Raw genomic sequence first — 113,365 nt, 5'->3', positions numbered from 1 at the left:
ATATTTCTGAATTTTACAGCTTTTACCCTCTTACCAATCAGAGTCTTTGGATAGTATGATCACTGGTTTAGCAATATGAGAATTCATCCAAACTTGCGTTTGAACCATTACACTTGGGATGTGCTGTAAAAACGTGTTTTCACATGGTGGAATTTTCACAAGACTGGCATCCTTTGTGGAGGCAAACTCAACCCAAAGCTTGTTTAGATCATCATGCAGAACCCTAAACTTTCCCTTCGGATCATAAAATGAGGCGATAAATGTTAACGGCGATTCCTGATCTCCCGTTTGAAAACTTAACTAGCCCAGTATTCAGCACTTCGGTGTTGACATTAATATCAATTATATGGTAACTTGTATAATTTACCGTTTACAAAAGTATTAGTTATTCGAAATACTAAGGAATTTCTTATCCCAGGCATAGACTACTATAGCCGTATTTGGCACAACTTTTTTGAATTTTTGTCCTCAATGCTCTTCAACCTTATACTTGTGTGGCTTTCTACATATTTTAATCTGAGCGACACTGATGAGTCTAATGTAGACGAAACGCACGCCTGGCGTATTAGATTAAAAGGCTCAGGCTGGTACCTTTGATAAATATTGTCATAAATTGGAAGATACAAAGCATCATTTCAACATAATACCATTAGCAAGAACTATAAATCACGACGGACTAATTTTACAGGATTTGATATATGCCTTAACAAAGTCACCTGATTTGCACTTGAGTTTTGAGGTCTTAATCGTATCATCAAAAGTATTGAGAGGAGACCACGACATCGGACTTTAGAACACATGGGTTACATCCGCTCCATGTTTATGTCTGATTGAAAACTCACCTGACATAAAGACAGATTTTACCGTTTCAGACAGATTCAACATATCCAATATGTAGACCGGTGTCCACCTAGCATAGTTCGTCATGGTAATGAAAAAGTATCGCAACATTGCAGCAACCATTTGCAAATGTAAAAGCCACAATCCATTTTGTTCAACCCTAAGGTTCTGTAACAATATTTCAACTGCACGAAGAACTATATCCCAAAATGCGAAGGTTGGTGATAAATAGTTTACTATAGTTATCAAAGGTACCAGGATTATAATTTAGTACACCAGACGCGCGTTTCGTCTACATAAGACTCATCAGTGACGCTCATATCGAAATATTTATAAAGCCAAACAAGAACAAAGTTGAAGAGCATTTAAAATCCTAAATTCCAAAAAGTGATGCCAAATACGTCTAAGGTAATCTATGTCTGGGATAAGAAAATCCTTAGTTTTTCGAAAAATTCAAAGTTTTATCAACAGGAAATTTATAAAAATGACCATATTATTGATATACATGTCAACACCGAAGTGTTGACTACTGGGCTGGTGATACCATCGGGGACGAAACGTCCACCAGCAGTGGCATCGACCCAGTGGTGTAAATGGTTATCAAAGGTACCAGGATTATAATTTAGTACGCCAGACGCGCGTTTCGTTTACATAAGACTCACGCTCATATCGAAATATTTATAAAGCCAAACAAGAACAAAGTTGAAGAGCATTTAAAAAATAAATAAGGTAATCTATGCATGGGATAAGAAAATCCTTAGTTTTTCGAAAAAATTAAAGTTTTATCAACAGGAAATTTATAAAAATGACCACATTATTGATATTCATGTCAACACCGAAGTGTTGACTACTGGGCTGACCAGTGATACCCGCGGGGACGAAACGTCCACCAGCAGTGGCATCGACCCAGTGGTGTAAATAGTTAATAGAGTGTATTCTGAATTCTTCAAACAATAGCAGCATATGTTCTTTAAAATTCGAAAAAAAAAAACTGTTCAATACCTTCAGCCCTTTAGGTGTTTCAGCAAATGAACTGTGACAAATAAAGAACGCCTTTAATACATTAGGTTGATAATTACACGATTTTCGTCTTTGAATGCTTTTAAATTAAACAAAATAGCCACGAGAGTTTGCCTCATATACCAAAGTTAATCCTCGAACACGTCTGGAATAAACTATTTTACATTTGAGCAACAGCATACAATCAATTGTCAAATGTTTGCACAGCATATTGTTGACCAGCACGTTTTGACATATCTAAACATTGTTTCATAGTTGTAAATATCATTGCCATGTCGCTAGGCCTGGCATCTATAACCGGAGCATAGGATACAGACGAAATTTCAGATGAAGCCTTTTGTAAGAACCGGTCCAAAATGAAACAATTTGTTCAGTGCTTTCTGAAGAAAATGGAATCGAATCTAAGTTTTGTCTCGGAAACAATACCAAAGACAGGACAGATATCATATATTTCGGTTTTCCATGAAACAAGACGCAATCTTCCCATAAACATTAGAAAAAACAGAAGGTCCATACCGTTCTGTTGGCTTGTCGAAAGCTAAACATGCCATTGGTGTTCGAATCATTCAAGGTCAAAGATCTTTCCAGTCCCCGTTTGACCTTTATGGAACTCATGTGGGCGTTTAATGATTCGTTTTGATACTTACATACAACTGTAGCCATGAAGTGAAATGCATTTTTAACATCGATTGTTTCAGCATTTAAGTCAATATTTTCTGCTCCCTCCTGTATATTACGACCACCTTTTCTAAATGCTAGTAGATTAATACCATTAGGTACATAGAATATGTATTGGATTCTGTTTTTTAACAAATTTGCTAAACATGTCCGATATCTACGTACTTCACAATAGGATGCACAAAAACCATGAGAGTTTGGATTTTCAATAAAAAATTTAGAGCCAAACTCATGGTGTAATTGTAATGCCTAAGCAAGATGAAATGGGGTTAACAGGTTTATGTTTGAAGCGAGTCTGCATTCTGTAATTGCCAGGACTTTTCGCAGTTTGTCGACAGGAAGTTTAGAAACATTTCTACTATTTTTCAATGAACATCAAAATAACGAGAAGGTCCAGGTCATATTCATTGCTAAGCTAAAAATCCTCATTAAAGCTAATTTATAAGAAATACTGACTTGGAATGGCTTCGAAACTTTACAATTGGAAGCTGAAACATTTTAATTCGGAAGTTTGAAACATTTTAATTCGGAAAATTATGAAATTATCAATGTAATCTTTTACAAATCTTGTAACCACTTCGTAAAAATAATACAGAGTGTGTTTTCGCTAAACTGAGTGAAAATGGACAAAATTTAGAAAAAAAATTAAGAAATTCTAGTTTTACATTATGAATAAACAAATAATCTCTGTATAAAATGCAAAATCATATGTGAAAAGACAAAAAAAAAGTAATAAAATTCAATTTTTTTCCCATCTTGAAATATGAAAAAAAATCCAAATGTCTTTTTTCTCTCCATTTTATATAAAACTGCACCGCATGAAATGTCCACGACCCGGCAAAAAAGTTAGCTTAAGTTATTGGCTTTGCAAAAAAATCATGTTTAGCCTGCAGGTATGCCGGTCCATTAAAGTCGTAAAACAAGCACCTTTTTCTTGATCTGTCACTCCACTAATTTAATTGCTGACAAGGTCTGTTTGACTTTTTATTTTGTTTGAAAACAATTTTATTTTATAAATACTGTCTTTCATACGTATACGACTGTTCTTATGGAATTGTACAATTCAATAGATTCATAAATTATGTACACTGCATAATTTACAGTACTTATTCAATTTCTTTTTTTCATTCATTTAGTTGTGAATAGCTTCTAATATTTTGTAAATTGTATTTTGTAGATTTTGCAGGCTGTTGATCGTACTTTCAGTGAAGTGAATGTAACAAGGATTGCTATTTTTTGCGTAAAACCTCCAATTCTTAATTTTTGTTCATTTGTGGCTATTATTGCTCGATTGTATTATTAAATGTCTGGGTGTCGCAAATCTATACATCGCATAGAATATTTGTGTTTTGTGTCATTAAGCCTTTTATAAAAAAAACAAAAAAAAACCGCTTTGGTGAAAAAGAACATAAGTGAGAAGTTAATTTTTAGAAACTGTATAAAATTACTTTTCATGTCATTTGTAAGCGTCAATCTAGGAAGACATCCACGTATTGGTAAGACCTGCTTTACGTCAATGAAAAGGATATTAAAAATATTTAAGACTTAGATAGCAAAGTTATGCCCACACATAAAATGATAGAGATATGCACCACGATTCTGAAAAAATCAAAGGTTCTACTGCGTTATCTTAGATTACAATCTCTGCAATTTTGCAGAAACATTAAGACTTTTGAATTGTCTACGCTTTACAATACTATTCCACATGCTCAATTGAAAGATCGACTTCCCCATCAGAGCCTTTCCTATAAATATGGGAATCGTAGATAAAAATTTCTTGTTTTCGCTTATAATAATTCTTATTTTGTGAAGAACCACACTGAAAATACCAGAAAATATACTGAGGACGATATTATCAAAATGCTTGACATTTTGATCAACAATATATTTGTTGAGTTTGGAGGATTGCTATTTAACACAGTCAAAATTCCAATTGGTACTAATTGTGGACCCCTGCTAGCCGATTTGTTTTAGTATTCGTATGAAGCATAATTCATTCAGAACTTTCAAAAAGACAAAAAGAAAAAGGAACTTGCGAAATTCCTTAATTTTACTTATATTGATGATGTCCTATCACTGAATAACCCATATTTCAGCCAATACTTGCATCTCATGTATCCCAGTGAACTTGGAATTGAGGATACTACTGATACTAGAAGGACTGCTTAAACCTCGATGGTTTCCTTAATATTGACACAGATGGACGACTGCGCACTAAAATCTATGACACACGATACGATTTCAACTTCCCAATTATCTATTTCCCATTTCTCAGCAGTAGCATACCCTCTGTCCCCTCGTATGGCGTTTACATATCTCAGTTGATACGTAATGCTCGTGCATGTTCACACTATACGGGTTTCATATACAGGAGTGTACTCCTTACAAAGTTATGAGGAGGAAATATTAAAGATGACACTCAGTTTATTTTATGGACACCATCACGAATTGGTTGATCCATACGATGTGTCCTTGTCTAAACTACATAATGACATTTTTACCACTTCTTAGATTATGATTTATTATTAACGCCGTCTGGTTTTTTAAGTACCGAATATGACCTATTCCCGAATATGACTGTTTTATTGTGTGTGAATTCGCATTGTTATAAGCCGTGTCACAACGGTATTTGTTATCCAACATTCATGTATTTAAATACTAGTACTAAGGATTTTCTTATCCCAGGCATAGATAACCTTAGCCGTAATTGGCACAACTTTTTTGGAATTTTGGGTCATCAATGCTGTTTAACTTTATACTTGTTTGGCTTTCTTAATATTTTGATCTGAGTGTCATTGATGAGTCTTAAGTAGATGATTTTTGCGTCTGGAGTATCAAATTTTAAGCCAGGTATCTTTGATAACTATCAGCATGTCGAAATGTATTTTTGTATTGTTTATTTGTGTATTTCTCTGTCCTGAATGTTCTTGCATTTATTTGTACTGAAGTCCTGTCATGTAATATTGTCATTTTAGTGTTATATTTAACATTGCAATTAAAGCGCGAGGTTTGGATAGCCACAAAACCAGGTTCAACCCGCCATATTTTCTTAAAATGTCCTGTACCAAGTTAGGAAAACGGCAGTTGTTATCTAATCGTTAGTTTCTGTGTGTGTTGCATTGTCGTTTTGGATTTTTGTTCCACTTCAGTGTTTCTGTTGTTTCGTTGTTTTCCTCCCTCTTATAGTGGATGCGTTTCCCTCAGCTTTATTTTGTAACCCAGATTTGTTTTCTATCAATCGATTTATGACTTTCGAACATTGGTATACTACTGTTGCCTTTATCTAATGTAAAAAAAAACTCATCATAGATACAAGGATTAAATATTAATTGGTAAACATATAGCTTCATTCAAATCGTACACCTTCACATTCGGTAACTGCATTGACATGAATTAGATAGAATGTACCCCCAAAACGAAGTAATTCAAGAAAATGTGCCCACTGGAAAGACGTATCGTTATATTAATATTTCCTTATTAAGTTCTTATTATTATCTTGAAAATATCAAATGTGAAATTGCTACATTATATGCGATGCAATCCTTAATGTGAAGCTATTATTTTAATCTATAAAATAAAAAATTACATGATATAAAAAAAGAAGATGTGGTATGATTGGCAATGGGACAATTGTCCACAAGAGACCAAAAATGACACAGACTTTAACAACTATATGATGCACGTTTTACTACAAAGATGGTAGAATTTTAACTTTATTGAAACTATACAAATAAAAAGAAATGGTGCACTTTTCTTCGTTTGTCGTTATAATCTGGTAGTATATCATATACAGCAATCTGTACTTGATTTGACTTTTACAATCGTTTTTCTGGTAAATAAACCTTTTTCATAATACATTTCGCGTCTATATTTCCAACTTTGAATGTACATATAACCAAACTATAGCAGATATATGATTTCTGGTGTTCATTCATTTTTACCATTTGAAATTATCCTCCTCAGCATCGAAAGATACGGATAGATTTTTCTTTTGGTTGAGCGGGCGAGGTCTTGCATTACTGAGTGAAGAGTACTCTGGTGGAGGAGATTCCTTTTCTTGTGGTCTCCATTTTGGTTGAATTATTGGCAACATTGAAGACAGTTTACACCTTTTAAGAAATGACATATCATTTTCCTCTTGTGAATCTTCCTTTTCCACATCTCCAAAATTGTTTATTTTTTTAAGAGGATGAAAATTATCTTCACTGAGCAAATATGATTTAATTTGATACTCATGCAACTTCTTGTCCATGTAACTGTCATTTTTAGAACTGAACGTATCATGAACAGGGCGACTTAAGTCATACGGTGAAGATTTATATTCTTTATAATCATATTCATGAATAGAAGTCTCTGGTCCACCAATAGGAATTAGTTCTACATTTGTGTTTCTTCTGGGTTGTTTAAAGGATTTCATTTCTTCGTGTTGATCTCTAGTTATATAATTTGACTTATATTCTTTATACCCGTGTTCATGAAAATTGTCGTAAGAACGATGTTTTTCGTATAATTGATGCACTTTTTCGTATTCATGAACTCTATTATATTCCTGAATATTTTTATTTACACGCAAATGTCCGTTAAATGTAAAAATTTCATATTCAGGTAACCTCCTAGCAACATTTTCAAATATTGGTCGCTCCGGTCCAACCGGATACTGAGATATTCTAGGTCCTTTTCTCTCCATTTCCTGCAAATAACATTTTGAGATAAAGAAACAACTTCTTACAGTGAGTAACATACATTCTTTCTTTTAGGGTGTAAGTGATTGCGAAAACATGAAGAAGACTTATAGGGATTGGGACGACTGAGAAAACATGAATAAGAATGATAAACAACAACTGATAGTTCAACCTACTCTTTTGATGTTCTGTTATTACATACTCAGTCCAATCCCTCCACTTAATCGATTATTTATAAGCGATCATGACGATCTCGTCTGACGTTCCCTCATGTTACGAGTCAAACGGCAAATAGTTATCAAAGGTACCAGGATTAAAATCTAATACGCCAGACGCGCGTTTCATCTACATAAGACTCATCAGTGACGCTCGAATCAAAATAGTTATAAAGCCAAACAAGTAAAAGGTTGAAGAGCATTGAGGACCCAAAATTCCAAAATAAAAGTGTCATGTTTTATATTTACCGAATAGTACAAGCAAACAAAATGATATTTAGATTATTATATTTAATTTCTAAATGACTGATAAATGAAGAATGTAGTATTTATGTAAGGACACACACATACATAAGATCGCAACTGTATAAGCGTTATAGACTAACAACCATTAAATAAAGAAAGAGCTAAGAGTGTGAAGATATTTTTTATGTTAAAACTGAACACTTGTGTACGTATATATTTTCCTTACTAACAAAAACACAAATTTAAGAAATAATATCTCTATATGTAATACTTACAAAAAATACTTTAATTAATAATCCACATACTGAAGTGACACAAAACGAAACAGTAAATATTTCAATGAATTGATCAATGACTCAGTTGATTGAAACTCGTTTGTGATTTCCTTCAGCAATTTCCCAAATTACCAATTGATTTGCCTTGGTATTGGTTTCATTGTTTAACACATAATTTCTCAAATTACAAGCATACGTAAAGCATGATTGAATCAAGTTATACGACAATACATTACCAATATAAACAATGCAAATACTAATGTTTGTTTCGCTTTTAATAATTTAAATTACATTTAAAATATATATCAAATATAGAATTGACACTAGTTGAAAGTAAAACAAAACGGTCAACTAGCTCGAAATACATGCAATGTTCAAAGTGTAAAGTCTTATTTTGCAGATGAAATACTTGCTAGAAAAAGTTTTGATCTGTCTACTTAATGTTATTAATACATTTCTGTCTATCTAGTTTCCAAGACAAAACACAAAGACGTTAACATTAGTAAAAATTTGCATTTATGGCGATACCATATTTGAAAAGTTGTCTGATTTTTTTAAAGATATATTGGGACCCTCTACATCAACGAATTTGGCACCAAGATTAATTTTTCTGTAAAACGACTATAATTTTCTTGATAAAAACACTAACATGTCTTTTTTTCACCCTTTATACTATTATTTCTCTCTCACCAGTTATGTTTGCTTGATAGCAGCATCATCGAATTTGATTATTCTAATTTTGAACAATGGACTCCATGAACAAGTGTTGGTCTCAATGGACTGGTATTTTCGACATTTGTAAAGCTTTGAAAGGAATACAGACACTGGCACGGGTCCATTTAGTAATGTGATCTTAAAGCAAAAATAAAAAAGCAAGGTCTTATTTAGATAATTGAGAGAGCAAAAATTTTGAAGAGAAGAAAAATAAGAACCCTTTAAAATGTAAATAATTGGCAACATCGAAAATAACAACCTTTGGAACATTTTAAAATAGGAGTGCACATATGTTCAATTGTGAATTTCATGTTGTAAGTCTGCAATGATAAGGTATTACTACATGTGTAACATACACTTATGGTAAATGAAAATCAATGTCAGTACAACTAACAAATCATGCTATAAACCGAGCATAACTATTGATGTATATAGTTATAGTGTCTGAAGTAGGAAACTTATCATAAAAATGAGTCCAAGGTCAGATAAACATCTTGGAAACAGACCTTTTAGAAAAAACTTAGCGTTGACAAATGATAATGATAATAAGGTCAAGGTCAAATTATCCTTGTCAGATAGAAATCTCTATACAAAAATGGACGTTATCACTACCAGAACTCTACTTCCCTTCTAAAGTATATAACGTTATGCAAAATGTTTACAACGTCAGATTAGTAACATCAATACGGAGAAGAATATCAAACCATACATAAAGGAGGAACCGACAACAAAATTGCAGAAAAGAAAAGAAAAAAATACACAAGTCCACAAAACATAACGCATTAAAAGGTTGATCCACACAGAATTAAAACCTAGGATCATCGAACGCTGATGCTCTGACAAATGACGTGCGGACAATTAAAGTAATGACCATGCATATTACATGACGTCAAAATAGCTGCTACTTATAGCAGAGTTAGAAAAAAAGTTTACTTTATTTGATGGTTTTTTTTTTATTTTTGATTTGTATGAAATATTGAAATTAAAAAAAAATCAGGCGTAGAACTGCATCTGAATATCAAGTTAAAATCGAAAGAAACATCCATAATGACTGAAAAATAAATGACCTGGGCATCTTTCATTCAAAGTGCAGGTATATCAATTAACTATAAAAATCCAAATGTTTGTTATGTCGGTTTTTTTTTGTAAGGCCATCATTCAAAGTTCTTGGTGCATTTACCTTTCAGGTGAGGTTAAGGGAATTATTTCAAACTAAAAATTAAACTAATAATTGTTTTCCTCATCGATAACAAAAAAATATCTAAATAAAAAGTACCACAAATAATGACTAAATTGATAATATTTAAAGATTACTAGAAATCTATGTAAAAGCCAAAAACGTCAATTAATGCTATAGTGTTTAATTTTAAGGATTTAGTACAGTGTTAGCGAACCAAGATGTCATGAGTAAAATCCACTGCATATGTTTTCCTCTCAGGGTGAAAAGGACGAACGAAACCTATTGTTTTTCCATGAAGATTCTGATTGAGAATGTTCACATAGGAATTATATTTATTGAGATTCATCCTACCTCTGTCTTGCAAATATAAGAGTAGTCAAATATTATATTATTATGTTTATTCACAAAATCAAAATGTTGATCTTTTTAATGAATAAATATAGCTACTAATTAGAAGATCTATAGAATGAAAAGGGTCTTCCAAAACGTATGGCCTTTGTGGATTTGTCCCCATCATTCTGTGATTATATTCCTTAGACGGACGATTACGTGGTGAAAATGCTGAAGTCGTTGGTTTAAGATCAAATCTTGTCTGCTTTATAGCCGGTAAAATTAGCCGTGGCTTTGTTATTTTACTTATAAACACATCACTAGAATTCAAACTTGCTCGACGTTTCTGAGATCGCTTCGTAGGAGGTAGCGGGTCCTTGGATTTAGTATGCATAACAACTGGTAGAACCACGGGAAGCACTGGCTCTAGCACTGGCTTTGTTTTATCCGTCGTTCTAACTGAAACTTTATCATCTGTCTTTCTTACCGAAACTTTATCTTCTGTCTTTCTAACCGAAACTTTATCATCTTTTTCTTTTTGAGGGGATTTTGGTTTCTCCTGGCTTTTGAGGGCAGGCTTTTTAGTAAATGTTTTCTTAGTTTCACTGTCATTTTGTGTATTATAGCGGAATAAGTCATTGTTTCCCTCAAACAAATCGACCTTTTTGAATGGATCGTAATTTTGCTTGTTTAGTTTATAAGATTTCGGTCTTCCATATTCACGTGTCTTCTGTTGTATTGGATCTTCTATTTCAACGTCTAATGCATTGCGATAAGAACTTAAATTATAAGGTTTAGGTTTATATTCCATGACGAACCTGACATCTAGCTATCCACAATAAATAAAAACGAACTTATTGTTTAATCTTAAATTTTCTTGTTTAAAATAGCCATATAGTAAGTCTTGTTGAAACAAAAAGTATAAAATTTGCAGAATTATTTTCCAGAAAAATGTGATTCTTTTTTACGATTTGCTCCAAACTGTGTTAACTTGATGCTAGTTTCCAATATGAAATCACCTTTCATGAATGATATTAATGTTTGGATAAATATTTTCCCTCTCCAAAAAAAGCATACGTGCGTTTCACGTCTCGTAATCAGTTTAAAAATCGTAAACGCCCGCTAAATTTATGACTTTTTAAAGCATGTCATATCGATTAGGGAACTAATTATAGTTGTTTCTTCTCTTTCATTGTATTGTTAATGAGTTACTTGATTCGTCTTTTGAAAGGTGATCCCCACGATTTGAGTTTGTTTACGTTAGGTACGGTCAGGAACTGTAGGTGGCATGTTATTCCTGACCATACAAAACAAAATTAAAAAGTGATCGTCAAATTTGACTTTGTTTACGTTAGGTACGGTCAGGAACTGTGGTATGATCAGAAACTGCAGGTGGTATGTTATTCCTGACAAAACAAGTAAAAGAAAAACGCGATAAGTGCACATAGCATTACAATTCAGTTTCAATTTACGGTTCACATTAGGGATGTTGTATCCATTTTGGTTGAATAATTGGCAACATGGATGATAGTTTGTAGTTTTTCAGAAATTCCATGTCATCATCCTCATCATCTTCATCGTTTTCTATGTCATTTGGTTTTTCATATTGTTCTTGCATTTCTAGGGGTGTCTGTTGCTTCTCTGGCATCTTCGGAGGAGGTTTTGTTTCTTCTTGTTCTTGTATGGATGAGTTTGTTGATTTAGGTTCCCTTTGTTTCTGTATAGGCATGTTTGTTTTATTTTTACGTTCATTTTCTGAACTGCTATCATATTTTGGTTGCGTTTCCTCAAACAAATCTACCTTTTTAAAGGGATCAAAAGCGTGGCTGGTGCTTGCATAAGATTTCGGTCTTTTGTATTCCCGTGGTTTGTGTTCAAAAGGATCTTCTACTTTCCTATTAAATGTTTCTTCAACAGAACTCAGATTTAATTGAGTTTTATCCTCCATAATGTCTGTTGAGCCTCGGTTACAAAATATTTAGTGGTAGTTTCTTTTTACTTTAAACGGATTGTCAATATAATTGATATAATAGTAACTCCACGTGATAATCCTAATATCATTTCATTTCTCGAATAAAAACTCATGAATACGTTGCTTGAAATGTCAAACGTTATTTGGAATGGTCGCACAGTCTCTGTTCCTAATAGTTCGAATTATTTTTTTCCCTGATTTGAAATCCATAATTATGTTAGTTTGTTTTCATGTTGTTAGTAGACAATTAATGATTATTTTTATAAACTATCCTGCATTTTATTCGTACAATATTTATTTTCAGACGTCAACGGATTCACCTGATAAGTATCATATTTTCAAGTGCAAACTAAGCGATAATCTTTAAAATCTTCCTTTGTTTTATTGTGATATTAATAGTCTCTCTACAATATATGGATCATGTCACAGTATTTTCGACACAACTGCGGTATGGTAAATTTGAAATAATATTAATACAATAATTTTTATTATTTTCTAAAATATTATTGAATGCATTATTTTGAAATAGATAAATAAGTATATGAAACAATATTAAAAGACGGCTTCAAAAATATTTTTTTGTTTGAATTCATAATAATGCATATTGTAGATTTTAATGCTTTTTATATAGGTTGTGTTAAAAAAAATAGGGAAAAATGACACAGAATCACTGATATATGATGTAGATTAATATATCACTGACGTCTGTGGATAGTAAACTTTGAATTGACAGTAAATAGAAAATACAAGTTATTTGTAGTATACTTATGTTCTTATGATACAGAAAAACACGAAAATAATTGAAACTGAGAGAAAACGAAAAAATAAAGGATTTTTGAAAAAAGGACAAAGGCAATTAGAAATTATCCTCTCCCCAAGTACTTTTTTGTCATTATAATAAACATTATAAAAAGTAAGATCTCAAAAATACTGAACTCCGATGAAAATTCAAAACGGAAAATCCCTAATCAAATGGCAAAATCAAATGAAGGTCCAACATTCAGGTATAGCGTCCAGGGTTTAAGCCCAATTATAGCGTCAGCGTACGTGCCCAAATACGGCGTTCGTGTGAGTCATATTCTTAAGTATGCATCCCAATGTCCAACTTCGATGTCCGCGCTGAAGCCCAAATATAGCGTCAGAGTACGCGCGCAGGTCTAAATATAGCGCTCCTGTCCGACGTCCACCTCTATGGGGTCATACAACGCATATAACACTACTAACATGTGAAAAATTCAACCATCTGTAGGTTTATCTTTTATATCTGAAAAATAGTTCATATGCCAACATTTTTTTCCCAGTTTTAAAATCGTTTCTTCCTTCTTTTTAGAGGTTTGCGTGGGGGATTATGAGAAACAATTCTTATGTAGACAAACTTGTATTTCTGCCTATACAAACCTTCTTGCAAGCGATGATAATAGAATGTGTCTACGTAAAAATAAAAGAATTGGATTCTTCTTTGACAAAAATTCAATGAACGTAGCATATTTGATATGATGCGTTTCCATCACTTATAAAATACAAAACAACTCCTATATTTACATTTGTATGCTGCGGCCATGAGATTGAGAGTTATATATAGTTGGTTTGGTTTCTAATTAATCGTTGTGTTAACTTATAAAAGCTACCAGGCGTAAACACCAGACGCGCGTTTCGTCTACATAAACTAATCACTGACGCTCGTATCAAAATAGTTAGGAAGCCAAGTATATAGTTGAAGAGCATTGAGGACCAAACATTTCTAAAAGGTTGTGCCAAATACGACTACGCCTAGTATAAGGAAATCCTTAGTATTTCGAATAGTTCATTCTTTTTCAAACAATAAAATTATAAATATGATCATATACTTGATATTCATGTCAACACCGAAGTGCTGACTACTGGGCTTGGGATATAATCATTTTATTGGGAAATAAAATTTAATGTTGTATGTCTCGCGATTGTTAATTTTGATTTTGGTATATAGAGTGGAGCGTCCTGTTTTGTGAGGACGTTTGTGCAATCATCTTTGAAAATTATCCTATTCAGAGTGTATGTTGGAATGCTCGACAAAGTAGTGCATTGAGTTAATTATTAATGAACATCTTTTATGTTCCGAATTTTCATAAATATAACTAGCTTAAAGTAACTGGCCGATATAAACTATTTTAATTCTTTTTATTTTATGCAGTTCGTTGCTTAAAAGAGACTCTAAAAGTTGAAATTGTATGGCTAATTTTACTAACTGCTGTAACAAATTGCACAAAATTTATTCAAAATATATTTAGTTATTTTGTTTTCTATACATTGTTAAATCTAATATTCTTTATTTATCTTTTTGTTTTCCATAGAATATTTTTTTCTAAATGTTGATATTTTAAGGGGAGATAATAGAGTGTGTTTAAACAGCACTAAAGTAAAATAGTTCTTTAATAAATCAAATTAAACTAAAAGTTTCTCATCATAATAAAATAATTAAGGAACCCATTTGAATAGTAAATTCACAAAAATACTGAAGTCGGAGAAAAATCAAGTCGGAAAGTCCATAAATTAATCATGGCAAAATAAAATGACAAAACACACAAAAAAACACGAATGGACAACATTTAAGTGTATATATGTTGTGTACACGTTATCATTTTGTACAAAACATAATTTGTACAAAAAAAAATCGTACAAATTATATTTGGTTTTCTACAAATTGTAATACATACACAATTCACTTATAATTTGTAGTACAGAAATTTATAGTATGGATTTTATGATACAAAAAGCATTGCTACTATAGAATTTTTATTCAACATGTTCAATGAAAACATAATAAACATTATTTACAAAACACAAAAAATATATACATGATACATGCATGCATGCCAATTAATTCCGATAGTGATAGTACAACAGAAATTGGCCCCATGCAGTGATAATTCTGATGTAATAATGTAAAATGAATTGAATAACAATTCTGATAGTACAATATACTTTGGCCCCAGTAATTATTCTAATAGAAATTGTAATTGAAATAGAAATCGGCCCAAGTGACAATTTTAATTACACTGGCGTTGAAACGCCAATCATACATGCCAGGAACCGTGCGCTGTCTTGTTAACTGCTCCAACCCGAATATCTAACCATGAAAACGATAATGTCATTATACCAATTCCTAAGTATGATATTGCCCCAGCTGATCCACGAAATATTTTATGTGTAACTATTAGAATGTGGGTACCGCATTGGAATATAGCTGTAGGAATTGTTAACAGGATATTATATCAAGAAATTAGATTTATCTGTTAAAGACACATTTGTATTCGCAGCTTTGGTTTCTGGGGTTCAACTTTCTCTACGTGAAGCAGTTAAAAAGTTTTTAAACATTGGTGGTTAACAATGTTTTTTATGTAAATGCCAAGTGGGAGCATTTTGTACAATTCTCGATGCCATATGTAATTCAATAAGAGAACATACTTAAAAACCAGGTTTAAAACCAGGTTTAATGCACCATTTTTCTACATTTTAAATTATCTGTACCAAATAAAGGCAAAAGTAGTATACCGCTGTTCAAAACTCATAAATCTATGGACAAAAAACAAAATCGGGGTAATAAACTCAAACTGAGGGAAACGCATTAAATATCAGAGGAAAACAACGACACAACATTAAAATGTAACACACACAGCAACGGACTAAGCATTAGACAAAATCCGATGAGAATAACCAATATAACATCAAAACCAAATATATGAATTTGGGATAGAAAAGTACCGTGACACGTCTTATAGTAATGTAAATTCACACTCAAAAATAGGAGAAAACAAACGACACAACGGAAACACAACGTAAAAATGTTACACACACAGAAACAAACTATGATATAACAATGGCCATTTTCCTGACTTGGTACAGGACATTTTTAAAGAAAAAAATGGTGGGTTGAACCTGGTTGTATGGCATGCCAAACCTTGCACTTTGATGGCATTGTTAAATAAATTAAAATGACAACATAATAATACAGGACTACAATACAAATAAATAGCAAAACGTATTTGGCAAAGAAACACATGAATAATAGATAACAAAAGGCATTAGGTTTATATTCATTACGTCAAAAACGTGCCTCGTCCAAACAAGACTTACCAGGAATATGTCAGTTCTTGTCAATTCTTTTTTGATGTATTTTGTCATTTGATTTTGTCATGTGATTATGGAATTTCCGATTAGATTTTCCTCTGAGTTTAGTATTTTTGTGATTTTACTTTTTTCAAACAAATGATACAGAACTATTCTTGTATTTTGTAAATAATGGTTATTGTGTGATAATTGAATACAAATTATATAGTCTGTATAAATGTTGTTTTACAACAAAATCCATATTGTAAAGTTATAAGTGAATTTAAATCAAATTTTGTACTAATTGTAATTTTCTCACTAGGAAAAAATATAATGAAAAACATTTTAAAAGAAGTATGTTAGATTGTGTGCCCAATTAGTAAACTGACGAAAGTATGGATTGGAAGTGTTTCTCGTTCGCTGATTCTTTCGAGACTACTGAACTGAACTGAACACATATTAAATTGATCGTTCCAGCTCAGAAAATTGTGAATTACATTGATTTTTTTTTATATTAAACTACCGTTATTTGGACATCATGACGTTTAGAATGACAAGAATTCACTAAATATATTCCACAGTATTTGAGGAACATGTTCAAAAAAGTTCTTCCAAAGAATAAATGCACATTCCATAATCCGACAAGAGCGCCAGGAAAAGCAACAATAAGTAAACATAGTATCAAACAGAAAGACGATATTCCAGCAAAAGTATCTTCTTTATAAATGTCAAGAGATTGAGGATGAATTTAAGAAGTTGGGGGATGAGAAACTTATTGACAAGTGCAATATACCCTTAACGTCAGCCTTAGTTTTTGTGCCTGACGTAAAAAATAAAGATCATTCGTGGCGGCTATGTGTTGATTACAGGACATTTAACGATAAGACGATCAAAGAAGTGTATCCGATACCTAGAATAGATGACGCACTGAGTGGAGCTATTTTGATCCTGAGTATGGCTTATCATGATATGCCTAATGAATCTAGCAGCTACAGATAAGATTGCCTTTTCTGCAGCCAGATGTGGATTATGTAACAGAGGAGCTACGTTTCAAATAATAATTGAGACAGCAATTCGAGAATTGCAGTGGCATGTTCTAATTTTTTGTACTTAGATGATATATAGTGTTTAGTAAAACAGCGGTAAATATATGGTTAATTTGCAGAAAGTCTTTTTAATGAAGAATAATAAAGGATTTTTCATAGATTATCAAGTTCTTTATGACTTATTCCAGTTAAAACTCATGCAAATTGAAAAGTGTTTATATTAAAAACTTTCCGTTTACTAAAGAAATGCTTTTAACTTTTTCTGTACTTGCAGCACGTTTAAAAATATTTGGAAAAGAGTTTACATTGACTAAAGATGTCAGTCATTTGGGATCGGAGCAGTTTTGTCTCAAGTTCAAGAAAGACAAATAAGGTGATTGAATACGCATGCAGAACTTTAAGTAAAGTTCAACAGAATAGTGTGTAACACAAATAAAACTGTAATCTGTAGTTTACTTTATTACATATTTTAAAAATAAACTTAGTTGATCGTCGTTTCGAGAGTGGATTACAGTTCACCTAATTATCTTTACAAATTTAAAGACCCTAACGGCTGCAACAACTTTGCAGTATTGATTTTAAGATTGTGTACAGATCAGTCTCGAAGCATGGAAATGCAAATTCACTTTCTAGAAAAGTTTTCGATAATTAAGAATTCTGTATAAACAGTGCCATGATGCATCTACCATGGGATTATGTGTATAAAAATTCAAAAGATATAAGTGATTTGAATACAAACCGTTCTGACACAAGCAATCGCATCTATCTTATTGATCAACCGTGTAAATCTCGAAATTCACAAATTGATAGTGTTAATAACGAAAACGCAAACGTGTAATTGAATTCTGGCGATTTTTTTGGAAAAAAGAGCGAAACGTAATGGACTGAACAAGTAAAATTATGTGAGAAAGATATAATAGAAATTGTCTACATGTCTTTAAGTAATAGTGACTCAGATGGCACGTCTTTGTTTAAATTAACACATGAAAATTCTTTCCCCCCGTTTTTATTCAAATCATTAGATTGGAATATAACAGTTATTGTTTATTTGGCAGCCATGTATGTCGGTTATTTTGCTAATATTTGTTATGCATCACTTTCAATGCTGACGAACAACAGAAATGAAAACGACAAAAATAACCATTAAAGAAAAAATAAATTTTAAGTTTGGATGTAAATTAAATATATACCTAAATAAGGTATGGGTTACTGCACTTAGACACATGTCAACCTTTTACTAGAATTAGTTATCATTTTGAAAATCATATGAAATAAAAATATGAGATCCAATGATTTTATTATTTTGTTTAGTTAACGATTATCTTACTTCAACAAGAAATAGTAACAGTGTTTTAAAAAAATTTGGCGTGAACAAAAGTATAAAGTTAAAATTCCATATTTTTCAGTTCATGTCACCTGGCAGGACATAATGACAACAATACACAAAACATCGTCATTCATAACACATAAACATATAAATGAAGATAAAATTAAAATTCACCTAAGATTATATCACAGAATATATATAATCATATAAAATATCACAACATACAACAGTTATCAAAAGTACCAGGATTATAATTTAGTACGCCAGACGCACGTTTCGTCTACATAAGACTCATCAGTGACGCTCATATCAAAATAGATGTAAAGCCAAAGGAAATACAAGGTTGAAGAGCATTGAGGATCCAAAATTCCAAAAAAGTTGTGCCAAATACGGCTAAGGTTATCTATGCCTGGGATAAGAAAATCCTTAGTTTTTCGAAAAATTCTTTAATATAATTTGTTATAATAATATTTATTAGTTGGTTTAATTCTTTTAAAGTTTCATATTTTATAGAAGAAAATCAAGTAGAGGAATAGAGAAATAGAGAAATAGCTAAACTACACAGTCATTAAGTATATTATTGAGAGTAACGTTACACAACATAGGACTTATTAGCAGTAAGGAAGCATAGACGACAATTTGATTTTGCCTAGTAATAAGAAAAATAAAATCACAAAGATACTGAACTCCGGACAAAATTCAAAACGGAAAGTCCCTAATCCAATTGCAAAATAAATCAAAAGCCTAAACACATCAAACGAAATGATGACATTTGTGATATTTCTGACTTGGTGCACGCATTTTCTTAGGAAATAGAAGTAAATTTCAGAGTGTAAATTTTTAACACAGATCTGTCTGATTTGTGTAAGTGACAAAACATAATTTTACCTTCATCAGGTACGCTCGAGACCGCTGTTGTCTTAGAAAGAATGATTGATGAGACACATTTAATAAATTCATATTTAAGTATTATAGTTGTCAATAACCTTTAAATAATTCCTTTTCGAATAAAGATCTATAATTATCATTTAAAAGTTATATATGATATTGCATTCTAATTTGATTCATTGTTGGATTAGGAACAACCATTATCCTCTTACAGAAAAAAATCTTTTTTTCTTAATTGAGTCAATATTAGGGGAGAAAACTCTGTCGTATTATTTATTTCTATATATGACCAAACATATATATATATATATATATATATACATATTATCTGGCATTATTTGTCAATATATATTATTATGAATCAGATATTATATGCATAAAGTGTTACATTGAAGGGATGTATAATGTCTACAAGCACGCAATTCATAAATCCATAACGGCATTGCCCTCTATATATGTTACAGGCATTTTCTGAATTTAGCCATTTTGTAAAATGCGTGCAAGATTAATTCAGTCATTTTACATAATGACTAAATTTTCTAGGTATTTTACAAAATGCCTGGAAAAATTGAAAGGCATTTTACAAAGTGCCTGAAATTATTATATAGAATGAATTAAATGTACAAAATTGAAAGCTCTGAAAACCTGATCAAATTTTTTTTATGATAATTACTGAATTAAAAACTTTAACATTTTAAATAATCAAGAATAAATTTTATTGAATTATTCAAAACCCACACAAGAACAGAACTCGACAATTATTTACTATTTCACAAATTTTTTTTACGACAGAAGTGTTACACAATATTTGTCCGGATTTTTTGGCAAATACATTGTTTGGCTTAAAATCTGGAAACCAGGATCATGACACATTTAACTTTCATCACTTTCGTCACCTTTACTGATAAAATACTGAAGCAGATCTTCCCATGCCGGGTGGTTCATCTTTAGGAGGAGACGCTTATCCTGTTAAAGCACTGTTTGTCTTTTTTTGTCGATTTTTCAAAATTTTAACAACAGTCAACTGTACTGTCTCATTACTTCATCAGACTGCAAAGACTCAGGCATTTATTTTAAGCAGTGACGATTGTGATACTCATATCGTTGCATCACAACAAAAACGGCCTTATATGAGCTCTCTGTACTTTAAGAAATCTATGGCCATTCAGAATTTCTGCTTGTTGATAATTTTTGTCTATATCCAAAATACCTTCATTTCAATTACAAGCGGCCGTCAAAATTCCTGTATGTTAGCCAGGTCAATCCACTGCAGAACTAACCCATACGAATTATAACCAAATTGTTCACGTCTTAAAAATGCAGGACATATTTGTGACTGAAAGCAAACAAACAGCAATCAGTCAAATAAAACACTTCTTTTTCTCCAGATCTGCTTCATATGTTTCACTTTGCTGTTTGAATCTAGATTTTCTAAAAAAATGTTTGTAATTTTTGTTCTATTGACAGAACAATGTGTTCTTCTGACATTTTGACAAAATAATCAGAAATTTATTACTGTATCTGAAATACAGAGTGATTACAATGTACATACTTAATGTTGTTTCACTAAAAAGAATATATCATATGACATACAAATATTCCCAGATGGCTTTTGGAGAATAAATTAATTCTACAAAACTTTAACTTATTTTCTTTGCAAGATGTTGAGTTTTGTTTATTTTATATCATGTATCTCAATTATATCTTTCTTCTACAAATTGCCTGAAACTGAACAGGCAGTTTGTTGAATTTTGTTTATAAATTTTAGTCATTTTACAAAATGACTAGGTTTTTTTAGTCATTTTGTAAAATGTCTGTCAAGATTAGGCATTTTATAAATTGCCTGAAAATTAAGTCATTTTACAAATGCCTAAACTTAGAAAAATGCCTTTAACATATATATTATACAATTATAGCCTTTGTATGAGGTCGATACGAGGTTATATCGACCTAAGAGAAGCATATGGACTGAGGAAGAAGTCCGAGGTCGATATGCTTCTCTAGGTCGATATAACATCGTATTGACCTCAACCAAAGGCTACAATTGTTCTATCATTAATCAACAACTATTGCATGAACAATGTAAATATGGGGATTTCTAGAATGTATTTTTAGTAACATGCTGTATGCATGTGTGCCTGTGCAATATGCTGTTTTTGACCTACGAAAACTAAACACAACAGTATTGGCGTGCAAACTGAGTAAATACAAATGTTCATGTGATCAAGTTATAACGAATCACAAATCCTTAAAAATATTCGATTAATAATATATATATATATTTATTTATTCTGAATAACCTATGTGGTACACAGAAACACATTGACATACATAATAATATTATAAGACATATGGTGAGGTTACAGCAAATTGAGAAGAAAAGAATGCATAGGTTGGAAGGCTTACATTTTATCAAGTCTCATGCATTTTCATGATTGTTTGGTGATATTTTCCTTTGATCTATTGTTTTTGTTCAGGGTATACATCTGCGGTTGTATAAAGCTGTGCCCTGCGGAGCACCTGGTTTATTAGAAAGAACATATGTTTTATGTTATGGAAGAGTTCTAGTGTTTGTTGCTGTTGTAGATATGATTTAAAGACAATGTATGCTGCAGAGGCTTTGATGTGTTTGCAAAAGGATTTATGACATTTGTATTTTGTTAGACTAAATAAAACTTTGATAAACTCGTCTGGGCGAGCTGTTTCCAATCCTATGTGTTATAGTTTTTGTTCATACTTTATTAAGAAAAGGGTCAAAATTCATATATTTATTTTATTTTTATATCGTATGAGAAAGAGCAAGAACCCATTTGATAAGCGATATTACAGAATATTTACTAAAAATTAAATAAACACACGCATTTTTATCATTTTTATTATAGAAAAAAACAGGAATATTCTAAAAACACCTGTGGATCAATCGTGTTTAAAAATGATTGAAGACCGTTTCTTTACAAAAATAATCTAAGACTAAGATTACAAGGGTCTAACAAGATTATGATAACGTAATGGCAAATATGGCCGTGTACGACTTAATAAAAGTTATATGTATCAAATAGTTCGTTTCTATATTGTTTGCGTTTGTTTTTGTCGCACTACAGTGTTCTTCACCTGTTGTTCCTTTGTTTGCCTGTTATAGTTAATGTGTTCATGCGCGTAGCTACGTTTACGTCAAAACGCCCGGGCGTACACTTGAATTTTGAAAATAAAAAAAAAATAAATAGAATAAGAAAATCTGGTTAAAAGCACATCAGCCGTGTGATTCTTTCTGCAGTGGATTGTAATTGTGAATAAAAAGGGACTCAATTTACTTTAATCAACTAGATCCTATTATAGATTTCTTCCAATTTTCTGTAAAAGTCTGAATCTACTTTGAATTCTGCGTACTTTTCTTATATTTAATGCAATTCATTATCTGCTGAGATTCGATATGCAGTTTGCATTTTTTGTCGAGCCTGTGATTTATGTCTTAAAAGCGAGTCCAAGCGTCGTCGGCGGCATCAATATTAAGATTTCGAATGGATAAAGTGTTTTGAAAGGCTCTCCGTGAAATTTTACGACTTTCTTTACGCAATTAATTGGTTTTTTTTCACGATCAATTTATAAAACTTCAAGATTGTCATGAAATATTGGCACACTTTAATATTCTAGCTCAAAAAAAAAAAATATAAAAAGAGAATTTTATTATTTTTTTTTTAAACAATTTTAGGGACTGATAAATTGATTCACTTTTTGTGGGAAGAAATCATAGGTGTTCCAGGGAATTTTTATATTGCACCTGTTAGAAATAAATTTTCATGTCCATTAAAAGGTGCTTTTGTCGATTGTATGCTCACTCACGGCTCCCTTTAAACATACTTGAAAGTAATATTGGTTTGGACGCTTTCTCTAAAACCAATGAGTCGATCACTAGCTTCCAGTTTAACACGATGAATAAGTTAAACATATTTCAAAATTAAACATAAAAAATAAACCAATTAGATTCAAAAGTATGGTGCTCTTAATGATTTTTTACTGACAGGAATGGTAGATCTCATTCTCGATAACTCGATAGCTTTCGGGGACTTCGTCCCCTCGAAACCACTACCAGCAAGTGCTTTGACATTGAGCGGTTGGCACCCCCTCAGACCCCTCGCCAAGGCTCAGGCGTACACGTAAAAATGAGCCAGCTACGCCACTGGTGTTTCCCTCGATTTTATTTTGTTACCCGGATTTGTTTTCTCTCAATTGATTTATGACTTAAGAACACCGATATACTTATGTTGCCTTTATTTATATGCATAAAAACAATTACCTTAATAATAGTTATCAAAGGTACCAGGATTATAATTTAGTACGCCAGACGCGAGTTTCGTCTACATAAGACTCATCAGTGACGCTCATATCAATATGTTTAAATAAACTAGCTATCTAACTTAAATTCCAATGTATCTTACTTTGTATAGTGATTAAGCTGAAACATAACCAAGCTGCTGACTTTATATAGCCGACATTTACTGGGTTGAGATGTCTACAAACTTTTATGCTATGCTGAAGGTGGTGATGAAGTGTGGATAATAATTTGTTTTTGAACGATACAAATTGAAAATGCAACAATTTCCTTATTTGGCCATTAATGGCAGAATATAGATCCCTGACTTGTTGAATATATCTTAAACACATTCATGTAATGCTGACCTACCTGGACATTGTTTGCCTAGATAAAAGCTGTAATGAGCTTGCATGGAAGAAAACGTCTCACCCTGTCGACAAACAGTTAATTGGACAAGTGCATGACAAAAGCTTCTATATGAACACAATTGTATGCCGTAGTAAAAATGCTGGTTCAATGTATCCTGTTTAACTTTGAATATCTTCCCACAGTACCATAGAAAATTGTAAAAGAAAAATCTACCTAAATTGAATTGGGATAAATCACGGTATTTGCATTTAAAGGGGTCAAGAGATATCAGTATAGAAATTCCATTGTTAAAGTGCAGAAAATCCTTTAGAAGAAGATTCCAATGTAAAAACATCGTTCAAAGTAAAGGACATTTGGAAAAAGAAATACAAGTGTGTACTTTAATGACAATTACATAATGTTGTGTCTTCTGTACTATTGTTTGTCTGATTGTCTTTTTATTTTTAGCCATGGCGTTGTCACCTTATTTTCAATCTATGAGTTTGACTGTCCCTCTGGTATCTTTCGTCCCTCTTTTACACCAAAACCCCAAAATGACTTCTTCTGTGGGTAATTACTTAGCATTTTCACATTTTTCTTGTGAAATTAAATAGATATCCAGACCATGTAAACAAAAGAGAAATTACCTAATTTTATGTTATCATTTAAACCCTCACATGACACCTTGTAATTGTTATAGTTATATTTCCTATCTTGCAAATTGGAAATATCAAAATATATATCTAAAACATTATTACTGTTAATTGACGATTTTTAAACATTTCTATGTTCTTTCTAATAAACCAGGTGCTCCACAGGGGGCAGCTTTATACGACCGGATATGTTATACCCTGAACAATTGGGGCAAGTATGGAAACAACACTCAAGCTTGATACAGCTCTGAATTTGGATTGTGATCAAATTTTTTACATAATATGAGTTTCTGACACAAAAGAAATGTCAATTTCTTACAAATCTATTGCGTAATATTGTGCAATTAAAGATTTCTTCTTCAAACTTTCGGGGAAAAAATGAAACTACTACCACCCCCCCCCCTCCCAATCCCCAACCCCACCCTCTTTTTTAGCAATTAGTCCAAAACCTGAAATTCCTTTTTACATAATTTATAAGAAGTCTAAGGGAGGTATATCTGAACATACCCAACATTGTATGTTAAATGTTTTGGAATTACCTCCCTTGCACTGCTTTTAAATTGTCTTAATTGTCCATTGACCAAAAAAAATAGTTTTCCCCCTTTTTTGCCCCTAATTCCAAAAACATTTTGAGCCATAACCCCCCAAAGTCAATACTAACCATCCCTTCATGGTATGGAAACGTGTTGAATAATTTCAGAGATATTTATACACTTAAACACAAGTTATTGTTTAAAAACTGCAAAAATGCTAATTTGGGGCTCCCTTTTTGACCCCTAATTACTTAACCATTGGGATCATAACCCCCGAAAATCAATCCCAACCTTCCTTTAGTGGTATTGAACCTTCTGGTAAAAGTTTATAGAGATCCATTCACTAAAACTAAAGTTATTGTCCAGAGACTAAATGCGTCTTCGGACGACGACGACGATATGATAGCATTATACGACGCAAAAAAATTTTGCGGTCGTATAAAAATACCATAAATAAGTAAAAAGTGAAACTCATCCTCTTATAGTTGATGTGTTTCCCTCAGTTTTGGTTTGTGGCTAAGATTTGTTTTCTCTCAATTGGTTTATGACTTATGAACACCGATATACTTCTGTTGCCTTTATTTAACCCTGGCAAAACCGATAGTTACAGATATCAGCTATTGAGTTTGTGATAATTCCAATGTAAAAGTGCCTACGGTTTTGTCAAGATGATGCCAATGTACTTCTATTCAAATCATAGGACATGTGTATAAAGAAATACAAGTGTGTTACGTAGATCACGTAGACGCACTTATGTTGGTCGGTTATACGTAGCTCATACCAAAAGAGCTTCCACAAACTTGAACGGGAAACGTGGAAAAGAATATTTTTAAAGAATTTACAGATTGAATAAAACATAAATAAGGCAAAACAAATCAGAAAATTTTGAGCTACATGTTATTATAAATTCACTATAAATAGGAAAGGGGAGAAAATCAAGGGTTTTGATTAGTTTTAAACAAATGTCCCGTATCAACTTGTGACACGTGTTTAACACATTGTTATCATATGATAACTTATGCTATCACATGTTGTCGTATAAAGATATATAAATATTAAATATTAAATTGTCACATTTTTAAATAATTTGTTTATAATGAAATTGATTTTATTTTTCACGGCAACCTTTGTGTCGGCTTCTTTTGCTGTAGTTGATCTGAATGGTCAATGGAATCGGTGGAAAACTGACTTTGACAAATATTACAGTAATTCAGAAGATGAAGCTAACAAGCGTGCCGTGTGGGAGATGAACCTGGAATATGTTAATGCACACAACAATGATGTACAGTCAGAATTCAGATTGGCAATGAACGAATTTGCTGACCAGGTGGGTTTTTATGTTATTGTATTTAAAATGTGAACCGTACATAGAGGAAACAACAACCCCAAAACGACTTCCTCTGATAGTAATATTCATAAATTGTCTTTGTTGGGGGACAACATAGCATTTTTAATTTTCATCTTTAGAACTAAAGAACTAAAATCCGGACACTATTAACAAAAGAGTGTCAGCAAATTTTGTTCTTCAAAAGAAATTACTAGTATATATGATTAAAACGCATATTGGTATTGATATAGTGATGATTAACTTGTTGGTGACATTTGAATTAAGCTGTGTCGGGAGGGGGGCTTTGAAACTCCAAAAATTATACTGAATCTATTGGTAAGCTACATAAATTTAAAAATAAGTTTTTAAAAAAGGAAGTTTTAATTGAGAAAAAAAATCAAATTGCAAGTGAATGATCGAGTCTCTTTTTTTTTAACTCAAAGTCAAAAAGAAGATGTACTTAGTATTTCATATTCTTCGCTTATAAGTTCAATTTCTTCAAGATTGGTACCTGTTAATTTTCAGTGATGACGATTGCACATTATTGTGTATAAAAACGCGTTCCGGCGTTCTTTTGTTACTAGCTTGTGTCAGTTGTTGGCGGTGGTTGCTGTCTGTCATGATGTTCAAGTTTTCGTTTGTTATTTTGGCATAGGTCGCACTGTTGTTTTTTCTTCTTTTAATCTTTTCACATTGGTTTACTCGTATAAGGGTCCTTGATAGTTGACTATACGGTATGTGTTGTGTTGAATGTTGATTAGCATTTCCTGTAATGCATACATAGCAGGAGACGCTTATTCCGTACCCGGTCTTTTTCCATGTAGAGTTCATGTGATTCCTTTAGTTTTAGTTAGTGTTTTTTTACCTTATTTTTTTCTCTTCGACAGATTTCCGAAAACTTATCACTCATCGTGAGAAAAAAAAAAGGCTTTAATTTGATCACCATTAAACTACTGTCGACTAATTCTATATCCAAGCCAGTCGGATTATTTGGTGTCAGCATGATGAGTCTAATTATCTCATTGGAAATCACACCACATATTTTTTTTTATATGTCATAATTACTTGATTTATCATTATAGGAATCACCAAAACGTCCGCATATTAAAACTGATTCTGAAAGAGAGTATGAAGAGATTGAACACAATTGGACTTTTTTACCGTCTACTTTTGATTGGAGAACAAAAGGTGCAATAGGTCCTGTGCAAAATCAAGGCCAGCTGGGACAAGTACTTTCAATTGCAGCTATAGGTGATATTCTTGAAAATTTTACGCTACTATCTATATTCTATATCCATATCACTGTGTGCTATTTAAAATCTAGTGCATTTTCAATTAGATTTGATTTGATTTGATTTGACATTTTTATCAACAAGTGAAAAAGTGTTAAGTACAATTGAATAAGGGTAAATATAGATGGAATGCATCATTAAAACATTGTAAAATCTAAATCTTCAACTTGATTTGAAGAAAAATCCCAAAACAACTCTACACTTTCTTAACATGTTTATCCTATATCCATATCACTGTCATCTTCGCTAGCAATCCACTCCCGTTCTCTTCACCCTTGGCCGATTGAGATGAAATTTCGGAGACACAAGGTAAGGATTTTTATTGGTTGCAGTAGAAACTCGCTCCAATCAAAAAGCGTCTATAACATGATCACGTGTAGATGTAGAAAGTGTTTGTAAACAATTGCCACGTGTTTATTGTACAAGAAGTCTTTATATCACTAAACATACGACTATATTTAGTGACAACTTGAATGTTATTAATCAACTAATAGAAGTTCCTGTGTATGTTTCATGCACAAATACATGAATGTTGACGTATATTTTCGTTTCCGGCTTTACCAAGTGTGTAGAATCTAGACGCTACCGTGTTTTTACCTCCGAATTGAAGAGTTCAAGTGCTACCATTGGTCAAGAATAATGTATTCGGAATGGGCGTGACTTTAATCTTCCGATAGATGGCGCAACATTGATATCACAAATGTTAGCTCAATCTGCCAAGGGTGAAGAGAACGGGAGTGGATCGTAACTCTTGGCTAGCGAAGATGTATCACTGTGTGTTACTTAAAATCTAGTGCATTTAAAAAAAATGTTTTGGTTCTCTCTTAAGTGTAGAGTTGTTTTGGGGATTTTTCTTTAAATCAAGTTGTGTGATTTTGCGTTTATTAGATGTATTATGTAAGATGTCTTTAAACAAGGAGTATTTTTTTCTTATCCTACTTTTTTATTTATTTCGAAAAGCTCAGACAAAGTATTTATATTCAGGGGAGCTGGAGATTTAGATTTAAAATGTTTTAAAGATGCATTCCATCTATATTTACCCCTATTTAATTGTACTTGACACTTTTTCACTTGTTTTTAAAAATGTCAAATCAAATCAAATCAAATTTAAAATGCACTAGATTTTAAGTAGCACACAGTGATATGGATATAGAATAAAAATGTCATTATGAAACCTGAAAAAAATTATGCACTAATGTAACAATAGTCTGTGTGCAATTGATACGATATAATTCACCAATTGTACTAAACATGCCGAAGAATTGAACTGTTTTTCCTTTTTTAACACAGAAATTATGGAAAGCTATGAATTTATAAAAAATAGACGTTCGATTCCATTAAGCTTGCAAGAAGTAGTGGACTGCTGTATACATGGGTCTGAGTTGGTGACACCAGTGTTTAACTGTATACATAATATAGGTGGTCTGTGTTCAATGGCAGATTATCCAACGCATGGTTCAGCTGGACAGTGCAGAAACACAAGCTGTACGTCCGTTGTACGGGTATGTTAATCCCTATCATGTATACTAGTATTCAATAGTTCAAACAATTCATAAGTTTTGCATTTTTAAAAAATTAGTATAAATAAGAGACAAGAATTTCTTTCATTGCATGCCACGTTTTACTACAATGTTAAGACATCAATAAATATCATAGATGTTTGCTAATTCTAAAATAAAAACTTTATAAATTTACTTAGTTAAAAAATATAAAGTTTGTCTTGGAACTTCTTTACATAACTTTTCTATATTTTTTTCGATTTCAGAATATGGGCACAATGGCTGTTGCAGAAGGAAACGAAGACCAATTACAGATAGCCGTGTTACACTTTCCAGTAATGGCAGTTATTGATGCTAGTCATCAGTCATTTCAGTTGTATCGATCTGGGGTCTACGATGAACCAAAGTGCAGTTCAACAAAACTTGATCACGCGGTTCAGATCGTCGGATATGGTTCTGAAGGTGGAAAAGATTATTGGATCGTCAAAAATAGCTGGGGTATGTTTTTTGTAGGCCTGAATAAGGCTTACAGATTACAGAATGTTGGTCCATGAATACAAAATTAAATGGGATAAGAAACAAATAGAGAAAAGAAGGTCTGCAAATAGATAACAGAGAACTAAATAAATGTAGGTTCCCCTTTCCAGAGGCTCATATTTATAAGCAAGTGCATCAAACGGGTGTCGATATTTGTATATTCGTCATATTCTGACTATTTACAATAAAGAATCTTATCAAATTATTTCATGTAACTGGTGTCTCACGCTATTCCGGTAAAATTTACAATATCATCAAAAATATCATATCAACACTAATTTTTTTTAAGAAAAAGGCCCTGAATTTTATTTCAATTGTCATTCTCTTTTAAAAAATCAAAACACAGCAGTGATGTAAAGCAGCAAAATAGTGAAACTGAGTATAATCTTGTATGTTTTAGGTGTAAACTGGGGAATGCAAGGTTACATACTAATGAGAAGAAATAAGAATAACCAATGTGGTATTGCCTCTGACGCCACCTATCCTGTATAACCGATGTGGTATTGCTTCTGACGCCACCTATCCTGTATAAACGTTGAAGCATTACCTCTGACGCCACCTATTCTGTCTAACAAATACTATAATGTGGGAAAGCCTTTGGTTTCAGCTATCCTGGTTGTTTGTTAACACATACTGGTAGCTTTTTCTAATATGTTATCCTCATTCAAATAAAACTGATAGTAGCAATGTTTTTTTTTATTAATAAAAAAATGGGGAATGTGTCCATGGGACACAGATGGTACCTCCACTTGCATATCATATAAAGTTATAAAGGGGACAAAATTGTAAAAGGGCATAACTCTAGAACGGTTGAAGTGACACCACCAAAAATCACCCTTGATCTGTAGTTTGTGGCAATAAGCATTGTGTATAAGTTTTGATAAAATTTGGTTGAGACAAACCAAGAGTTATAGAAGGGAAACAAAAAAAAAATCAGCATTTTTTCATTTGTGAAGTGGCATAACTGTAGAACGTTAAAAGGGGCGCTACCACAATTCAAACATGATCTGTGTTTTGTGGTAATAAGCATTTTGTATGAGTTTCATAACATTTGGCTGAAGCAATTAAAGTTAGAGAACAGAACGGAAACCAACTTTGGGACGTACTTACATACAGACAAGGGTAAAACTTAATGCTCCTCCCGTACCGTGGGGCATAAAAATCAAAAAGTGCACAAGAGGCTAGCAAATAGCTTTACTTGCCTAAATATGTACCACCTACGACATTGCAAAGTTTAATAACATAATTAATGTTAATACCAACTTCAAGACTAATCTAGAAAGAGTTCCGGTGGTAAATACAATGGAACAGACACCAAGAACTACATAGAGGAGATCACATTAATAAGATGAAAGCAACTGTCAAGAATAGTTGGGTTCTGATCCTTAATCTAAGAAACAGTCAAAAGTAAATTAGTACAGCCAGTACCAGTATGGTTACTGTTCCAGTATCAAATAATTTTCTAGGCATGATACTACATGGTACCATTACTATCAAATTCTGCAATTGAAAAATACAGGATTCATTAGAGGGCTTTCAGAGACGCAACCTTTACTTGATTTTACAGTTGTAAATGCTGAATAACAAGAACTGTTGGGACTTTGTTCCTGATTTCATATGAAACTCAATGAGAAAGTTGATAGCACCTGGCACACATGATAAACAGTATTCCAGAATGCTCAGAAACCAGTTGGGAAGAAAATATATAAGTATACACATAAACGTACACCACCAAAATGAGGTTTAAAAGGAGTCAATTAGCATATTTAGAAAGTGTTGTTTTGGATGGATGACTTTTTAATTAGTAATTTTTGGCTTTGAACGAGCTTTCAGAAGCTGCGAGTCAACTCAGATCATTGTGTGTCTTTAGTCTTTTGAATGTTTTTATTTTTTTTTATTTAGCTTTGTGTCGATCTAATGAGTGTAGTCAATTTAAACTGATTTTTACAGTTTGATCTTATGTTGAGCTGTAACAACACTGTTCTATAATTGGGGTAAGAAAACATGTTGAACCCAGGAACATTTTGTATATGCCTGTTCCAAAACAGTAGCTCATATTTGTTTTTTTACATCAATCAGGCCATTGCTTTTCTAGGCCGGACTGTTTAAATTTGTCACTTTTGGCCTTTTGCATTACTATGCAGTGCAGGTTAAACCGTTTTCCTCATTGTTCAAGGCTACATAACAACCTATTGTTTCTATCATGGTCATGTGGTCCCTTGTGGATAGTTGCCTCAATAGGAATCAATTCATGGTTTTATTTGTATACACCTGGAAAAAAAGTATTGCAACACTTCTATTGAAAACAATGTGAAATGACATGATTGTAGAATGTGTATAATTTGTTTTTTACCAAATACTTTTGATCTGTTTATGGTTTAAAATTGAATTTGTGTTATTAATTGACATTCAAAAAGTTCTGAATGAGTTTAATGCATAAAAGTCTGTATTTATTGCAGACCCAATGTTTGGGAAAAAATTAGTCCTGCAAAATTTTTATTTTTTGTGAAAAGCGTGAAAAACTATTTCAGTGCAGCTGTTTTGTCATAACCATGAACATTAAACAGGGTGAAAAGTAAGTCTATACCATGAATTCAATTTTAAAACATAACCAGATCAAAAGTATTTGGTAGAACCCAAATCATACACATTCTACAATCATGTCATTTTACATTGTTTTCAATGGAAGTGTTGCAATATTTTTTCCAGGTGTATATATTGTATGATGAGAAATTCCCTCTTTTGAACTTTTCCAGACATAATTTACTTTGAGGGAAATTGAATTTCTTAATCCATTTTCAAATGTTCAACAGAACAATACCATCATGACAACTTTAAAACTTGCCTAAGCTCTGATGATGCAACTTTTGTATATATAAATAACATACGTACTGCATTTATGCATTGGTCTAAACTCTGATAAGAGAAAGAGATGCTTCTGCATATTTATCAATACTACAAACAAATCGAATACTACAAACAAATCGAAGACTTTTATTGAAAAATATATATAACAAAGCACTTTTTAAATGATAATAAGCACTTACATGATGTAACAATCTTTAACGCTCAAAAACTTCATAAAACACAGAGCAATAATTTTAACAGATCTTTCAAACATATCGTCTTTTTCCAATTCTTTTACCCTTCACTCATTTCAATTTTACAACATTCATTATCTACTAAATGATAAACATCTCACAAATCTTGACTCTGTGTAATAAATGTAGCTGGGATTCTATGTACCTGATGTATTGCATTATTCTGTTGGCTTTATTCATTGATATTACATACTTAATTAAAAAAAAAGTATGATTTTTAATCAAGAATATGTTATAACTTGGGATGTTAGGAAATTTGCAGAATGTCATTGAAAATACATTTTTGGTTCTAAAATAAATTTGATCAATAGGATGTTGTTTTCTAAATTATTGTATTCATTTCCAGTGAAAGACTTACAAATACTTCAGATTTATTGCTGCTGAAAGAAACAGCATTTTTCTTATATCTACATCTTTTTAGCATAGATCTGTGTACCTTGAAAAGAGTTTTAATTTAGAAAATTTTGAATAGCATCTTTCTTTACACATCTTTTTAAGCAGAAATCTGTACTGGTATATCTTGAAAATTTTCATTTAGATATTCTCAATGGGCTTGAATCAATTGTCACGAAATGTGTTGATAAGCCTTACAGGAATTATGATGCTATTGATGCATAACATTAAAATACTATTGAGGTCTGCTTTGTATGAAAAAGAAAAAATGCACATTTCATGTTTGGGTATCAATTAAAATTAGGAGTTTGTTATATAAAAATCATGCATGATGAATACACAAAGTAAATTACATCCTTCCTCATTGTTTTTAGAAAATTAAGTAAATGTTCACAATACGTTTTACATGGCCTACAAAGTTTAAGGATTTGACAGCATTGCTGTATGAATGATTTCAGCACTTTTACTACATCATGAAATATAAATGAAATAAAACTAACCATGCAGTTGTTATGTGATTTTGAAACAAGGCTAGAACAGCATTTGTCTCTAAATCAAAATTTGTTTATGTGCATTTTGTTTTTTTTTTTAGATTTAGTTATATTCAGTCAAACTTTCAAAGTAATGTAACAGATACTTTTCAATGGTTCCTAAAGTAAATTCATAGTTGTATGGAAAAAAATTAATAGAATAAGTTCATATAAAACACTGGATATCTTGGAATTCATAAATTGTATTATAAAATTCAGCCAATTTAGTCTTTGCCACTATAAAACATGTTTTTGATTACAAAAAAACAGATTTAAGTTTGTCCTTTAAGTATCATAGAAATAAGATGCTATATGGCTTGACTGTCAGATGCTGTCTGAAATGATTTGATATGGATGTCATGTTATAATTCAACAACAACAAAAAAATGCAATTCTAAAATAACCTGTGTACCAGCCTGTTATTTGCAATTTGAGGGGAAAATACTGGCCTTTCTATACAATATAAGTATTTTGTCCATTTTCATGTTTGACAAATATAAATCCAAATATAGCCAATTCATACACAAACTGATACTCAGTACTTATAACCAGAAAACATTTTAAAATTTCAAAATAAAGATGAGAGACACATATTTATACAACCTGAAAACACTTTCTTTCACATGCAGTGAAAATCTTGTTTACTGTCCTAGTTTATGAAATAAAAGATGAAAACAAACACCCTTGTTAATGACAATGAAATAATGTAATCATATTAAAAATTGCTACAACTGTACATTACACATTAACAGAAAAACTTGTTTATTGTCTTAGTTTATGAACTTTAGGATGAACACATATACCCTTATTGATGGCAATGAAATTACAAAATCATACGTAAAATTGCTACAATTGTACATTACATATTGGCAGAAAAATATCCAAAATAAACTAAGTACAATTTCTTCATCAATCTTTCTTTCTCAATTCTTCCATTTTTTCTAGTAGTTGATCTGCGTCCTCCAAAGTTTTTACTCGTATCATCATAGGAACAGGTTTGGAAGGATCAGCTTTTTTGTCCACAGGAGGATTGGGTACACATATCATGCTCACATTGTTTTTGCCTTGTCTTTTCAGTGGTATAGATGGAGACAGTATAATGTTCAAGATTATGTTGCCTGGAAAAATAAATGTGATAGCAATATGATTTTTTTAATATCCAATTAGCTTAGAAAATCTGACTTTTGGTTGTAATGAATGTGACACAATAAATGGCTTTTTTCAGAATCTGAGGAAGAAAAAAAATGAGACAAACAAAAAACTATAAATAACAATGATAAATAACTTTTGTTGGATTGGAAATGGTGACTGAAAAAAAGAGTTGCACAAGACTGTGACAAGTATTCAACCACTCATTATTAAACATGACCTAAAAAAAATAATCATCAAACAGACAATGATTGCTTGGCATATCTGAAAATTGCTTCCACAATACATCTCATCAACAATCAATGCTACAGAAGAATAAATGTCTTACCTAGGGTAGTATCAGCTCGAACTACAAGTTGTAACTTTTCATCAATTATCTTCAGATGTAAAAATCCTACACCTCTCTCTGTCCAAGCTCCATCTTTCTGATAAAACAGCTTACATCTATAAATAGATATTTTATTATGATAATACAATGAAATCAGTGAACAACATTTACCCTTCCTATAAGACGTGCAATAAATGTATATCGAAATTTTGTTAAATTGATGTCTTCAAATCTTCAAATATGTGACCAAATGAAAGAGAGACAATTAATTTTAAATAGTTTATTGTAGTTTTGATCCATGTTTTCCATGTTTTCCATTAAACTAGGTCAGGTATTAAGATACATACAAGACAGGTTGTACTTGAGTAAGCTATATATGAAAAATAAAATTTACAATACAAGATGATCAACCCTCTTTCACTTAAAATTGTGGTTTTAGGGAATGTGAGGAGCGAATATAAAGAATAGTACTTACTTGATGGAGTGTACTGATCCCTCCTCTGGAACCTCTTTAGATTCTGCTTGAGGGGGCACATACTACGTACCTAATGGAGTGTACTGATCCCTCCTTGGGAACCTCTTTAGATTCTGCTTGAGGGGTGTAAATAAACCTACTACTTACTTAATGGAGTGTACTGATCACTCCTCAGGAACCTCTAGATTCTGCTTGAGGGGGTGTTAATAAACCTACTACTTACTTGATGGAGTGTACTGATCCCTCCTCTGGTACCTCTTTAGATTCTGCTTGAGGGGTGAATATAAACCTACTACTTACTTGATGGAGTGTACTGATCCCTCCTCTGGAACCTCTTTAGATTCTGCTTGAGGAGGCACATATTCATCATCTTCTTCTACAAAGTACATAAAAAGAATAATAAACTTACTGCTTTATATGTACAGAGATACATTTTACAGTGTTGAAACCAACTTGGAACTGTTAAATCATAAAGAAAGAAATAAACAGCTGCGCCATGAGCGCATGATACACCCGACGTCTTGTGTGTGGAAGTTTTATGCAATAATCATAAATAGTTTCTGAGAAAGTTTTAAGCAATAACTTATATTGTTTTTGAGATACAGCTGGACATGTGAAACCCCCCCCCTGTTTTTAAATATCACTAAAATAAAATTTTGAATCAAAACCAAAAGGTATACAGATCTTGAGATTAATATAACAAAGCAGTGTGTCTGTTTTAGTTACAAAGTGCCGTTTTTATCTTATTTTCACCAAAAAGTATACAAATCATTTGACCATCATAAGAAACAACTATATAACATGTATAAAGTTTCATTAAATTTCGATGAGTTGTTCTCAAGTTACGATGCAACATGTTTACGCCGGACAGACAGACAGACGGACACCGGACATTTGCATACCATAATACGTTTCGTCGAAATTTTAAAAACATGTGTTGTTCAACCATTCCATTTTCAACATGAGGAAATGTGTTCACAAGTGAGGAATATGACAGTTGTTTCCCATTTGTTTGATGTGTTTGATATTTAGATTTTGCCATTTGATCAGGAATTTTCTTTTTGAATTTTCCTTGGAGTTCAGTATTTTGTTATTTCAAATTTTCCAGTGTACCTTGAGCGGCAACTCACCAACTGCTGGTGTCTACTTTACAGGAACAGAGTAATGACTTAAAAGTTTGGTTGTCTGTCCCTCTCATCTATTATAGTTTACGATATAATAGGCAAATAATTTGTAAAAAAAACATCATTTGAGGCCAATGCTCCTGACCTATAAGGAGTTGTCTGACAATTGTGTCTATGTTTACAAATTTGTAGATCTTGTCTTGCTGATCATTTCCTTTTATTTTTTCTTTCTATCAATTTGTGTGTGAACCAAAAATTTTGAGATCTCAACATCTGAACATTTCTGTTCATAGACAAAATTTGTTTTTCTCATGTGCTACAACTAGGAATTTAGGTCATGTGAGCTAAAAATAAGTTTCAATTATTTTAAACTTTGACTTAGTACATGTGCATCAAGTTTTGATTATCTAATTATTGAAAACATAATAAATTGTAACCATTGCATTTCAATCTGATTCTAATTAAAACGTTTCTGTTGTCTGTTGATGTTCAAAGTAATTTTAAAGCATGCATATGCACCAGGGCAAAGTAAATATCAAAATATACCTTGACTAGCACCACTCTCTCCAGCTGGCTTGTTTACAGCAAACGAGAAACCAGATGTAGGTTTACTCTCTGTGGAAGACTTGAAACCAAACCCTGAGAAACCAGAAGCTGTTGAGCTGGTACCAAAACCAGTTGTTGTAGTTGAGCTGGCACCAAAGGCTGCAGTTGTGGTAGGAATAGAACCAAACCCAGTTGGTTTAGTTAAACTGGATCCAAACTGGAAACCAGTTCCCAATGGTTTGGTCTCTGTAGTTGTTGCTGTTTTAGAATTTGGAGAATTACCAAATGCAAAACTTGCAACAGATGGCTTGTTTTCTGTTGTTAAAGATGTTGGTGACATAAGAGAATTTCCAAGGGGAAATGTTGGAGCTGTTTCTGTAAAAAAATAATAAATTACTATATTACTAAAAACTGGTCGGACATCAAACAAATAAATTTGGCATCTATTATGGGTTGAGAACTGTTAATTTCAAATAGAGGTGTGCCAATGTGTATACATCGCTAACTTTTCTTTCGATTTTGAAGACAAAATTTAAACTTGATGTTTTGCGCGAGTAATTAATTCTGGACTCATTTAGGGGATTAGTTTTGTTTATCAAATAGACAGGAAATCCTCAGCTTTTTAATTTTTTACCTTAGTGTTTGATTATGTTTGTAAGTTTGGTTCTTTTTTAGCATGAAATCATTTTGCATTTTACAATTAAGTGGTCTAATCTGCGGAAGAGTATTTCCGCCATATTACATAGTAAACAAAGTTTGTTTGTGTGTCAAGTAAAAATTACTTATTTCTACGTAAATTAGTTTTAATTTGATTTTAAATCAGAATTAACAATTGTATTAGCTGAAAAATAATTAAATAATGAAGACAGTTGTTATGGAATTTTTTAATTTCTTTATAATATTAGTTCTGAGCTTGTGATCATTTCTCAGGTGTAAATTAAAAACACAGGTAAAGAGATTAGCTATCATCATTAGCCAATATTTCCCTGAGGCATTAATACAGTTATAAGGTGGGCCCTCGGGATTATAACACTATACTGGAGTGGCAGTTTTATTACAGGAATGGGATAACAAGACAAAAACAAGTGCAAATTGTCGATGAAGAAACCTAGTTTCAACGAAATGACCAAATTATTTCTGTAAACAAATTAAATTTGTCCCATATCCCAATCTGTTGTTTAGCACAAATAGATTTCAGAATAGGTCAATCATGTTTGGCAAATTTAACCGTTTCTGGACCCTTGCTAAACTTCTGATTCAATTTTTACCCTCAAAATCCATGTCAGTTGATATCCCACAAATTATAAAAATTATACCAGATTTAAAGATTTGAATTTACAGTGGTTTTACATGACTTACTTGTGTCTGTTTCTCCTTTTGATTTGTCTCCAGTTTCTGTTTTCTCTCCATCTTTATTTTTCATTATTTCTTCTAAATGTTTCTCGTAGTCTTTAAATACAGGAGTCAATATACAAAATGGATTCTTATCAACATGACTTTTTATCCATGATAATACACTTTCATTCAAATTTTTCAAACTTGACAAATAAGATCCTTTCTTTTTCTCAGCACCATTTGATGCTGGAAGTGTCTTTGCTTGTCCATTTTCAGATTCTTTTGTTTTCTCCGTTTGTTTTTCATCTTTTTCCGACCCACCATTAGTTACCGATCTAACATTAAAAGAGAATGGTGTGCTAGCTGCTGTAGGTTTGAAACTAAAACCAGAAAACCCACTGAATTCTTTGTTCTAAAAAGAAAGAAGGTTTTTAATATCAAATCTATGACTGAAATTTATAAATATTAAGCGTACAAAATATAAAGAAATAAAAACTTAAGGATATACTCATATCAATCTATTTTATATCAATGTACAAATGTATATATTTCTTTTACAAAGTATTTAAAAGATTACTGGTAAGGTACATGTACAATTAACAAGAAGACTTGTCACCTTTCCATTACACATTATTCTGAGAAAAAGATAGTTATTCTCTTATTACAATATTCTACAATTGCAAGTAACTAGCACAATACCTGAACTGGAGCTGCACCTCTCCTTTTTCCTTTCAGAATTTGTCTTCCTTTTAATGATTCTTCAGTGGCAAGCTGGATTTCCCCTGCCTGAAATTCAACAATTTGTAAAGTTAAAAATACAGTGTTATAGACTATCTTAGTATCTAATTTATTATTACAAAATGTATGCACTTATCTACATGTTTTCAGGTATACATGTACACAACATGTTTAATAAATATGGTATGTGGATAAGAAACTCATTATTTGTAACAGGTCAACTATTTTATGTCAGATTGAACTAATTTTGCATACATGTTGTAAATGTCTATGGTGGTATTCATAATCTATAAATAGAATCAATTACGGTACTAAGTAATCAGTGTAGATCTTTATATGTATACATGCAAATTTTTAGACAGGAATAAAATTCATTTGTCGTGACTTTTCATTGAAATGAAGAAAATTCTTTTACCTTATTTTGCGAACCTGGCGCTTGAAAAATTCCATGACACAAATATCACCTACATATGAATTAGTAAGTAAAATCCCTAACTAACCTCTTCTGGTTCATCTTCATCGTCCCAATTTCTGTCAGTTAATTCTTTATCTGCTCGTCTCTTTGCCATATTTTAGTTAAAGATAATTATCTAAAAGAAAGATAAAATTGAAATCAGAGCTCCAGATAAGCTGCAAATTTGCGTGATCACGCAATAAAAATAATTGAAAAACTCAATGCAATTGCCCATTGCAGAGTTCTAAAACCCCATTCATGCAATTAAAAAACCCAATAATTTGTCAAAACCACGAGTTCGTTACGTTTTTAGTCGCTATCGTGTGGGTTATTTACCCTTATCTATTACAAAATCGTCGCGTAAATCTATTTTTGTAATATTAAAAACAGTCCTTTCGTTCTAAAAATAAAACGTTGAAAAGGTCCCTGTTAAAATGTTACGTTGCTTAAAAGTACACATGGTGAGGAAAACATTTTGATCACTTCTGTCTTTATCCAATTATCGTTAGCTATGTCGTAATTCTTTTCATACTTCTCAGGATTTAAAATGAACTTCTATTCCGTGACACACTTAGCAATTAAAACGAAAGTAAATTTCCTGTAAAAATATTGAGTAGAAGCATGTTTTAGTTTCATTTTGAGATGATTATGATGATAACAAGACTCAGCTAGTGTTGTCAGAAAGCGTCCCTTGAACGCACGGGGTCGTGCAATGGCGCGTCCAGGCGTGTTTAAGTGCCTTAACAATAACAGGGTTAGAACTCGTCAAAACTAAATCAGTTGGAACATGAAAGGCTAAATCACTTATATGAAGTCGTCATCGGAATCCAAAAGTTCTAATAAGGGACAAGTAAATCCAGATTTATGTAAATATATATATTTCATTTTAGTTGATGAATGATGAGTTAACACACACATTCAATATTGTGTTAATGAATAAAAAACAAAACATTAAGGAGTGAAGAGTAAATAAAATTGAGAATGGAAATGGGGAATGTGTCAAAGAGCCCTATTTAGTAGCTACATGTAAGCATTTGCAATACACCTTATCGTTATTTGTCTGCCATTGTATTGTCTTGTCTTGTATGAATATCCTGCCTTTGAAAGGCACACCTCTGGTTTCAGAGTAGGAAAAATGGTGTATATACATTGTAACACCCACAAATGTTCTCACACTTTTTAAAAAAAAAATCTAAAACAGAACAATTTAGATTTTAAATATTCACGCCTTTGACTGAGTGGTTGCAAGTAACCCTTTCTTTTTAATCGTCGGTAATGTTAATAATAGTGTATTACGTCTAATATGCAACGCAAAGCAAAGTTTTCTACTAATGTACTCTACAAGATGAAGAAAGTCAGTACATCCACATTTACATTGACAATTACCAATGATTACAGAGCAAGGCACTAGCATCCAATATTAGTTGTGTACTAATCTCTAGCTTTTCTAATGATCTACACTTGACGCAGAGCTCGCTATTATTGAGAATATGTGAAAGTTCAAGCATGTGATGATTTCTAGCAGAAGCTAAAGCAGGACATGAATGAATGAAATGATATAATGTTTCAGAGTCCTCCTCACACAAAAGACATGTTGGGTTAATGTCAATCTGGTTAAAAGCTGCCCTGTTGCATTGGAGAATATATGTACCAGTAAGGAGTCGTAGTTTGATGGGGAGACGTTGGATGTCTTTTGCAGAAGTCTGGATACTTGCCAGAGCATTGTGAAGATGACCAGTACTATAATTAGCTGTAGAGATATATGAAATACTCTTATAATAGACAGACATGGTCACCACATGATCAACCCAGTAAGTGTCAATTGCTTTCCTGATAAGGTTCTTCCATTTTAATTTCGAGGGTGGTTCATCTAAAATGTTAAAAATTGATGGTAGGCTGTATTTAATTAATAAGGATCTAATTTTTGTGAACCAACTGTCCTTAACAGCTGTTGAGATAAGAATTTGTCTTTCTGCAACTTGTCTTTCTATAGAGTTCTCCTGTCTTGAAATGTTTGCAAAGGTTCCTAAAGCTAGTTTATGCATTTTACTGATTACTGGAATGGTACCCGACAGTATATATACAGCCATGTCTGTTGTGTTATTGGGGATAGATAAAATTTGTTTGATACTTTTCCGATAGAAGACTTCAATTGGTTCCATTTGAGTAGAATTTGGTAATAGTATTTCTAGACCATAAATGAGTACTGGTAACACGTAAACTTGGAATAATTGCAGGCATGCTACAAACAGAACAGAACAGAACATATTTTATTTCCAATTAAGGGCCCACAAGGGGCATACAGAGCATACATGAATAAGGCAAAAGAATATTGATTTGCATAGATACATAGATACAAACAATTTTTTACATACAGTTACAATACAATTACTAACTCATATTCACTTTAATAAATTTACCAACAGCATTAAGAACCTGATTGTCTTCACAGTTTAATAAATAAATAAATTTATGCTGATTATCAAGTGTAGAAAAATTCGGAATTCTTTGGCAAACAAATCAAAGAGAGCATCTCTATCCGATTTAAAATTTTCACAGTTAGTTAAAAAATGGATTTCATCTTCAACACAGCCAGAGGAGCATTTTTTGCAAATTCTTTCATTTCGTGGAATATTTGAAAAACGACCAACTTTACTACGGGATTAAGACCATTCTTGCCATGCATGCCTGTTCCCATCAAGCTGTACATTGTTCTCCTTGCTTTGTTGATGTTTTCCTGGACATGGATTGGAATGGTTTGCCGCGGGTTACTACTATGGGTAATTCCTAAATGTACAGCTGTTTCAACATTTTGAATGGGTGTATCATTTAATATGAAATTAAAATTATCCTCTATTTTTGGTTTTCCAGTTTTAATAATTTTACATTTTGTAGGCTGTAATGAATACTTCTCCTGTTGACTGTAATTCTCCACAGTTGACAAAAGGGTTTGCATATTGGTAGGGTCATTCACTACCAGAGTGACATCGTCTGCACAGGTTGGTATAGGACAGTGGATATGACCAATATAGGATCCCAGTGCACTGTCCTCTACTTGGTTAAGAACATCATTTATATAAAGTTTATATAATTCTGTGCTTAATATTCCTCCCTGCCTAATATCAAAGGGTTCAGAGACCAGATTTTCCCATCGAACTGATGTCTGAGCACCAACACTTAGATCATGCAAAAGTAGCCATAATGAACCAGAAATCCCTGCTAGATATAATTTCCTATATAAACTACTATGGTTTACGACGTCAAAAGCAGATTTTGCATCGAGCAGTGCTACATGTAAAGGGGTTTTTCTGTAAACTGCATCGATAATCACTTCATTAAGTAGAAGAGCGCAAAATAATGGTGATATTTTAGACGTGAATCCTCTCTGAAATTGGTTTTGGATGGCAGCGATTATTTGCCACAGATGTTCTTAAGAAGTATCTCTAGAATTTTACCAATAACAGGAAGGACTGTAATTCCTCTGTAGTTTTTTGGATCAGTTGGATATCACACAGGTTCCCATAAAATTTTGACGTCATAAAACAAAATATCTGACGCCACAATGGAAAAGTGATTGTTGTATGACATCAAAAATTCAAGTGGCCGGGTCAGCAGTGATAAGCGATATCGTCTTGGTACCTGTTTTGACGCGGACCAGAAATGACGCACCAATTTAGTTTTGGGTTTTATATTTCTAAACAAAAGCTGTGACGTCATCGATAATTACTATTCATAACATGATGGTGAAGGTCATATGACTACAACATAGATGCCTCAAACTCTGTCCAGAAATGTTATTATTGCTTGAATTAGTAAAGATAATGCAATTTCTGCCATTTTATTGAGGTAAAAAACAGTCGACCCTTCCCAGAATGATTATCAGTCCTAAATCCACTTTGGCCGGCAAAAGTATGTAAGCACATGCTGCCCCAGTTTGTGTTTTTCAAATCATATGACTGTCATGTGACATAGTTTTACATTTAAGCGGGAATCACTGTAGAACAAATGATCGTCGCTTATATAATTTTCTATTGTTTATCGATTTTTTTCATTCATTGTACGAAGTATACATTGATAAATGTTTTAATGTCAATGTTGTTTTATGAATGCAATTACTTCTTATTTTCAAGTATATGGAATATATATGTCACTTTGATAAATTTTGAACAATTTTATATAAAATTTGAAATAAAATATAGGTTACAATTAAATTAATGAAAAAATTGTGTTGCTATCAACATGATCATAAAAGTGACTGTTAATGTCAACATTTGTTATCAAAATTAAATTTGTTGAATAGTGTTAACTTTAAATTATCCGGATTGAAGCAATTTTTCGAACACCAGGTACACTGCAAGTGGTTTTTACTGGTTTGTTTATAGTGCGTCATTACTGGTACCCATCATAAGTTGACAGTCCGTTTGTAATGTTAGCAAACATGATTTTTATTGCTTTTACTGTTTCAAAAATCAACTGTTTAATGATTGAAATACATTAACAAGTGATCAACCTTTCATTCTATTCCGTATTTCTTTTTCTTTTAAATGGTAGATTAAATGCAGAGACAAACACAACGTTAGGTGCGTCATTACTGGTTCCTCGGGGATATGAAGACCTGTGCTTTAATTCGTGCTAAGTTCAAAGGAAACAAAATACATGAAGAGAGGAAAACTTGTACCTTAATTTATCCAATCTTATTCTAATTATCAACAATGTTTCATGCTTTAAAACTATTCCAGTTGCACGTGGTTTATCTTACTCAAAAGAGGTTTTTTTTTTTTTTTTGTGTGTAAAAACGGCCATATTTGCCAGTCAATTATACCTCTTGTGGAAATTAGACTTCGAGAAAAGCAGTACACACCTCTTCGTACTTTCAAATGATTATCTATGATGTAATTGACTACTGCTATCCTTAAAATTAACAAAACTTGGTTTCTTCAAAGGTATATCGAGTCAAACTTCAATATTTCTACAGTTCATTTTTTTGCAGAATGATCCCCATGGAGGCTGACATGTTGGAAATCATTACGCCTAATAAGTAAAAGGGAAACTGTTAAGATTTTTTTAGGTTTGTGTCTTATGTTTATCAAACTGATAAACATATTTTTTCGTATTGTTGTCTTAATTGCATTTGGTTAAGTTTCGATCATTTTATGTTTGAATATATATGAAAATAAAATTTATTTAAAAAAATATTTTTAAAAAGTAGTCCAAGAAAAACGTTTCGGTCAACAAAAATTGAGGTGCTCCACAAAAGACAGGATGAATATAACAGAGAGTACGCATATAAAACCTTTAATTGCATTCGGCCTTTTTATATGCCGGCCTTTTTATATGCCAGAGAACCATATGTTGAATAAAGCCTTACAGACCTCTAAAGATTTAGATAATAAAAATCACAATAGTTGGTATAGCAGTGTCAGATAAAGGCAACAGTAGTATACCGCTGTTCAAAACTCATAAATCCATGGACAAAAAACAAAATCGGGGTAACAAACTAAAACTGAGAGAAACGCATCAAAAATATAAGAGGAGAACAACGATACAACACTAAAATATAACACACACAGAAACGGACTAATTGGATATAGGAAGATGAAGCATTAGACAAAATCCGATGAGAATAACAAATATAGAACATCAAAACCAAATACATGAATTTGGGATAGAAAAGTACCGTGACACCGGGCGTCTTATAGTAGTGTCAGACACCTATGTAAAATTATTGATCTGCCTTGTACTAGTCAAATTCAGAAAATGTTTACTTAGTTGTTTAACTTGAAGTATCCAGGAATATATACAATATATGAAGGATAGTAAAAAAATATGCTGATAAATACTTAAATACTAGACAAAAACATGCCATCAAAAATAGTCCAGTCCAACAGCTAACAGATTACCATGGACTACCCACAAAATCAAGAAAAAGCTAAAGAAAAACAAAACCTGTTTAACAAATCCAAAAGATCAAAATCATAGACAAACTACCGCCATTACCAAAAAAAAAAAAAAAAAAAAAGGTGTGCAAAAGAGAAATCAGGAAAGCATAACATAATTATATTAACAACGGCCCAGTGGCGGATCCAGAACTTTTTGTAAGGGGGACCGCTGACTGACTGACCTAAAAGGGGGGCGGTCCAGTCACGCTTCAGTTATTCCCTATATAAGCAACCAAATGTTTCCAATGAAAGGGGGGCGGGCCCCAGCCCCCTTCCCCTGGACCCGCCTATGAACAACGCCATCACTGAAGGAAGGAATAAAAACAACACAAAACTTTTTTTGTACATGCGTTAAATCAATAAAGCAGGATAACATTAAGGTTGTATCATTAAAGAAACAATGACAGCTCACAAACGAAAATAAGGAGAAGACCCAAATTCTTCTGAAGCAATTTGCATTTGTCTTCACAAAAGAAACAACACAAACATTACCCAAAACAAGCATCAGGGTAAAAGACTCCATATATCACCATTAGAACAGAAGGAGTGAAAAAATGCTGGAAACCATCAACCCATCCAAAGCTTCTGGCCCACACAATATACCAAATAGAGTACTGAAACAATGCACCGAACATCTGGTACACCGATACTAACATCAATATTCCAGCTATCCCTAGACAGTGGTACTCTACTAGAGGACTTGAGAAATGCCAACATCTCTAGGATCTTCAAGAAAGGAGGCAGACATGCGGCTGAAACTATAGGCCAGTCTCGCTAACATCAGCACCATGTAAGCTCCTTGAGCACATTACATGCGGACACATGCTAGCTTAAACACCTTGAAAAGTATAATGTATTGACTTTTTTAAACCATGGCTTTAGATCTGGATATTCCTAGGAGACCTAATTTCCATCCCAATCAACGACATGCTCCAGTCATACGACAAGGGAAACCAAGTAGACCGTCAATGCGATCCTGAATTTATCGAAGGTATTCGACACTGTACCTCATGATCGACTCCTGCACAAAATAAATCAATATGGAATTAGAAGAAATATCCACAAATGGTTAACTTAATTCCTAACTTAATTCCTAACTAGAACATGTAGAAGGAGAACACTCAACTAATGCCTCAGTTGAATCCGGAGTCCCCCACCATCCTCTTTTTTTGTCACATTAATGATCTTCCAGATGCAGTAAACTCGTCAGTCCGACTATTTGCAGACGACTGTTTGCTGATGTACAGGGACATCAAAAATCAAAAACAAAAATGAACATAACAAACTACAAGAAGATCTCAAAACACTAGAAAAATAGAACGACGACTGGGGTATGCGCTTCAACGCCCAAAAAATGCTTTATATATGCTAAGGGGGGTCTGCTAAGTCTAGAAGGTAAATTCAAGCAGCTATACAACCTTAATAACCAGGTGCTGGAACAAGTGTCATTCAACTCATATCTTGGATTACAAATACAAGAAAACCTTAAATGGAACGAACAAATATTATAACAAATAAATGCAACAAAGACATGCAGTTCCATGCACGCTAGGCTTCCTTATGAGAAACATACAACACTGTCCTCAGGAATGCCGTAAAACAGCATATATAGCACTAATAAGATCCATTATGGGTATGGATCAATTATCTGAGACCACTATACGCAAAAAGACATAGCCAAATTATAATCCATATAAAAGAGAGGTTCGATTCATCACCAAAGACTACCATGAAATCGAGAGAGAAAGGATGTATGACAAAAATTCTATAAGAACTGCAGCTTCCGTCAATACAATTAAGACGTCAACAACAATGATTGGTTTTATTTTTCAAAGCCGTGTTTGATGGGAAGATACCAGCGCTCCCTCTACGGACAACCTTTTTAAATTTCACCGACTAGAACGACAAATAAGGATAAGGGCTACAACCTTTAAAACAACTTTATCACTAAGAACATGCGCACTGCAGTAGAGTGGAACCATCTAGATGACTTGGTAGTGTGCGTCACTACAACTGAGGAGTTTAAAACTGCACTCATCAGGAAGCGCGACTAACTTGTGCGCAGACCAACCGTCACACAATCATGCCGAAAGGAATCTGTGACGTATCCATCCGCATACAGAATTTGGGAATACAGATACAGATACTTTGACAAGATATAATTTTTGCTTTTAAAGTAGAAAAAAATATTTATTACAGTGTTTTTCTTCAAATAAAATACAGGCCAATCTTTAGTGTTTTTAGTTCTTTTAGCCATGGTGTATGCACGCTGTTTGTTGTTGCTTATTTTACGTAGCTGTGTGTTCATCCAAGGGTGGCTGTATCGATCTCTCCTTGGTCTGTTTAGTTGGTACGTATGTGGTCATTACATTCATGATGATGTTCTTGAAATTATTCCACATTGCGTTGATATCACTGAACTTGGTGATTTGAAATTCAGTGAAGTTATCAGTGAGGCTTTTCTTGATTCCCTCCATATTGGCTTTTTCCCAGAGGTTGATGGTTCTATACTGGTTAGTTTTGTCTTGTTATTTTAGCTGCTATAGCTAGGCCTAATAGTACGATGTGGTGGTCACTGTTCCCGATTCGAGGAAGTTAATCAACGTTGAGTTTATATCTAAAAGTATATGAGTTATCTTTAAAATTTCATATATTGTGTAGGAACTCTGGACTGGATTTTGAACTTGTCACAATCTTGCAAGTTTCCAATGCCCGTATATCGGTAAAGGAGGCTTGGTCAACATGGTTGAGCACGTTAAAAGAACTGAGTTAAGGAACATGTATATGTAGTTGTAAATCTTTAGTTATTTCTGAGACTAGTATAACACAGTACAGTGTATAGTGTCAAGTGGTCTCGTGTATTAAATTTCAACGGATTTAAGAATATTAACGACCATTCTCCAGATTGTATTCGCTAACACGTTTACACGTAGTGGAGCACAGTGGTTCGACTGTCGATCCATCCGCATGTCAAAATAATTCTGTGCAAAAATTGTTTCAGTTCAATAATAAGGTGAATTAAAATACTTTTTCTGATTTTTGATATACCAATGGTTCATATTATATAATCTTTTTGAACTATATATACCATATTTAAATTTTAAAGAAACTTTAGCACATTCTCCGCAAAACGGAAGAGGTCAGTGATCGTTATGTGCCCGTGATGTGTTGCTCTGTGTAATTTTCTTGTTTTTAAGGAAAAAAATAATTAAAACAGAGTAAAATATTTCTGTTGATTCCGATATATTCTATGATGACAACTCCAGAGCTAGAATTAATTCAAGTGCAGCTAAAGTCGGCTATTCAAAATCATCAGGTAAAAACAACCAATGGTTTTCAAATGCAACTTTCTTATTTTCATATCGCAAAAGAAAGTTGTGTATTAAATTTTGCATCGAGTAACATTTATCTTGCTATTAATTTTATTGTATATTATTTGAATATCTTTGAATATGAATTTATTTATTAATTGTTTCGTTGGTTTTATTTGTGTATTTTCCCAAAAATAACCAATATTTCTGTGTCGTTTCGTATGAGTGGTTATGAATGCGCACGTCACATTACACTATCATGGATAGTAAAAACAGATTTACAATAAAATTAATAATTAAAATATGATTTACTAGTATTTTGTACTTTTTATAATTTCAGATCCTGGTTTCTAAAATAAAGGCTGATCTACAGGTGAGGAAATTAACGTATTTTTACTGAATCATTGTTGTACATTTTATATGCTTGGGTATTTATTGATTTTTGTTGGACAAAGTTTCATTTTCCAGTTACACTTATACAAGTGATAATTTATGTCTTTCTTTACAGAATGTGGAGCTTAAAACACAACTTCGTGATTTACAGAAACAGATTACAGTTTTAAGTGAAAAACAGGTAATTTAATTTGAATTTTAAAAAAAGTAAATTTTTATTTTAATTATTTTTTTGTATCAGGAAAAAGATATTTATTTTTGAAAATCTATTCAAAGTCACATTGTAGAGTGTTACCTTAACTTAATATAGTTTTCAGTTTATTTATTAACATCTTTGTAACAAAACTATACTTTTTTTGACAATATGTGCACAAAAAAATTATAAGAACCTCGAGCTTAGGGTCAGCAAATTGTCAAAAAATATCTTAAGGATTTAATGGAGCTATGATCCCACAGCAAGATTAAACAGTTATATGTTTATAAAGAGGCAGAAGAAATCAAAGGACAATTTAAAACTGTATATAGAAGGGTAAAAGTACTGGGTACTGCCTCCTAAAAAATGGACTGTTTATTTGGAAAAGTTAAATTCTCCATATTAGGAGTGTGAAAATCACAAGAAGTTGAAATAGAATTTGCCTAATGAGGCTAATGACATCTGAACTCTTACATCAAATCCACTTTAAAAGATAGTAAATGCATCGGAAAATACTGTTAAATTGAATAGTAGTATTAATTAAAAAAAAAAATGAGCATATTGTTTAATAGAAATGAATTATTTAAATTTCTTTGCAGAGAATTATAGTACAAAGTTTGCGTAAAGATATTATAACAAAGAAATCACCAGTGTCAACCCAAATGAATATTCAGGTAAATCTCAGTTAAATATAACCTGTATCATGTGATCGTTAATATATTAATTACTATTTCCATGTGCATTAAATTTAATTATTACATTGGTTGCAATGAATTACATTGATTTCCCAGTTAAATAAAAACTGATAATTTCACATGTGAAATAAATGTGGTTATTTCACTCTCTGACATCATACAAAAATAGGCGTTGTCAAGACGTCTATAACGGCGGATCAAAACAAATTGTGAGTGCGTAGAAAAAAATATAGTTCTTTACATGTTATACATTAATTTCTTTTTAAAAAAAAGCCATTTGCCAATGTAATAAAAAAATTAACTAATTAAGGAATTCAAATATCGAAAAATATGCAACTCGTGACTGAACAACACTGATAATTAACTCATGCGCCACGCGCATTCGTGAATTAATGTGATGTTCGGTCACTCGTTGAATATTTTTCTCTATTTGAATTCTTCGATTAGTTATTCTTTAATTATTACATTGGTTGTAATGAATTTCATTGATTTCCCAGTGAAATAAAAACCGATAATTTCACATTTGTTTCACTCCTCTGACGTCATACAACAATAGAAATTGGTATAGTTTGAGTACCTCCAGTGAACTACACCTTTGATTAACATGGGATCCAGTAGAATGATATCGTTTCTATACCTAATGTTTTAGAAACTACTCAGCTTAAAATCTTAATTTTCACCTTTCCAGGAAGTGATAAAAAAAGATTTTTAGTTGTATCAATCTTTTTTGATAAAGGACAAATATTGAATTTTGAAATAATTCACTCTACATTTGTGCAATGTAGATTGCAATATTACTAAATTCCTAGAGAGTGTTAGAATAGCTCATCAATATACTGAAAAGATTTTCCTACATGTATGTGAAGCATTAGGCATAAGATTAATAAGATTAGACTATGTTTACCTCTTTTGCGCTACTTTTCAAATCTGATAAATATATGACAAATTTGACAATGTATGGAACAGACATGCTATGAAGATTAAACTAAAATTGAATTTTGGCTTCAATAACTTAATCACTGTTGGTATCAAATGTATATATTTTCTTGCAGCCTACTTGCCTACCACTTGGAGCCACAAGTATTGCTATTACATCAGTGCCACCTGCCGCACACGCTATGTCTCAACCTGCTCATTTATTACTCCAGCCTGTTGTCAATCAACTCATTCCCACTGTATTTGCTGCTCAGTCTATTGGTCAACCAATCTCACCTCAAATATGTGCTATGCCCCAGTTTGTCCAATCTATTGGTCAGTTGGTGACATCATTACCACAACCAGCTCATATAAATCAACAAATCTTGCCACAGCCAACGAACATACAAACAACCCCTGTTATTCCGATCCAGCCAGCCAGGATACTACCAGCTCCTCTACCTGTCTCTCTGATTCAAACAGCTGTAACAAATGTGGTTAGCTCAGTTATAAAGACAGATAAATCTCAGCCATCATCACCTTTACGAGTACCTCAGTATCCAAAGTCAAGGTCAACTTCACAGGTAAGCAGAAAAAAAATAATCTCAGCCATCATCACCTTTATGAGTACCTCAGTATCCAAAGTCAAGGTCAACTTCACAGGTAAGCAGAAAAAAAATAATCTCAGCCATCATCACCTTTATGAGTACCTCAGTATCCAAAGTCAAGGTCAACTTCACAGGTAAGCAGAAAAAAAAATAATCTCAGCCATGATCACCTTTACAAGTACCTCAGTATCCTAAGTGAAGGTCAACTTCATACGTAAAATATCTTATTACATTATTTAAAATTTGCATATATTGGTATTTATAAATACAGTCATCTATATTAACATATACATGAAAAATCATAGTTGTATGAAATTTAAAAAAAAGAAAAAAAAAGTTGTATGAAATTATGGAGATGTGGTCGCATTGCCAATGAGCGACTGTCCACCAACAATAAAAAGAGAAAGTTTTAAACCTCTACAGGTGTCCATACAGGCTTTAACAATAAGAAAAACCCATACTGTAAATTTAAAATAATGAATACCAGTCTGCACGGTTAGCCACTAGTCCGATGCCCGAGACTAGTAAAATTTCATTCGGACTAGTAAGTTTTTGCAAAATTTTGTTTGGACCAATAAGAAAAATGTCAGAATATTGGTCTTCGGACTAGTAGTTGAAAAAGTTTTTGGTGCAGACTGGAATACTTGTAGAAATTTCTACATAGAACATGTAGAATAAGATGTACACATGTACATTTAAAGTGACAACTTGTACACAACATTTCCATAAATCCATGTAAATTGTTCTTGTTTCAGGGTAGTTCTAAGTCGTCCTCCTCGTCATCAATACAGAGGCAGCCTTCCTCTGATGATCTTGGTGATAGAACTATTGATAAAAAACAAACTCCAGAGGAAAAAGAGGTAGGTTTGTCAAGTTTTCCTATACTGTAAATTCTGAAATTATTGTGAGGTTTTTATTATTGCGAATAATGCAACTGGGTGAGAATTGCAATAATAAGAACTCACATTTTATATATGGTACAATTGTCTTAATGTGTATCTTCTTGAAATAGCAATAATTAATCTCTCGTTTTTGTACATTCTTAAAAAAAATCACAATAACAAATGCACGCAATAATTTCTGAATACAGTACATTGTAGATTAACCAGGAATCAAGACATTAATAAGTTAAATTCTTAGAACTGGAATAACTTGCATGTAGCAATAATTAAAAACTTTGAAGTTTTTGGAAAATTTGCTATAGCTTGCTATAGCTACTTTCCATAGGCGTCGGCCTCAACTACAGGCGAGACAGACTATCGCAATGTTCTGCTCCAAGATAATGTAGTACTAGTGTTTGAATTCTGATTCTTGGTTATTTTGAGTTGCTACTCTAAGTCTTTTGAAAAGATTACAGCTTGAATAAAAAAGGAATGAATGTTCACCGACAATTCAGATGAATTTAACTTCATTTTAAAAATAAGTATCACAAACACTACTTTGCGGATCGGCAATTGGCTGAAGAGAAAATCAAAAGAAATCTACGCTAGACAGCGTTTCATTCATGAATATTTTATGAATGAACATTTTCCCACACTATTTTTTACTCTGTACCATATTTACAACTGTTTATTATTGAATAAGTAAAAGCCCGAGTGTAACGAAAGAGTCCGGTATGCGAGAACAAGTTGACATTTGACCAAGTTGTCGGATAATTGACAAGTGATAATGGTTTGATTTATTTTAACAATACACAGGTGATAGAATATAAAATAATCAATAATTAACTGGCTTATGTCTCGCGCCAAGAATGAGTAAAGGTAAATACCGGCTTAAATAGAAAAGTGCATTGTTTTTGTCAAACTGACATCGATCTGAAAGTTTTGATGCAAAAAATCATTTGAAAACTTTTAATTCCGTTATTTAATTTAAACTAAATACTAACTGTTTCACATTCCAATGTGGATATAAGGACCGTCACTCGTTCAGCATGCTGAAGTGTATCAAACTGACAACAGAAAAATGTTTTAATGACAATTAGTATCATAGCATCCGTATAATTTAAAAGCAACCGAGTCATCATCTACTTCTGAGAATATTATAGTTCAGTGTATCATGACCGAGATCAATCTAAAGACAAGTGCTGTACAAATTATTAAAATGATTTAATAACGTTTGTCCATGTACTAGCAAAATGACTTTCTTAGTGCTTAACAATGCAGTGGCGGATCCAGAAATTTATCCTCAAACTTTATTCCTGGGGCAGTATGATTCTTAAAGATTGACCTATAATCAACAATGTGTCGTCCTAACGCAGATGCAATGATTACTAGTATATCAAATAAATGGCTTAAAACAAATATCTCAAATGTCATTGTCTCAATGGTAATTACACAGCAGCAACTAAAATGTGTTGCAGGGTTATAAACACCTCAACATTGTATGAATCTAGTGTATATAAACTTTTTATTCCTGAGGTCATACTTCTATTGTTATTCCCCATCCATATTGAGTTTTATCCATGTTTATTCTGTAAGTATGTATGTCCCTTACTTGTACGTACAACCATATGATCCAAAAATTGATTTCTGTTCTCTTACTTTAGTTTGCCTGAACCAAATTTTATGAAACTTATACGCAATGCTTATAACCACAAAACACAAGCTTGAATTTTGTTGGCGTCACGTTTACCATTCTAGATGTAAAGGAGTGAAATTTTCAGTATACCCTATCAAGTATATATACCCTTATATATAAGTTTGACTTGTAGCTGTCTTCGGTTATACATTTATCAGGTGAACATAAAAACAGTCTTTAGATTTAGAAGTATAGATATATAAAACAAGAATGTGTTGATAGTACACACACCCCCCATCTGAAATCATTTTCTATGTTCAGTGGACCGTGAAAATGGAGTAAAAACTCTAATTTGGCATTTAAATTAGAAAGATTATATCATAGGGAACATCTGTAATACTAAAATAACGAGGTCCAATTTGTCAGCAGTCATGGGGTAAAAACGACAATTCAAAGAATTCAATTTTATATATATCCAATATAGCACAATGCTGTTTATTAAAAAATACTCCATTCCAGGACCTTTTGTTTTCCAAATAATTAATATTACCAATAATTGATAAGTTCCAGGTTGACGGATTCAAACAGAAAGATTTTGAAAGCAGAGAAAACTGTGCATCTTATAATCGGCATGACTTTATCAGATGACAATCCCAATACTAAAATAAGGCTTACGCACAGTTATATACTTCAATTCAGTCACGGACCCAAGATATCACGGGTGTTTTGTAGTGTGCACTAAGTTTCAAATTGATTGGACTTCAACTTCATCAAAAACTACCTCGACCAAAAACTTTAACCTGAATGGGACAGACAGACCAAAGGACGGACGGACGAACGGACTCACAGACCAGAAAATATAATGCCCATAAATGGGGCATAAAAAGTGAATTTTTGAAATTGCTGGCGGAATATTGTTCGAGCTATTGAACAATAAACAACAAAGGGGCTCAAGAAAATGTTGGGGTGTCAGAATTAAATATTATTTTTGTGGCAATTCAGGATTTACACTTATCAGGACACAGGAATTAATGATTATATTTTTTTAAGATCCTGGATTTAGTGTTTTATCAGGAATTAGGGATGACACCTCCTCCTTCACCTCACAATAGTATGACATTGTTTAATGCATTTTTGCTACTTACAGATAATATGACTTATAATCCATATCCTATTGATTAGATTATTACTTATTACATGTGTTATATCTTATCATTTATTTTGCTGACATAGAAAAATGAAAAAAAAATAATTGTTTTGAATTGTAAGAGTATTGCACATTATTAGGAGCAATGCATATATCTTTGCTTAGCAATAGAGTAAGCATAAAAGGTTCCAGCAAATACCAAAATAGATGTATGCATTTTGCATATGTTTTTATACCCCATTTATGGGCATTATGTTTTCTGGTCTGTGCGTCTATCTGTTCGTTTGTTCTTCCATTTGTTCGTTTGTTCATCTGTTTGTTTGTCTGTCTGTCTGTACCGCTTCAGGTTAAAGTTTTTGGTCATGGTTGTTTTTGATGAACTTGAAGTCCAACTTGAAACTTAGAAGAAATGTTCCCTATGATATGAATTTTCTACTTTTAATGCCAAATTAGAGATTTTCCGCCATTTTCATGGTTCACTGAACATAAGAATTGATAGTGCAGATGGGGCATCTGTGTACTGGGGACACATTCTTGTTTATAAAGATTTTGAAATAATATATACTTGTATTTGAATTTCTCAATATATTTTCAGAAACTGAATTTTATGAGTGCTCTAGAACTTATTACAAGGGAAGCATTAAATGGTAAGTATAATTTAACTGTGTTAGTGCTACATGTAACTAGCATGTAAATCAATATTTTTATGGAAAACTACAAAATTTTTGTGAATCAAAATCACAAACAATAATGCAATTTTTCATTATTGCTAATCTGATACTGTCACACTGTGTGTCCATTTGTTCGTATGATATTTATTTTATATAAATCACTCATAAAGTTACATGGTAATATTTTTTGAAAAATATCAATCAAGATAGGACTTTTTTCAAGTGGGAACTCAACTTTGTCCGATGAGTTTATGTTAAATACAGTATTTTGATTTGCGATGCAATTATTATATATAACATTTTAGAACAATCCTGAAAGTAAAATATTTTGCTGTCAAACTGCTGTCTTTTATTTGAAATTTCAGATTTTGTTAGCGAATCAAAAGAGTTGTGTTGTTTTATTTTTTATCTTTGAGATGTGAGAAAAGGTTTTAATTTTTGATTTACACTTTTTTTAGAATTGAAGAATTTGAAGAATAAAAGATATGATAGAAGAAGAAGGACAACAGCTAATCCACTGTATAATTTTGAACCAGATATAGTAAGTAACCAAGGAGATAAAAAAAAAACTTCAACATCTTTATATTTTTTGTTAGGTATGTCCTTAACCACCCATTTCTAAATAACCATAAACAATGAGAGGCAGAAAACATCTTTCTTTTGTATAGATTATACCAAATTACAACAAAAAATGTGACATAAAAAAAGATATTGAGAGTTATTTCCCTTTGTCCATTACCACCAAAAAAATCAAACATAAAACATTTAAAAACAATCTTTTTCTCTAAGCAGTGTGGTAACTTTTAATCAGAGACCTTCAATTGTTTGAATGATTTTTTACAAAAGTTAGATGCTTATTGTGTTGCACATAGATAAGTTGTTGTAAAATTTCGTTTTCTATGACCAAATTGTTTCAAATCTGTTTTGACTTTTTCAATAAAAAGTTTGATTGGGTTTGCATTTTGTTTTAATAGGAATGCTTCATTTTAAACAGAAATATTGATTGGTATATTTTGTATTTGTTGCATTTGTAGCTCTCTATGGTTTTTGATATGTGTTGGTGTTATCTTGACACAATATTATTGGACCAAATTTATACGAACTAAAAAATTAACATTAGAATTGTTGCATTATTTTTTGCTGACTTTGTGTTTAATTATCAAAAACACATTCAAAAGAGGGAGTGTAAAATTGAGAACAAAAATATAGCCTTTATTAATGAATCCATAAACCAAGCTAATAATCTTTGAATGATGGTTGTATGATGCCTCATACTCTGAAGAAATAATGAGGTGAGAGCATATTGGCAGTAATTTTGCACAAGAACAAAATGTCAAGATATTTAAAGTTATACAATGTATTACAATAAGTAGAGACATATAATTGAATACTAAGTGGCATTTTGTGCAGAAGCTGTATACAGTGATGTAGAACACCAACTATCTGACTTTAAAACCCTGTATTTGAATCTCATGCAATAATTAACATGTCTTATTTTAAAGAGAAAGAGACCAAACAGTTTAACATTGAATTCACTTCCTGGTGGTAAAAGGTCCAGAGGTATGTATAAGTTTACATTTTAATAGACAGAAACTGCTAAATTTGTATATTTATACAGATAATTGCTCATTGTTGAAGGCTATACAATGACATACAGTTGTTAATTTCTGTGCAGTTTGGTCTATTGTAGAGAGTTGTTTCATTGGCAGTCATACCACATCTTCTTTTCTATAATTAAAAATATCAATTTACTTTGATGAGTCATTAAGTCAGTTTATTTATTTAATTTTGTTTTCACTAATTTTGTAGTGATACTTTATCTGAAATCAGAACAATAAGAAGTGCACATTCCCTTTTGGGATAAATGCTTTAGTCTCTCATAACTTTTACACTTATTATACTGCTGTATTTTATTTACGAAAATTATATTCAATTGTAAGATACCAATATTTAGTAAATCATAATAAATATTACAGATGTTTTTTTCTTAACTTGTAGGAAGACCACCTAAACAAAGTCGTACTTCACCGTGTAATAGTCATCCAAGTACACCAGATAGTAACGACAGTTGGACTGGCATTAAAAATGGTGTCTTTAAAAATGGGGCTTCTGAGGTAAGTGATATTTTAAATATATTAATGTTATCATTAGGAAAAGAACTTGCTCAGTCTAAAATTAATGTGGTCAACATAACATGAGTAAAAAAGAGAAAACTGACATAAGGAGGTATGAATACAAGGAAAACTAAATGGAAACAACACTTTAAAAATCGTGTCTGAATTGCCCCTCAGGACCCACCTGCATCAAAAATGCCCAAAATCAAAAACACTACAGCTGGATGCCTATATATCGATCCACATTAAAAGACTGCCAACCAAAAGAAGCATTATAGCACAAATAAAGACAAGATCAAAGAACACAATAGTTCCAATGGAGCCTCTTGTTAGTTGAAGCTATATTACATTATGTGTATCAGAGAGAAGAAATAAGACAACTGAAAAGTCAGAAATGTCAAAACACATAATTAACAATCTTTAGTTACCGTAATGCCTTTGAGATACTAACATTTTAAAAATAGACTTTTCTCCTTAAGGATGTATTCTTCTGACTTTTCAGTCTCGTTCAGTCTCATTGAAATCTCGTTCTTGAATTATTTCCAAAACATGTGATAGAAGTGGAAAATATCAATGAATTTTAAAAATATTATAAGCAAACATAAATCTGTGAAAAAAGGTGTATTTACAATGAATGGTTTTTGCGTAATCCAGTTTTTCAAATTTTACGACCAATCAAGTCAGTATTTTTAGCCAAAATTTTGAGAAAATGGGTGAGGGATACAAAAAATGATTTTACAAGAATCATGTACATCCCATATCATTTTGGTCTTTTTAAATTTCTTAGGTATGTCTTTTTTCATTCATTTATAACAAAAAAGTTGAAATAATATGCATTTTGTTCTTATAGGTTGCACTTTGTAAATACAGCTGTTTCTCAAAACACGCCTCTTTTGGGGAGTAATTGAATATTCATAGAAAATTGATTTTGTTTACATACTGGTTCCCAGTTATACTCTCTGTGTTCCATATCGCAGAGACAGAACTTGGGAATGTTACCAGTAAATAAACACGTGCATATTGTTTACATTGAAATCTGTGGTAACCTTTCATTCGAGGTAGGGGTAGTTAAGAAAATTAGTGTAAGTTTAAACTCTGAGAAGTTCAGGGCATCTAAACGTTGAAAATATGCCGCACAGCCCTATATTTTGACCTTTGAAAAAAATTGTGGTGCATATGAACTTTCAATTCTAGGATAAGATTTTTTTCAAAACTTCATAGTAAAAGTGGTACAGTTTTAGCCGTAAAAGGAGTTCCTATGGGAAATTGCATTGTCAATATTTACAGAAATGCAACCTATATAGGGTGAAAAAGGGGAACATTCAGAATTTAACCAAATTTGCTTTATTTCACAGATTAGAAATTAACTGAAATAAGAAGTTTTATAAATATTTAATGAAGATTGATAGAATCCTGGGCCTTAAATATGATGACTCAGCAAAAATTCAGTTTACAGTATGCATAGTTTACTTAAAGTCCTGGATACAAAATTAAATCATAATATTTGCATTTTTGTAAGTTAAATTGTTAAGAAGTGCTTATATTTACTCTTCGCAGTCATTGAAACTCATAGATCCTTCCTGAATATTATTTATGGGGTATTTGTGTCCTTTCGATAACCCAAAAGTAAGCCGCAACACCTAAGTCTGCTTTTTTGTCACCACGGCATAATAAATACAAGCTAGAAAAACAAAAATATCTCAAGAAAACTTACAATAGTGTGTTCTATCCTGAATATGTACTAAATATTCCAAATTGCTAGAAACAGCAGAATGATTTAGGAAATTTGAGGCCCCAGGGGCAAAAAACATAGCAAATTGTCTACCCCCCAGGTCATAAAACAAATAATTTAACTTGTAAATGCTATGAATTTATGATTTTAAAGTTCTTGATATAGAAAACAATAACTATGCTTGGAAGTTATGCAAAAATCAGATGTTAGCAGTCATCTCTACAACATTTTAAGTGAATTTATTATTCAGACTGGTATCTGCATACATACAACTATTGCAAATATGGCTTTGTTTGAACACTTCTAGTATATATAGTAGCTAAATTGTGTCAGATATATGGTTACAGATGATACTGTTGTGACAAGAATTCTAAATTGACCATTTGAGGCAGAAAATGTGTTCTTTAATTGACAAATAGGCATACAGTAAGATGTGGACTGGAGATAGAGGCTGGATTGGATACTTTATATAATCTTGAATGTTGTAATGATTGACTGCTTCACATTACAAATATGATATTCTGATATGCTTTCAATATGTTATAAAAACAGTTTTTAACAGGTTTTAGGCATTTTTTATCAGAAAATATGCAAATAGGGTAAGCTGGCAATAATTAAAGTCTTGTTTTCAAATTCTTTAAAAAAATTGAAACAGGGGAGGGGGTATAAAATGTATAGTAAAGAAAAACTTAGAGTATACACAGTGATTTCTTTAAGACTTTAATTCTGATAAATGAGTATTTATGTGAGAAAAACTGATTTTAGAGAGTTTTCTATTTGAATAAATGTCTGTATAGGTTGCACTTTGTAAATACAGCTGTTTCTCAAAACACGCCTCTTTTGGGGAGTAATTGAATATTCATAGAAAATTGATTTTGTTTACATACTGGTTCCCAGTTATACTCTCTGTGTTCCATATCGCAGAGACAGAACTTGGGAATGTTACCAGTAAATAAACACGTGCATATTGTTTACATTGAAATCTGTGGTAACCTTTCATTCGAGGTAGGGGTAGTTAAGAAAATTAGTGTAAGTTTAAACTCTGAGAAGTTCAGGGCATCTAAACGTTGAAAATATGCCGCACAGCCCTATATTTTGACCTTTGAAAAAAATTGTGGTGCATATGAACTTTCAATTCTAGGATAAGATTTTTTTCAAAACTTCATAGTAAAAGTGGTACAGTTTTAGCCGTAAAAGGAGTTCCTATGGGAAATTGCATTGTCAATATTTACAGAAATGCAACCTAAAACTGAGAAAAATCACAAAAATATAAAATTGACAGCATGGTAAATTTTACACAAAAAAGCGTCAAAATATGATAAAACTTTCTTATATTAACACCTACCTATAGTTTTTGTAAGTAAAATTTATTCAGATTGGTCCACTTCATCTTTATAGAAAGTATGAGAAAAAGTTTAATTGTGGAACTGTGATTTTTTTTTATGATAATAGCCCAAAAATAGGTAAAAAATGATGAAAAATGGGAAAATCAACAAAATTGGGCATTTTCAAAGGGCCCTAGCAAAAAAAAGAAGTGCACCACCATATGATTTTTTCTTCACCAATTATTTTGTTACAGTCTTATAAACCAAAAAATCAGGTTAAGAAAAAAAGCTTAATTCTAGAAATTTTTGGCTCCTCAGAGGTACATCCTTAACAAGAATTAAAAAAAAAAAACTTTTCCTGTCTTTCAGTTCCAAGAAGTCAGAGACTTGTCTTGTTCCAAATGTGGCATGGTAGATAACCTCATTCCATGTGACACGTGTCATAGAGCTTACCATATTCATTGTGTAGAACCATCATTACCCAGCATTCCAGAGGGAAGATGGAGTTGTCCTAAATGTCATGTAAGATACAGTTTCAAATTCCTGTTGTTCACTTCATTTAGAAAAACATAATTGTTATCCCATCTTTTTTTCAAACTTACTTATTTTAACTCTTTTTTATGTATAAATAATCTTATTTACTACAAGACAATAAGTTTGCAAAATAGTTTACTTAACAATGTCATGAGCTGAAAGAGTTCCCATGTATGACATGACTGGTACATTCATGTTGGTTAGTCTATACTGCATGAAAATGCCAAAAGAATTCTAAATAATTTTTTGAAACTAGTTTTATGGCAAATGTATGTGTAGCGAATTTTTATATTCAAATGAATAGCACAAGTAACTATTGACCGGAAAATGCATGAAATATTTGCCATTCGATATTAAGCAACCAACAATCAATCACAAATGTAACCAAAAATAGATTGCAAAATAGACTTTTATATCTCTAATTATTATTACAGGCTAATGGAAAATCTGGTACCTGGTCTGCTGAAACTCTTGCTATGGTACATAACTTTATTGCCAACAAAACTGGTAAGTAGTCAATAAAATCATAGAAATCAATTCAATCTGATATAGATTAACAGATATACTGATATTCATTTGTGTAAGATTGATTTCTATCAAAGGCAGGTCATATTATGGGATATAATAAAATTGTTAACAAAACTGAAGAAACAATATACATGACATATTCATTTTATCGGTTGTTTGAATGAAATAACAATATAATCAAAAGAAGAAATATTTAACATGGCTAGGAAAAATACTATTTTTTTATAAAATTGCTGGAACAATTTTTATCTGTAAACTTTTTATATGATTATGTTCAATATGATATACAAGAAATGTTGACATTTTAGTTGACAGACAATAGGGGGGGAAAAATAACACTTTTTGTAATAATGTTTGAAAAAAGAAAGTAACTATAGCATTATGTGAATAACAATGGGTGATACAGAAATGCAGTGACATTCATTAATGAAGTTTATATATATATTGTAGCTAAAGAGGAAGAGAAACGAAAACTTCAAAGGAGAAGTTCTGATTTACTGGCTGAGAAAATGATGATAGAAAATAAAACTAAATCACTCAATGAAAGTCTTATGGTGAGTAACAGATATATCTCTAGTATAACCAAATAAAACTAAATCACTCAATGAAAGTCTTATGGTGAGTAACAGATATATCTCTAGTATAACCAAATAAAATAAATCACTCAATGAAAGTCTTATGGTGAGTAACAGATATATCTCTAGTATAACCAAATAAAACTAAATCACTCAATGAAAGTCTTATGGTGAGTAACAGATATATCTCTAGTATAACCAAATAAAACTAAATCACTCAATGAAAGTCTTATGGTGAGTAACAGATATATCTCTAGTATAACCAAATAAAATAAATCACTCAATGAAAGTCTTATGGTGAGTAACAGATATATCTCTAATATAACCAAATAAAACTAAATCACTCAATGAAAGTCTTATGGTGAGTAACAGATATATCTCTAGTATAACCAAATAAAACTAAATCACTCAATGAAAGTCTTATGGTGAGTAACAGATATTTCTCTAATTTTTGTGCTATTTTCACATTTCCTGACCGGTGTGAGAAAAATATTTCTCCTCACTAGTGAAAAAACCGGTCTCGGCAAATGATTAGTCGAAATTTGATTATGACGTCTAAATGTTTTGTTTTCTTCTGAATTTTCTATTATAACTTCATGAAAAAAGGCGACCATGCCTGATGACGTCGCATATAAAGAACATAAGTTTCTGAAAATCTTTGAAAAAGAAGGATAAAAATCATTAGAGAAACAGATTCCGACACTATAACTCGTGTATTACGATATTTCTCCACTCTCGACAGTTAAATTTTTGTTATTTAAAGAGCTCGGCAAGCCTCACGCTTTAAATAATAAAATTTAACTGTCTCGAGTGGAGAAATATCGTAATACACTTGTTGCAGTGAAGGAATCTATATATCTCTAGTATAACTTTTTTTTTTAGGTTTTATAGAAAATAAATACTAAAGATTTTATTGGGAAGCTTTTGCTCTTTCTGAAGTCACATGCAGTATGAATTTCTTGACATCTTAATTGCTTTTATCTATACATTGAAGTTGAACAAGTAAATTACCCACAAATAATAAATGACTTTTGTAAGTTAATTCAACAGATGAGGATCATGTTCAGTAAACAGTTGTTTTCTATTAGTTTTTCGTATTCGTATACTGTAAATAACAGGATATATAAGGCATATCATGTTTTAAATATGTGTTTCAAAAGATTTTGTTTTGCCATTTATTTTAATTGTTTTTCTGCATCAAACTTTTTTATTTCTATTTTCAGCAACAACGACAAAGAAAAGAAGAGTTGTTAGAAAGACACAGATTAACCCAACAGTCAGTAGAGACAATGAAAAATTTCATCAAAGTTATACAAGCATCTTAATTGTAGTCGTACATTTGAAAGTTTAAAATTGTACTGATACAGTAATATGAAAAGATATGAATGTGATTATTAGATCCATGATTTTAATGTTTACATACAGAAAATTATGTGATTATTTATATAATGTGTTAGTTTGAAAAACAATAATTTCTTCAGTACATTAAAAAGAGGTTAATATGAAGAGAAAAGCATGAAAATAGATTGGATATTATTTTTTTTTCTACTAAATATTTGGTTTAAAAGATCTTAATTGTATACAGTAGAATATATCTTTTGAGATGAACATTGTTTGATGCAGAATGATATTGAAAGAAACACAAATAAAAATTCAAAAATAAGTTTTTTAACAGTTCAATTATGCTCAAATGCTAAGTACTCTTTTAAATTGGTGAAAGCCTTGTAAATTATTGGCCTCTTTATTGTGTTTTTGTTTTGACTCATTGACACTTGCCTCAAATATCTTTTATATGCTTGGCTAATGGACATCTTCATGTTAATAAATGCAATCAAATTTTTGAATTTCTCATACCTTGTCAATAAAAGTGGAACACGCATCAGTTTTGGTGCAAAACTGATAAACAGTTCTTCATTTAAAAGTATATGATTAAAAGTTCCTTAAATGTGACCATATTCATCTATAACAATGATTTACATGCATGTCTTTAAAAAAATGATGTGCTACATTGTAATGTATTTCCATTGACTTATTATTTGTTGTTTAAGTTTGATATTACTGTAAAAGTATTTGTGATGTGTACTTGTTACTGTCATTCGATAATTATAATGTACAATTCTGTATAAAAACAAACTGTGATTTTCAAAATCTTGGCAATTAGACATTTGAATTACATCGTTTTTGTTCTAGGGTTTCTTTATCTTATTTCAAAAGATTTTTGTGAGTGTGTGAGTGTGTTTGTATACGTGTGAAAGAATCATTAATTGAAAATATCACAATTTTTAATTTGTTACCAACCCCTGTTGAAATTCAAAGCCAATCCAGCACAGTATTTTCAAATATTGAAACTTTGAAATTGTTTTTGTGTGTAATTTCGTCCTGTATTACCCCATCTAGTTGTAATGGACTTATATCAAATGTTAATAAATGCAATCAAATGCTCCTCTCCTTAAGGCTTTTTATTGTATGAAATGGTTTTTGTTTCATTTACATTGGGAAATAAAGAAACGATCATTGTGTATTTTTCGTTTTAAAAAACTTGTTATTAGTGTGTATTTTGCATTATAAGCAGTCAACCTGATTACCAACTATCATTATTTGTATTCCGTGTGGAAAGAGGTCGGGTCAATTTCGAGTGTTATATTGTAAAAAAAATTTGTTTCACTAGATGTTGTGTTCTATGGTGACAAACTTTACTACATGGTGCTATTCCATATGATTTGTACATAATTAATATGTAATTTATTATTAAGATAGGTTGTTATTTAAAGGAGTTATCATCTAATTATATTCTAACCATATCACATTTTATGTTTCTGTTAAATTTTTTTTATTTGGTTTAATTCAGAATTTAATTCCACCAATGTAGAAATTTTCCTTTGATCTTACTGATGCACAGTAGAGTGATATGAAAAATGATGGCTAGAAACTAAGGGTGCAAGTGCCGTTGTCAATTTTAGAAACAAAGTTGATACAACAAAGTGATAGGTAAAATATGGATAAATAGATTATCGTTTGTCATCTCAGCTTGATTGCTTTTCTCACTTTTGCTGTACCGGCTGGTGCGAGAATATAAATCTCGTTGAGATGACAAACAATAATCTATAAATATCATAACTAAGTTAAATATTTTCATTTTAAGTAAAAAAAAAAGAGTTTGTTAAATTCAGTCAGTTGTACAGAAATATATTTCATGGATTAGTTGGCATTGACATTATTAAAGATTATATTTGCATTATTTGTAAATTCAATAATAAAAAAAGTAAGCATCACTCTAATAATTTTATACCATGATGAATAATTGAAGGAACATTGATTGAGCAATTCTCTCTTGAAAGACAGAATGTTGTGTGAGTTATGAATTAACTATTTAATACAATATGATTATTCATGCTATTTATATGATCATTTTTTTCTTCATGATATTTTTCATGCAATGAATTTATACTTTTAAATAGTGCAGTCATTTTCATGTGTTCAATAGTATGTTTGTTGATGTGTATGGTTTGAAATTGAATGAAAATACAGTACATGTGTTATGTCACATTGTTTTGAAATGAATGAAAATACATGTTTTTCTAAATTAGTGTTTTTTCATATTTTTGTCAGAAGTCGCTGAAAGATTGACAGGGATGTTGATCCGGCAGACGCAACACAAACAATATTCTATAAAAAAATATTTCAGAAGGTAGAAGCACTGGTTCCCATTGGAATTCCTATTTTGAAAACAATCTTTATTTATTCCATGTGAAAAATATGTTGCCAACAAAACTTGATGTCAATTTCAGAGAACCATTTAGTTGAATCAGAGTGTTTTTTTTTATACAAATTTAAATTCGTTCCAATTCAAGGGTTTTCAGTGTGAGCCCCCCTCAGGTGAGGTGTGTTTAACTCAAATATTAATTGTACAGGATTATTGTTTTTCTGCCAAAGGTCAGTGGCTCTTCTGGGTATTATGACTTCTTTCATGAAAACAAAAACTGTCATGATAAAACGAGGGTTACTGCAAGTGGCATTTAACCCATTAAACATACGATCAATACTACTACATGGTGTTAAGGGTAAATAAATCAAATATTCTATACTCATCATGAAATTCATGATTTAAGAAACTTAAGATTGTGTATACATGTTAGTATTTGTTCATCAACCAAAACTCAAAGCACCTGTAGAATAAGTAGGATCAAAGTAAACTTGAAACTGATTTGTGATTGTTGATAATATAGATTTATATAGCATGGATTTCATTGAGCATTTGACAGACCCACAAAGATAAGATTTGTTTGTACATGGGATATTTAGTAGACTGTTGAAAGGCAGATCCAGTTCTGCATTTTTGGTTATCGGTTGATATTTGAATTCACAAAAAAACAAAATAATTGTATGTTTTGAGATCGTAGTTTACAGACTGTCACATTTATAGTAAACAATCAACAGAGAATCATGGATATTGAGCACATGCATAACATGTACAATCAGATAAGAGTTTATTCAAGTGACGGATCCATGCGTATTGTGATCACTGGATTTTTACATGAAAGGTCACACTGAGTTCACTGCATACGGAAAACATATTGGCTAATTGTTTACTGGAAGCAAACTATTAAAAAAGTAACTTTCTTTATAATTTTGACTAATTTTAAAATTTTCTTGAGAAAAAGTATATGTACATAAGTCTTATTATATAAACTAGTCATTTAATTATAAAAAAACATGCCTAATTTTTATTTAATTTGAAGTTTCATATGACTTTAAAATTGAAATTTCAATCAAAATTAAGCTTACATCGGTATGTTAATTTATTCAGAATAAATATATTACATATAAATAAAAATTCTGTCTTGTACCTGTATTGTGACGAAAACAGTTGAGAGTCTTCAGTTGAATAACTAGAGAACTGTCCTGCAAAAACTGAATTAAAAACCTGTTGTTACTTGTGATAAAATGGAAAGCAAAAATTGATTTTGACTATTTTTCAATTTTGCTTATCAGAAATTATTGCCTTTGACCAATCTGAAATTTGTTTTTTATGTTAATGCAATAACTGAAGAATGCTTGATCGAATCCTTTTCCAATTTTGTAAATGTTTCTTATTGTTTCTGTGTGCCAAATGGTTATCAAGATTAGTCTTAACAATCTCTTCAGTATAGAAGGGGGACGAAAGATACCAGAGGGACAGTCAAACTCATAAATCGAAAATAAACTTACAACACCATGGCTAAAAATGAAAAGGACAAACAATAGTACAAATGACACAACATAGAAAACTAAAGAATAAGCAACACGAATCCCACCAAAAACTAGGGGTGATCTCAGGTGCTCTGGAATGCTAAGCAGATCCTGCTCCACATGTGGCACCCGTCGTGTTGCTCATGTTATAATAAATCCAGTTAATAGTCATTCGGTAGGTCACATTCATGTAAGGGAAGGGGAGTGTTGTTACAACGTAAGGAACATATCTGAAATCATTTGTGAAACGGTTATTCCATAAAAGTCAACCAACTGGTGATGGCGTCCTTGAAATTTACAAATGGATGATTTCAACTTCACCATTTGGAACTCTTGATTTAATAGCTTCCTTGTGAGCAAGAAAATCATGCCTGCCAAGACCAGTAACACCAGAACAGGGCTTTTTGAAACATTGATAACATATTGTTCATAAGATTTTATCTCATATAATTTCAATTTAAATACTTTCTTTTTCCAGTTTATTTCTACAGTTTTGATTTCTTCAAATGTTTATATCTGTGCATATTTCTTTTTAATGTCCCTGAATTTCGGATGCATGTTTAGATGAAAATGGAATTGGCGTATGCTATAATATACAAACTGAGATGATTTTTAAATATTCATTGATGACATGTATGATTTTCTTTGTCATTACTAGAGCCTTGATGATCTACTGTGATTTGTTCTTGTTATTGGTTTCATATTAAGTCTTTCGTAGAACAACAAATTGTAGAATTTGAAGTAAGATTTCACAAGTATAACATGCACTTAACAAATTGTTCCAATGAAAGAAGGGGCATGGGTGGCCAAGTGGTCTAAGAAGTTCTACTACTGTAATCACTAGCCAGTCAACACTGAATTTGTTACTTCAAACTCTGCTCATGTGGTAGCACTCCATTTCAATCTAAGTTGACTAGGATCGTCAATTTTCCTATTGAAGTTCTATGGTTTTCTCCTGGCACGTCAGCTTCCTCCACGAATTAGCCCAACACCGGCAATCGATCAATCCAATGAAAGACTCCTGTTAAGTTTAAGTTCAATCTTAATATGAATATCTAAACCTAAACACATCAATTATTCCTTTCAAGATCAAGAGATCAAGAGACTAATAGATCAATTCATTTGTCAACCAAAGAGGGAGGGAGAGAGAGAGTACGATTCATGTCAAAAACAACAACAATCAAACAAAGTCTATCCTCAAAAATTTAATAGTATGGCAATAAAAATAAAAAAAGATAAACAAAACAAATTATAATACTCAAAAATCCAATATTTCAATAATAAATGTTATTAAAATCATATTCTGTACATTCAGAAATTTCTTCAATATTCTTATATAGGTTTTGCAAAATAAATGAATTTTCAATTTTGATAGCATTGTTCGTTTTCAACAATTTCTGAAATTGCAATAATTCATCTCACATTTTTCAAATAAAATATGCAAACAGGAATTGCAGAACTAACAAACGATGATAAATAGCAAAAGGAACATTTTTCAAAATATGCGTAGCAACAGAAAACTACAAGTTCAAGGAGCAAACGCCTGCTTATATATATATATATATATATAGCTCATCTGCTAACATTTTTATGTGTACAAATTGGTATATATTAATTTCAGAAAAGCATTGTAATACTTAAAGGAAATGCATAACAGTATTTGATGGCAGTATTAGGTACATTTTGTTCACAAATTAGATTGCCTAGAGCATTTTATACATTCATCTACAAATCAGTAAGAGTGGACAATGTTTGTAGATTAAGTACATGTTATTGAATAAAAAAAAAACAGTTGTCAAAACACCTCATCTTTTCAATAAAATGACTGTATTTAAAAAACATTGTGATCATAATGATTGAATATAAATCTGAAACAACTAAAAGGAACATCATCAAAATGGAAAATTACCAAGTCATCATTGTGTTTAACAATTGCTAAGGATTCATAATATTGTGTACACATTTGTCAATGATTTGTCAAAGTATTAGATAACTGATTGTATGAAAATTTGGTAAAGTTTCATTGCTGGATACTTCAATTACAATGTGAGTTCTTTGATACATAGACAGAGATATACAATAATGTTTCCCCTTCCTAGGAGAAATAATAATGCCAATGTATGAATGATAACCATTACAGCATAAAATATAGTTCCCTCAAATGTCTTTTCTTATACTCTTATTAAGAATACACTACAATTAAACGATTGACATTTTTTTAAAGATAATAAAATAAGTAACATTAGAATTTGGTTTTTGCTAAAGAATTCTTAGTAAAATTGAAGTAAAATGAACAAAGTTTCAAACTTCTACAAATCAACATTTTCAGCATAGATTACCTTAGTCATATTTTGCACAATTTTGGAATTTTGAATCCTTAATGCTCTTCAACTTTGTACTTTTTTGGCTTTTATAAATATTTTGATAAATATTTATTATGAGCGTCACTGATGAGCCTTATGTAGACGAAATGCACGTCTGGTGTACTAAATTATAATCCTGGTACCTTTGATAACTATTTACATTTCTACCAAAACAAAATGAAACAATTTTTTTTTTTATCAAAACAGAATGGTTTTGTAAAAATCACTTTCAATTTACTTTTCTTGACAAAATATAGTTCATACTGGAAGTGTCCACTAAAATGGAATACACAAAGTTTCATATCGATATAATGGGGCTCTCTCTAAGAAGTTACAATGACAAAGTGGTTTTGAAGAAAGTCAAAATTTCTTTGGTGAATGGGGCATAAATCTGGATAAACTAAATAGTCTAAGAGTAAAATTCCTTCAATTGATAAATGTTGCATATCATGATCTTTTATTTTAAAACTAAATTTGAAGTGATTAGAACAAATGATAAATCTGGACAAACAGACAGATTGAAAGATGGTTTGATTCCTTTATACCCCTAAAACTTTGTTTGCATATGATATAATAAACCTAGTAGTTTCTCAAAAGAGTAGAAAGTAAATGAGGGATAATGAACACAAATTGATAGTGCTGGCAATAGCTCACACTGGAAGTTTATGACAGGTTACCTTTACTAAAATAGAACAATTTAACAATAATATATAAAGTAAATATATATAACCACAAATAATCTTTAAATGTTATAAATAAGACATATATAGTGAAAGTTATTATATCTGATCTTATTTAAGTAAGCATAAAATCCACTAAAATAATAAAATAAATGGTTTGTCCCTTGGCATCTCAAATCTTTTAAATATGAAAGAAAAGTGTACAAGCTACCTGAATTAATTTGATCATGAAACAAACATTGCTAAGTAGAATATATCCCTCAATACATCATATACAAAATAACTAATAAATACACAAAAATAAAAAGTAATGCTTCTATGTAACCTATTAAATTACAGATCCTGCGTCCCCACTTAGCTTACTTGTAAGGATCTGACAACACTTGGTTCTACTTTCTGTTTTAAAGACCTTTCATGATCCTCTGATTTTGTCATAATCATAAACATCTTAATCTAAAATGATGAGTTTGAGCTTTTGATTTTGCGTTTTTCTGATTTTCCTCGAAGTTCAGTATCTTTGTGATTTTACCTTTTTCTTTGACTGATGCAACGATTACTAGAATTGGAGTGTTGTCAGAACTTAGTAAGCACAGTTAGGACACATGTTCTGTATTTCAAATATGATAAGACGGCAAAAATATGACGATTGATAATGGTACAGTATTAAATCTCACTATTTCACTCTGCACATTCATTGTGGAAAGAGTATTATCTAGCTGTAGTAAGAATAACAAGTGAAACTGCGAGCTACTGCTCACTGATGATACCCCCGCCGCAAGTGGATAATATTAATAGTGTAAAAATATGCAAGTGTTCGGTAAACAGGAAGTTGTCGAGTGATGAATCTGAAAACGCATCACACGGTATAGCTGACTTATAAAAATCCTGAAACCAAATTTCAGAAATCCTTGTATTGTAGTTCCTGAGAAAAATGTGACGAAAATTTTTAACTTGGTTATCATGTGTAAAATCATACAAGTGTTCGGTAAACAGGAAGTTGTCGAGTGATGAATCTGAAAACGCATCACACGGTATAGCTGACTTATATAAATCCTGAAACCAAATTTCAGAAATCCTTGTATTGTAGTTCCTGAGAAAAATGTGACGAAAATTTTCAACTTGGCTATCATGTGTAAAATCATACAAGTGTTCGGTAAACGGGAAGTTGTCGAGTGATGAATCTGAAAACGCATAACACGGTATAGCTGACTTATATAAATCCTGAAACCAAATTTCAGAAATCCTTGTATTGTAGTTCCTGAGAAAAATGTGACGAAAATTTTCAACTTGGCTATCATGTGTAAAATCAGACAAGTGTTCGGTAAACAGGAAGTTGTCAAGTGATGAATCTGAAAACGCATCACACGGTATGGCTGACATATATAAATGTTGATACCAAATTACAGAAAGGGTGGATGTGTAGTTCCTGAGAAAAATGTGACGAAAGTTTCATGGGACGGACTGACTGACGGACGGACGGACGGACTGATGGACAGACAGAGGTAAAACAGTATACCCCCCCCCCCCTTTTTTAAAGCGGGGGTATAATTATTCTGTATAGAGGAAAAATTGTTTTGATGAAATAAACAAAAGTTTAATTTAGGACACTTTGGACCTCAATGTGGTATTATCTAATTAATAATAAAAATAAATAAAGGTTTTGGTAACTGTCCTATTTTAATTAAATATGGCCTATATACAGAATAAGATTTTTCTAAACTAACCCAACATAAACCCCACAAATCCAAAGTAGCTACCGACTGTCACCTAAAACATTGTGCTATTACATGTATATAGTTAATGAAGTATAATTATAAATGAGACTAAAACTTTTGATGGCTTCCAAAACAGAGAGTTGGAGAAAAAAATGGTTTTACTTCTCTATTTCCCTCAGGAGTTAAGAGAAATAAATACAGATATCACTAACAAATGTCAAGAATTACTTGAATAAAGAAAACAATGAAAATCTAGCAATCTTAGCACAAAATGATAACATTACAATTGAAATGGTTAAGTTAAAACAGCTTCGTAACAATCATAAACAAAAAAACATTAAAATTTTCTCATCATGGGTGCTTAACTTCTGTTTAATGTATTTGCTTCAGTGAACTTTTGATTTATTCTAAATTTTGTATTCTTAATAAAAATGTAAGTTTAGAACAGGTTTAAAATTCTATGAATTATCAATAACAATACAACAATATCTTAAAAACAAGATTAACATACCAGGAAGACTATATTTGGCACAACCTTCATCTAAATCTATTAATAACTTATATAGAATTATATGGTGATTGATTGATTTGTGTTTAACACCACTTTCAGCACTATTTTGCTATTTTATGGCAGTCAGTTCTTATTGATCATAGAGGCTAGAGTGCTTGGATAGAACCACCAACCTAAGAGTAATAACATAGTATGATGATCCAATATTTTCAAATTTTTAAAACTATGACTACCTATATGTAACTAACTAACAGACATAAAATACATGTATATGAATAATTTGATTTGATACTCTATAACAAATATGATAGGAAGACATTTTAAATAAGATCAACATACTGGTTCTTATAAAATAATCGAAATAAACTAAATAAACCCCTAGGCCTGGACAAACAAAAAACCAACATGAAAAATGCATTATAATAAAGCTTTGTACAAATATCATGTAATTCATATCATTGCAATTAGATTTCTTCCCCCATGTCTTTGCACTCTGTCACTTTGGTCACATACAAGACAAAAATGGTACAAACTAAGACATTTTGGCAGTTTTCAGTGAGAATAAAAAATACAGAATTTGTGTCTCATAAAATATCACAACAGAATTTCAAGTAGTTTTTAAAATACATTCTTGTAGGACATGTTTTCCCTCAATACATATTTGAGACAAGCTTGTAAATATTGACAATAATTCTACATATATTTGGTCACTATGATTGAAATTGAGAGTAGACTAGTTTCATTTTAAACATAAAATGGTTTAACAAACTAACCCTATAAAATAACAATAAATAATAAATATAACAAGAACACGTTAGATGTTCAATATTCTCATTTTCTCTCTCGGCTTTGGTAAAACATGGTGTAGGTCATGCTTGCTAGATATAATTCTTTGTACACATATACAACTCAGAATACCCATGACGCCAGCAGTGACCATGTATGACAATACTGTTCCGGTCATGTGGACAATGTATCCCATCAGGCCCGACAGAACAACTTGTGACAGGAAGTAGGCAGTATCTAATGTACCCATATCCCCTCCTACTCCACGACTAGGTCCATTACTGTTGACATCAAAGAAGAAAACCTGAAGAAAAAATACAAATTAAACAATTAATACTGTAGCAACTTAATAGAAATGTGACAAAACTTCCCATGATTCCACTGAACATAATATTTAATTAAACAATTAATACTGTAGCAACTTAAAGGGGCACTAGCTGTCAAATTTGTGGTCACCGATTTGACTCAAATTCTCATATTTGATTGATAACAATGTAAAACATTTATCCAAACTATCAAAAGTCTAAAATAAACAGTTTACAGAGCATGGGGTAGATACTATATAGGTTCGTTTCGTGTGTATTATAGTCCAGACGCCATCTAATTACCTATCGATTTGACCTCAGATGACCATATAAGCGATGTAAACATAAATAAAGATATGAATAGATTAAACCAACACGTGCAATTGGATTTTTATAGGTCTGTTTGATTTTATTTTATAGATTAAAAATAGATGTTTTTCATTGTTTTCAACCATATAAGAATGGTTTTAGGTGCATCGAATTAGTAATCAAATGATTTACTGTAGTTTCACTTTCATTGTTGACATTCTTTTTCTTTAAATAACTAGTACACGTACAATGCATGCGTTGTCAATCTGTAGCTAGGGGTTAAATTGAAGTTCACATGAATACGGATTTAAAGAGGTCGACTCATTCATTTGCAAGTGAATTACTAATTATCAATGTTTCTTAGCGTAATTTGACAAAATTGAACCTTTTTGGCTGCAAAAAGCGAATTGTTATTTCACTATTTCACTTTCATTATTGATTGAACAGAAAAAAATCAAACTTTAGATTTTTTATATATCTCGTAGCTAGTGCCCCTTTAATAGAAATGTGACAAAACTTCCCATGATTACACTGAACATGTTGTAGAGCAATTCAATCTTTTATAAGAAATATAAAATTTCTCTTACAATTTCTGTATTTTAGAGAAATAATAAATATATCAAATTTCAACTTGAGTAGTATCAATATGTCCCTATTAAGCAGTCCATTATTCCTAACGATTTTAAAATGCAAACTGTTTTTTTTATATTTTTTTTTTCGAAATTTTAATTAAAAGAAATTGAGACTTTTGTCATTTTATATTTTTTCTAAATATTTTCCAACTACTTCTACTATTGGGATGTTTCATCATTATCATCATCATACTTTATTTCCTCCAATAGGGAATTGACATGGGACAACATGCATATATAATGTACAATTATAAAGTTTTAAAATAGTAAAAGTAGAGGGTCATAATCTTAAACCTGATCCAATATTTTAAGTATCATTGGACATTGTTACTATTCTGTATTCCTTTATGGTCTATTGTTATATCATATAATCAAGACTCATAAATAAATATTTAAATGGAATTACAACATGATTTCCTCTTCACCTATCATTAAGGTATAGCATTACTTTATATTGTATTTAATTTAGAACCGTAGAGTAATGTGTATATAATAAGAATTTATATAGCACTGGGGAAATGTATCATTTTATCTTAAAAATTACGAGCTGTTTTTGTAATTTTCAATGCCACTTTCAAAGACACTAACAATTTTCCATCTTTAAAGGGACATAACTCAAGAATGGTAAAAGTATTACCTGTTTGTCTGTATGATAGGTTGTAACCAATATAAATGGAATGGTTGTCAATGTTGCATAGGCAAATCCTGTAAATGCTGCCATTAAATTCACAATGTAGATATTTCTCCAAGTCACCATACAAAACATGGCTATTGAAAATGAAAACATTCCAAAGAAGTATGTCCATCTTGTTCCAAACTTATTCACAAGTCTTTCCACTAAGAATGCATAAATAGCTGATGTAATACAATGAAATAATAATCCCCAACTTGCCATTCTAACTCCTTCATCATAAAGATTACGTAGAACAGAGTTTTCAGGAGCATTGGGATTGCCACCATATATGGCTTGTCCAACAAAATCAGTAAAAAATAAATTAAATCCCATTAGTGCTGTCCAACTGCAAAAATTTGCTAGTGCTAAAACTTTTAAAACATATGGAATATTTATTAAATTTTTCACAGTTTCTGGAAGTTTCTCATAAATAATTCCACCAACTGCTTTACAAAGTGTCTGTAATACTGTTAAAACTTTGATACGTTTAAGTACAAATATTAATGGATATAAACAAAGATTTAAAAGTAATGTGAAATAGTTTCTTGTTTTTTTGCTTGATTTTGAGAAACTTTTAACACGTTTTTGTCTTCTAACTAATTGTCCTGGGTAATAATTTTCTTCATCAGAATTGATGCTAGATTCATAACCAGATTCTAATGTACTTCCTGGAACTTTGAATTCTGGGATATCTGCTTCAAGTTGTTGTAAATCAAGATGACTTGATACTCTTTCACTAAGAGGCTCTTCTTTTGCAACAATTATAGTGGCTGTGAACAAAAGTAAAAATAAAACAGTTAACACTGAAAACACAGTTTTTTCTTGGCTGCCAAAAAAGTGACCTATACTCATTGAATTCCAGTCTATTGCTGTAACTAGGTAACCTAGGAAACCACCACAGCTGACCATTTGTGAGTATATGGTAAATATTTGTTCGTGTTGTTGGGTACCTTGTGATGCATCAGACAGAAGAGCTTCACATGGCGTCAAACATGCCTGACTAGTAAAATCTAACAGTATCACACCAACAGTTAAACCTACAAGACACATTGTTTTACTAAAGGATGTGTCTCCTAATAGTTTTATAAATATAACATCTCCATATGGAATAAACAACAAGGAAAATAATAAAACAAGTGATAGCCCAGCTATAAATGGTCGCCTGCGACCAAATCGACTCTTACAACGGTCGCTTTCTTTACCAATAATCGGCACGACAATGAGTCCTAAGAACGGCCCCATACCAAGTATTATACTCATGTTTTCCTCAGTGTATCCAGCCTTTAATAACATTGGTGGAATATAGGTAAAACCTGCACACGCACAAACTTCTACTCCACAAACAATGGCATTCAGCAGGATCATCTGCATTAAAGTCAAAGAACGTTTAGGTTCTGGGGTTCCTGTAGTGCCCTCTGGTGGCATGATGCTTTGAAGATGTTGTGTGACCTCTATATTAGGAATGAGCTCCTTGGATTCACATGAATTGTCATCCATGTTGGTGGAGGCCACAGACTGAATATTACTTGCTGAATGGCTGCATCTAAAAAAGAAAATTAGACAAATATGAATAGACAATGATTTAAAGTTGGATGGAAATGCAAAAATTCTGAAATGGGGATAAAGTTGAGCTTTTCTCTCAAAAGCTGTATCGATACACATTAAAGATTATAACTGTCAATAATTACATAACATAGAAGTTTCAAACCATTCTATAATTTTCCTTGGTCAAGGCATTCCAAAAGTAAAATTTTATTTTTGTATAACATGCAAAATCTATGATTGCAAGTGCTATAAATTTTTATTATGTGAACAATGGCATATATATTGACCTATAATGGTTTACTTTTATAAATTGTTATTTAGATGGAGAGTTGTCTCATTGGCACTCACACCACATCTTAATATATCTATATAAAGAAAACCCAATGAAAGGCTTGAATTAACTTGTCATTTTATGGTTGTTGCATAAAAAATGTAATTATAAGAATTGAATACCTCAAGCTGTTGAACATATGCACTTATTTAGTACGAAGTGCTTCTGCTATTCAGTCAACGCTTTACACTCCAATGAAATTACAAAAGACTAAATACCAGTCAAGCAATACATGTTAGATGCACTTTACATTGAATCCATATTGCTGTTTTTGTAATCATCATAAATAGTTCTTTTTCTAAATAAAAGTTAATTTGTTGAATGTTTTAATCTACCACAATCATCATGATCACTAAAATTATGTTATGTATTGAATGTGGGCAGAATCAGTTTGCGCCAATTGCAGTTTTGAAAAGGTATTAATTGTGCCACTCTCTTTTATTTTCATGGTATTAATTGCGCCAATAAATGAAATGAAATTGCGCCACATTTACCTGTAAATATTTTTTTTTACCTATATCATACCTGTACATGTTTTACCTATATCATACATGTACTATAATTAACCTTTCCACTTAAGATTTAACTGAACCCTCATCAAATTTAAGAAAACTCACCAAAAAATAAATTGTTTAGTATTAGAATATTTTTTCACGAGTCAAGATGTCTGATATTCCATTCAAGAAAATAGAGTCTGATAGAGAAAACCAGTCATCATTGTTGAAGAACACAAATCCCCTCAGGCATTTGTAAAGAAAACTGGAGAAATAAGGTGGAGATGTACAGTTGTGTCGTGTTGTGCTAGGTTAATGAAGAATCCTGTACAATTATTCTGAATGGAGAATTAGATCATATTATTCATGAAAAAATGTCCAGAAAGTAGAATGTCATGTTTTGAGAACTGCGTGCAAAAGAAAAGCAACCGATATGTTGTCAGAGCGACCTTCAAAAATATTAAACCCAGAGCTCTTCAATATTGAAGAAGAAAATTTAGAAAAGAAAGATTTAAATTATGTGCGTCAGTCAACGTACAGAGAGAAAAGAAAACTGCATCCGGCTCAACTTAAAAATCAAGCAGAATTTCACAGAATATTGGATGGTTTAGGTGTTGTTACAAACAAAGATGATGACTTTGTATTGTGTAACGATCCAGAAAGCGGGATAATTGTATTAGGATGCGAGGCTAATTTATAATTTATGTGTACAATGTCAGAGGAATTGTTTGCTGATGGTACCTATAAATGTTGTCCAAAATATTTCAAACAACTTTATACTATATATGTCTTTAAGAATGGACATTATAAACTGCTGGTCCCAAGCCCGGATAAAGGAGGAGGGAAGTCATTCATTTAGTTGTTATATATAAATAAAAATATAAAATTGGCGCAATAAGATGATTATTTTATTGGCGCAAATGATACCTATAGGTTTGAAAATTAGGTGGTGCAAAAGAAGTATTGGCGCAATTAAGTTGTGGCGCAAAGGAGTTACTGTTTGGCGCAAAAAGATATCGCCCTTGAATGTTTTGTCTTGTAGTGATAAGTAAATAAATTATTGGATAATTATATCATTGTACAACCAGGTATAACACACATTTGAAAATATTTACAAATAAATAATTATAAGTGAATCTATTATTAATTTATTATTAATCTTTTTAATAAAACTGGTTGTTAAAAGTAACAGAAGCATAATTTCTATGTCAGCTGAATTTACTCACTGATAATCATTGAAAGCTACCTAAAAAATTATGCAGTGGAAAATAGCTTGATAAATTTAAAATTTTGGTCAAATGACATTTTTCAAAATCAATGGAACCTGCTTGTGAGGGCTTATAATTGTAAAAACATGAAAAAGAATGAGATCAGGTCTGTGATATTTAAATCAGGGTTCTCACTAATGATTCTTGAAGGTGAGTCCAGGAACTCCTGATTTTTGGCCATGGTGAGTCCAAAAAAAGATGTTTTATTGCAATTAAATGTATTATTTTAGTCTCCATTATGTCAATGAACTGGTAGATCAATTAAATGAGATTAAATTCAGATTAATTTTAAACTTTTGCTATAAAATGATGATAAGTGTTTTCAGTTTATACGAAATATTTCAATCCTGATGCATCTTTAATTTGGACTGACCCTTTTTGAAAATGGTGAGTCCAAGGTGGCGGATTCAGAAATGTTCATAAGTGACTGCCTAAGAGGGGGCCCGCTCCAGTCATGCTTCAGTGATTTCCTGTATAATCAACAAAAATTTTCCCAGAAAAGGCCCCCCCCCCCCCACTTTATCCGCCTCTGGTCCAGACAGATTTTACCTGATTTAAATAATATGTCCCGTAAACAGGTGTATAAAAAGTATGGACAATGCATCCTTCTATGTTACACCCTATCTTCATCATGTTCATATGCATTGACCTGTTTGTAACGGTTATATTTTTTATCAAAATATTCTGTACAAACGAATAAAGTGAGAGAAAAAAATAATGGGGAATGTGTCCATGTGACACAGATGATGCCCGAATTGCATATAAGGTTATAATGGGACACATCTCAATAACTGTAAAAGTGACCATACCCAAATTTGTACTTGAGTTTTGTGGTAATTTTTTTTTAAATTTCGTTACATTTAGTTGAGGCAAACTTAATTTAGAGAACAGTAACCAAGTTTTGGACGTACGGACAAACAGGGTTAAAACGTAATACCCCCCTCTGCTACAGTGGGGGCATAAAAATCCTAATGATGGCATCTGGGAAGTTTTGATAATGTCTTTAAAACTTAATTTATCATAATAAGGGCTGAACACCTATATTATGTAACATTTCTGGCAAAACTAAGTGCAACAAAATCAATACTCCTGAAAAAGTACCAAGATGCTCAGACAACCATTACATTTTTTATGAAGAAAATCGACATGTGCAGTCTTGCGTGAGTTGACTTGCTGATCAAAAATGTATGGATGATAGTGAGCAGTTATAGATATAGGAAGATGTGGTGCGAGTGCCAATGAGACAACTCTCCATCCAAATAACATTTATTAAAAGTAAACCATTATAGGTCAATGTACGGCCTTCAACACGGAGCCTTGGCACACACCGAACAACGAGCTATAAAGGGCCCCAAAATTATAAGTGTAAACCATTCAAACGGGAAAACTAACAGTCTAATCTATATAAAAAATGAGAAACAAGAAACATGTATATATAAATTACATTAACAAACGACAACTACTGCACATCAGATTCCTGACTTAGGACAGGTGCAAACATTTGCATAGGGATTAAACGTTTTAATGGTACCAAACAGTATACTACATAATTAATAACACATAGATGATCATTAACCATCTTAACAGTGCATTCAATTGCAAAGTTGACTGGTTTAATGACAATTCAGAGAATGTAAATAATTAAATGATACATCACCTGTTTATAAATAATACTACCCGGTACTTCAAAACATTTTCACACAAAATTATTTCCAATTGCTAATGCAGAACAGAAGTAATTTACATCACAAAACTTTAAGATTAAAAAGAACAAATGATCCCACCTTTCTAAATTTCCATGATTATGAATATTTTCAATATCTATGGTTTTCTGAAGACCTGACAGCACATTTGTATTGTCTATGCTCTTCAGGAGATCTGACGAATCCATGAACTCTATATCCATACCACAATCACATCTGATCTATTATTCTATACACATATGGTTTGAAAAAGAACTGAATTTTTAACCTTCACTATAATGTCAACACTTATCACGCCACGAAATCTTTAACAACACGTTTAATTTCTTAAAATACTTTATTCAAATAAGAAATAAAGATCTACTTTTATATAGCTATAGACCTTTAAATATTTAATCAATGCAGGTATAAACTATAGATTTAAATATTGTATATTCATACTAGATCATATGAAGCTTCAATTTTCAGCATTTAGTGTTGAGAATGGACCCTCAGGGTGTGTCTCACAAAGTTTTATTTAGACTACTTATTTATGACGTAATCTCAAATTTCTATAGGAAAAGTAAAGCATAACATTTATATACAATTCAGTTTTGTCAAAATAGGATTTATGTGTAAGCATGGGTGCAACTCTACAGCAGAAAGACCATAAAATTTCCACATTTACAGATACATGTGTAAATACATTTTGATCTATCTGATGTAACGTAAACCAACTAATTTTCGTGAACGATTTATTTTCGCGAGTAGAAAAACAACGCGAATATTAATCGTCGAAAATATGTAAAACTTTGATCTCTCGATATTAATCTACATTAAGTTAATTGAAAAATCGCGGAATTAAATAGTCGCGAATTGGAATAAAAAAGGGTAAAACGCAAAATAAAGTATCCGCGAAAATTAGTTGGTTTACAGTATATATTATGCATTTCAAAAATGGAATCAATCATTTACTACTATGAACTAAACATTTCTGCTAAAGACCTGCAAGTTTAAAGAACTTATGATCTGTTGACAAATGGGGATATGAAAATTTATAATCTCTATATTGGATTACTGACTATTTTTTCTTTATATCTCATGCTGTGTTAAAATTATTGACATATAAACCCTACATTATTTACTACATCTGTTGATAGCAAATATATTTTAAATGCCTATACATCTGTGACAGAACAGTTAAGTAGATCTTTGTAAACTTGATGATGAAGTAGATTTCAGCCAAGATGTTTCATCTGACAATGGTAAATCATTAGACCAGAAAAAATTATACTACGATACTTTTGGATCACAGTTTGTTGAAATTTAAAATCCAAAACTAGAAAATAACCCTGGCTTGCAAGCAGCATTCCAAAAGTAAGACTGCGCATATGATGCTGTTTTTGTCATCAGGGATTATATTGGTTTTCTTTTTTAATTGGGTGTAAATGTCAATAATATGTTTCGCCAAGCGTAGCTGGAAACGACCGCAGAGGTCCAACCCTGAACAGTTGCTGCAAATTTGGACACAATATTCAAGCTTGATTCTGTCTGAATTTGGATTTCTGACACAAAATAAATGTCAAGATCTTACAAATCTATTGCACAATACTATGCAATTAAAGATTCTTCTTGAAAATTGAAAAAAAAATATGGACCCCATAAAAAAAATTGGAACCAAACTTTTTGACCCCCCCCCCCCTTTTAGAGCAATTACCCCCACACTCAAACCCATCCTTTTCTTTGTAGTATGGAACCTTGTAGTTCTATTTCAGTGAGATCCATCTTCTTAAACACGAGTTATCATAAAATTGAGAATGGAAATGGGGAATGTGTCAAAGAGACAACAACCCGACCACAGAATAGATAACCACAGAAGGTCACCAATAGGTCTTCAGCTGGACCCTAAACAAATATATATACTAGTTCAGTGATCATATCTGGAAAATTAAAAAAATGCTTGTTTTTAACCCTTTTTTGGTCCTTAATTCCGGCATGAATTGGGCAAACACTCCCAAACTCAATCCCAGCCTTCCTTTCATGATATGGAATCTTGTAGTACAATGTAAGAGAGATCAATACACTTACATACAAGTTATTGTCCAGATACTACAAAAATGATAGTTTTTGGCCCCTTTTTGGCCCTTAATACCTAAACTGTTGGCACCACAACCCTTAAATGTATCCAAACCTTCTACTTGTGGTATTTAACATTGTGGTACAGTTTCAGAGCAATTGAAATACTTATACACAAGTTAAAATATTGAAAGTAGAAAAATGCTTGTTTTGGGCCCCTTATTCCAAAACTGTTGGGACCATCATCTTCCTTTTGTGGTATTGAACCTTCTTATTGAATATCATAGAGATCCATTCACTTAAACTAAAATTATTCTCCGGACACCAAATGTGTCTTCGGACGACGCAGACCATGATGACCAAGCAGACGATGATGACATCATACCATAATACAATCCCAAAACTTTTTTTGCGGTCGTATAAAATAGTTTTAAAAAATCGCAGTCTGCAGAAAGTTAAGCCTTGAAATATATGACATCATATACCATGAGCATGAAAATTTCAATTTTCAGAGATGTTGAACAAAGATTTCAAAACTGATAATATGTCTATCTTTGGTGTTGGTAGAAATTTTTTACCAAATTTGAAAATTTCTAGATTTAATACTGTAAAACTAAGTAAGTGGACAAACTATGAAGGATAACTTTCACAAGACAATTAAGTGAGTCTGACAATATGTCAACCTTTGTAACTTGTTCAGAAAATCTGTAAATAAAAATCTAGATCTGAAATTGATTGTTGTTTTTTAACTATACTTTTATCACTATTGGCTATCATTGAGGTCCATTTTATTAATGGACAGAGCCTGATTTAGAGGGGCGAGGGGGCACGGGACCCTCCTTTTGAGGGAAAAATCAATTGCTTATAGAGAATCACTGAAGCATGAACAGAGCGGGCCCCCTCTGGATCCACCACTGATGGAGGCAGCCCAAAAAGAACAGGCACAATCTTCAGCAAAAAAACTGAGTCCTGAAGATTGATGATGAACATACCTTTCACATGCAGGGATTTGATCTTAAAACCTAGGTGTTGATATATAGGCTTGTGATACAGTAAACAAACCATGTACCCTTTTTAAAAAGGAGGACTAGGGCAAACACAACAAAATATCATATGAAATTTCAAATTGCTCAATTAATGATTTAAAAACATAAATGCTGCCAACTAAAACCTTTATCCTGCAATCAGCCAACTATTGTACAAGTTACATGTTTGAACCCCGTCTCCTAGTGCAGAATTTTCACGCTGCATTGAAGCCTTTGGCTGTTGTTGCTTTGACACATTCCCCATTTTCATTTTCACCTCTTTTCTTTAGTAATTTTCTACTTTATACAGTTTAATAAGCATTATTTACCCTAAATCTCCAAAGAAGAAAAGTTGTAACATTTACATGTGTAAAATTACTTCCGTCATGATAGAAGAATATATTCTGTGAACTTCTTTAAACCAAAAGTATTGTTTAGATATAAATGTTCATAAAACTTGCATGTACCTGTAAACTCACTTCCCTACATAATTTTGTCCATTAAAGCATAATTTACATTTTCAAAGTGTAATGTATGCCCTTGAGGCTTAAAGTCACCTATATTTACTGGTGTCTATAATAAGTGAAAAAGAGGGATTATTCAGTAAAAAGAAAACCTTCACAAAGTGGTGCTCACCTCAGTTTCAGGTTTCGTCCACTATCATTATCCATTTTCAAATACATGTATTGTCTCACTAGGTCATACTACCCTTTCCTGTTCGTTTGATGAACATTTTTACATGTATAAAACCAATTAACAAACATGCTAATTATAATGAAACTTGTCACATTGTCACTCAACGTATAATTCTAAAATGCATCCATCTACCAGGTGTAATCCATATTAATATTAACTATCAATCACGTTAAAGTTAATATTTATTCCATTAGAGGCATGTAATCCATTTATAATATTTATATATCTCTTACTTATCAATCATAAATTAATTTGGAATAAATCTATGTCTAATTTTATCATTACATATATTTAAGTTTACTTTATGACCCAATTGAAGACACAGACATTATGTGAAGACTTGTACATGAATAAAATTCAATGTAAATTTAATTGCAGCATTTATAGTTAACCTTCTCAAATGGAGCACATTAAAATGCTTATATAGATATATATATATATATATAGATATGTATAAACTGTTATATGATCCATATTATTCCGTCACATCACATCTTCAATAGCTACATTAAAAAAGATGTATTAAAACATCCATTTTAAATGAAGGTTAATTAATTGCAAAACCTTGATTTTTCAATTAAACACTGAATATTGATAGATCTATGTCTATATCATAATTTTTTTCTCTGTATTTTGAAAGCACAATCTTAAATGAATGATTTCAGTTGCAGAGTAAAGAATATTTTACAAGCTGTCTCATGAGACGTCATTGAGACACATAAATCATGTTGTCAAATTTTGTAAGAAAGAACATTAAACATTAAGGTTTTTCTTACTTCCCTTACGTGTGGTGAAATTTAAAGAAATCGATAAGAGATGATCAACAGCTGTTTAAATACTTAAATATTGAAATAAGCATTTTTTTTTTAAAAAGGAAAAAAATTTACATTCTATTTAATTTGTCTGACAATGTGAAAAAAACCCTTTAAGTCACTTTGTTGCTAATGACAATATTTGGTTGTTGAATATGGGAGTATATTCATTTATTATTAAATTATGCTGAAAAAGACAACATTAACAATCTTTTTAACAACCCAATTTATATGATACTAAAACACACATGGACATCACAGATCAGTGACTGAATTAAAGTACCTTCACCTCATTTTAAACCTGATTTTTGGTTAATCATATTGTCATTAGATAAAGTAATGCTGATTATAAGGCATGTAGTTTTCTCTGCTTTCAAAATCTTTCTGTTTGAACCTGTCCTGGTTTTCTTAAGTGTAGCTGTAACTGGAAACTTCATGTGACACTGATTGAATTTTAAAAGTAGTGTTATTAATGACTGTATAATGACGAATGTCTTGTCTGATTAAGACCCATGTATATAGCTAAACAAATTCCCAATTCACTTATGGTGGTGGGTCTGACAGGGGCGAATGTACGCAGTAGATAACAGGTGACATACACTATTGGTTTCAGTATCAGATTTGACCAGGAACTTGTTAATTATCGGTAATATTAATTATGTTGAAAACAAAAGGGCCTGGAATGGTGTAATATTTAATCAACACCAGTGTCCTATATTAGTTGTATATAAAGTTGAATTCTTTGATTCATCGTTTTTCCATCATGTTGTCTAACAAATTGGACCTCATTATTTAGTATTATAGATTATATAGCCATAATTTGAATTCATATTCAATATTTTGCTGTAGTGCAATATACAATGTTGTTTCAAATTGCCCCCCCCCCCTTTCCAATTAGTTTTGCCCCTAATTCTTGAACAATTTGAGCAATAACACACCCCAATGTCTATCCTAACCATTCCTTAGTCGTATGAAAACTTGTGGTATAATTTCAAAGAGATCCATACACCATTCCACAAGTTATTGACTGGAAACTAAAATCAAAGCGCGAAAGCGCTGTAAAGGCAGTTAATTACAGGTTGTGTGTATTTCTAGTCCAGTTATATCATTATCTTCCATAGAACAGAGGTGGTTTGTAGAATTTATGATTTAGAGTTCTTTTGTACCTAGTTCACCTATATCTATAGTCTACTGTTTACAGTATATTTTCTGTGCCTCTCCATGAAATGCATTTTTAGCCATGGCCTTGTCAGTTTGCTTTAAATTTATGAGTTTGACTGTCCCTTTGGTGTCTTTCGTCCCTCTTCTTTAGACATATAAGAACTTTTCCTTTTCAATATAAATAGACTATTTTTAATTATTGATTGTATACGCATATTCTATGACTCCCATAAAAAATAGTTCACAAAGATTGACTAGTCTCTGTACTGTGTGTATAGCAAGAACATCAAGTAACATAATGGTAAATGTACATAGTAACACATCAACTTTTTTGATGACCATACCTGCCAACTGTCAGTATTTGCAGAGTATTTCCCCCATCGAGCTCGAGGCTCCCAAATGGAAATTTTGTAAGAGCAATTTTGTCGACTATTATAAAGAAAACAATTAATTCAACAATGGTAATGAGCTTGTTTATGCACGAAGAAGCCAAAAACCACATTAGAATATATTTGAAGGGAATCCATGACAAATCGCCCCATTAGCAAATAGCCCCACTTTTTCACTAACTCGCCCCACTTTAAAAAAAAACTGCCCCAACCTGGATAACCAAATCGCCCCACTTGTGAAATGTGTTATATCCCTTTATATTACTCCTGCCAACTTGCCCCACCTAATAGAAAACGATAATATCTAGATAAATATATTATTAACCAGGAAGAATTTACTAATGCCAACTCGCCCCACTCATGTAAAAAGATGTTATCCCGTTGTATATAAGTTAAATTCCGTTAATATTACTCCTGCTAACTGGTCCCACCTAATGGAAATCGGTAAAATCTAGATAAATATATTATTAACCAGGATGAATTTAGTAATGCCAACTCTCCCCACTTATGGAAAAAGATGTTATCCCGTTGAATATAAGTTAAATTCCTTATATTGCATTATGATACAATTAACAGGTTTCTTTTCAATTGTTATGCAAATAACTAAGCTTCAAAACTTAGTTATTCTTCAACAATACATTTTTTTTTTAGAATTATAATTTCAGTATATCAATAATAGTAATTAAATAAATTTTCGGTTTGTTTGTATTCTGTGTAGATTAGTTTTCATTAAAGTGGTGCGAGTTTTTATTTTTAATTATATATATATATATATTAATCTAAATATTACCGTTTTTTTATAAGTAGGGCGGGTTGGCAGGAGTAATATTTAACATGATTTAACCAATTTCACATGTGGGGCGGTTTGATAAATCAGTTTGTGGCGGTTTTTTTAAAAGTGGGCGATTAGCCAGTGGGGCGACTTGTCCTGCTTCCATTTGAAGGCCCCCTTGAAGGTTTTGTATGACTATATGAACCATCTTTCACGTAAAACCCCCATGTTCATTTTGAAAAGTTGGCAGATATGTTTCTAACTCCAGGCAAAATCTACCGGTATGAATGAAAAAGAAGTTTTCAATTAAGGCTCTGTGGCCATAACAGCTGTCTCATTAGCATTTTAACCACTTCCCATATTTGCAATTAAAACAATAGAAGAAAATTATTCAACGCAAAAACAAAACTTACTTGTAAATATGAAATTCTCTTTATGGTATGAGTTTTTCTCATTGTTTGAGATTGTACAGTAGTACCTGTAACTGCTTATACCTATTTGTTATTCACTTTTGCTTGATAAACTCACTAAATATCATGTATATACATTGTACCACATCTCCTTATTTTTATATGCATTCCAATAACATGAACAATTGTAATTCAATTCTATATACCAAAGCAAAATGAACTGCACCACTTTCATTCACTAGTATGCATCTTTTGGCAAAATACAAGTTCTTAAATGACACAAGATATATTTATTGATAAAAAAATAAAATTTAGTATACAACTCTTTAACAGGTATAAAAAAAAAAAGCACAGCTGTGTCACAACTTGTGAAATCTGTGCTGAAAACATAGACATTGATGGTATTTGAGTAATTCCATACATGTATGTGAAGCTTAACATTAGCTCGTCAGTTGGTGGTGGACAGTTATAGTTCCTTCCAGCAGGCTAGGTTGAATGACTTTTCAGGAAAACCAATTTCACAAATCAAAACTTTCCTCTAGATTTCTCCTACAATATTCATCCAGTTTAGTTCTTTTGGTTTAATTGGACACCGTCCTGATTTTTAATTTTGCAAACCATTCAGTCTCTTGCTTGCAAATGGTGCATGGAAATAGGATGGGTATGGCAGTAGACAAGTCTCTTTAAAGTGGGTTTGTGCCCTGAAAAAAAGTTTTATAACTTAAGTTTTTTTGAAACTTGTGCAACACACATACCTAAATAACTATAACATAGAAGAGAGCATCATTCATGTCAATGTTTTGTTACTGTTTACATTGTCATTGATATTTTTTCAGAAAGCCTAAGGCATAGCTCATGAATTCCTGTCATTACATCCTAAATTAACATAATTACTGCTAGAATAATTATCAGTATGATATCCGTACACTATCATTGTACAGCCCAAGTCTTCAGTATATATAATTGTTGCATTCATTCACTCCTGTGTTCAGTCGTTCAAAAATATTTAAACATCAACAAATGAACTTTAATAAGGACAAGAAAACACTAGAAAAGATACGTACATACAACCCGTGTTTAAGTGTATTTGAAAGAGAAATATATCTGGTTAAACAATGTATAAAGGAGGGAAAAATTGTAGATATTGCATTACGATGCTTTCTACCCAATAGCACGTGGATATGTTTACATATTTAGACTTGACCCAGTATGACCCGTACCTTGTAGGTCACCGCCGTCGTTTAAACACTAGACTACAGTCGTGTATAAGACAATAAAATGCTTAAGCCTGTACGATTTGTGTGAAGTAAATGTGTTTTTTCTGTACATTTAAATTGTTTTACCTGATAGCAAGGACGTATATCTATCCGTTTCCTTCTCAATTCACTTTGTCAATTTCTACGAACTTCTTCAAAACATACGTATTACTGCGCCCGGAAGTGAAAAAAATATTAGAAATCCTCGTAAAATAATGCTATTTTCAATTTTGTGGAATCCATTTTGTTATATTTATTATATAAAGATAAAAAAAGTTACGATTAATTATGAATTTGCATATCATTATACGGAACGTTTATGGACTATTTTTCCATAGCTGTAAGTCGGTCATTTTGGCGGGAAATCATGTACACATACACACGTAGATTGGCTGGTACCTGATCGTAATGTTACACATCAGATATATCAAATAGCTAATACCCGGAACGTAGTATCGGGAACCAGGATAATACGTAGACAACATACATAACTAATACCGAAATTGAAAACGCTTTACGGTTTCTCGTTTATAAACCGAATTCCGCTTTGAATTATAGAAGATGCAATATTAATCATGTTCAGTCGACTTTTCATTGTTATATCAACGTCTGAACTACTTAAAAAATCTTTAGATGTCAGATAACACTCGAAATTGACCCGACCTCTTTCCACACGGAATACAAATAATGATAGTTTGTAGTCAGGTTGACTGCTTATAATGCAAAATACACATTAATAACAAGTTCTATAAAACGAACAATACACACTGATCGTTTCTTTAGTCCCCAATGTAAATGAAAGAAACAAAAACCATATCATACCATAAAATGAAGAGGAGAAATTCGAACATTTCCGGATCTATTTCTGGCCAAAAGACCCCCTGCATAGATTGCGTATGAAAAGATGAACCTCATGACTTGAAAGTCAGGCCTTAAAGCACTGCCTTTAAAAAATGCTTATTTCAGCCCTGCTTTGGCCCCTAATTACAAAACTGTTGGGACCATAACCCCCAAAATCAATCCCAACCTTCCTTTTGTGGTTATAAACCTTGTGTTTAAATTTCAAAGTTATATTTACTAAAACATGTTATACTAAAGGTATTGTCCGTAATCCAAATGTCTTTGGGCAATACCAATATACGACTACAAATTTTTTTGTGGTCGTATAAAAAGTAGGTATATTAATTTCAAAATTAATGTTATTTAAGCTATACAAGTCTGGAAATTAAAACATAATCACTATAATCAATGAGTATTATTTTATAAGCGCGATAATATACAGCTGTCTCTCTCTTTATATCTTTATCAAAATAAATGTCAATGACAGGGTGGAGGCTGTTAAGTAATATTTCCTATAGTATAGATTTGATGCTAGTTTTATATTTATTTAATGTAAATACACAAAGTTTAATTTAATTGATGCGAAAATTTGATGAAAAAAGCTATACACAAAAAAATGTCTAGTAAAATAATTTGGCTTACAGTACTTTGAAAATCTTGATTGTTTACATGGAAAATTTAGTCTTTTATTTTTAGCTATCAAAACAGCTTAGTTGAGTCTTTATAACTTTATATTGTACCTGACAGACCTTATAGTAGTGTTTCTTGAAATCTTGCATGAACTTTCAAATTGGGCATATGAACATGTACATTTGCATTGACAAGCATGTACATGTATCCTTCATTTTCAATTCAATTCAATTCAAAGTTTTATTTAGAGTCGATATTTAATAAACTACATAACACAAGCTCTAGTGAGCTTTTCAAATCGACTTAATAACAAAATACAATACACGCACACACAATACAATACACACATACAAAAGTCATGAAAACAACACAATTTTGAACATATAATGCATAGTAAGATACCATAATGACATATATAAGTTAAAAGCATATAGTACACTTAAAACATAGCACAAGTTAATAATAAGATTGCACAAATCAAATAGTCACACAGAAAATAAAAGTAAAATAAAACAGGCATTAACACTATATGCATGCACTGCACTGGCATGAGCTGTTACTTGGATCCCATGTTTGTACCAATTTTTTGAATTGGTCGAAAGATGTTTCCACTCGACAATGGTTCGGTAGCTCATTCCAGATTTGTGCAGCATTATAGCGAAACGATCTTAAGCCATATTTAGTAGTTCGAACTCTTGGGAGTACTGCTGTTTCCTGTGATCTTAAATCATACTTGTTAATTTTTATATCAAAAAATCATGAAGGTAGCTCGGACTTTTTTGGTGAATTATTTTAAATGTTTCTATTGCAATTGTTTTTATTCTTCTTATTTTTAAAGATGGTAATTTAGATTTTTCTAGCAATTTTTCGTAAGGAATATCATAATCTTCATAAATGAATCTTAGAGCTCTTTCTTGAATTTTTTCCATTTTAAAAGAATTTTTTTCACTACAGTAGTGCCAAATTACTGGACAATAGTTAAAGTTCGAAAGTATGAATGAGTAGTATGCTGTTAACCTACCTAGCCTGTTTAAATATTTACCCATACGTTTTAGAATATTTAATTGTCTTGATGCCTTTTTACATATTTCAGAAATATGATTGTTAAAATTTAAGTCCGAATCTATAGTTATTCCAAGAAGTTTAACATTTTTTTCACAAGAAATTTTATTTCCATTTAAATTAAATATCAAATTATGTTTATTTGTTTTTTTTCCCAATGGCTATAGCCTGGAATTTGTCAGGATTAGCCTTCATTAAATTTATAGAAAACCAGTTTATTAGATTTAAACTATCAGTTTCTAAACTTTCAACAACTTTATCTAAATTATGATCACTGTATGATAAAGTGTTTTCATCAGCATAATCATAAATGGTGCTTTTTTGAACAAAATGAAATATGTCATTTATGAAGACATTGAAAAGAACTGGACCAAGAATTGACCCTTGTGGTACGCCTTTAAACATACGATCCCATTCGCTGTAAGAACTTCCAATTTTAATTCGTTGTTTTCGGTTTTCTAAATAACTTTTGAATAATTTTAGAGAATTTTTAGACAGACTGTATGCTTCTAATTTAAGTAAAAGTAAATCATGAGGTAAACAATCAAATGCTTTAGATAGATCCATCAAAATTGCAGCAATAAATTTGTTCTCGTCCAGAGCTTTTTTCCAGTCTTCTATTATTTTAATAAGTGCAGTTTGGCAACCAAAACCTGACCTAAATGCTGAAAGAAGAGGATGAAAATGTTTATTTAAGAATTCCATTAGTTGGTCATGAATAGCTCTTTCATAAATTTTAAAAATACATGGCAACACACTTACAGGTCTATAATTTTCTTTATCAAGAGAGTTATTCTTTTTAAAAAGTGGGGAAACCTGAGCAGCTTTAAGATTATCAGGAAAAATTGAGCTTTCAATTGATTTATTAACTAAAATTTTAATAGGATTTGCTATTACTGGCTGTGCCAATTTTATAATTTTTGGTGAAATATTGTCATATCCAGTGGCTTTTCTTATATTTAACCTATTTATTTGTTTACTCACAAACTCTTCTGTTACAGGTTTAAAATTCAACTCATTATAATCATTTTTATTTTCTTCAATTTTTATTATACTTGGATGATTTCTGTCTATTTTAATGTTTTTGTCTCCTATACATTTATGAAAAATTTATTGAAAATTTCTGATACCTCTTTAGGATCACTGAGAATTTTATCATTTTCATATAAAATTATGTTATTGTTTGATTTAATATTTTAAAATTATAAATTGTATCCTTCAACTTTAGAAAATGACTGAATACACCACTGCAAATATGGCTAACATTTTGAGGAATAAATGCAGAAATCTTTAGACCTAAGAAGCTAAGACACATCTTCACTTTAATGGCTTGGGTAACATTATCAAGTAGTTTTAGCTACATGTATGGGTCCATCCAATTAACTTTATTTCATCCCCATTTTGTCTTGGGCTTATATATAAAATTCTTACCATTTTTTCTGACTCATTATCCATTATTGATTAAATGAATATTATCAAATCTACATAAAAATCTGAAAAATAAAAAAAATGACTTTTAGGAAGTGGAATGATACTCAGAATTGCATGTCTTTCCTGCTTTTGTAGAATAAATTTGATGTACTGCCTTATACATTTACGTTTATTTTACATATGAGACATAAAAAATGTCCTTTAAAAAAAGGGTGACAAATTGTCTTCATCAGGTGCCCAGAATATATCCCATGCATGATTAAGATTTGATTACTATAATGAACCCAACAGACAACTCCCCACTAGAGACTAAATGACATAACATTATAGGTCACCATACAGCCTCAACAGCGGTCAACAATCAGCAAAGCCCATACTGCATAGACTTGAATGAAATACTAATACAATATACAACAGCAAAAGACAACCACTGAAAAGACAACTTGTGATCTGAGTTTGTGGCAATTCTCTAAAAAAAAATTGGTTTTAATGAACATCAATCATGCATTCAGCAGCTTTGCCATTTCTTTCCCATGTTGAGCGAGTGATTGAAAAATATGATGCTTTTTTTTAAATACATTTTGTACATTGCACCAATCATTCTATAATTTTAATTTATTGTATAGCAATATAATATTTCCAACAGAAAGTAACCAAAAGTTAGCGTGCAATAAATTCTAATATTGCACTAGTGCAATAAATATTCAAAATTCATGACGTCATCAATGACAAAATCTTAGTTTAAACCAATTTTTTTTTTCGTTTCAAATATTATATTGCTATACAATAAAAGGGTTATTCCATGAATATTGGGGAATATTGTCCCTCGTAGAACATATATTGCACTCGCAAGCTCGTGCAATATAAAATTCTACTCGGGACAATATTCCCCAATCTTCATGCAATAACCCTATATTATTATAATTGATAATCCGCACTGCTGTCAATAGGAAACTATGATTAAGTACATACAGAACATATGTTATTTCTAGTTTATCCTGCATAATGACGATCACAAATATGCTTGATGAAATTTAATAGTGCAGGGATTCAGGCAATGCCCTCTTTCTAGGAAATAATGTCATGAAGCACAAGTTTTTCTGGTGAGGGACATTACTTAAAAGTAGCCTATTACAGGCTCCTTACTTGGGACAGGCACACACAGAGTATGACAGGGTTAGGAGGTGCACAACCCTCCATTGTTATCTTTAACATATAGAAGTTAATTATGAAGTATTATGTACCTCATACTAGATGATTGATTTCCATGTCTGAGGCCCCTGTAACATCATTCAATTGTTATCATGTAGTTAATACTTATGCATAGGTGACTTCGTTACCTTCCTCATCCTTGTAACTTCCCTTATTTAAATAAAAAAAAAATAAAAAAAAACTCAACTGTGGTTGTTATTACAGCCCCAAGTTTTTACTTTGGTCTTGGTACCAGAGATGTGAGAAGAAGGGTAAATTGATGAAAACTATCGCACCGAGGGTCAGAATGGAACCAGGGACTATCCGCTTTGACTGCTGTGTCAGTGTGGGAATAAGTTCTGTCTTCTATAAGTTCTACTTCAATGTAAATCAATCCAATGAAGTTGTCTCATATCTTTGGGCCTAACACCCCTCAGATATGAGAAGCCTACATGTACATGTACATCTTATACATGTGACATTTCACATTCAACCACATAATAAGTAACATAATACGTAACATGCAAGCGCATGTACTTGTATGCAAACAGTCATTCTTCATATATATAGAAGAGGATTTAATTGGATCCTATTACAATGCATTCCACTTTTTCAATTTAAACACTTCTCGTGTTTTGACAGTATACTAATAATATAAGCTTATATGATGGGGGGAGGGTCGGAGGGGTACTGATCCTGAAATTTCTGGTTTGAAAACATGAAATATCGAGGTCCTTAATTTAAAGAAATTTAAATCCTGATATCCTGAAATTCAAAAAGAGAATTCTCAGATCCTGATTCCGATCTTAAAAACACCGAAATGGTCGGCTCAGTGGCAGGTCAAGGGGGGGTTTCCGGGGGTTGGAACCCCCTTTTTTTTGGTCGATCAATGCATTTGAATGGGAGCATATAGTTGGAACCCCCCTTTTAAAATGGCTGGATCCGCCACTGCTGCCCCTCTTATATGAAGACGATATCCACATTCTTTTGGCTTTACACATCACGCCTCCATGTCATACCATCGCACTGTTGTTGTATGCAACCTAATTTTTGTTTGTGTTCTTTTTTATAATTGTTCATGAACATTAACAATGTGTAAACTGTTGATATTTATAGCCTTTTTCTTCTTCGCTGTGAATACCACTGTCACTCTAATATAGTTATAATCAATTTAACTATTGTCAGTTTATTGTTTTAATTTTGTATGCCATAACCATTTAATGTAAATGTGTTTGTGCGAATAAAATATTGTCTATTGTCTATTGTATCGGATCATTGGACTAATGGACCGACAGACTACTTGACTGTCGGAATTTCGGGGTATCACTTCTCGCTCAGACACAGATCCGCCCCCTCCTTTTTTGCTTTACCAACCCCCTTTTTGTTTTTATAAATTATACACACCTTTATAAAGTTAAAGTGAGGAAACTATTGTCTGTTGGAGTTGTTAATACAGACTTATACTTTGGCCGTTTTCTGACTTTTCAGAACTGCCTAAATAATCAGTGGACATCTAATTTTCGATCTTCAAAACAAAGTTTGCCCACGTCCGAGTGTTTAACCCGGATTCGAAAATATCAAAAATTTAATTGCTAAGAAAATGTTAGTATAAACAGTCCAAAAAATAACCAATTATTTTTAAAAACTATTTTTTATTTCAATCAAACAAAAAATAGTAATCATTTACAATTTTGTAATTCGAAACAGTGATTCATTTCAAGTTCCGGCGTATGAGGAGGGAAATTGAAATATTTGTAAACATTGAAAATGCAAAATGTCAGATAGAAGACCTGCGAGGTTAATATACGATAATTAGTGTGAGAGGAGTTTAACCAATAAAAGGGACGAATTCTGTAATAGTAGCTATTTCAAAGGGATGTTGCTTAATTATTTTTCATCATAACCGAATTTTTATCTGTTTACTTTACAGTTACTCTGAAATTTTTTTCAACCACCTAGTCCTACATGAGTCCTACAGAACCATCATTAATTTTCCAATTTTGTCCAGAAAAAACGGAAATGTCCTATAAGTCTCAAGTGATCGAATGCTTCACTCAAGCTACACTAGTCAAATAATTGTGACGGCTTGAACAGTTTTGACCCTTACTTTTTTCTCAGGGACTCATGGCCAAGTCGCGGGTTTCAAAAATGATGCGTCCTAGACGTCGTATAAGCTTCTTAATGAGAACCATGCTGTAATCTCACTTATATGGGAGACTCCCACTCAAATTGCAAAATTCTGGAAATTTCCCGCTCTCCAATCTGCTCTCGCACAGGGTTATAGAATCTCTAACTTTCAAATATTTTAACCCAGATTGATTAGTCTGACATGTACAAGTACAAAATGTAAGACTATCAATAGAAGTTGCAGTTTGCCGGATTTGTTACTATGAGACAAATCTCACAAAAAAAGAGTATGAAGAAGATATTTTATTTCCAATTATGGGCCTCAAAGGGCAGAACATTACAACATCAATAATTTTCATAATAGTATGTTTAATATGGTAGACAGTGACCAGTGACAACCACTGAATAAAAGGCTACTGACTTGCGACAAACATATTCAGAATGTGGCAGGGTTAAGTATGTTTGTCAATGCTCAACCTCCCCTTATTTGGGACAGTGGTGTAACATCACAGTTGTTTAAGAACAAACTAAAAATCAGTTGAAAAAGACATAACTGATCTCATCAGCTCAAAGCTTTAAAACAACTAACTAAAAGACGAAGAATAACGATCTAAGAAAACTCACTGCCAGATAATGTTATTCCAATTCTTTAACCAATGCATACAAACATCATAATCATCAATTTTTTTTTCAATGGGTTAGTGTTGTTGTGTAAATATGGCAGGTAATTAAAGTTCGTGTTTTGAAGCCAAAGTTTAACAATTGTCACCCGTTTGTCAACAATCAACAAAAAAGCATGGACATTGAGCACATGTTTAACATGAACAATGAGATAATAGTTTATTTTAAGGACATCCATGCATATTGCGATCCCCAGATTTTTACAAGATGGGTCACACAAGGTCACTTTGAATACGGAAAATATGTCAGGGAATTGCTTCCTGGAAGCAAGCAATTAGAATAAAGTAAACTTCTTTTAAATATGAACAAATTAAAGAATTTTCTTCAGAAAAAAGTATATGTACATAAGTTTTATAATGAAAAGTTATAAAAAACATATGCATTATTTTTTTTAATTTGAGATTTCTTACGACTTTAAGTTTTAATTAGTTATAGCTGATATATATTGCTTATATAGACATGTATATATTTTTTTTACAGAGCCAGAAAAGCTGTTGATTATGCAAAGTTTGCAGGACCTGATGACTTTGATGGTATGATTTTACCTAGTATTTGTATGTGTTCATAGAACACATTTTAATATTAAAAGCCTTACTATAGTAGAAACACTTTAAATTTTCCAATCAGCCTCCGTCATTTATAAGTGCATTTGTCCATCATGTATCAGGTTAATGTATAAGTTAAAGGAAATTTAAATGCCATGAAGTTGTGGGATTTAATCTTGATACTAAATCGGCATGTTCATATGCTGTGACTTTGAATTTTTTCTTGCCAAAATAGGGTTTGGAACCAGATTTTGTGATTCACTGTTCATGGAAATTGTAACATATTCTTGTTTAGCTTTTTTTTGTATATATAAAAAAATAAGTCACATTATAATTCACAACGTATGGCATATATACTGGTAACAAAAATTGCTATTGTCAGTAATGTTATCATTAAGAATGCGTAAAAAACACCGTAGTGACAGAAATACTTGATTTGTAGGATCAGTAATGTAGTTTGATGGGGAACAGTTAAACCCACTGTAAATCAAAAGCATATTGTGCAAGGTTTATGTAAGGCCACATTTAAAAGAATGTCGGTTTTCTCTCTGTGCTAGGTTAGAAGGGATAGATTAGACTTTTCAAAAATACAAATATATATTATACTGTATACCTTTATCATGTTTATAGGCAATTTAAGTATTTACAGATTTTGATTTAAGTTAAGGAAATAACTTATTTAAAGATGGATTTTTTTAGATGACTTTGCTGATCTAACTCCACCTCCAAGTAAAAGAGCAAAAACTTCTTCAAGTAAAGACCTCCAGAAAAAAGCTACCACAAACACAGACAAAAAGAAACCAACAAAAAGGTATATGATTGTTAATTTTAGACTGATAAGAATATCTTTTAGAACAAATTATTGTTGATTAATTGATTGAAAAATACACTAGATATCAACAAATCAAAACCCTAGAATGCTATATAAGAGTATCTAAAATTAAGAATGGAAATGAGGATTATGTCAAAACATATTTCAGCAACCCAACAAAAGTCAAATAAATATACTTCTAAAGGAAGAGAATGGATTTATTGAGCCACAAGTCCTCTGAAACCATGAAAAGTTTTATATATTTGTGATATGACATATAAATGTAGTATTTTTTACTTCCTAACTTTGTCTTTGAAACAATCTTTTTTTCACAGAAAACACCAATTTTTGAGAAAATATCAAAATGTGGAGACCTTAATCAATCTGTGTCTTTTATACATTCGCTCATGCTCTGTTGACTCCTATTTGAAATTTTTTATATGAATTAAAAAGGATTTTTCTCAATATTGCAAAAATCAAAATCACATTTTAATCTAAATTGATAAAATCGCAACAATAAATGCACACAATCATTTCTGAATTTACAGTAGTCATGGACTGTGATGTCACAGGTGATTTCTAGTACATTAAAAAAAAGAATTATGAATTTAATGAAATAGATTTTTTTAAATTTTGGAATAAAATATAAACAATTTTGGTTTCATGTACATAAAGGAGTTGCCCCTGTTCATATACAAGACATTTTTGAAAGTTTTTAATTATTGCACTAATTTCAGTAGTTAGTTTAAATTATATACATGTATATTTCAGTAGAACACCTTTAGCAGAGAAAGTTTATGAAAGAGAACTTCAGGCAGCATTAGAACTCTCTTTGATAGCATCTCAAAGTTCTACCTGTGACGACGATGAAGATTTTAAACCTAAAACTAATAAAAAGTCAAATGTGATAAAACCAGAAAAGGAGAAAATCAATAAAACACCAGTGACTTCAACTCCTTATGAAGATTTAAATGATGTGATATGTACAGTAGAAGTCAATAAAGACAAAAATATAAACTCTATTGATAAACTGGACAATAGTTCAGAAAAGACTGAAATAGTGCATGTAGAACACAATGTGGAAAATCATCAAATTTTACAAGAAGTTCAAAGAAATAAATCAGGTAATTTCTTCATTATTAAAAGCATATAACTAAAGACTAAGTAAGGAGGTAATTGTGTATTAAAGGAGAAACTAGTTCTAAAGTTCATTTTTTGGGACAAGCACATGAAAACTTGGTGGGGTTAAAATAGTACTTGAAATCACAAAAAAATCCCTTTTTAGTCTCTGTCAGTCATTTAACAAACCATGCATTTAAGGACCTACAGCAAACATGAAAAGGGGATAACTCCTGAAAAACGATATATAAGGTAACAAAAACACCACAAAAAAAAATACAGAAAAAGACTTAATATAGAATATATGTAGTTATTTAAAGCAAGCTTAATACACTTAACCTACCGATATGAATTACTGCAGTCTACTGAATATCAATTGCTGCACTTCTATGATGCCTTCGTACAACAATCTCACTTATCCACTACAATATAACAGATAGTTTATCTTGTAACAGTAAGTGTGCTTAAAAAATTTGCATATTTAATTCTCTTTATCAAATGGTTTTATAAACCACAGTTATGAAACTATTATCCTTTAAATAATTCCTGCATAATGATAAAGATTTATGTTATTATGAATTCTTTGTTAAGATGTTAACTTTATTATACAGATGGTAATGATAGTGATGCTATAATTGTATTAGAAGACGAGGAAGAACTAGGAAAGGGTGGAAGGAAGAAATCAGCAACAAAAGCCAAGGTTATTTATGATGAGAGCGAGGATAATGGTAAATATATAAAGAGTTGAAAAGCTCATCTTGATTTTATATAATACATAACTGTTGATTGCACTATTTTTTTTTGTAAAAATTGCATTAAATGCGATCAAAACTAAATGATTCTGACTTGATATCCAAATCTTCCAAAGTTAATTTCTAGAGTTTTTGTAAATCCCATCCATGAACATTTCTAAAAATTCATCAATGAAATATATATGTGCAGATATATATTCAAGTTACAAAATGATATACTTATTTACATAACTTTTCCTAGGTGCAAAATATTAAAATAATGTCATTGTTAAAGTCATCTTTAAAATTGGAGTTATCTTCCTTTGTTCCAAATTACAATTGAATCATGACACTCTTACAAATGAGTGTTACTGGCAACACTAACAAAATGTCACTCAAAGATGTTAAGGATGTATTCTTCTGACTTTTTAAGTCTTGTTCAGTCTCGTTGAAATCTCGTTCTTGAATTATTTCCAAATCATGTGATACAAGTGAAAAATATCAATGAATTTTAAAAATATTATAATCAAACATAACTCTGTGAAAAAATTGTGTATTTACAACGAACAGCTTTTTTAGTAATTCAGGTTTCAAATTTTACGACCAATCAAGTCAGTATTTTTAGCCAAAATTTTGAGAAAATGGGTGAGGGATACAAAAAATGATTTTACAAGAATTATGTACATCCCATATCCCATATCATTTTGGTCTTTTCAAATTTCTTAGATATGTATTTTTTCAATTATTTATAACAAAAAAGTTGAAATAATATGCATCATGTTCTTAAAACATAAATAGAAAATTGACAGCATGGTAAATTTTACACAAAAAAGTGTCAAAATAGGATAAAACTTTCTTATATTAACACCTACCTATAGTTTTTTTAAGTAAAATTTATTCAGATTGGTCCACTTCATCTTTATAGAAAGTATGAAAAAAAGCTTAATTGTGGAACTGTGATTTTTTTCACGATAATAGCCCAAAAATAGGTCAAAACCGATGAAAAATGGGAAAATCATCAAAATTGGGCATTTTCAAAGGGCCATAGCCAAAAAAGAAGTGCACCACCATATGATTTTTTCTTCGCGAATTATTTTCTTACAGTCTTATAAACCCAAAAATCAGGTTAAGAAAAAAAGTTTAATTCTAGAAATTTTTGGCTCCTCAGAGGTGTACATCCTTAATAGCAACAAACTGAAGAAATCTTTAATGTGTGTAATTGGCAACAATTTAAAAAAACATCACTCATGTATGTTACTGGCAACAACTTAAAAATGTCACTAATATGTGAGTTACTGGCAAAAAAAACTATAAAAAAAAATGTCACTCATGTATGTTTCTGTCAACAACTTCAAAAATGTCACTTATGTGAGTTACTGGCAACAGCCTCAAAATCCAAAATGTAACTTATGTGAGTTACAGTCAACAAACTAACAAACTTTTACTTGAGATACCACACACCTTATCCATTCTTCCCTCTGATTACTGCATATTGTACCTATTCCCTTGAAATGAAAATTTGATCATATTATTTAACCCTTACCCATCCATCTATATACAGTATGTAAATTAACGTTTTGTCTGTTAAATATTGTATTACAGACAGTGAGTTTTCTGCTGATGAGGATCCTAGTGATGATGATTATGATGAAGACAATGATAGTGACTTTGATTGTGGTAGTAAAAAGAAGAAAAAGGAGGTTAACAAAAAGGCTGTCACACCTAAACCTACAAAACAAACTAAAACTAATGGTGAGTTTAAGTTATTGTGAACATATTGTGAACAGAATATTTATCAATCTTAGGCCATTACAAACTAAAACTAATGGTGAGGTTATGTTTATGTAAACAGATTATTCATGTACCTTCGGCAGAAACAAATATATATATTAGCTCCTTAAGCACTTCAACAATTAACTTATACCTGCTGTATCTAAATGTTTTATCTACCCGGTACTCCCTAACTGAAAGCAGGTCTAGAAAAAGCACAATTTAGTCTTTCTTTCTGTCTGTCTGTCTGTCCAAAAGACCTTGGGTGGAAAACTGTGTTTTCAATATTTCAATGCCAGTATTGCACCTGACTCTTAACTACAGTTTCCCTAGCCAGTGGTCAGGTTAAGTTTGCAGGATAAGATTTGTTTTTCTAACTATTTGTAACTATATATAATACATTGTAGATCATCAAAATTTGGCCTCTGCTTTAATTGGCTGCAAGGAGTGTGACGTATCAAATGGCTGACCTCTGTTTCTTACTCAAGTTTTTATGTAAAGATTTCAGGATAAGGTTAATTACTCATTGACAAACATGTGTGGATAAGTAAACAGCATCTCCTTTTGTTCATTTTCACATTGCAACATATTTTAAGAAAAATTCTTGATATTTTAATCTTGTGATTAATTGTTATAGTTGCCACAAAGACTGCTGCAGCATCCAAGCCAGGAAATGGTTCTAAAACAAAGACCAGTGTGTCTGTTGTATCCTCTAAAGGTCCAGCCATTACAGCTAGACCGACAGTGAAAAGTCCAGTCAGTAGATCAGCAATGTCAAGTCCAATTGTTAGAACTGTACCTAAATGGAATCCTCCAGGTAACATATTCCTTTACCATGATATATATACAATTCATCTATGTAAATATATTATGATAGTTAAAATTATAAGCTGATTCACCAAGGGATTCCTGTTTTTTTTACTCTGATATTCCATGCTTATTGAAGCACAAAAAAGGGGGATATATATTTTACATTTGGAATGTCTGTATGCTCATTGTATATGCAGCCACTCCTTAATAAGCATTACCTTACCGGTAATTGAAAAAAGTAATTTTAAAAATTTATGTGTATGTTCCATATTTATTTTTTTCAGAATAGACCAATGAATTTGAGTATTGCATTTCTGTGTTCCTATAAGCATTTAGTATCATTTTGCCAAACTTCCCAATACGGACATCTTGTTATGTTTGAAATATTACTTTGAGTTGCTACTTGTCGGGGATGATTTTAAAAATTAAATTATCAAAAAGCACATTCATCCCTTCAAAAGTTGATTTTGTACCAGCTCTTAACAAGTTATTCAATTTTCCAAATTTGTATTTTAAAACAAAAACTGTAAATTTAGAATTATTGCATGCATTTGTACATATATTGCAATTTTTGAAAAATGGACTAATATGCAAAATAAGTAACATGAGTTTGTGTTGATATAAACCCTGTCATAATTTTTGAATTTACAGAAAATTACAGATAAAAATCATCCCTGCATGTACTGTTAAAAAATAAGATATAAAAAAGAAGATGTTGTATGATTGCCAATGAGACAACTGTCCACAAGAGACCAAAATGACACAGACATTAACAACTATAGGTCACCCTACGGCATTCAACAATGAGCAAAGCCCATACTGTATAGTCAGCTATAAAAGGCCCAGATAAGACAATGTAAAACAATTGAAACGAGAAAACTAACGGCCTTATTTATATAAAAAAATAAATATGCTTGATTCTGAAGAGAAGGAATATAGTGTTTTGATTCATGAGAAATATTCTTATAGTATTATTGCCAGTTAGTCAACTCTGCCTTAGAGACAAAATAGTGTAGAAGTTAACAACTATAGGTCACCATACCACCTTCAATTATGAGCAAAACTCATACTGCATTCTAAGTTATATAAGCCTCTAAAATGACAAATGTAAAACAAAACAAAGTGTCATCTGTTAATTAACAGAAATTGTAGGTTATAAATAGATCATTACATTGATACATGTACCAGTGGATTATCAGATTTATCCAATCAAGATAGTTGAATTATCAATTTTAAAGTCAGCCTTGGCGAGGACTTTAACATTTATAATTAACTATCGAGATTGGATAAGTCCAATAATACACCCGTAACTATGTAATAATCTGTTTCTCTAATGATTTTAAAAGATAAATTCTCCTTTTTTAACCAGATTTTTGTGACAAAAATGTCGGTTATTGATTTGGGGATGTACGGCGGGCGGCCAGGCAGCAATCAAATGTTGTCCGTGCATTAACTCATGAAACGTTCAACCAAAGCTTTTAAAATTTTAATATGTTGTTACTGACAACTAAATGAAAATCAAGTTCAATAATGGCGATTTTGACTTTTACCGTTCAGGAGTTATGGTTCTTGAAAGATTGAAAAATGGTTTTTCCAGTCGTGTCCGTGCATTTACGCATGAACTGTTCTACCAAAGCTTCCCAAATTTATATATGTTGTTACTGATGACAAAATGGAGGTCAAGTTCAATAATGACGATTTTGACTTTTACTATTCAGGAGTTATGGTTCTTGAAAGATTGAAAAATGGAGTTTCCAGTCGTGTCTGTGTATTTACACATGAACTGTTCTACCAAAGCTTTCCAAATTTTAATATGTTGTTACTGATGACAAAATAGAGGTCAAGTTCAATATTGACGATTTTGACCGTTCAGGAGTTATGGTTCTTGAAAGATCGTAAAATGGCGTTTCCATTCACTTTATTGCATTTACTCATGAATCATTCAATCTAAGCTTTTCAAATTAAAATATGTTGATACTGATGACAAAATGGAGGTCAAATTTGATATTGATGATTTTCACTTTCACCATTCATCAGTAATGGTTCTTGTGATATTGCCAGGACACAAATAAATGTTAATAAATCCGGTTTGCTGTCGTTGTGACAGCCTATTGTTTATATAATGGGTTCGGAAAGGGATATATTTCCAGATTAATTAGAGAATTAGAGAAATTGGATGTATCTTTTATTTTTTTACAGGTTCAGTAGAAAGTGTAAAGTCACCAGGAGGAAGTGTATCTTTACAATCTCCATCTTCAGGAGGTATGAGAGTTGGACTATCTAGAAACCAGAGAGTCAAATCACTACATCCTGGACTCACACTCAAAACGACTTAACTTTTATTTATTGTTTTAATAAAATTTTAGATTGTTGTCAATTTTTTTTTTTTTAAGAAGTACCATGTGTCTCACCTGCTATTACTGCTATCAGTGTAAAATTATACTGTTGACTGTAGAAAACGAAGTCCTTTTATCATTAAATATCAAAGAGAAAACAATAAAACATGTTCTTTATCTTGAAGAAGCTTGTTATCATTTTCAAGGTTCAGCCACCTGCTTTAAAAAAAAGTAAGTTTTTGTAATAGGATAACTATATTTGGTATATAGTTTCCTTGCAGGTTTATTAACAAGATGTCACGATCATCATTGCCAATGAGACAACTCTTCAAAAGACACCAAATTACATATGACATATAATAAAAGTTAATAAATATAGGTCACCAAGGTATACATGTCCATCAGACAGTGTTCACTTGACCTCATTTAATGGATCAGTGATCAAGGATAAAGTTACCCAATTAGGTCAGTTTCCCAAATACTGTAAGCAGTAATTCAATCAGTATTTCGTGAATGGAATGATTGTAATGTAAACAAGTTTCATCTGTCTTTGGTTTCATTAATCAATGTTAAGTTCCAGTAATTAGATCCTCTCAGGATATTAGCAATATGTCAACTATGTTCAATGCATGGAATCAATGAGTGTAAGGTGTACATGTATGTCATGCTTGGTTTATCTGACCTCGACCTAATTTTTGAGGTTCATTGGTTCTGTATAAAATTTTTATGGTTAGTAGATAGATATAGGAAGATGTGGTATAAGTGCCAATGAGACAACTCTCCATCCAAGTAACAATTTATAAAAATAAACCGTTTTAGGTCAAGGTACAGCCTTCAACACAGAGCTTTGGCTCACACTGAACAGCAAGTTATAAAAGGCCCAAACAATTACTAGTGTAAAACCATTCAAATAGGAAAACCAAATGTCTAATCTATATAAAAACGAAAACGAAAAGATCTGTTTCTTGTGAATTTTTAAGCTACATGTCAGCTATATTAGGTGTAGGAAATGTTTGCACGGTGGACATGTATGTTTGGCTTGGTTTATCTTATCTTTGCCTCATTTTCGTGGATCTTTGATGATGTTAATATTATTTGATAGCTGTAGTAAAACTTTTTTGTTTCGGATTATCAACATAAAATCATTGATTGTTTAGTGGTAAAGCACACAAGACATTTCAGTGTGTGCACTCTTGAACAGAGGAATACTAGACATTTTTGTTCCTGGCCCAAGTCAAGTGACTGTAATTCCATTGTTGTCTTTGATGTGAAGAAAGCTGGAGACAAAAGGATTTCAATCCAACAGCAGCGTAAACTTTTTCATAAAGCCCATTTTTCCGAGGATAGAAGACCTGAATGTTTCATACTTAGAATAGATGACTTATATTACAAAGTTTCTGTCGGTCATATGTCCACTGTCCTTGACCTAGTTTTCAAGATAAGGCGCTGGCTTGAAAAAATTGAACATTTTTCTTAAAATGCAAATTTCTCATTTATTAGTACTAGAACTACGAAGTATTTGGTATTCAAATTTCTTTTACAACTTCTACATGTTGGTTATGCAGGGTTCACCTGACCTCTGCCTCATTTTATTTAAGGTCTGTCTGGCAGATATCAGCTGTCCTTGGACCTGGTTGTTATGGTTCATTGATGACTGTTAAGTTTCCACAATTGATCATCTTTTCAATTACTAAGATCAACAGGACAACCTTATTTGGTATATTGAATGATTGCAATGTTTTACAGGTTTGTCTGGTTGGGTTCATCTACCCTTGATTTTAATTTCCTGGTTCATTTGTTAATGTTAAATTTTCCTACTTCCCTTTTTTTATAAAATACATTTTGTAGTACAAAGTAATATGTCTTATGGTATATTAGTGCATACAATTCTGTCAGAATTTATTTAACCTCAACCTATTCTTAATTGTTCATTGGTTTGTTTAGTTCATGGTTGCCATATTGTTTATAAGATAATGTAATTACATTGGTGCATAGGATGCTTTCAAGGTGTCCATGTCCATGTGACATGCACCTTCTAACCATGATCTCATGCTAACTTGTATGATATGGATTTTGCTTATTGTTGAAGGATGTACCAATTTAAAAAGTTGCTAACAAGTCTTACATCCACATCATTTCATTTCTACTTCGTTTGATAGTTGTTTCATTGTCATCTCCTAAAATTCATATTCATAAGCATTACAAAATAAATACCTCTAAATCTGGTCTTTCTAGGTCAGGCAAGATAAATAGTTTTAGCAATTCATGTCTAGCCCAGGAGAGAATATAAAAGTGGGTCTGGATGGGGTCCTTCAATTCTGTAATCAGTCATTATTTTTTTTGGCCTATTTTTCACTGTTCTTATTTAATTTGGTCCATTACTCTTGATTTTTTTTTATATATTTTAGCACCTCTATCTTTATTCACCCATTTTTTGGCCCTTTCACCTATTATTCTCTATTCTGTAATCCTCATACGAGTATCTTGATGAACGCTTTAGATTTTCTTCAATAACAAGAGTGCACATGCTGAAATGTCTCGCCTTCTATACTAATCATTGATATTATGTTGATAGTCCTAAGTATAAAGCTAAGCTTTAATACAACTGTCACATAAACTTAACATTAACCAAGATAACTAAACAAAGACCAATGAACCTTGAAAATGAGGTCAAGGTCAGATGAACCATGCCAGGCAGACATGTACAGCTAACAATGCTTCTATACAACATATATAGTTGACCTATTACTTATAGTTTAAGAAAAATAGACCAAAACACAAAAACTGAACACTGTGCAATGAACCGTGAAAATGAGGTCACGGTCAAATAAAACCTGCGCGACTGACATAAAGATCATAAAATATTTCCATACACCAAATATAAATGGCCTATGGCATATAGTATTAGATAAAAAGACCAAAACTCAAAAACTTAACTTTGACCACTGAACCATGAAAATGAGGTCAAGGTCACATGACATCTGCCCGCTAGATAGTTACACCTTACAATCATTCCATACAACAAATATAGTAGACCTATTGCATATAGTATGAGAAAAACAGACCAAAACACAAAAATTTAACTATAACCACTGAACCATGAAAATGAGGTCAATGTCAGATGACACCTGCCAGTTGGACATGTACACCTTACAGTCCTTCCATACACCAAATATACTAGCCCTATTGCTTGTAGTATCTGAGATATGGACTTGACCACCAAAACTTAACCTTGTTCACTGATCCATGAAATGAGGTCGAGGTCAAGTGAAAACTGTCTGACAGACATGAGGACCTTTCAAGGTACGCACATATCAAATATAGTTATCCTATTACTTATAATAAGAGAGAATTCAACATTACAAAAAATCTGAACTTTTTTTTCAAGTGGTCAATGAACCATGAAAATGAGGTCAAGGACATTGGACATGTGACTGACGGAAACTTTGTAACATGAGGCATCTATATACAAAGTATGAAGCATCCAGGTCTTCCACCTTCTAAAATATAAAGCTTTTAAGAAGTTAGCTAACACCGCCGCCGGATCACTATCCCTATGTCGAGCTTTCTGCAACTAAAGTTGCAGGCTCGACAAAAACTAGTGTATATACATTTCGAGAATGACACTGATGGTTGGCAAGTGTTTGCTTATGCTGTATTTCATGGATCAACATTATCACATCCCAAAGCCACAACAAACCAATAAGCTTTTCTAATACCTTCCAATTTTAATAATCATAGACATAAAAAAAAATAACATAACAATCATTTCAATTTTTTATTTCATGATAGGAATTTGCACTGATATAAAACAAAATAGCAAAATGCATACTTAGTAGAGGTTATCCAGACTGCTTTTAATTATGAATTCAGCAAATGGAATACAGATTTATCATATAAAATTGTAGTAGTATTTTTGATGCAATGACGGTCATTTCAGAAATAAATCTCTCAAGATAATGAAACAATGAAAAAATCCTTAAAATTTTTAAAACATAACAAAATTTCATTGCAACTATTTTTTCATAATAATCTCGTGAAATCATTGCTTGAATATGTGAAATTAAAAATATTGTTGTCCATATTTTGCCTAAATACCTGCTTAGTAGGTACATCAAGCAAGGAATTAAAAGTACACTAGTCACTTTTACAACTGCTTTTTTCATACATGTGATACTTCCATACTTAACCAGGGAGATAACCTGTTTTTACTTTTTTAGAGATTTATTTTGAATCAATTAAACTTCTGAACAAAATGAATGTATCAAATCAAATTGCATCTCGATTTTAAACATCAACTCCTCTAGTTATTTTGGATTATCACATGTAATGTAGAATTAATACAAGAAATTGTCAAACTTGTCAGCAAAAGATGAAATATCAAATCACATAATATTCATTAAAACTTCCAAAACCATGGAAACTTATGCAGCTTCTTGCTTTTATAAGTCAATTCAAAACTAAAGTTATAGGTTTTGAAGTTAGTGGTTAAAATGCTAATTTACCAGCAAAATTGGAAAGAAAAATGAATATCAAATATTCTCTCCTAGATGCCAAATGACATCACTAGTGTTTTAAAATAATAAAGCAGAAAAATCTTGCATCAAGTTTCCATACACCCATTTTTTTTTTATATGAATTTAGCACTAATAATTTCTCCCGATTTACTGTGACAAAAATACACCTTAGTACTATTTATAAATACATTTGCACCTTTACAAATTTTCATCGTTTACTGTTATTTGACATTCTCTCTATAACAAAATAAATATACATATGTACAATGGTATACTATGTACAATACTGTTCAATGATGATATTTTATGTACATTTTAATAAATACATTATTTTTTTATTAACACAATTACATGCATTTAATGGATGTTCTTGGAAAGTTCAAATGATAAATGATCAATGATAATATTTTTACAAGATTGTTACATATCCTCTGTATAATCCTCCTATCTTAGGAGCACAACCATGGTTACGTCATGTAAAGGAGGACATTAACCACACTGTATTCTGATCTTATATAGTTTGTATAACAAATGGACTAATCTTGCCATTGAATATCTCATTTCAACGAAAACCATTCCTTGGAAATTTAATGAGAAATTTAGTATATATCACCCCCTATTAATTTACATTATCATAGAAATTGAGCACTTTTATTGTTGTTGTTACAAAATAGATGTTAATTTTGTTTTCAAATTTGAATGAACAGACTTGCAAGACTCACAATATCATTAAAACGCATCATGATAAGACTGTTGGTAAAATCACTGCTTTTAATTTTGATAAAAAAGTGGGTTAAACAAAGGCTAGAGATTCATAAACATGTAGAATACTTCACACCCAAAATGTTTAAATTCAGATATTGTGTTTTGAGTTTATAATAATACAACCTTTCTAAAAACAACTTTTGGCTTCTACATGAAAGATGAGTTTAGCAACCGTTGTACCAAATAATATTTAGAAGAAATAGATTGAACAAAAATCTGTTGTAATGAAACTATGATGATTGGCTAAACTAAAGTAATTAGCAAGAAAACACCATGCGCTATTTCTGTGTTTAAGCCTCCAGAGAAAAACTAATTTTGTTATGCATAAAAAATAAAATATGATAAAATACATACCTCATAGCACAATAAAAGTAATTAAAGGAATGTATTCATGGAAGCTAAACAAAATTGCAAAATAAGAAAGACGTAATACTTCAGACAAAACAAACACACATCAAATCTATCGTTACAGCACCAATATACCTCACTTACAAAATCTGCTTTTTGGAGGGAATTATTTTGACAATCATACAATTTCATTGAAGCACAGAGCATCTAAATTCAGTAACAACACATTAACTTAATGTTTTACTTGTTAATAAATCTCCTGAATTCGTAAACATGACATAAAAGAAGCAGTTACAAATGTGGCATCTAAAGTTTTCCCCGTTAAAAATCTACCAAGTGATATTCTGTTTTAGCAGATGAAATATAAAATGTATTTCATCTGACAGTTAGGGACTAAAGTTTATTACATCAGAGATATAGTTTGAGGTGTTTTTATTGTCAGTCTTCACACTTAACCACAAGTCCTATGGCCCAGGCTTGTAAAATTCTTCTTTACAAGCAGACAGAATCCTAAAAATTATTGAGGTTAGGGCTTGTGCACTTAAAAGTTAATTGTAAAGGCTGTATTGTATACTGATTAACCAACTTTGTTGAGTATTTAAACTTGCTATTCAATGAACTCTATATATTGCAACCGTCTCAAAGCAAAAACAAAATAAAAACTAAAACAAAACAAGTATCATTATGCATTTGAAATGTTAAGTTTAATTTTTTGACTAGACTGGATAAATTCTTTAACTTAAAAGCTTATACACAAGCTTTTCTTCCTTCACTAAGAAAGCAATTTTAAGAAGCACTTTTTTAAATAAGAAATTATACATGATAAATAACAAAAATACTTTTAGGGTGCCAAAATTGATCCTTTTTTAACTAATGATTTGTTGCTATAACTTAACTTGCTTAGTTTTATTTCCAAAAATTTAATAAATCAATGAGGCAGTTTAATGCCACATCAGAAGCTTAAACCCTTATACAACTTTCATATATATACAATGAAAATATCGAAATTAACGAAAAATTAAATTAATGCTGAAAATCTATTTTGTTTTTAACTGAACTGTATCAACATAAAAATTCACATTCTAATCTTAATCAATGTTTACTAAAACTTTTGTTTTATTTCCATTAATTTCTAAATTTTAAACCTTCTACTTTTATAGT

General features: G+C 31.7%; 5 protein-coding genes across 10 annotated transcripts; 3 read left to right on the top strand and 2 right to left on the bottom strand.

Moving 5' to 3' along the window:
* The first annotated feature begins 26,381 nt into the window (after positions 1 to 26,381).
* On the top strand, positions 26,382 to 30,687 carry LOC143082397 (digestive cysteine proteinase 1-like). Its single transcript, XM_076258045.1, has 5 exons — positions 26,382 to 26,672; positions 27,755 to 27,923; positions 29,255 to 29,466; positions 29,730 to 29,961; positions 30,401 to 30,687. The coding sequence occupies exons 1-5, from the start codon at positions 26,442 to 26,444 to the stop codon at positions 30,490 to 30,492; spliced, it is 936 nt and encodes a 311-aa protein (XP_076114160.1). The 5' UTR covers positions 26,382 to 26,441; the 3' UTR covers positions 30,493 to 30,687.
* A 2,291-nt stretch (positions 30,688 to 32,978) lies between these two features.
* LOC143082398 (nuclear pore complex protein Nup50-like) lies at positions 32,979 to 45,192 on the bottom strand. 2 transcript variants are annotated; one of them, XM_076258048.1, is made up of 8 exons: positions 44,996 to 45,192; positions 40,220 to 40,309; positions 39,681 to 39,767; positions 39,006 to 39,393; positions 37,647 to 38,021; positions 36,277 to 36,352; positions 35,502 to 35,617; positions 32,979 to 35,142 (listed from the first exon to the last, which is right to left on the bottom strand). In XM_076258048.1, exons 2-8 carry the CDS (start codon positions 40,286 to 40,288, stop codon positions 34,934 to 34,936), a joined length of 1,320 nt encoding a protein of 439 aa, XP_076114163.1. In that variant the 5' UTR covers positions 40,289 to 40,309; positions 44,996 to 45,192; the 3' UTR covers positions 32,979 to 34,933. The 2 variants fall into 2 exon arrangements, with proteins under 2 accessions (XP_076114163.1, XP_076114161.1); XM_076258046.1 differs by having other exon boundaries at positions 45,035 to 45,192.
* Positions 45,193 to 49,232: 4,040 nt separating this feature from the next.
* LOC143082396 (PHD finger protein 21A-like) lies at positions 49,233 to 66,953 on the top strand. The gene is made up of 14 exons (XM_076258044.1): positions 49,233 to 49,428; positions 49,764 to 49,796; positions 49,932 to 49,997; positions 50,609 to 50,683; positions 51,757 to 52,203; positions 52,983 to 53,087; positions 56,487 to 56,538; positions 57,021 to 57,103; positions 58,065 to 58,122; positions 58,561 to 58,676; positions 62,103 to 62,255; positions 62,702 to 62,774; positions 63,246 to 63,349; positions 64,594 to 66,953. Exons 1-14 carry the CDS (start codon positions 49,363 to 49,365, stop codon positions 64,693 to 64,695), a joined length of 1,533 nt encoding a protein of 510 aa, XP_076114159.1. The 5' UTR covers positions 49,233 to 49,362; the 3' UTR covers positions 64,696 to 66,953.
* Positions 66,954 to 69,789: 2,836 nt separating this feature from the next.
* On the bottom strand, positions 69,790 to 97,206 carry LOC143082395 (solute carrier family 45 member 3-like). 4 transcript variants are annotated; one of them, XM_076258042.1, is made up of 4 exons: positions 97,049 to 97,206; positions 94,454 to 94,515; positions 76,538 to 78,116; positions 69,790 to 74,958 (listed from the first exon to the last, which is right to left on the bottom strand). In XM_076258042.1, exons 3-4 carry the CDS (start codon positions 78,068 to 78,070, stop codon positions 74,683 to 74,685), a joined length of 1,809 nt encoding a protein of 602 aa, XP_076114157.1. In that variant the 5' UTR covers positions 78,071 to 78,116; positions 94,454 to 94,515; positions 97,049 to 97,206; the 3' UTR covers positions 69,790 to 74,682. The 4 variants fall into 4 exon arrangements, with proteins under 4 accessions (XP_076114157.1, XP_076114158.1, XP_076114156.1 ...); XM_076258043.1 differs by lacking the exon at positions 94,454 to 94,515; XM_076258041.1 differs by lacking the exons at positions 94,454 to 94,515; positions 97,049 to 97,206 and adding an exon at positions 85,631 to 85,955.
* A 147-nt stretch (positions 97,207 to 97,353) lies between these two features.
* LOC143082394 (uncharacterized) lies at positions 97,354 to 106,610 on the top strand. 2 transcript variants are annotated; one of them, XM_076258039.1, is made up of 8 exons: positions 97,354 to 97,441; positions 98,933 to 98,985; positions 99,697 to 99,808; positions 100,583 to 100,932; positions 101,539 to 101,655; positions 103,261 to 103,410; positions 104,066 to 104,245; positions 106,438 to 106,610. In XM_076258039.1, exons 1-8 carry the CDS (start codon positions 97,419 to 97,421, stop codon positions 106,572 to 106,574), a joined length of 1,122 nt encoding a protein of 373 aa, XP_076114154.1. In that variant the 5' UTR covers positions 97,354 to 97,418; the 3' UTR covers positions 106,575 to 106,610. The 2 variants fall into 2 exon arrangements, with proteins under 2 accessions (XP_076114154.1, XP_076114152.1); XM_076258037.1 differs by having other exon boundaries at positions 100,580 to 100,932.
* Positions 106,611 to 113,365: the final 6,755 nt, after the last annotated feature.

This window comes from Mytilus galloprovincialis, chromosome 7 (assembly GCF_965363235.1).
Source record: "Mytilus galloprovincialis chromosome 7, xbMytGall1.hap1.1, whole genome shotgun sequence".
Taxonomy (NCBI): Eukaryota; Metazoa; Mollusca; class Bivalvia; order Mytilida; family Mytilidae; genus Mytilus; species Mytilus galloprovincialis.
Note: the sequence above shows the minus strand (reverse complement) of the source record. Positions and strands in the feature narration are given on the sequence as shown.

Bases quoted from the DNA above. Each gene is read 5' to 3' on its own strand.
- LOC143082397 (XM_076258045.1), top strand. From the start codon at position 26,442: ATGAAATTGATTTTATTTTTCACGGCAACCTTTGTGTCGGCTTCTTTT. The intron at 27,924-29,254 runs GTGATATTCTTG...TTTTTAACACAG, and splicing joins ACTTTCAATTGCAGCTATAG to AAATTATGGAAAGCTATGAA. The intron at 29,962-30,400 runs GTATGTTTTTTG...TGTATGTTTTAG, and splicing joins GATCGTCAAAAATAGCTGGG to GTGTAAACTGGGGAATGCAA.
- LOC143082398 (XM_076258048.1), bottom strand. From the start codon at position 40,288: ATGGCAAAGAGACGAGCAGATAAAGAATTAACTGACAGAAATTGGGAC. The intron at 36,353-37,646 runs GTATATTTTGAT...TGTACTTTGTAG, and splicing joins AGAGAGTGGTGCTAGTCAAG to AAGAAGATGATGAATATGTG. The intron at 35,618-36,276 runs GTAAGTAGTAGG...ATCTATTTATAG, and splicing joins GGATCAGTACACTCCATCAA to ATGTAAGCTGTTTTATCAGA.
- LOC143082394 (XM_076258037.1), top strand. From the start codon at position 97,419: ATGTCAGATAGAAGACCTGCGAG. The intron at 99,809-100,579 runs GTATATGATTGT...TGTATATTTCAG, and splicing joins AAAAAGAAACCAACAAAAAG to TAGAACACCTTTAGCAGAGA. The intron at 100,933-101,538 runs GTAATTTCTTCA...TTTATTATACAG, and splicing joins AGTTCAAAGAAATAAATCAG to ATGGTAATGATAGTGATGCT.
- LOC143082395 (XM_076258040.1), bottom strand. From the start codon at position 82,117: ATGGATATAGAGTTCATGGATTCGTCAGATCTCCTGAAGAGCATAGAC. The intron at 78,117-81,995 runs GTGGGATCATTT...TTTCTTTTTTAG, and splicing joins AATCATGGAAATTTAGAAAG to ATGCAGCCATTCAGCAAGTA. The intron at 74,959-76,537 runs GTAATACTTTTA...TTTTTTCTTCAG, and splicing joins CCTATCATACAGACAAACAG to GTTTTCTTCTTTGATGTCAA.
- LOC143082396 (XM_076258044.1), top strand. From the start codon at position 49,363: ATGATGACAACTCCAGAGCTAGAATTAATTCAAGTGCAGCTAAAGTCG. The intron at 49,429-49,763 runs GTAAAAACAACC...TTATAATTTCAG, and splicing joins CGGCTATTCAAAATCATCAG to ATCCTGGTTTCTAAAATAAA. The intron at 58,677-62,102 runs GTAAGTGATATT...CCTGTCTTTCAG, and splicing joins TTAAAAATGGGGCTTCTGAG to TTCCAAGAAGTCAGAGACTT.